The sequence below is a fragment of the Hirundo rustica genome, chromosome W (assembly GCF_015227805.2).
Source record: "Hirundo rustica isolate bHirRus1 chromosome W, bHirRus1.pri.v3, whole genome shotgun sequence".
NCBI classification, from domain to species: Eukaryota; Metazoa; Chordata; class Aves; order Passeriformes; family Hirundinidae; genus Hirundo; species Hirundo rustica.
Genome location: NC_053487.1, coordinates 9,352,728 through 9,468,684, shown reverse-complemented (window position 1 = coordinate 9,468,684; position 115,957 = coordinate 9,352,728). Strand labels below are relative to the sequence as shown.

Sequence of the window (115,957 nt, the reverse complement as noted above, 5' to 3'; positions counted from 1 at the left end):
GGTAGGCTGGATGATCTGTGAGAAAGGATCATCTGTACAGACACTGTGACCTTGGTGTGGGCACAACTTTCATGCTCCTCAGCAGACTGGGACTTTGGGCTTGGCACCTGGCCATCAGTTTGGAGAGACAAGTTTTAAGCAACTTTCTTGATACCCTAGTGAGGTGCTCACCCTGTACCCGAGGGCACAAGCCATCTCATACCCTGCCCTACTTATCCCTGTTACCTGTATCTATGTACCTAGGCATGAAAAGGGCTATTGGGAATGCCAGGTACTCCTGCCAGCTTCTGACCTCCCAGCATCACTGCCATACAACTTTGAGAAACCCGTGTCGCCTCCACACCCTGACCCCTCTCGAGCTGGCTGTAGGGAGGTGAGGTCCTGCCTCCCAGCTCTTCAGCAATCCAACATTCATGAGTATATGTAACACTGCTAAAATAATATACAGTAAATACCAGGGGGTCCTCATTGCTTGCAACAGGGAACAGACCTCATTTTCTCCATGTAAAGAGAATGAATTTGGGGGGTTGTTGGGATGCAGAGGCGGGGGGTTGCAAGAATGTGTTGGAGAGGGCTGGGCGCCAGTTTGAAGGCTTCATCAACCATCATGTAGAGTTGTTTTGAATGTGGTGTACTAGAGATGTTCTTATCAGATGTGCACACAGCCAATACAGGGTTGGATCCTGCCAAGGCAGGAGGGTGTTGAACAGGTCCTGCTTGCCAGCAGCCCTAGGAGAGGAGGGTACACAATGCCTTTTGGGGCTGCTTAGAGCATTGCAGGATGGAGTCCAGCATCTGCTTTTGCTATCTGCCTTCTCTCCCGCATCCTGCCCTGTGTGGTTAAGCTGCTGTGAGCTGCAAATGCAAATGCTGGTAACAAAGCACAAGCACCTCTGCAACTGCATCAGGGTTTGACCTTATCAGGTCACTGTGCTCCTAAATATAGCATCCTAATCACAAGTGTGGGATGGCTCCAGGGTCCTTGTGGGCAGCAATTGAGTAACAGGGGCAGAGGACAGCTCAGGGCTGAGGCCCTGGCTGGTGCTTTGGAGTCATGTAACCCTTCAACTTGACAGGACTGTCACACCTCTGCAGTGAGGGGTAGGGCTCATCCTTTGGGAAGAGGCTGCCATCTCCAAGGTCAGCCCCCCTTTTGCCTTCTAGAGGAGAGAGTAGCCACTGGAGTCCCTCCCCCTGAGTGCCTGTACATTGAGGGCTGCCCACACACCCTGACCATCCAAGGGCTACCTTGCTGCTCAGCTCACCAGGGTTTTCCAGTCTCCTCAGGAGTGTCCTTCCAGTAGCAGCAAGGTGACCCAAACAGTGCTGGGGATACATTAGTTGTCTCCCCAAAAAGGGTCTCCTCAGCATCACTGAGCTTTGGACCTGGTCCCTTGGGCTTGCAGCTCTGCTGTGCAGAGGACCAAGCCCACACACAGCCTGGGGCCACTGCCAAGTGCCTGATTTTATTTCTTTTTGTCTTAAAATTGCCATAATCTTTGGAAAGGCCAAGCCTGGCCTCCTCTCATGCATCTGGTCTGACATCAAGCTCCTGCATATTGTCCCCACCATGGCAAGTTTTCCACAGGCAGAAAGCCATTTGAAAATTCCCAATAATACCCCAGACAGCTGAGGGCCATGAGGCCACAGTGGGGAGCAGCACCAGCTCCCCAAAGTCCTCATGCTTTGCCTTAGCCCCATCACACTCACCAGAATTTTCCAGGGCTCTTTAGAGTTTCCTCTAAATTTAACACATCTGAGGGAAGTCACTACATGTGAAACTAAACTACATGTCAAGTCATCACTTAATACTGTTCCCAAATGCGTAGGGACAGAGGCAGCCAATAACGTGTGAAACCACAGCGCTGAGTGTTGCAGAGAGTTTTTGCACAGCTATTCCTGAGTCCTGGCTTTCTCCAGCAGACAAAACCTTTCCAAAGACATTTGTGTATAGCCACCTGCTTCACTGAAATGAGAAGAACCTGTAGGAAATGTTGAAAAGCCCAAGCATGTCTCTGGTCCCATTGCATGCACCTTGATGGGGAGGCTGGAGCCTTGGATGGGCTGACAGGTTTGGTGAGGAGGATGGAGAAAGGCTCCAGTTTTGGGTACCTAGCACAAAACATCACCAGTTGGCCAGCTTGTGCTGCAAACCAGGAAACTGAGTTGCTCCTTGGCAGCACCCTGATAAAAGAAACCAGGTGGAAAATATGACAGTGGGGATCCTGGCAGAGGTTCAGCAGCAGCAGCTCTTCTTCAGGAAACCATTGCTCCACACCAGCAATCCAGCCCCTTGTTGCTGCAGCTGGCAGGGAGCAACCCTCGGGAACTGTCCACTCTGCAGCACCTGGTCTTGAGGCTTCTCCGGCTCAACCTGGACCATCATGGCTGCTCTGCCAGGAGTGTTGGATCAGACAGGAGGAGCTGACCAAGCCCTGTGGCAGGTAGACCCCCAATGAGCCGTTCTGGCACCATTGCTTTTCAGAGCCAGGCAACCCAGGGCCCTGCTGCAGACTATGTGGGGTTGTTGGCCCCTTGGGACATGCTCTGTTGACACATCACATGGATAGTAGGGATGGGGGGGATGAATATTCCTGACTGTTTGGCTGCTGTAGGCACATGGGGGAGCATAGCAGAGCGGGGAACACAGTCTTGGGGAAAGTGGGGCATGATCCAGAGAGGTGATGATCAAGGAAGAGAGGACCCAACACCAGAAGGAAAAGTCTGCTTTCATGGGATAATCCCAGGGAAGATAAAGTCACATCTTCACCCGGTGACAAGCCCATCACCAAGAAACCAACTGGGTTTTCTTTCACCTCCCACCAAACTCTCTGAATGTAATCATGCCCACCCACTTGTGAACCCAAACTGGCACAGTTCCTCCAGCCAGATAACCCCTGGGTGAGACAATAGGAAAATGTGATCCATTGCTTGCATTCCTGGTGCCCTAGTTGTGGTATTTCTGCTGATCAGAAAATTGTCTCCGTTTGTACTCGGGGTTCTGAATTTTGTTTACTGAGAAGACATCCAGTTGCCTGCCCCTGTGATCTGTCAAAGGCTGGGAGCATCTCTGAAGGCAGCAAGGTGAAAGCCGCTGAGAAGAGAGTGATTTTGGGGGGTTTTTTTTGGTGCCCACTGCAGTTTCTTGACTAGCTTTTTAAAATGTGTTGCTTGCCCCACATGCTGTTTACAATTAACAAAAGCTGAGTGTTGTGCATTGCTAAGAACAATATACTCAAAAAGAAGATTTTATTCTGAGTCAGAAAAGGAGTTTGCCTGCAATGCCGTGGGAGGGATGCAGAAAGGAATCTATGAGAGAAACCTAAATTAAGTCCCTTCAGGCCAGGGGCAGAAGGGAAATTTGAACTTTTCTGCCACTTGCTTTTTCACTTCTTTAGATTTTTCACTCCTTTAGATTTTTTGGTCTCCTGTATCCTCTGAGCTCTCATGTCTCCAGAACAACACTGTCATCAGAGAGGAAGAGGGAACAGAAATAGCCAGAGAACTGCAGAAAACATCACCGGCATCCGGAGAAGGAAAGGTTGCATTGCAGTTTCTGTTCATTATCTACCTCAGTACAAATAAGAAAAAATTCTTGGAGTCCAGAGCAGCAAAAAGCAGTTTCACAGAAAGAAAAACATGTCAATGCTTGTGAAAGTCATATCCCCCTGTGAAAAAGAAGAGCAGAATATGCTGGTTGTAGCCACCATGGTGGCAATGGCAGGCTGCAGCCCCAGCTCAGCCATGGAGAAACCCATGTGGAGATGAGAAAAAGTTCCAAGTTCCAGCATATGTGAACACAGGTGGTCCCAGCAGATAGATAGATGTACAGTGTCATCTCTACTGTGTTTTCCCTGCAGATGTGAGGGGACATCTGCCCCTCCAGACATCTTCTGCCACCCTCCAGAGCAGCAGAGAACAATAGGAAAAGAGCAATAGTGTGGCACTGGGGTGCTGCTGTCCCTCTGAGCAGCCCTGTTCCAAGGGTCACTGTCCCCTGTGCCCCTTCCCTCCTTGCCCCCTCACCTCCCTGCCCTTCTGTACAATCCATGGTTGCACCCCAAGCCAACCTTTTCCCCAGGGGGCTGAGGTGGGTGGAGAGCAGGGAACAGCAAAGAAACAAGCCCCAGTGACCCCACAGAGGATGGAGGGCCCCAAAGGGCATGTGGCTTTCATGCCACATCTGGGTGACAATGCCAGCCTTGCTGTGCTGAGCCACAGAGAGCACCTGGCCTCGGAACTGCTGATGCTGAGCTTTGCTGTAGCTGCGAAACCACAAATGGCACTAGAAACTTCTTGCTGTGAAGGCTGCACCTACTTCTCCCAATTTCCTAAAAATAGAGCCCAATGTGGGGAGGCCCAGGGCCCCAGCCCTGACAAACAAGCCCCTCTTGCCTGAGTCACGGCGGAAGGGAGCAGAACATCCCGTGCCTTCCGCCATTCTCAGTCAAGTGTTGAAAACTGCTCTCCCTGCATGAGGTGCAGGGGCCTGCACTCATCAAAACCACAGTGAAATGCCCCGGCAAGGCTCTGCCTTTTCATGTTGTGAAAGGAGAGGGGAGGAGTGGGGGAAAGCAAAACCTGGGGAGGCTGCAGGGCTGGCGATGCCACTGCTGCCTCCCACGGCACGGCGTGATAGGTGGGTGGGAAGGGTCCTAGCATCACCTTTGCATCTCTCCTTCCTCCCTGCCTGCCCCATCAGGACAAAAGGCAGATGGGACTGCCTGTTCACCATCCGTGTGGGACACACAAACAAACCAAAAGCCTCGGGAGGATGCTGCTGTTCCTCTCCCCACTGTGGGGCTTAGCCCCTGGCAGCCACGACTGCAACTGGCTCCAAGCACTTGCTGGCCTCCACAAACAAACCTTGCCATTACCCAGTCTTGCCACAGCAGAGCCACCTCAGCTCCCACCACCCTACAAGGATCCCTGGCCACCAGCTGGGACACGCCAATGGATGAAGGCATTGTGCCCCATGGACAGTTTCACAGCTCTCAACCAAAGTCCAGGAGGAGATGTCATGTGCAGCGCTGGGATGGATGGGTTCCCAAGGATTTCATGTGGGTTCATGTTCTGGGACGTGGGTAAGACACAACCTGAATCAGCTGTCGTTCTACCCAGCCTTTCTCTCCTTTCCCTCTCTCCATAGGTAGAGGTTTGCAGTGAGCCCTCACCATGGCTGAGTCCTGGGCTGGCTGTGCCTGGTTATTCCACTGGGGCTGCACAGCGACACACCCTGCAGCAAATCATCTGGATCCTGATTGGAACTTATTAAGACATGAGTAATATCCCAAGGCAGATTTGGCAGCCACTAATTCAATCTTTTGCCTGTTTCTTCTCAATTACACCACAATCCCCCTGCCAAGGCAATATTAATGCAAATTACTCATCTTTCCACAAACCTTTCACACACTGAGCTCCACAAGGCTTTCATCACAGGGCTTCCTTCACCACTATGGGAATCACATCTGTGGTTCTTCACTCATCCCCTTTCAGCCTTTGCTGTCATTTCTCCACTCTCCTTGTCAATCTTTGGATCCCCTGGGGGACTTGCACTCCAACCTCCAGATAACTAGGATGCCGTTGAGGTCACATACAGCCCCAAGGTGAGCAAGAGAGAGTGGAACTGCTGTCACTGGCAGGAGATGAGCCAGGCAGGGTGAGCAGCCAAAGGTGTGAGGGGCAGACAAGGAACACTGCTCTGACCTGAGAGCTTAGGGGAGGAAATCCTTGGTCCCTGCTTGGGACTAATTAACCCCATGTAGAAGGCAGCATTGGGGGGAGCAGGAATCTGTGCTCAGGTGGACATTCACATGCAACCATCTCAGTCTGGGAGCCCAACCAAGACACTGCATGCAAGGTCAGAGGCAGCAAAACCAATCTTGAATCTCTTGCAAAGCAATGCAAAGGCAGAGCAGTGCTGCTTTACATGCATGTATAGACACTGCAATGGTGTCACACAGCCCTTTTGCCTCGGAGCTGTAAGCTGGGGTGCTCTGAGCAGGTCATGTTGGCATAACATGGAGCCCTTTCTCTGTATACTTCCACTCCTGTCACAGCTGTGGCACTGGTGGGATGTGTGGGAATGCTCAGCCTGGCTCCAGACCCAGCTTGTTCCTTGGCCAGATTGAATATCTTCAGCCTTGGGGCATCATCTTGGTAACAAATCCACCATAAAATCCCTGTGAACCTGTGAGAGGAACAGCAGAGAGCAAAGAACACCTCTGCCATCTACTGATTCCTCCAGCTCCTCTCCCTGCCCCATCCATGCCTCCATCCCTGCCTCACACAGCCACCTGGAAAATTGTGGCTAAAAATTAAGGGTCTCCATGCTGGGATGTGATGCCACAGGAGATGCCAGAGAAGCCCTGCACTCTGCCTCACATGCTGTCTCACCTGCCTGGTGGCCCAGGGATGTGATCACAGTTCAGGCTGCAGAGCAAAGGGCTTTGTGAGGAAAAGAGCAAAGTAAAGCTGCAAAAGCTGCTGCTGATGTAACAATGTTCTTTGTGCTGATGCCAGGGACAAGACCTGCTTAAAGAAAAGAGGAAGTCTGGTTTTCATAAAGCACTTATGTTTCAGGAATTCCTCTGTCTGAAGAGACCTCAGGTGCAGGTTTCCTTTGCAAGGAAGCAGCACCTCATGATTGGTGAATGTCTTGTCAAGGTGCACAATGGCTTTCCCCACAGTCCATGGGAGCAGGGCTGGCTCAGCATGTGCTCAGCCCAAACACTGGCAGCCACAGCAGGGAAGGGTGGGTGACAGACCCAGGCCAGTCTGGCAGCCCTGACACTGTGACCAGAGAGAGTGCAAAGCCTGGGTTTGGGCTGAGCACTGACCTTGCTCAGCTGGTTCTGCTTATGGCCAAAGGAATGTAGACAACCCCCAGAGAGAAGTGGATGTCCCCCCCTTTTGTAGGAACTTGTCATGGGTTAGCACAGTTTTCTTTCTAGTTATGAAGAAATGTGGAATGTATTTCTGGGTCAGGACCTGGGAATTGCTTTAGAAAGGACAGGGACCTGTCAGAAGGTTAGTTGGAATATTGGCATCTGTTTTGACCACTAAAAATTTCAATTGCGACTTTGGGAAGTATCCATATAAAAACCCCTGATTTCCTGCAGGTCAGCCTCTTTTCCTTTGGCTAGAGAGAGAAAGGTAACACTGTGCGGTAGCCAGGGGTCGGCTGGGGTGGGGCTTACCTGGGCCTAGAGGAGTGGCCCTGGCCTGTGCCTCCAGGCCCTATCTGCTGGCAGCAAGGGGGAGGCCGGACTGGCCCACTGGCCGGGCCCCTGATAAGAGCTATGGGCCCCGTTTAAGCTGAGGCCACCCAGATTTACACTGAGGGGTGGGCCAAAAAGGCATTTATGATCCTGCCTGGTCTTTTTTTTTTTGATTCTGGATTGCCCGGGTGTAGAAATTGCTTTTCTGCTGTAGACTCCAGGACGGTGTGGATGAATGTAGACGAGAGATCTCTGAAGTTGGGTTTTAGAAGATGAAGTTTATTGTAAAGGATATGAGGCCTTGCTCTGAGCTGCCAGGCACAGCTCGTGGCAAGGTCTAGGGAGGTGGGGGAAGGGAGAGGTAGGGAGAGGAAATTCCAAGAGAGGAAAGTCCTCGGGGAAGGGTGCCAGGCAAAGAGGGCATCCAGCCCCCTTGGGACCCCTTATCAGGGGTCTTCAAGGTGGGCTGGAACAGGACTTGGGCCAATGGGGTTACAGATACCTGATACTTCAGGGGAGGGTTACAGGTGTGGGATGAACCATACATTGGGGGTGAGACAGGACATTCCATTTGACCTCTGGGTCTGGCTGCAGGTGACCTTCAGCTGGTCACATAACTGTTTTCCCAGACATCTAGTAGCTAGGACATCTCAAACATCAAAACTTACTTTCAATTCTATCTCACTTACAGACTTCACATTCTCAGAATCTAAGCAATCGTATTTATAGGGCTTTCTGGCTTCATCCTCCCCAACACCCGGGTGCTCTGATCTCTGATGTTTCTTCGTGAGTTCTTCCCCCTCTCACCAGGCAGCCTTGAAAATCTTAACACCATTAGCTGCAGTGAGAGAGAAAAAGACTCTGGGCAGATTTAACCCTTCCCTGGCAACATGAAGCTTCCAAAGCCTAACCATTCCCTGAGAGAGAAAAGAAAGGGACAGAGTGAACATAGAGAAGAAACAGCATAAAGTCAGTAGAGCAAGAGTAAAAAGACTATTGGGACAGGGGGTTGAGGAGTTTGTCATTCCATCCTTATTAAGCCATGGAAATGAACTTTATATTTAGATTATCCCTTTAAATCATGGGAAAGATATGCATTTGGGGAGACGATTGTTTAGATTTGTGTGCGGATTTGAGCAAAGGTGTTTGTGATGGACTAAGTGATATTAATCCTATAAGATGCTTGAACAGAGATAGAGATGAGAAGTCCTCTGCACCAGTGAAGAAGTGAGAAGGTATCTCTGTGCCTCGAGATGAATAATCCTTTGCCTTTAGAGTTATTCATCTTTAAAAGCTGACACCCCAATATGCAATAGTCTAAGACCCATGGCCCATAAGCAGCTTGGGAAACTGCTAACGGGAGGGATCACAAAGGCAGGTTTCCCCCAGGCGGCTGTTTTTGTGACAGTTAAAAAACCCACAAGAGAGCTGTTCTAGGTTGTCAGTGGGATCCATGACTCTAAGAGAGACTCCTCTCCTAAAGATTAGCGAAAGACTATTTTCAAATGGTGAAACTGACTGAAAATTACAAGTTTTGTCTTGTTATGTTGTTTTGTAGGAAGGTTAACAGTTTGTAGGGGGAGGGAAGAGTGTTTTTGGAGTTTTATTCTGTTTTGCTTTAGGTTTTTTCCCGAATTTTCTTTTTCCATTCTTTTAGTGTGTGTTAAAACTATTTGTTTATTTTTAAGCTTGAGCCTGCTTTGCTTTTCTCCTAATCTTTCTCCCACAGAAAAAGAATAAACACTAAGACTACTACACTTAATTTGGCAACCAGAATTTGGCGAACGTGAAACCACTACAGAACTACTGACTACGGGCTGAGTACAGACATCTGAGCAGCACAATCAGCTATCAGAGCCATCAGAGGTGGCTCCAGCCTGGGTGGATCACAGCCAGCAAGCCTCTGACATGCAAGCAGGGCACCTCCAGGAGGATGCTGCAACCCCAGCTCCTGCATCCTGCTGATGGTAGGACCAAGGCCACTACAGTTTCTAGGTACCAGAGGCTCTTACTGGCAGACACAGGGTGCTTCTCGGAGCTCACTATTTACAGAGGCTGAGAGACCTCAGCTCATCTCACATTTACCACAGGGGCCAGAGGTGCATCCAGGTAGCACTCGCAGAGCACCAGCCCTTCTTGGATCCCCATGCCTGGCCCCTCTCTCACCATACTCAGGCTATGATGGGCTGTTGGCTGGAAACCCCTGAATGTGTCAGCTGCTTCATCCTTGCCAGAGCTTTCCCATAAGATGTGAAAAAATTGTATAGAAAAAACCAGAGAAACATGGCTTGTTCAAGCACTCTGTTTCAGGAGATGATGGGGATAAAAATCCCTCAAAACTGAGATGATTATCCACATGCATGTCCCCCAGGATGAAGTCACGTCAGAGGAACAAGTTTCTCATGGAGAAGACTCCTGCAAAGATAACTCATGCATAATAAATCAGACACAGAGCTATCTGCCTCATGGGTGGGTGCTACTTATGGGTCCAGATCACCACATCAAAATGCAGGGCCATAGGATTTCAGCTTCTTTGCTGGTGCCCAAGCTCATCCAGAGTCCCCGACGACACGTCCCCATGCCCCCTTGGAACAACCATGCCCTTACTTTGGCTGATGAGACCTGGCCTGGGGACACACAGATGCTTTTCAGGACACACGTTTTGTTTCCAGAGCAGCTCCCTAATAAGCCCAGGCTGCTGGACATATTTCTTCTCACTCACTTGAATGAGTCACCAAACCCCAGAGGCTGTAGTTCTCTTTTAGCAGAAAAGCAACCTTATTTCAAAGTGGAAAATCTTTGGCCTGAAACCCCCTGCACACCTGGAGGGAAGTATTACACAGAGGTGATGTGTCACCGAGACACACAAAGAAATCACACGCAGACAAGAGATTTTCGCAGAGGTTCCTCTGATCCAGCTCCCAGCTGAAAGAGTGGAGAGAAGAGAGCCCTTTGTTTATTCTTTTACTTTTTATACATTTGTGGGTCTAGCAGAAGATTGGCTTTTTGGGGTTTCCATCCCTCAGCCTCAGTGGCCAGACGAATTGTCAGTTACAATTGTTTTCAGGTTAGAAATATGCAAACAAAAGACAGAGAATGAAAAACAAAGGATTTGTTTATATTACTTCTGTGGGAAAGGTAGAAAAACTGCTCTAATATTCTACAGTAACTAAAAGATCTGACTCCATTTATGAAAATCAAAAGGCTAATAAAGAAACTCAGAAAAACCAGGGTAACAGTGATGCAGTCAGAGAGGCTTGAATGCTGGAATGGCCACTTGCTGCAAAACAGTGAAAGGAAAACCCCAAACACCCTGTTCAATGAAAACACTACAGGCACTAAGCCTAAGGACAGGGAAAAAAGGACCATTTCTCCCCAGTGTTCGGGGGGGGAAGATGAATATGCAACAATCACCATTTTGCTGAGCCACAAGAAAATCTACCCACATAAGTATTGTGTTGTTATCTCTATGACAGTAATTGGGGGAACCATATCGGAAACCAGGTTCAGCGGTTGGAGAGAAAGGAAAACAAACCTAGAGCATATCCTAATCTGTTCCCTCAGCATCAGCCTCCTTACATCCCCTTGCAGGCCATGAGCCATCCAGGATGTGGATCCTGTTTGCCTTTGGGATCTGGGCATATAGATGGAGAGATCTGGAAGGCAGGACACTTAGTTTCTGTTGCTGCCTGTGTCTGGTTGCTTATGATACCTTAGATAAGTCACCTGGTCTCAGTTTCATCACTGGTGAAATGAGGCATCTCTGTTGCTGGGTAAAGATCCAGAGATATAAACAGCCAAATAGATTCAGCCTATATAGAAAATAATCACTATGCTAGCGCTAATCTGCAGAGCAGTATAATTTCAGAGTGCATTGTATCTCAAACTGAGGCTGCAGGATAAGCAAAATCTTTTTTCTTGCCCAAGCTGAGTCTGTTTTGGACGTGATGGTAATTGCAGAGTAATATCCAAGCCCTTATGTTGTAGCAGGATTTTTGGATATAGACACAGCCTTACAGTGCTGGGAAAGTTCTGTTGTATTAGCACTGTCAAGGACGTTGAGCTGGAGAACCAGGACACTGAGCCTGAGAACCAGCTTTTTCCCTTAACAAAATTGAAAACAAGTAACTGCAAAGGAATGCTTATGCAGATAACACTAGCCAATAGCTAGTAGTAAAATGTCGTGTGAACAGCTTATGCACTAGAATGATATATGTATAAAAGAACCCTGTGTACCCTCAATAAATGAGCATTCACCATTACTTCTGTGAAGAAGGTGCTTGACTCTGGCTGTTCCCCGTGGTTTTTTTTCAAAATCACCTTTAATTGGCGCCGAACATCGGACCTTGGGGTGATGATCCGGAGGAGAAAATTAGCGGTGGGACGCTGAGTGGTTGGACGCTGAACTCGCCGACAGATGCAGCTGCATTGAGGTGAGACCCTCTGGAAAACAGCGGACAGACGCTGATCTGCCAAGAGATGCATCAGCATTGAGGCAGAAGCTCGCCGTCCTTGCAAATAGATTGCGAGGCTGAGCTGGTAAGGGGAGCAGGGGGCAGTTTTCTTGAAAAAAGGTGGAAGGTTCTGAGTACTCCCTTCCCTGCCCCATTGACGACGGCAAGCATGGAGTGCGAATTTGCTGCTGCATTGAAGTTGCTTATAAATATACTCTCTGAGAGAGGAAATACAGTAGCAGAAAAAGTACTGCAAAAGCTGATTAGCTGGGCGCGGGGAAATGGTCATTTAACAACCTCCCCGACGCTGCGAAGTCAGGGAGGCTCCGCGGGGCTCCTGCCGTGCCCTTCCACCGCCTCCGGCGCTCCGGCACCGTCGCTGGCCGACGCCCGGCTCGCCGCTCCCAGCCAGCGGACCGCCCCTGTCCCTCCGCGGCAGCGGCTCCATGGTGTCCGCCGCTCCCCGCCGCCCCGCAGCAACAGGCAGGACGAGGAGGAAGCGGCCCCCGGGAGTCCGCACCGCACCACCGCGCCGCCGCCGCCGCCACTATGGGCCGAGGCCGCCGCCGCTCCCACAACGCATGCGCAAAGTTCCCCCCTTTCTCGGCTGTGTCCCAAGAGACACCGGTCGACCAAGAGAGGGGAACCGGTGACCCCTGCTGTCGGCCACCTTCCCCCGACAATGTTCCGCTGCCGGATGAATTAGAGGAGGACCCCAAAGATGGAGCAGAACCCCGGCAGAACCCACGATTGGTTTAAAAGAACTGACTGAGCAAATTCAGGCAGTGATGCAGCACCTGAATGAGCAAGCGCAAGCAGCAGCTAAGCTGCTGCTGGAAAAAGCCCAAGAACTATCTACAATAAATGCTAAAAATTAGGAGGAGCCAACATCTTTCAGCTCCCAGTTAACTCCAATGCAACAATTGCTAGAACAAACTGCAGAAAGCAGTCCCCAGGCAACGCCTTCGCCTGCCTCCACCTGTGACTCGATGGTCCGGAATTATACGTGATGCTATACTAGAAGGACAGTGGGAACCCGCAGGACACATGGCATGTCCTGTAGCGTGTCCTGTCATGTTCAGAGATGGCAATCCTGTGTGTGAGCAGCATGAATGGAAAAATTTGCAACAACAAAAAAAATACAGTAAAGGAGCACGGCTTGAAATCTGAAAGTGCTCGAACAATGTTAGATTGGATTCATACTGCAGATAATTCTCCAGCCTGGATTGCCCCCAATCTGATCACCATCATTGAACTGTTAATAAATATATTTACAACTCTGTTATTAGTATGTTACTGCTCAACAGCTTCAGGGCAGGCACCTTCCTGGACATTCATTGCTTGTGCCTGTGGCATTCCAGTCCCTGGATGCTACAGATGGAAAACAAGCAAGAAGGACAAATAGCAGCACTCCGTTAAGAGAGCTTTGTGATCATAGCTGTGATTCATTGTCCACAGTCTTTGTGGTTTTGGGAACTTGTATTGTTGTGCAGCTGGACACCAACCCTGATTGGATGTTCTTCTGCTGTTTTGCTGTGACATTCATGTTTTACTGCGTGCACTGACAGACGTATGTCTCAGGAATGCTGCGCTTCGGCATGATTGATGTGACTGAAATACAAATCTTCATAATAATCATGCATTTACTGGCAGTGATTGGAGGGCCATCTTTTTAGCAATCTCTGATTCCAAGACTGAACATTCAGGTGAAAATACTCCCAGCTCTTTGTACTGTGGCAGGAACCATATTCTCTTGTGCAAACTGGAGTTGGCAAAAATAGATCCACTTTAGCAGGAACAAGTGTCCTCTCACCTTTTCTTCATATTAGCTCCATGATTGCCTTGGCTGCAATGATCTACAAGAAATCTGCTGTGCAGCTCTTTGAGAGGCACCCCTGCCTCTACATCCTGACTTTTAGCTTTGTGTCTGCCAAGATCACAAATCAACTGGTAGTTGCCCACATGACCAAGAGTGAAATGCATTTATATAACACAGCATTCATAGGCTCAGCATTGCTGTTCCTTGACCAAGTGTTTTAACAGCTTTATTGATAAGTATATTGTCCTCTGGATTGCCCTGATCCTGTCCCTGTTTAACCTGCTCCGATACTGTCAGTGTGTACAGCCAGATTGATGCCCACCTGCACATCCACATGTTCTGCATCAAGGGCTGCCCCATGCACTCAAACCATCACTAGGGATGGGAGCTGCCACAGGGGAATGGAAAAGGAGTTGGGTTTCTACAGGAATGGATGAAGACTTGTAAGAGACAAATGCTAAAAGCAGATGAGAACAAAGTAATTTATAATAATCAATGTTGTATAACTTTTCTTCTTTGTTATCAGTAACACTTCTTAACTAGTCTCCTGCCTGAGAGAGTGAATTCCGAGTTCACCCTGGCCAACTCTCCATGTAGTCAACTCTGTTGATTCCAAGCCTGGAAAAGCATGCAGGAAACAAATGCTCTTTGTAATTACCTTGATTACTAATTTCTCTCTATATGGTGAATGGATCCCCACCAACTGGAGTTTCTAATGTAGTATAATTACAGCTGCAATCTGACTTGCTTTTAATTTTAATATTTCATCATCTCTTAGTGAAATACTTGTTTAGTGTCCACTTGGAATTTATTTGCTAAAGACTTAAGCTGGTAAAAACCCAAAGATATCTTACTAAGTTGTGTGGCTGCAGCAGCTGCCAAGTAAGAGCCAAGCTGGGGTGGTTTTTACTCGTGCATTGCTGACAAAGCAGTTTCATGCTTGTCTTGGTTTGAAAAGACAGGTGTCTGCTAAGGAGAGGCAGGCCTCTCTAGGAAATGAGGAATTCAAATCCTTCCCTCCGTGTTATTATAATTTGGAAGATTAAAAAAACTTTTCAGTCAGAGCTATGGGGAAAAGGAATAACAGTCCTTTACTAGTAAATATAACAGGACAGACAAAAAAACAACAGCAATTATAATAATAGTAAAACAGAACCAAGAACCCCGAGGGCAAACGGTGGAAGCTCCAGCGCTGATGGCTGGAAGCCAGGCGCGGTGGACTGTCCTCCGCAGGCAGGGGGGTGTCCTGGCAGGCAAAGTTGGCAGTGCCGGAGAAGCCGCAGCGGCTGGACCCAGGCTGACCCAAAATCCAGCAGGACAGCGAAGAAACTCCAAATTCCTGGGCGCTCTAACAGATGGTAGAATTCCCAGGACCAGACTCCTCCGTTAACCGTGGACTCCAGGCAGCCAGCAGTCGCCCGATCCATGCTCCCGGGAAGACTGAGAGCCGTGACCACCACCCTCAGCTCTCCCCGGAGCTTTCTCCCTCCCCCAAAACTAAGTGATCAGCTTCTTTTGTCCAGGTTAAGCACTGTATAACTATCAGTATTTAGTCTCCTAGCAACTTGTGTGGGGGGGGAAAAATTCTACAGGAAACTTAACCCTCAACATTATCCACCCCGAATTTTTTCCCACACCAACATATTATATTGAATTTAAACCTTTAAATAATATACATATATATATACATGTGAATATAAATACAGAGACAGTCACAGTGTTCACCGAAAAACAAGGTCCCCTTGAGGTATGCAGCGGGTCTCTCCATCCTTTTGCATTACCCACCATGTGCAGCCAGGTCCCTGAGAAAAAACAACCCCACGAGTGGGATTGTCTTTGCTGGAGGCAGAATTAATCCAAACAGTTTTTCCCAGCATTCCTCTCATGTGTACTACTGGAACTTTATCTCCATCTCTTGTTCCCAGGGGCTCAGATTGGGCGGGGCCTGCTCGGTTGGTAGAACCTTGAGTGTTCACTAACCAGCTGGCCTTTGCTAAATTAATCACCCAGTTCCTGAAAGTCCCCCCACCCATTGCCTTCAAGGTGGTTTTCAGCAGGCCATTGCACCGTTCAACTTTCCCAGCTGCTGGCGCATGATAAGGAATATGGTACACCCACTCAATGCCATGTTCTCTAGCCCAGGTGTTTATAAGGCTGTTCTTGAAATGAGTCCCGTTGTCAGACTCAATTCTCTCAGGGGTACTATGCTTTTAAAGAACTTGTTTTTTAAGGCTTAGAATGGTGTTCCGGGCCGTAGCGTGAGGCACAGGGTAGGTCTCCAGCCATCCTGTGGTGGCCTCTACCATTGTGAGCACATAGCGCTTGCCTTGGCGGGTTTGGGGAAGGGTGATGTAGTCAATCTGCCAGGCTTCCCCATACTTATACTTGGACCATCGTCCGCCATACCATAGGGGCTTCACCCGCTTGGCCTGCTTGATCGCAGCACATGTCTCACAGTCATGGATAACCTGAGAAATACTGTCCATGGTTAGATCCACCCCTCGGTCTCGTGCCCACTTATAGGTGGCATCTCTACCCTGGTGACCTGAGGCATCATGGGCCCATCGAGCTATGAACAACTCTCCCTTGTGTTGCCAATCTAAGTCTATCTTTGACACCTCTATCTTTGCAGCTTGATCTACCTGCTCGTTGTTTTGGTGCTCCTCATTAGCCCGAGTCTTGGGGTCATGGGCATCTACATGAAGGACTTTGACAGGTAGCTTCTCTACCCAAGTGGCAATGTCCTTCCACTTATCTGCAGCCCAGACTGGCTTTCCCCTACGCTGCCAATTGGCCTTTTTCCACCTGTCCAGCCAACCCCACAGAGCATTGGCCACCACCCACGAATCAGTGTAGAGGTAGAGCTTTGGCCACTTCTCTCTTTCAGCAATGTCCAGGGCCAGTTGAACGGCTTTGAGTTCAGCAAGTTGGCTTGACCCACCTTCTCCTTCAGTGGCTTCTGCAACCTGTCGTGTGGGGCTCCATACAGCTGCTTTCCACTTTCGTTTCATCCCAACAATGCGGCAAGAACCGTCAGTGAAAAGAGCATAGCGTGTTTCTTCTGCTGGCAGTTGGTTGTATGGTGGAGCTTCTTCAGCACGTGTCATTTGTTCCTGCCCCTCTTCATCCATGAGACCAAAGTTTTCACCTTCCGGCCAGTTTGTAATTATTTCCAAAATCCCAGGGCAATTCGGGTTTCCAATATGGGCACGCTGTGTAATGAGGGCAATCCATTTGCTCCATGTGGCATTGGTGGCGTGGTGGGTAGAGGGAACTTCTGCTTTGAACATCCATCCCAGCACTGGTAGTCGAGGTGCCAGCAGGAGTTCTGCTTCTATGCCAATCACCTCTGAGGCAGCTTGAACTCCTTCATAGGCGGCCAAGATTTCCTTCTCTGTGGGAGTGTAGTTGGCTTCAGACCCTCAGTAGCTTCGACTCCAGAATTCCAGTGGTTGGCCCCAAGTCTCCCCAGGCACCTTCTGCCAAAGGCTCCAGGACTGGCCATGGCTCCCGGCTGCAGAGTAGAGCAAGTTCTTCACATCTGGTCCCGTCCTCACTGGGCCAAGGGCTACCGCATGAGCGATCTCTTGCTTGATCTGGGCAAAGGCTTGTTGCTGTTCAGGGCCCCAGTGGAAATTGTTCTTCTTGCGGGTGACCAGGTAGAGAGGGCTCACAATCTGCCTGTACTCAGGAATGTGCATCCTCCAGAAACCTATGGCGCCTAGGAAAGCTTGTGTTTCCTTTTTGTTAGTTGGTGGACACATTGCTGTGATCTTGTTGATGACTTCAGTGGGAATTTGACGCTTTCTATCATGCCACTTTACTCTTAGAAACTGGATCTCTTGAGCAGGTCTTCTTGATAGCAAAGCCAGCCTTCAGGAGAACCTGGATGATCTTCTCTCCTTTCTCAAACACTTCCATTGCCGTGTTCCCCCACACAATGATGTCATCGATGTACTGTAGGTGCTCCGGAGCCTCACCCTTTTCCAGTGCAGCCTGGATCAGTCCATGGCAGATGGTGGGGCTGTGTTTCCACCCCTGGGGCAGTCGGTTCCAGGTGTACTGCACTCCTCTCCATGTGAAGGAGAACTGAGTCCTGCATTCTGCAGCCAGAGTGTCCTAGGGTAACTTTATGATGCCTGTATCCCCAATCGTCTGTTCTGTTTGTGCTGTATATTGAGTCCTGTGCCTTTAAGACTGGTTCTAAGAGCAAGGAGAAGCGCGGAGTTTGTTTTGAGAAGACTGCCTGACTCCTCCACATTCTTCTGTGGACAGCGTGTTCGGCAGAGGCTTAGAGAGACTGCAGGACAGAGATCTTGTTTTGCTTTTAGTTAGTTTCAGCTAGCTAGGGCAGAGAAGTTCCCTGGACTGTTTTTTTTCCTTTTTCTTAGAACTGTTTAAACCTGCTCTAGACTGAAAACCCAGGGGAGCACTGGGGGCTGCACCTGCGGCCCACCGGGGCCTGGACCTCGGCATTTTCCAGCAGCGCCGGAGAGACTGGGACTGAGGAGAAGCACTGAGAGAGAGAGCCAAGCTACACCCACGGCAAAGACTTTCTCAATTTGCCATCTCACTTCAGAAGGAGAAATTTTATTGTTTCATATTATTCATTCTTTATACTTGTATGCACTTCATTTGTTTAATAAAATAGTTTTTTCCACTTTTCTCCAAAGGGTTGTTTTTTTTTTTATCGGACCGGTTGGAGGGAGGGGCCACTTGGGTTTGCTTCCTTAGAGGGATCCTATACAGGGGGTTTCTCCCAAATTTGTCCCAAACCAGGACACAGAGGAATGGAGAAAAATGCATTAGCAATGTCAATAGTGGCGTACCACTTTGCTGCCTTGGACTCCAGCTCGTACTGGAGTTCCAGCATGTCCGGCACAGCAGCGCTCAATGGTGGAGTCACTTCGTTCAAGGCACGATAGTCCACAGTCAACCTCCATTCTCCGTCAGAGTTGCGCACACGCCAGATGGGGCTGTTGAAGGATTAGTGGGTTTTGCTGACCACCCCTTGGCTCTCCAGCTCACGGATCATCTTGTGGATGGGAATCACAGCACCTTGAGTTGTTCTGTACTGTCGGCGATGCACTGTTGAAGTGGCAATTGGCACTTGTTGCTCTTCCACCTTCAGAAGACCTACAGCAGATGGGTTCTCTGATAGTCCAGGCAAGGTATTCAACTGCTTAACACCCCCTGTCTCTACAGCTGCTATCCCGAATGCCCACCTAAAATCCCTTTGGGTCTTTGAAATACCCATTTCGGAGGAAGTTTATGCTCAAAATGCATGGAGCTTCTGGCCCAGTCACAATAGGGTGTCTCTTCCACTCATTTCCAGTCAGGCTCACATCAGCCTCCACCAAAGTAAAATCTTGTGAGCCCCCTGTCACCCCAGCAATGGAAACAGATTCTTCCCCCACATGTCTTGATGGGAGTAATGTGCACTGTGCCCAGTGTCAACTAAGGCCTCATATTTTTGTGGTTCTGATGTGCCAGGCCAACGAATCCACACAGTCCAAACAACACGGTTTTCCCTAGCCTCTACCTGGCTAGAGGCTGGGCCCCTCTAAGCCTGATTATCCTTATTTCCCTGGGTAACCGGAGCTGCTTCCTTCTTGCTAGAACTTCCTCTCATAGTCTTGCCATCTAACAATTCATGCAGCCTTTGTGTCATAGCATCCGTAGATTCTCCATCCCATCTTTTCATGTTTTCTCCACATTCACGCAGGAGGACCCACAGCTTAGCCCGTGGGATGCCTTTTCCCTCTCTATCTAGGGAACGTTTGCGTGTGGTGCCAGAGCCTCTAACCTGTACTGCAGACTACTGGAGAATGTCCTCCTTGAGTTATTTGTGATTCTCCTCCATCTTGTCTTCTAATTTCCTCATACGCGTTTCCAGAGCTGCAATTCTTGCATGTGTTGGACTATGCATGGCATTTGCATATGTTCGGAGCTTCTTCGCCATATTAAGCACGGTCTCCTCTGTCTCATCTTGATTCATTATTGCTAAAGCAGAGGAGTATTCTTGTGGCCCAAGTCGTACAAGTTTTCGCCACATCACAGGTGTACATGGTACTAAGTTGGGGTTCCTAGTGTTTATGTCATCTGAGAAGACAATCTCCACCACTGCCATTTCCCTTAAGCGCTGGATCTCTTGTTCGATGGTTTTCCACTGGGTTTGCTGCATATAGAGATCGTCGGCACACAGATATCTTTGTGCCACACTTCCCAGGACCCGTTCTCAGAGACTGCAAGAGTGTGCCTCCCTCATAATTTCTTGGTCGATAACTGGATCATGTGACAGGGATCCTAAATGCCTTGCTTCAGTGCCATCCAGCATTGTAGCCTCGCCTGCAGCATCCCAAAGACGGACTAACCCACTAATTATAGATTCATCAGGTCGTCTAGTACAATCCTTTCTTAGGCCACAAAGGTCCTTCAGGGAAAAGGACTCAATAGTATCTCCTGATCTTGTAGCAGTTGGTTGGGCTCCTGATCTTGTAGCAGTTGGTTGGGCTTCTGATCATGTGCTAGTTGGTTGGACCCCCGATCTTGTGCCAGTTGGTTGGGCTTCCAATTTTGTATCAGTTGGTTCAGTTTCTGACTGTGTATCATCAGTTGCTTCAGCTTCTGATTGTGTGTCAGGTGGTTTGACTCCTGACTGGGTGTCAGGAGGCATTGAGGATCCTTCACCTGAATCATCGTCTACTGGTCGATCAGTTTTGTCCGCGTGCTTCTTTCCTTTCTTTACTGCAGCAACTGATGGTGTCTTAGCCTCACTGTCTGGTTTAGCTGCAACCTGAGTAGCTGTGGGGTTGGCTGCAGCCTGAGTGACTGATTTATCTCCCTGCTCCCTTGCCTCTATCTGCTGCCCTACAGTGCTTAGCAGTGTGTGACTCATTCTAGAAAAGCTATAAACCGTATAGAGGAAGCTCACCAGGTGAAATACCAGGAAGGTGGGGTCTTTAACGTTCAGGAGACCCTGAACATTCTCCAAAAGTGATGCAACTGACTCAAAAGAGAAGAAGGAAAGAAGAGGCTGAAGAGCCTCATCCCCTACTCCTCCTCTAACAAACTGGGTGCAATTGTTGATAAATCCCCAAAACATGCTGCTGGAACTAGGACGCAGGGTAGGACGAAAAAACCATAAACCGAACATACCCAGAACAAACTCCAGTATCTTTCTAAGCTTCTTGTAAACCATAATCACCGAACTCAGCAAAATAACTATTCTAATTTGTGCATTCTTAGTGTAAAAGCTGTATGTTAGGGACAATATTGGAGCTATTTCTGGGTAAGAAAACAAACCTAGGGACCAGAAAGGTATTAAGACCTCAAAAAAGCCTAGGGAACAGAAATGCAGAAAAGACTCCATTCTAAGAGACATTAGGAATTTAAGAAGCAACATGGCCACTGACTGTTTAATCCCCACCCAAAGGACAAACAAGAAATGCAGTTAATAATAATCAATACAAGTTTTTTCCACTCTCTCGGGCCCCGCAGTGGGCGCCACTTAGAAGTATGTCCTGGTTTAGGGACAAATTTGGGAGAAAACCCCTGAATAGGATCCCTCTGTGTCGCGGTGCTGTTCCTCGCGCTGATGAGCGCGGCCACGGGCTAGCTCAGTCTCCTGCACCGCGGCAGCGTGTGAGGTCGGGGTGGCAAGCCGGGTGAGCCACCTCCTCCCTGCGGGTCTTGGTTCCCCTCTCAGCGACGGCCAGCAGATGGCGTATGCAACCCACGGCAGCTAATCAAAAGGCGGACTCCTCTGGGCTCAGTTAAACAGGATTTTATTCAGGGGGAGAGGCAGCACGGGGCTCAGCACTCTCTGACCCACCACCCAGAGGAGACCCCGGGGGCAGGCGTGCATGAGCTTTTAAAGTGGGGTGGAAACAGGGGTGGTGACAACCGGTCAGCCAGTCACAGGGATCGGGGGGGTTAACCGGGGGTGTGAACCATGGAACTGGGGACCAATCACAAAATGAGGGGAGGGGGTCTCCCGGGCCCCAGCCTATCACTCGGCACCCTTCCCGGAGGATTCTAGAAGCCAGGGAAGGGTCTCTGAGTGGCAGGCAGGCAACCACGAGGAGGGGGGGGGCGGGGATTGACAGCGACAGGTGCAGGGAAGGGATGAATGACAGAAAACATCGGGTTTTACAATAGACAAAACAACCGATGCAGAAGGGAAAACCAATGCAGAACACAGGGGTATACAGTGAACTAAACCATTATAAAATAACTTAAAAATCTTACAAAAATAACTTCATAACTTAATAAAACAATTTTCACACCACCACACCTCTGGGAAGCAAACCCAAGTGGCCCCTCCCTCCAACTGGTCCGGTATAAAACCTCTTTGAAGAAAAGTGGAAAAAGCTATTTTACTAAACAAATGAAGTACATACAAGTATAAAGTATGAATAATATGAAACAATAAAACCTCTCCTTCTGAAGTGAGATGGCAAATTGAGAAAGTTCTTGCCGTGGGTGTAGCTCAGCTCTCTCTCAGTCTCTCATCAGTCCCAGTCCCTCCGGCGCTGCTGGAAAATGCCGAGATCCAGGCCCTGGTGGGCCGCAGGTGCAGCCCCCAGTGCTCCCCTGGGTTTTCAGTCCAGAGCAGGTTTAAACAGTTCCAAGAAAAAGGAAAAAAACAGTCCAGGGAACTTCTCTGTCCTTGCTAGCTGAAACTAACTAAAAGCAAAAACAATCTCTGTCCTGCAGTCTCTCCAAGCCTCCGCCAAACACCCCGTCCGGAGAAGAATGTGGAGGAGTCAGGCAGTTTTCTCAAAACAAACTCTGCGCTTCTCCTTGCTCTTAGAACCAGTCTTAAAGGCACAGGACCCAATATACAGCACAAACAGAACAGACGATTGGGGATACAAGCATCATAAAGTTACCCTAGGACACCCCTACACAGCCTGTGGGCAGACAATAGATTTCTGTGCAGGCAGGGGGGTTCTTGCTTGTGCCTGGGTGAGGAGGATGCTGCCCAGGATGCCTTGTGGAGGTGAGACACTTCCTGATCTTCCCCATTGTCCCACCATCCCATGGGTGTTCCTGCGAGATGAGCTCCACAACAGCGTGTTTTGAAGGGCAGACCTAGAAGCTTCCTCATCAGACCCAGCTCATCCTCCAGCCCTGTCCTGACTCATGTCCTATCAGCAGCTCAGCCGTGGCTTGGCAGGGAAGGAGCCCCACTGACCAAATCTGTTCAATGCACCACCTTAGAGGTGATACATGTGGATTTTATGCCTTAAATCCATTTAATAAATGGATAATAATTTTTTGTATTAATCTGTAATATTTTTTTTGCAGGAAACAGTGGTGGAACCATGATACTGGTCCTACAGATTTGAACCCAGAAAAATCGTCCCAATTGTCCAGGGCACATGTTGGGCAATCATTTCATGCTCTGTTTGCAAATGTAGATGTCAGCAAGAGGGTGCTTAAATCCTGCATGGAGCAGAGTGGAAACACTCCTGCCCCTACTCTTTTACTCCGAGTAAATCACTCACCTTTGTGCTACGCAGCAAACTTGGTTGTTGGGCACTCACAAGTGGCACAATCCTTAATGTTGTTTTGCTAGCCAAGTCCCTTTGTCATTTGCAAGCAAAATAATGCCTGACTGTTCTTTGCACACTTACAGTCAGCAGTCATTAGTGCAACCTTGGAAAGGAGGGAAAAAAAGAGTGTTTTCATGCTAATCTTTTCTTAAAATGTGGCACAAATCCAGCACCAACAAACAATGTGGGGTGGAACTGTGATAGCAGCACATGCCTCAAATGTCTTGGTTATATGAGAGCTTCACTAAAGCCAGAACAACTTCCTTAGAAACGACTTAATCTGCCATAGAAAAGAAAAACCAAACAACTTTATGCATCAAAAAGTCCAGCTGGAGGATTTTCCTTATTGCCCATCATTTTTAATTAGTTGATGTGTTTTCCCCTGGAGTGGGTTGAGCACAGCACCCAGACTGCACACATTGTTCCCTGGCTGGGGAGATGCAGATGGCAACTTCTCTTATATGTCATTTGTCCAGCACATGTTTGAGACTTGATGATGTTCAGGCAGTTCACATGGAGCCCATGGAGCATGGGTGCTTCTGCACTGCTCTCCAGGCTCAGGGTGACAGTGTCCAACAGGCAGCTTGTACAGGAATATTTTAGGCTGTGCTCAGTCACTGGAGATGCCCTTTGGGTGTTCAGTACATTCAGTTTCCTTCCATCCACTCAATTTGGTTTTTTCTGTTTGGCAGAGGGATCTATCTAAGTGACACTGCACTCTGGGAAAACACAGTATTGGGAGCTAATTGATTGCTTTATAATTCTGAGCATAGAAACTGTATTTTTGTGGGGGAAAGAGCTGTTATTTTATCCCTACCTCAGGTGAAGAGGTCTGTCCTAGGGTAACTTTATGATGCCTGTATCCCCAGTCGTCTGTTCTGTTTGTGCTGTATATTGAGTCTTGTGCCTTTAAGACTGGTTCTAAGAGCAAGGAGAAGCGCGGAGTTTGTTTTGAGAAAACTGCTTGACTCCTCCACATTCTTCTGTGGACAGCGTGTTCGGTGGAGGCTTGGAGAGACTGCAGGACAGAGATCTTGTTTTGCTTTTAGTTAGTTTCAGCTAGCTAGGGCAGAGAAGTTCCCTGGACTGGTTTTTTTTTCCTCTTTCTTGGAACTGTTTAAACCTGCTCTGGACTGAAAACCCAGGGGAGCACTGGGGGCTGCACCTGCAGCCCACCGGGGCCTAGACCTCGGCATTTTCCAACAGCGCCAGAGAGACTGGGACTGAAAAGATGCTGAGAGAGAGAGCCAAGCTACACCCACGGCAAGGACTTTCTCAATTTGCCATCTCACTCCAGAACGAGAGGTTTTATTGTTTCATATTATTCATTCTTTATACTTGCATGCACTTCATTTGTTTAGTAAAATAGTTTTTTCCACTTTTCTCCAAAAGTTGTTTTTTTTTACCGGACCGGTTGGAGGGAGGGGCCACTTGGGTTTGCTTCCTTAGAGGGATCCTATACAAGGGTTTTCTCCCAAATTTGTCCCAAACCAGGACATACTTCTAACTGGTGCCCAACATGGGGCACGAGAGAGTGGAAAAAACTTGTATTGATTATTATTAACTGCATTTCTTGTTTGTCCTTTGGGTGGGGATTAAACAGTCAGTGGCCATGTTGCTTCTTAAATTCCTAATGTCTCTTAGAATGGAGTCTTTTCTGCATTTCTGTTCCCTAGGCTTTTTTGAGGTCTTAATACCTTTCTGGTCCCTAGGTTTGTTTTCTTACCCAGAAATAGCTCCAATATTGTCCCTAACATACAGCTTTTACACTAAGAATGCACAAATTAGAATAGTTATTTTGCTGAGTTCGGTGATTATGGTTTACAAGAAGCTTAGAAAGATACTGGAGTTTGTTCTGGGTATGTTCGGTTTATGGTTTTTTCGTCCTACCCTGCGTCCTAGTTCCAGCAGCATGTTTTGGGGATTTATCAACAATTGCACCCAGTTTGTTAGAGGAGGAGTAGGGGATGAGGCTCTTCAGCCTCTTCTTTCCTTCTTCTCTTTTGAGTCAGTTGCATCACTTTTGGAGAATGTTCAGGGTCTCCTGAACGTTAAAGACCCCACCTTCCTGGTATTTCACCTGGTGAGCTTCCTCTATACGGTTTATAGCTTTTCTAGAATGAGTCACACACTGCTAAACACTGTAGGGCAGCAGATAGAGGCAAGGGAGCAGAGAGATAAATCAGTCACTCAGGCTGCAGCCAACCCCACAGCTACTCAGGCTGCAGCTAAACCAGACAGTGAGGCTAAGACACCGGCAGTTGCTGCAGTAAAGAAGAGAAAGAAGCACACGGACAAAACTGATCGACCAGTAGACGATGACTCAGGTGAAGGATCCTCAATGCCTCCTGACACCCAGTCAGGAGTCAAACCACCTGACACACAATCAGAAGCTGAAGCAACTGATGATACACAGTCAGAAACTGAACCAACTGATGGAAAATCGGAAGCCCAACCAGCTGCTAGAAGATCAGGAGCCCAACCAACTGCTACAACATCAGGAGCCCGACCAACTGCTACAAGATCAAGAGCCCAACCAACTGCTGCAAGAGCAGGAGATACTATTGAGTCCTTTTCCCTGAAAGACCTTTGTAGCCTAAGAAAGAATTACACTCGACGACCTGATAAATCTATAATTAGTTAGTTAGTCCGCCTCTGGGATGCTGCAGGCGAAGCTACAATACTAGATAGCACTAAAGCGAGACATCTTAGGTCCCTATCACATGATCCAGTTATTGACCAAGAAATGATGAGAGAGGCACACTCTTGCAGTCTCTGAGAACGGGTCCTGGGAAGTGTGGCACAAAGATATCTGTGTGCCGACGATCTCTATATGCAGCAAACCCAGTGGAAAACCATCGAACAAGAGATCCAGCGCTTAAGGGAAATGGCAGTGGTGGAGATTGTCTTCTCAGATGACATAAACACTAGGAACCCCAACTTAGTACCATGTACACCTGTGATGTGGTGAAAACTTGTACGACTTGGGCCACAAGAATACTCCTCTGCTTTAGCAATAATGAAGCAAGATGAGACAGAGGAGACCGTGCTTAATATGGCGAAGAAGCTCCGAACATATGCAAATGCCATGCATAGTCCAACACATGCAAGAATTGCAGCTCTGGAAACGCGTATGAGGAAATTAGAAGACAAGATAGAAGAGAATCACAAAAAACTCAAGCAGGACATTCTCCAGATCTCTGCAGTACAAGTTAGAGGCTCTGGCACCACACGCAAACGTTCCCTAGATAGAGAGGGAAAAGGCATCCCACAGGCTAAGCTGTGGGTCCTCCTGCGTGAATGTGGAGAAAACATGAAAAGATGAGATGGAGAATCTACTGATGCTATGACACAACGGCTGCATGAATTGTTGGATGGCAAGACTATGAGAGGAAGTTCCAGCAAGAAGGAAGCAGCTCCAGTTACCCAGGGAAATAAGGATAATCAAGCTTAGAGGGGCCCTGCCTCTAGCCAGGTAGAGGCTAAGGAAAACCGTTTTTTTTAGACTGTGTGGATTCGTTGGCCTAGCACATCAGAACCACAAAAATATGAGGCCTTAGTTGACACTGGTGCACAGTGCACATTACTCCCATCAAGACATGTGGGGGAAGAATCAGTTTCCATTGCTAAGGTAACAGGGGGTTCACAAGATTTTACTTTAGTGGAGGCTGATGTGAGCCTGACTGAAAATGAATAGAAGAGACACCCTATTGTGACTAGCCCAGAAGCTCCATGCATTTTGAGCATAGACTTCCTCCGAAATGGGTATTTCAAAGACCCAAAAGGATTTAGGTGGGCATTTGGGATAGCAGCTGTAGAGACAGGGGGTGTTAAGCAGTTGAATACCTTGCCTGGACTATCAGAGAACCCATCTGCTGTAAGTCTTCTGAAAGTAGAAGAGCAACAAGTGCCAATTGCCACTTCAACAGTGCATCGCCGACAGTACAGAACAACTCGAGATGCTGTGATTCCCATCCATAAGATGATCCGTGAGCTGGAGACTCAAGGTGTAGTCAGCAAAACCCACTCACCCTTCAACAGCCCCATCTAGCCTGTGCGTAAATCTGATAATGGAGATTGACTGTGGACTATCGTGCCTTGAACGAAGTGACTCCACCATTGAGCGCTGCTGTGCCGGACATGCTGGAACTCCAGTACGAGCTGGAGTCCAAGGCAGCAAAGTGGTACGCCACAATTGACATTGCTAATGCATTTTTCTCCATTCCTCTGGCTGCAGAATGCAGGCCTCAGTTTGCTTTCACCTGGAGGGGCATGCAGTACACCTGGAACCGACTGCCCCAGGGGTGGAAACACAGCCCCACCATCTGCCATGGACTGATCCAAGCCGCACTGGAAAAGGGTGAAGCTCCGGAACATCTACAGTACATCGATGACATCATTGTATGAAGAAACACAGCAATGGAAGTGTTTGAGAAAGGAGAGAAGATCATCCACATTCTCCTGAAGGCTGGCTTCGCTATCAAGAAGAGCAAAGTTAAGGGACCTGCTTGAGAGATCCAGTTTCTGGGAGTAAAGTAGCACGATGGAAAGCGTCAGATTCCCACTAAAGTCATCAACAAGATCACAGCAATGTGTCCACCAACTAACAAAAAGGAAACACAAGCTTTCCTAGGCACCATAAGTTTCTGGAGAATGCACATTCCTGAGTACAGCCAGATTGTGAGCCCTCTCTACCTAGTCACCCGCAAAAAGAATGATTTCTACTAAAGCCCTGAACAGCAACAAGCCTTTGCCCAGATCAAGCAGGAGATCGCTCATGCAGTGGCCCTTAGCCCAGTGAGGACGGGACCAGATGTGAAGAACTTGCTCTATTCAGCAGCCAGGAACAATAGCCTGTCCTGGAGCCTTTAGCAAAAGGGGCCTGGGGAGACTCGGGGCCGACCACTGGAATTCTGGAGTCGAAGCTACCGAGAGTCTGAAACCAACTACACTCCAACAGAGAAAGAAATCTTAGCTGCCTATGAAAGAGTTCAAGCCGCCTCAGAAGTAGTAGGGACGGAAACACAACTCCTGCTAACACCTCAACTACCAGTGCTAGGATAGATGTTCAAAGCAGAAGTTCCCTCTACCCACCATGCCACCAATGCCACATAGAGCAAATAGATTGCCCTCATCACTCAGCGCGCCCGCATTAGAAACCCAAATCGCCCCGGGATTTTGGAAATAATTACAAACTAGCCAGAAAGTGAAAACTTTAGTCTCATGGATAAAGAAGAGCAAGAACAAATGACACGTGCTAAAGAAGCTCCACCATACAACCAACTGCCAGCAGAAGAAACACGCTATGCTCTTTTCACTGACAGTTCCTGCCGCATTGTTAGGATGAAACAAAAGTAGAAAGCAGCTGTATAGAGTCCCACAAGACAAGTTACACAAGCCACTGAAAGAGAAAGTAGGTCAAGCCAACTCGCTGAGCTCAAAGCCGTTCAACTAGCCCTAGACATTGCTGAAAGAAAGAAGTAACCAAAGCTCTACCTCTACACTGATTCGTGGATAGTAGCCAATGCTCTGTGGGGTTGGCTAGACAGGTAGAAAAAAGCCAACTAGCAGCGTAAAAGAAAACCAATCTAAGCTGCAGATAAGTGGAAAGACATTGCCGCTCAGGTAGAGAAGCTACCTGTCAAAGTCCGTCATGCAAATGCCCATGTCCCCAAGAGTCAGGCTAATGAAGAGCACCAAAACAATGAGCAAGTAGATCAAGCTTCAAAGATAGAAGTGTCAAAGATAGACTTAGATTGGCAACACAAGAGAGAGTTATTTCTAGCTCAATAAGCCCATTATGCCTCAGGCCATCAGGGCAGAGATGCCACCTACAAGTGGGCCCGAGACCGAGAGGTAGATCTAACCATAGACAGTATTTCTCAAGTTATCCATGACTGTGAGACATGTGCTGCCATCAAGCAGGCCAAGCGGGTGAAGCCCCTGTAGTATAACGAGCGATAGTCCAAGTATAAGTATGGGGAAGCCTGGCAGATTAACTACATCACCCTTCCCCAAACCCGCCAAGGCAAGCGCTATGTGCTCACAATGGTAGAGGCCACCACAGGATGGCTAGAGACCTACCCTGTGCCTCACGCTACTGCCCGGAACACCATTCTAAGCCTTAAAAAACAAGTTCTTTAAAAGCATAGTACCCCTGAGAAAATTGAGTCAGACAATAGAACTCATTTCAAAAACAGCCTCATCAACAACTGAGCTAAAGAACATGGCATTGAGTAAGTGTACCATATCCCCTATCATGCACCAGCTTCAGAGAAAATAGAAAAATACAATAGACTGCTAAAAACCACCCTGAAAGCACTGAGTGGGAGATCATTCAAAAACTAAGAGCAGCATCTAGCAAAAGCCACCTGGTTAGTTAACACCTGAGGTTCCACCAACAAAGCAAGCCCTGCCCAATCTAAGTCCCTACATACAGTAGATAGAGAAAAAGTCCCAGTAGTACATGTAAAAAGTTTGTTAAGGAAGACAGTTTAGATCAATTCTGCTTCAAGTACAGAAGATCCCATCCGTGGGATTGTCTTTGCTCAAGAGCCAGGCTGCACATAGTAAGTAATGCAAAAAGATGGAACCACACAATGTGTACCCCAAGGAGATTTGATTGTTGAGTAAGAACCGTGTGTAATTATCACTGTGTGCTAAATAGTACTGCCACTGTATGTAGCTGTATATTGCATATTGTTTTTATATAGATGTATGTGTGTGTAGAGCTGGAATATATATTAGTTTTAGTAAATTGACGATATGGGGATACAAGGGGTGGAATGTCCTAGGGTAACTTTATGATGCCTGTATCCCCAATCGTCTGTTCTGTTTGTGCTGTATATTGAGTCCTGTGCCTTTAAGACTGGTTCTAAGAGCAAGGAGAAGCGCGGAGTTTGTTTTGAGAAAACTGCCTGACTCCTCCACATTCTTCTGTGGACAGCGTGTTCGGCAGAGGCTTAGAGAGACTGCAGGACAGAGATCTTGTTTTGCTTTTAGTTAGTTTCAGCTAGCTAGGGCAGAGAAGTTCCCTGGACTGTTTTTTTTTCCCTTTTTCTTGGAACTGTTTAAACCTGCTCTGGACTGAAAACCCAGGGGAGCACTGGGGGCTGCACCTGCGGCCCACCAGGGCCTGGACCTCAGCATTTTCCAGCAGCGCCGGAGAGACTGGGACTGAGGAGAGGCACTGAGAGAGAGAGCCGAGCTACACCCACGGCAAGGACTTTCTCAATTTGCCATCTCACTTCAGAAGGAGAGGTTTTATTGTTTCATATTATTCATTCTTTATACTTATATGCACTTCATTTGTTTAATAAAATAGTTTTTTCCACTTTTCTCCAAAAGTTGTTTTTTTTTACCAGACCAGTTAGAGGGAGGCGCCACTTAGGTTTGCTTCCTTAGAGAGATCCTATACAAGAGTTTTCTCCCAAATTTGTCCCAAACCAGGACAAGGTCATAAGCAGGAGCTGTAATACTGTTGCATTCCAGAATGAAATGCTGCTTGATAATATTTTTATAAGCCTGTACTGATTTCAGCATTAGCTTTTTGGAGAAAGGTAGATGGGGAAAACACAAATGTTCGTGATCAGACACAAATCCAGAGCTTGCAAATCCTGGGCTGGGGCAATGGAAGGAGATGAGGGTACAGAGGTGAGGATGAAGGTCAGGGAAGCAGCCACTTTTCTGAGGGCTTTGCTGCACCCAATTTAACCCCCACCTAGAAACCAGGCTGGGGGACAGCATGAATCAGCAGTGAATTCCTGGCATTGAGATCCGCCAGGTTCATGGTGGCTCACAGGGGACCCTGGGCACTCCTGCTGGACCCTGTTTTGGGGAACACTGCATCTGAGTTGGCTCACATTGGCTCAGCCAGATCCATTATGGCTCCAGGCACCTGAAAACATCCTCTGTGCTATCCTGGAGAGCCCAGCTGCTGCCTGCCCATCTCTCAGCCACTTTTGCACCTTCTCAGTAAATAAATTGTGATCTGTAGGATATGACCACAGTGCAGCTGCTCATGCAGCAATATTGTCAGACCAGTAACACACAGCCCTGTGACATGGCCTGTGATACTGAAACCCTTCCTGGATACCAAAGCACCAAAACCACCAGTTTGCACCAGTTTTCTGCTTAAATCCTCCAAGTGTAACAACATATGCTAGCTCAGAGGAGTACCAAACTCTCAGTGGGTCAGCAGCTAGGTGGAATAGAGCCCTGAGCCTAAAACATGCAATGTTTTAAACCAGACACTGCAGGAAAACAGAACACAGAACAAAGCGGTGCAACAACGCTTTTACCCTGGACCAGGATTGCCATGCTTGGTAAAGTGTTTGTCACTGCAGTCTGGGACTATTTTTAACACTACTAATGAGTGACTAAAGCAGGGTGGAGTAGCTAAGCCAGCTCCCAGCCACCCACAAGGTTTATCTGACCATCAGAGGAGGATCTGGACCAGAGCCAGCTGATGTGAGGAGTCAGAGCAAGATGCCTGCAAAGTGTCTGTGTCCTGGGACACACATGGTGAAAAAAATGCACACCAGTTCCTTCAGCTGAGTAAAAAAAGGCCCAGACTCCACACAGGGCAGGCATGTCCAGTGCTTGACATAAATCTCTGAGACTAATGCATCTCAGAGATGCATTAATCTCTGACCAGAGCTCATAAAACGTAGTTGGCATCTTATCTGCCCATCAGAAAAAGACAGGAGAAAAGCCATCTGTGCAAACAAGTTATTCCTGGACTAGAGGACTCCCAATTAAAGGCAAGTAGTGGTTTCTCACAGGGCAGTAAATTAATAGAAAATCATAAAATCATTATGGTTGGAAAGACCTCTCAGATCATCAAATCCAGCCATTAACTCAGCATCACTGTGCTTACCATTAAACCATACCCCCAAGAGCCACATCCACCACACACTTTTTGAACACTTCCAGGGATGTAACACCTGGCCCCTGCCTATCCTTCAGAATGGTCTCTGCAGAGGTCCATTAGCATTCAGAGAATCAGAAGCTGTTGAAAGGGGAACATCCAGCATCCCTTCTCCTATCACCTCCAGGATTGCTGCATTCAGAGGAGGGACCAAAAATAACTGTGGGAAGTACCAGATGGCAGCTGCTGGATGCAGCGTCCTGGCTGCCAAATCCTTGCCAGCAAGGAGAGTATGCACTGAATGGGAATGAAGACAGTCACTGGAGCATGCAGTTCCTGCAGGGCAGCACAGGAATACAGCAACAGCCAGGGCTGGAAAGCAAGAAACACTCCACTCCAGACAAACAATATTCTAGAGGAGCATATATGTCTATCTATATTGTTTTAATCTATACATGTATAAAGAAAAGCCTACCTGATATAGAGAAATGCTCTGAAATGTTCAAAACGCTATTGTACTAAATCATAAAAGGCAAATTGCAATAAGGGATATGCATTTAAAAGCAAGGGGTTTTTCCCCCCCACACTGTCCAACCCCAATTGGTTGATTCACCAGAACCAAGGGCTTTATAAGTCACCTTGAATATTCCCAGATGTAAAACAAATTGTTCAAGGAAGCACTACATTTAAGAGCATTTAAACAGACTGTCTTCTCAGACCTTGCAGAGAAATTATTTAAGCATTTTCCTTTGGAGGGAGGAAAAAAAATTCAGTATTTTGAAGCAATAGAATTATTCACTAGAATTATAGCACATGCCAGTAAGAGAGATGTACAGATTACAGGTTGGAAATCTTTGCTTTGGCCATAGAGGAAGTCAGATTATATTACCATGTAGCCTTTAAAATCAGGGAATTAAGCGACTTGAGATAACAAAAGGAAACTACTTGGAGAAGTATTCTTAAACTTAAAAGAAAAGAAAGGGATTTTTGTAGAAATATTAAAAAGGAGTGGTTTTTTTTTTTTTCAGTGCTCATCTATAGAGAGACAGGATGTTAATGTATATTTTATTAGTTTAGTTAAAACAGTTCCCCTTGTGATCTCTGATGTAGAACATGTAACTGCTAGAGCAAACTTTTAGAATTAAAAAAATTATTATTTTTAAAATCTCAGCTTGTAAATTAGTACCATAAACACCTGATGTTGCTAAACTCATTATTTTTAAAACTATACAAGGTGTTATAACTGGAGCAGTGGCAGCAGAGATAGCTGGTGCAACAGTCACATTTACACCAGCTCAAGATTTGTTCTATAAAATCATGAGGTCAAATTGCCTTCAGCAACTGCATAGAGCTGTCAGAAAAAGCTAATCATGCTCCATTATATTATATTAATATACAACCAATGGAGAAGGAAAAAATAAACCCACAGAACTTATTTAAAATAAGAATCTTTTACACCTGCAGAGAGGCTGGGAAAATAGAACACTCCTACCTGCAGCTTTTTGCTGAATGGTATTTTAATTACATCCAATGAGAATCTAGGTTTCCTCTCAGAGCTACTGTGAATTCATGGCTTTCTAGAGGATGATTATACACTAGTGAGAGGGCAAAAGAGAACCTCCAGGCATAAGTATATTATATAACTTCTGAAGAGTATCCCTAGGAATTGCAAGTATGGTCACAAATCACTGCACTTTCGAAACATAAATACAATAATGTGCTTTGCTGGCCTGTGGTTGAAGTCTCTTGCCAGTGGCCTAAGACTATTTTAAACAATATGGAGGGATCAAATCAAGATAAGAAGTTGCATCATTGAATTTATGCTAACTGCATCCCTGCACTTATGGGTTATCAGTTGCATTGATAAGAATTGTACTTCTTATCAGGAGGTGGTAAATTAATAAACACAGAAAGATTAAAAAGTGGAGTCCTTTCAAGAGGGCTACATGAAAAGCATTAAATAAACAATATAACGCCAAAACAAACATACTGCCAGGTTAATACCACAAGCATTAGAAATTATTTACTGTATAGAAAAGGGTTATTTTGTCATTCCCCAAACAGTAAATAGTACATGTATTCTTCCAGCTGAGAGAAAACACCGGATAGCTGCAATTCATTTCTTCTTGATTTGCAGTTGCAAATAATAAAAGTTCACAGAAATAACTTTCTCTTTCAGAAAAAAGTAGAAACATTCAGTTGCTAGAAGTACAAATCTCATCTTCTGTAATGAATCTGAATACCTGAAAGACACAGCAGCATCAGGACAGTCAAACAGCACAGTCCTTGCAATCTCATAAGATATTGTGCAAACAAAATTGCACCTTTGGAACTGGTGCAAAAGAACCCTTACTAGAACAACCAGAATGACCATTCAAAGTATCCCCAAAACATTGCACATCAAAGAACCAACACTGGGGTATGGCCAGTATCAAGAGACCAATAAAAATATGGAAGCCTGAATGCTTTGGGAATAATTTCTTAGAACAACTCACCCAGCAGTATGGAGGGTTTGCTGGTGCAAACTGCAGCAGTGCTACCACATGTGTGCTTGAGGTACAAAGCAAGGGCTGTTCTTTCTGGGATCTGAAACTTGGACAGCAAGTGCAAAACAGGCATTGTGAAATGGCAGCCTGATGGTATAAGCATAAAAACTAAGGTAGATGGGGTAAAAAAAAAATCACGCATTTCATTTTAATATAATGTAGTGCTTTTCCTCTTCTTTGTTAATGTAGTTATGGGAAGTGGTGGTTCTATCTAGGGGAAAAAGTAGCTTTTGAAATACAAAAGCAAACAAGGAAGCATCTTTAATACTACATGCATAAGCAAGGCTGCTGTCTGATTTGTTCTAAACCTGCTGGTTTCTTTATTCACCTGTAGTGGCATGGCTTACACTGGAATTTTCTGAGCCTTGGTAAGAGCTTGCTTTCCTCTCTTTAAAAAAAATTAAATTAAAAGTACTGGAGATGAGCAGAGATTCAGCACAGAGATAAAAGTAGACAGTAGTTACTAAAGAAACCTTGTGCTTTTGCAGCCCAGCCTATAGCACAGGTGCTGAGGAGCGCTGTGCTGTCTGGCACAGCAACATACACTTCCATAAATATAAATATCAGCTCTTCTTAAACATGACACAGAGCAAGGAGAAGTATATTTAACAGATAGAGCCAGGAAACAAGGACTCCTACATCCAAACTAAATGCACACATCCTAGGGATTTGCCAAAAACTCCCTGTGAACATGGACCAGCAGTTTCTTATCAATCTTTGTTGGGCTGTTTGATAATGACAAAGATGGTGTTACATGTGTGGTGTTTAAAGGCTCCCAAATATTCAGAATGGCCCTGTATACATCCTGAAAGAAAAGGCTTTAATTGGTAATGGCTGGGGAATACTGGGCTGTTTAATTTATTTTTCGATTTTTTCCTCACTCATTTTCTTTCGGAATTTTTGGGAAAAACAGTCCACTGTTGTTAGCAGTGCTTCCCTGTTATCAACACAAGACTAATTTCATGAAATAGTACTTTTTCTGAAGGAGTCAGTTCCTGGGGCTCCCAAGCTTTGATAGGCTTGCATTGCCCCCTTGGGGGAAGAGGGCACATTACTTTGTTCTTAAATGAGATCCCAGTTCAGACAATGTCTTTAAAGTAATTAAACTCTCATTCACTACCTACATGAAGTCTAGGGTGAGTGCCTATGCAACACATACACAAAACCTCTGCTCATATAACATGATGTCATGGGTTGGCACAGGTTTTTAGTTATGGAGGAATGTCATGTGGTTTTTCCCTGTCAGGACCTGGGAATTACTTTAGAAAGGACAGCAACCTATCAGAAGGTTAGTTTGGGTTATTGACATCTGTTTTGACCACTGAGAATGTGTAATGTGACTTTGGGAAGTACCCATATATAAACCCCTGACTTGCTGCAGGTCAGGCTCTTGCCTGCTGGTCGGCTCAACAGGTTAACATCAAATTGGGCCTGCTGCTCCTCCCCCGTTTGGGGGAGGGGAGCTGCCCTGAGACCTAGCCGGATTCCATCCCGGCGAGGGGAGGAGAGGTAACATTGTAGGGTAGCCAGGGGTCAGCCGGGCCCGGCCGCCCTGGCCGGGTGTCTGGGACTGAGCTTACCCGGGCCCAGAGGAGCGGCCCTGGCTGGGCCGTGCCTCCAGGCCCCATCTGCTGCCAGCAAGGGAGGCCGGGCAGGCCCGCCGGCCGGCCCCACATACCAGCTACAGGCCTGGCTGGGCCAGGACCTGCCCTGATTTAAACTGAGGGGTGGGCAAAAAAAGCATTTATGATCCTGCCTAGTTTTTTTTTTTTTTTTTGATTCCAGACTGCCTGGGTGCTCTGATCTCTGATTGTAATAAAATCGCCAAGCCAAATTCAGTCAATCAGAATTTAGAATTTTATTTTCATACTTAAACACAGTCTCCGATAGCTACAATTAAAAGGGACAGCGTCGAATCCCGGGGTTTCGGCACTGGGTGAACGTGGTAACAGACTCTGTAAGCCTGTCACCCCCTCTGTTCACAAATTGGGTCCAATACCGCTGGTTTTTATACAGACTTTTGCTGAGAGTGGACCGAGACCGTAGGACTCCCCCTCCGTGGTAGCTTCATTAGGTATTCATGTTCAGGTCCGGGGTCTGTTGAATGGATTCTCCAAGTGGAACAATGCCATGATTGCGGTGTCCGGAGGAGGTTTGGAAATGTTAAATCAGGCCGGAACAGATAAGATATTGATCTGATCTAATCATTCCATCGTTAGTGCGCCCATCTCCGGGTGTTGGCTGTCTTGAGGCTTTTCCTGGCAGAAATTCTTTCGTTCCCCAACCCCCGTGTCCCTTTCATGCAGTTTTTGTCTCAGTTAACCCTAAACACACTTTAGGTTTACAGATCTTAAATCAGACTGAACACAGATCAATTTTATGTTGCATATTACTACATTTTATCGTGAATTAATTACATATTGCATTTATTAACACGAATTTACTTTAGGTCATATATCACATGATCTTTCGCAGTGAGTTCTTCCCCCCCTTACCATTGAGGCCTTGAATATCTAACATCATGAGCTGCATCGAGAGAGAAAAAGACTCTGAGCAGATTTAACCCTTTCCTGGCAAAATGAAACTTCCAAAGCCTAACCCTTCCCTGAGAGAGAAAAGAAAGGGACAGAGTGAACATAAAGAAGAAACAGCATGAAGACAGTTGAGTGAGAGTGAAAAGACTGTTGGGACAGAGGGTTGAGGAGTTTGCCATTCCATTTTAGGCTGGACTTCTTATTGAGCCATGGAAATTAACTTTATATTTAGATTATCCCTTTAAATCATGGGAAAGATATGCATTTGGAGAGATGATTGTTTAGATTTGTGTGTGTGGATTTGAGCAAAGGTGTTTGTGATGGACTAAGTAATATTAATCCTATAAGATGCTTGAACAGAGATAGAGATGAGAAGCCCTCTGCCCCAGTGAAGAAGTGAGAAGATATCTGTTCCTTGAGATGAATAATCCTTTGCCTTTAGAGATATTCATCTTTAAAAGCTGACAACCCAGTATGCAAGAGTCTAAGACCCATGGCCCATAAGCAGCTTGGGAAACTGCTAATAGGAGGGGTCATGAAAACAGGTTTCCCCAGGCATCTGTTTTTGTGACAGTTAAAACCCACAAGAGAACTGTTTTAGGTTGTCAGTGGGATCCATGACTCTAAGAGAGACTCTTCTCCTAAAGATTGGTGAAAGACTATTTTCAAATGGTGAGACTGACTGAAAATCACAGGTTTTGTCTCTTTATGTTGTTTTGTAGGAAAGTTAACAGTTTGTAGGGGGAGGGAAGAGTGTTTCTGGAGTTCTATTTTGTTTTGTTTTAGCTTTTTCCCCAACTTTCTTTTCCATTCTTTTAGTGTGTGTTAATAAAACTATTTGTTTAGTTTTAAGCTTGAGCCTGCTTTGCTTTTCTCCTAATCTTTCTCCCAGAAAAAGAATAAACACTAGGACCACTACACTTAATTTGGTAACCAGAATTTGGCAAATGTGAAACCACTACACATGAGCAGAAAGTTTGCATTCCAGCTGGAGTTATAGACACTCTCCCTTTGACATGAACAGACACAGACAGGCATTAGACATTCTAGCAGTAATAAGTTAGCAAAACACCTACAGTCAGGGTCCTCATAACAATATAACTGTTGTATACTCAAAAGAGGAACTCTAGATATACTCCTGTTTGTATCTGCGGGCAGTCTTTAGCCCACATTCTGCCAAATTCCTGCTGATGCAGTTTTGAAACTGGGTAACCAGGAGGTATTTCACAGCTGCTTATTTTTCAAAACCTAAGCCTCAGGATTGCTTCTTCACATGCCTGATCTTTTTTGTTTAGAAGCATCAGGTAGGATGCACTGTATTTTTCCAGAAGACTCCCAAAACAATTTCCCAACGCTTTTTCTTGGAGACCAGTGTTAAGTTGCCTGACTGGGGAATGCCCAGGAACAGCAATGTAGATGTACCCCAACAGGCATCAGCACTTTGGCCAGGAAGCCTGACCCCAGAGAGCTTCTCAAAGGCAGAATTACTCACAAGAGAGCAATTTTATCCAGCAGATCTAGACACTGTAAGGACATAAATGAACTTCAGGCATCTTTCTGCTGTGTGCTAGTAGTACCTAGGATTGGAATTCCTAGTAATTGTGGATAATAAGCAACAATCATCACTGTGTGAATTACATTAGCTCTGGGAAATCCACAGGGAGCAGACATAGCCTTTAGCAGGCAGAGCAGCAGTGCCTCATTGCAGGGAGCTCTTAGCCAGCTGACAAGGCAAGGCTGATCCACCAGCTCCTGTACCCCCATCATTCCAGCTACTGACAGAGACTGGGAGGGAGAAAAACCCCTGGCCATGCTGGTAAGGGCTGCAGTTTCCCATCTTGTACTCAGAACATAATTAACAGCCTGCACACTAAGAGAGGCTGTTCAGGGATCTTTCCTGGCCACCCCTTTCTGGTTCCAGTGAGGGAGCATCTGGTACACACCACACCTAATACCCATGGGTATTAGAGATTGTGTTAGCACTATGAATAATGCTTATAGGCACTTAAAATGTCTCCCCAATGTAAGCCAGAAGGTGAACTATTGTGTGAGTAGGCAATGCACATTTTTTTTCATGAACCCATACTATATGGCTAATTGAGCCCAAGTACCACAGTACATATCAGGGTTATCTACTGTAAAAGATTTCTATGAGTTGGATCTAGCTTGAAAAGTGTAGGAACAGAGTGTTATTCTGTCACTTTACATTAGATGTCATCAAAGAATAAAGTGATAGTATTCTCTTACCTCCCCCAGGAACTGAACTTTGACTCATATTTTGTAACCTCGCAGGTCCAGTCATACCAGCAGAACTTGAGTGTTGCTTCATGGTGCATTCTTGCATGGATGTTAAGCACCTTTCCTGTTGCAGAAGGTCAAGAAGAGAACTGTATTTCCTGTTAGAGATCAGCTCATTGGCTGCATACAGGTCAGGGAGGGTGTGAGGATACACTGAATTGGTGACACTGGGAGTCCCAGTTGGAGGGAAGGGCCATAAATCTGCAGGTTGAGCTGGATGACTACACAGAGATGATGGCTGGCACTAGCCTACCACACCAGCAGCAGAAAAATTCAAAGCAGAATTTGCCATGCTTGTTGAAGAAGATGATGGATATGGTTTGTAGCAACGTGAAGAGAAATTCCACTGATGGGGAGACATGCTGTCTAATTTAAAAGAGAAAAAAAGTATCTGAAGTCTCATCAATTCTTACTTTTTTTCCAAGGCAAATTCCAGTGGACTTCTAAGGGAATGCTACCAGATTTCATATTAATTTTTACAGAAATATATAATCACTTTAGTGCTGCTTATCTTAAAAATCAACTACAAATTCATACTAAAAGCAGATTAAACCACCACCATCAATGTTTCTCCTAAGTATTAAATGTGTACTACACAACCACCAACTTAGGTAGGTTTTTGAGAGTTGCAAGCTTAGACAAATATATTTTTGTGAAGATGACAACTTAAGTCATAATGCACTTATTGCATCCAGCAATGATGAAAAACACTTGGCTGGAAAATGATGACCTAGTCCTGCCAACAGGTCCATGAAAAGCTTAGGAATCACTCCAGAAATCACAGGGGTTTACCCAGGAAGTCCCAGCTACATAACCTAGGGTTTTACAAGTATGATTTTTTTGATTTCTGTTTGCACACAATTCCAAATTTAAGCTCAATTTTTTAGGATCTTAAATTCCTCAGTGAAAGCCAGTCAGCCCCATCCAGCACCAGGGTCACATATGGAAAGGAGCTCACCATTTTTCAGGACAACAGTCTCACCCCTGTGCTTTGTGCTCAGGTCTTGGGGGCTCTTGGCATTGCTGAGAGCTCTAGAAAAATGTTCATCTACCATGCTGTTAATGTCCCCTTGGAAATAGGTGAACACCATGCTCTGAGATCCCCATTCCGTTTTCACAGGTTCTTTGCTTTTACTTGGCTTTGGGGAAAGGTTCCTTGTTTCTTCCACTTTCAATGACCAACAGTCCCTGCAAAAAAAAAAAACAAAACAAAAAAAAAAAAAAAACAAACCAAACCAAACAAACAAAAAAACAAAACACAACAAAAAAACACACAAAAAAAAAAAAAAAACAAAAAAACCCACAAACCAAAAAAACCAGACAAGTCAAAGAGACAATATTCAACTTCAAGTGCCTAGTGAGTGGTGAGCCCAGCTTCTTTCCAAAAATGGTAGGGGCCAGTAAAACACTTATTAGTAGGATTAGATTCTGTTTTTCTGCTTTTTCCATGCACCTTTTCTTTACTGATTTCCTTATTAGATACTTCTAAAATGAAATATTTGGGCAGAATGGGCACATCTACCCACCAGCTTTCATTTCTCACCCTGACTTTACAAGTCTGGGCTTAGGACCTAGTACCATGTGAATGTGCCCTCTGGAAGAACAGAAACACTTAAAAAAATAATTCACAAGTGGCACTATCCCTGAATGAAGTTCAGGGTGAACTTATCAAAATGCTTTGTCCAATTTCAGTTTTTGTGTTGTTCAAAAAACATAATGACAGAGTGAAAAAAAACCCCAAAACAAGAGCAACAAAACCCCCAAGCCCCACTATACAACATTAGAGCTGAAAATAATAATTTTAGATAAGGTAAAGTCTGAAGTACCTTAATCACTGTCAGCACAGATCTCCAAAACAAAAAGACTTCTAAGAATAATTAGTTGCTTCACCTGTTAGAAAAAGACATTCAGATTAAATTATTGGAAATTCAAATCATGGCAAATTCAAGCAAAAAAAAAAAAAACAAACCAACAAACCAAAACTAACAACAATAACAAAAGAAATAACCTTTTCTTGTTTGAAACAACTTACCTAGGAATGTGGGGGGTCTGCCATCTGCTTAAAACTTTGGCGCAAGACTGCTGAAACACACTGTGGGTCTACCAGAATTTACAGGTTTAAGGCAGGAACCACACTAAAATAGTTTGCAGGAAGTCAACAGAAGACTACAAGATTCCTTTTTGTTCTCTTTAAAAATCTCTGCTGCCAGATATGGTAAGAGCAGGACAAGGAAAGACACTGCTTGCCCTGGAGAAGCATCATTTTTATGCATTTGTATGGTTTCTGGCCACAAGGGAGCAAGTTCCTAGCCAGAGCTCACAAGTCCTGCTCTAATCAAAATCATATTTAGCTAGGCTCAGGCTACAAATGCAGTGAAGTGCCTGCTGTTTCTATTCAATTTTCCACTCTCATTGTCAGCTCATGACACTGCATAGTATAATTGATTTACCTTGGTAGCAAAAGGAAGGCTGTTATTTTTCAAAGATCAGGGCAACCTTTGGCCAATAGCCAGTTGTACCTCATAAAACTTCATGAATCATTAGATATGTGTTTCCATCCAACTAACCCTGAAATACACAGTACTGCTTAACCTAGTTCAACACATTTATCTGATTTCTTCCCTAGTCATACATCCCCCAACCCTCAGAAGCTTCCCAATAAACATTGCACTCATCTGTCTCAAAGGATACTCTGAAGTGCCTGTGAAGACTGCCTTTAAAAGGTTTCTCAGAATTTTCTTACACATGAAAAAAACTGCTCAGGCTGTAAGACAAGTATCCAGATATTAAGAAATATGAGGATTAAGGTTGTCAAGCCATAATCTATCCCCATTCTAATGCTTAAGCCTTCACCTACAAACTTGTCCATGTTTATTGTTTGCTTCCATGTTTAGTTTTGCTTGTTACCTCCATCTCCCACCACCATGTGCTCTGTTCAATTCTCCCTGACTCATGAGTCACTTGCTCAGCCAGCCCTAATCTCCTGTCACCAACTGCCAACTCATGTCCAAACTAAAGAGCTCCTTAGTCCTTATTTTAAAATTTCTATTACTTTGCCCCATCCTCCTAGATTCACCTAAACACAGCAGTGGGAACAGGATTGCAAGGTCACACTGATTCAGAAGACAATCTTTCACAACTTTAAAACTGACCCAGATTTCCCAGATATGGAAAACTTAAAGAAACACTTCCTCCCAATTTAGAGGCATCTTCCCAAGGCCCATGAGGGGAAGGAGAAACTAGCACAACCCAATCACACAACCGGAAGAGACACTGTTTTTTCCTAGTCTTGTTTTAGAAAGCATCCTGCTGTTTGGGTTAAGGAACTTTACGATTGCTCAGTCGGGGGCCAACGCTTGCCATTGAAAATTCCAACCCAAGGAGTGAAAGCTTGGCAAAGACACAAGCAACCAGATGGCCTGAGAAAGGACAAGACGTCGTCTTGACAGCAAGAAGCAAAGCGGCTTTTCCTGCTCTGCTCCAGCACTACACATCAACATACAATTTAGAAAGCATTAGCGTCGCCCCAGAGGATCACTTTTCCCATTCTTCACTCAGTACAAACCATTATGTCTTTGCACCACTTTATTAACATGCTTAACTAGCTCCTGACATTAATTCTGGGCTCCTTTAGCATAGTTTGTGTGCAGCAGCTTGTGTGATTGTGACCAGTTAAAATGCTGGAAAAATAATATATTTTAAAGAAAAAAAGGCCACCTATTGTTGGAATTCTGGAAACCTGGATTTGGGGATTTTAGTATATAGTAATGTGTTGGAGTCAAGATGGAGGATTTTGGGTGTTGTCTAAGTCCTTCTTCTTCATGGGTTTATGTAGAGGGCAGTTTCCCTGGGGAAGAAGAGAACCCTGGAAAAATGCCTTGGGAAACCCCGTTCTCAGTGCCGTAAGCAAAAGGCTCACTGACATGCTCTCTATGCAAATTGTTGCTAGAAAGTTCTCAGTTCTCTGTGTTACCATAGGTTGATTTTTGGTGCAAGAATTTTAATGTTCTTAATCATTGTCCCCCATTGGACCCTTCCCTCAGACCACACCTTAACTCCCCACCCACAGCAGGGTGCATAAGTACCCCTGTCTGACCCTAAACTCAGCCTTTGGCATCGTGCCTTTTGCCCCTTGTACTGCTTTGATTCAGTTCACTCCAATACAGTGGACGACTTATTGTTTGTTATTTTTTGTATTATTAAAATTACTTTTCAGGCAACGGATCGAAGCTGTCTCTCTCCATTTAAGTCACCATCAGGCTAGAGTCCCAAGGGGTCTGATAGTCTGGGCTCAGACTCCAGGAAGTTTCATCTGGCACCTGAACTGGGACTCCTGGCATCCAGGAGCCCTTTGAGAACTCAGCCCTTCCTTCAGGAGCCGAGAGTAGGACATTGCCTTTCTCATTGGTGTGGCGGCATTGGGTTGAAGGAGGAACCCTTCGACGGCCAGAGAGCCAGAAGGAGGTTACTGGAGAAAGGCAGCATCCGGCCATTTTCTATTCCCCCCCTTTTCAAAAATTTGCTTAACAATGGAAGCACAGATGTCTGTAGAGGAAAGTGACATTTACAAGGATCTTAAGTTGAAATTGCATAACCAGGGAAAGAAATTTGAGAAAAAAGAGCTCCGAGAATTAATTCAGTGGGTGTTTAAAAATTCTTTGGATATTACTGAGCCAAAGTTGCAGTCCACCAAATTTTGGGATTTAGTAGGAAAAAGACTGTATAACTCAGCTATTAATTGGAACCACTTCACTCAGAAGTTATTACCAGTATTTCAAAATGTATACACCACAATACAATTAGAAGAAAAGGAAAGACGTTTATTTGGAGACAAAAAAACCCGGGAATGCCAAAATCACCCTGTCCTCCTTAAGAGCTTTTCCTTCGGACATTCCAGCTGACAGATACGAGATGGCAGTAGCCTATGCCTCTAGCTGGCCCGGGGAGCATTGTGATATTGTCAGTGACCCCACCGTCTTGTGTCTGTCGACACCAAAATCCCCACCTGGGATCCCCAGTGGTTATGCGCAAGTCAATGGGGATCCCCCCCTGTCCCGTCCTGCCAGTCTTCCCACACTTTCCTTTGTCCCCTGACATATCTAATAACTATGGCCCAGACCCCTGCTCATCGCGAGTCTCTGCCTTCAGCCCTGCCCACCACCCCACCTCCTCTCCCGGTGCGTGCCCAGTCCGGACCGCTGCTGAGCCCCCTGCCGCCCCACGGCCGCTTGCTGGCACGGGGGCGGTGCACCGAGCGAGGGACAGCAACTGCCGCCACGACCAGCCGTGGCAGGGCAGGCAGAGCTGCCCGAGACTTTGGCGTCATGCCGCCACACGGCCACTGCTGCAGCCACTGCCGCAGTCAACGAGGCTAGCGCCACCACTACTTGCAGAGGAGTGTCACCTTCTGTCATCACCAAAACTAACCTTAAGTGCCACCCCCCCTTGGAGGAGACTGGATCTACATCTGCAGTAGTCCCGGAAGGGCCCGCCTCCAAGATGGCGGCACCCATGCCCAAACTAGAACCCAGAGGTCTAGAACCCAGAGAAAAAAGGGACCTAAAATACAAAAGGGTGTTTTTAGCTAAGGGCTACTCCTCAACTAACTCATCCTCCTCCTCATCATCATCATTCAAGGAAGATCTCTGCTCGCCGGAGTCTAGGAGAACCACTTGAGAAAGATAAAAAGAAAAGCAGTAAAGAAAGGTGAATGGGAAACAGCAAACAAATTGGACATAATGCTGGTCCAATATAATAAAAGAGGCAATCCTTGCTGGGAAGCTCTGGCTTTTAATGAGATCAAAGAGTTAAGTAAGGCAGCCAGAGAGCATACCACCTTCTCTGCTCACACCCTAACCCACACAACGTGCGGTACCTTATAACATCACTGTAAACTCCCACTGAATATTCACTATGGGAGTTAGGGTGGAAAAGACTGCTAACTAAGCTGCTGCAACATTATGCCAGAGATCAGGCAAGGGCTGCACTATGGATCAATTGGCAGGAGAAGGAGCCTATATAGATCCAGACCTGCAAGCAGTAAACCTACCAAGGCCAGTTCTTAATGCTATGAAGGACACAGCCAGAAAAGCCCTTATTCAAATACCTGAAGCCAGTAAACCACAATTAGACTTTGCAGATATCTGACAAGGTCCCACTGAACCCTTTTAGACTGGTTAAAAATGACAATTGATAAACAAGTCACTGAAGATACAGTGCAAGAAAGACTGTTAAAGCAATTGGCAGTGGTCAATGCAAATCCAGATTGTAAAAAGGTTCTTCATGCCTTACCATCAGAGCCAGAGCCCGCCATTCCTCAAATGGTAGAGGCATGTAATAAACTAGCCACTCCAGAGCATATTGTCACCATTCAAGCACAAGTACTAGTTAATGCTTTAAACAATTTTCAAAAAAATTCACAAAAGCAGCAAAAACAAAAACCTGGACATTGTTACAATTTTGGCCAAAAAGGGCATTGGGCTAAATATTGTAATAAGCCAAAGAAAAAGACTTTTCAAAAGCCATGTGACTGTGGGAAAAACAGGCAAAATATGAACCAATTTCCTCAAGTGCAGGCTCATTGCTGTTGTCAGTCGGGAAGCTTCAACCTGAGCATGGAGCAGCAGCGCGTCATGACACAGGAATCCCTGTCCCCCGCCGTGCACAGCATTGGAGACTATCATGTCAAGAACTGCAACATCTCATCGGAGACCTTCTCACCCCAGTACCACCAAACACTCGATTGGAGTTATCAACTGCTTGGTCAGTAATGATTACTGACTTTATCCACCATTCCATTTCCACAGGTCATTTGGGACCGAAGCCATGGCTGAGAGACTTCTTAATAGGACTGGACAAGCACAATGCAGAGGGTTTTTATGTGTTACCTACAGTGTTAACAGTCACCTCCAGCCAGGAGATTACTGTCTTAGCTTTATGTCCTAACCCTCCTTGTTTTATACCCAAAGAACTTGTTTTTGCTCAAGCCTTCCTGTTACCTACAGCTGATGGAGCTAGTGTTGCTCCTGACAAACACTGCATTGCGTGGACTAGAAAAATTGGCTGGGGGAAGCTGAAAATTACCTGTGCTGTTACATGCTTAGGTAAGACTGTTACGGGACTCATTGATACAGGTACATATGTTACAGTTATTTCACAGGAATACTGGCCACCAGAACGGACTCTTGTCCCAACATTGGACACTTTACAAGGGATCGGGGGACATAGAAAAACCTTGAGAAGTTTATGCCCAGTCTCCTTTAAAGGACTTGAAGACTATGTGGCAACTACCAAACCATTTATCATTCAAAGAAAAAAGGGGGTATACTTGTGTGTCCACAGGTGTCAGACCCAAGTGGATCCCTGCCAAGAATGTTAAGCCACAGTTGCAGCCAGTGCAGGAGCCCCAGACGAAAGAACTCGAGAATGACTCCTCAGACCATCAGCCCCCTCAACCATGCCTGTTACCCTGGTTTTTCTGAGTTTCTTTATTAGCCTTTTGATTTTCATAAATGGAGTCAGATCTTTTAGTTACTGTAGAATATTAGAGCAGTTTTCTACCTTTCCCACAGAAGTAATATAAACAAATCCTTTGTTTTTCATTCTCTGTCCTTTGTTTGCATATTTCTAACCTGAAAACAATTGTAACTGACAATTCATCTAGCCACTGAGGCTGAGGGGTGGAAACCCCAAAAAGCCAATCTTCTGCTAGACCCACAAATGTATAAAAAGTAAAAGAATAAACAAAGAGCTCTCTTCTCTCCACTCTTTCAGCTGGGAGCTGGATCAGAGGAACCTCTGCGAAAATCTCTTGTCTGCGTGTGATTTCTTTGTGTGTCTCGGTGACACATGCCCTTAGAAGACTTCTGTTTACTGTTATCATTTTAGTCGGTTTTATATTTCCAGTTAAACTTGGGAGATTTCGCAGCCTAAACAAAACATATGGATAACAGTAGCTAAAGCTGTTAAACAAGATAGCGTGCCTAGCAGTAGCTACTCGAAATAACCATTTTCCTACCTGTTTAGTAGGGTTACCAGTAGATAAGTGGCCATTAACTGAAGATGCCACCCGCTTAATGTGTCCTCACAGTAAGTGGGTTTACAACCCAGCAAACAATTGGGATTACTGGGCTGGGAAAATTCCACATGCACCACTTGAACCCCAAGAATTAGAGATATAAGGGTCAGCAAAAATGGATTTCTGTGTGAAATTTCACTACATTGATAAAGAAAGAGTAGTTCGAGAACACATTTTAGATGTACAAAAATTGAGACGAACTGAATTCCTTTATGGATGTTTCTCCTTCTCAAACCATTTATAAAAATGAAAGTCTATAGTGCAATTTCACCTCACACATGCTCTCTTGGTTGAGTAACTTCCCCCTTTGATTACCATCAGTAACCTTTCTTATGTGTGGGGACAGAGCATGGCCCACCATTCCCTCAAAAATCAAGGGTGGACCATGCAGTCTAGGAAGACTCACTTTACTAACACCCAATGTCTCAATATTAATTAACTATAAAAGCCATCAATTGGCTCAAACCAAACGATTTACCATCAATTTGAAGAAGACTGTAAAGATGAAATTGAGTTTTGGAGTAAAGGAAAAAGACTTTTCGTATCATCGTTTCCATGGGGAGGTATTGCCCAAAGTTTAAAAATGTTAGATAGACTTGGGTGTTGGTTAAATAAACAATCAAATGCGACTTCCCTTGCATTAAGTGGCCTGTTACCTGATGTTGATTCTATTAGACACATCACTCTTCAAAACCGTGTAGCCATAGATTTCCTTCTGCTAGCTCAAGGGCATGGCTGTGAAGATTTTGAGGGCATGTGCTGTTTTAACCTCTCCAACCATAGTGAATCCATTCATCGCAGCATCCAGATCCTATAAGAGGGAGTCACCAAGCTTCAGAAAGATGAAAAAGACTGGTTTAATTAACTTTTTAAGTGCTGGAACCTATCCTCATTTGTACTCTCCATAGCTAAAACTGGACTGTTAATTTTCTTAGTAGTTATACTGATTGTTTCCTGTTGTATGTTTAAACTCATGTTCAAAACCTTAGAAAATACAGTTTTCTCTTTAGAAAGTAAAAAGGGGTGAGAGGTAGAGGGCAGTTTCCTCAGGGAAGAAGAGAGCCCTAGAAAAATGCCTTGGGAAACCCCGTTCTCAGTGCCATAAGCAAAAGGCTCATTGACATGCTCTCTATGCAAATTGTTGCTAGAAAGTTCTCAGTTCTCTGTGTTACCATAGGTTGATTTTTGGTGCAAGAATTTTAATACTCTTAATCATTGTCCCCCATTGGACCCATCCCTCAGACCACACCTTAACTCCCCACCCACAGCAGGGTGCATAAGTACCCCTGTGTCTCAGTTTGAAAGACAGGTATCTGCTAGAGAGGGGCAGAGTGTTTCTCTCTAGGAATGAAGGATTCAAATCCCCTCCCTCCAAGTTATTATAATTTAGAAAATTAAAGGAGCTTTCAGGCAGAGGAATGGGGAAAGGAATAACAGTTCTTTACTAGTATGTATAACCAGACAAACAAACAACAACTACAGCATTAATAATAAACAGAACCAAGAACCTCGAGGGACTTTGTTTCACAAAGCCCGGGACAGTCTGATCTCTTGGGACTCCAAGAGCACCAAGATGGAACGGTGGAAACTCCCGGGCTGGTGGCTGGAATGGCAGGATGTCCCAGCAGGCAGGGGGGGTACGGGGCTACAGCGTAGCAAAAAAAAAAAAAAAAGAACAGTGCCGAAGACACCACGACAGCTGGACAGGGCTGGCCCAGCTCCAGCAGGGCAGACGAAGGAGCTCAGAATTTCTGGGCACACGAGCAGATGATGGTAGATTTCCCAGGACCCGACTTTCTGGTGACAATGATCTCCCGCAGCAAGCAGCAGCTTGGCTGACCTCCTTCCAATGCTGAGAGCAAGAAAAGCCAAGCTGTCCTCAGCTCTGTCCTTTTCCTTCCCCAAAACTTGTGTGATCTTTCCCCTCCTGACTTTCGGCCACCTCTTTTGTGTTGGTCAAGCACTTATAAGCACCAGTACTTAGTCTCCTAGCAACTTATGGGGAAAAATTCTATAAGTAAAAAAAAGAACAAACCTAACACCCAACACCCTGTATGACCCTAAACTCCTCCTTTGGCCTCATGCCTTTTGCCCCTTGTACTGCTTTGATTCAGTTTGCTCCAATACAGTGGACAACTTATTGTTTGTTATTTTTTGTATTATTAAAATTACTTTTTGGACAACAGATCAAAGCTGTCTCTCTCCATTTCAGTTGCCATCGGGCTAGAGTCCCAAGGAAACTCAAAGGGGTCTGACAGTCTGGGCTCAGACTCCAGGAAGTTTCAGGTTTAGGTGGTTTTCTGTAATTGGGTGAAAAAGGTCTGCATTGCAGGCCTTGTGTGGTCATTACTGGGTCAAAAATATAAATAATATAGGTGTCACCTTGTTATTGGGGGATTATTGCTTAAATAACCTTGGAAGGAGTTAGAAGCACTCCATTTTACCTCGTTTTTCTAGCTTGCTAGTTAATCTCATGGCTCGTGAGTCTGTAAATACTGTAAATAGATAAGATATAATAAATAGCCAAGTCCGAACATGAATCTACGTTTCCCATGTCTTTCATCCTGACCTCGGCAGAGATAAAGAAACCAGAACTGTAACAACCTATCTCTTTTTTTCCACTGTTTCCCTTAAAAATCTCTTGCACTTTCCAACAAGTAGCCAAAGGAAGGCTAGGTATAACCTAGGTGACATCTCAGTCCTCTCAGTGATCACATGGGCATAAGGATTCTAACATCCCAGGAGACAAGACCTAAATTTGGAGCACTGTAGTCTTCATTACCTGAACTTCCTATTCCATCATCCAGCACAAAGTTTGCAAAAGGCAGAAATCCTTCCAACTTGTGTCTGCAACAAACCATTACCAAAATAGAGTAGAAGTGGAGCTCAGGGTGAAATGGACTCAGCTCATATCACACTACTCTTCGAATGGGTTACTAATAGCAAAATAGTGCAAGTATTTGTCCAAGTTATTTTTCCTTCAGGTGGACAAGGACTCATGGTCAACACAGGCTTAAGAGTGGTGGCTGTTGACAGCTCACCACAAGAGCTAATACTTTACAATGTTTTTCACATTCCCCACCCTTGCCAGCAGTATTGATTTCCCACCACTGGAGCATCTGACAGGGAACTCTTCATTCTTGATTTCATGTAGCTCAAACCAGTTTTAAAAACAAAAAAATTCCCACTTCCCAAGTATTAAACCACAATTTAACAAGCAGGCAGTCCCTCTCATAAAGTTATTCCTCAAATAAGGGAACATTTGAGGAAGTCAGTGAATTCTCCTACCTTAACTCACTGTCAGCAGCAGTGTCACACCAGTCATATTTTCCAGATGTGAGAAACTCACATTGTGTCCAGCAGGTCGGGATCCTTCCTGGGCCTGGCCAGCTCTGAGCGCATTGCAACAACTGCAGCAGAAGACAAGCCACGTTCATGAACTTCCCACACTCCTCCAGCTGTGTGGAATGAGGCGTTTCCTTCAGCCTATCTGCTAAGAATGCATGAAATGCACTCCAACGAGTCAACCAGGTTAGGAGGTTTCGGGAATGAGGAAAATAGGATTGTAAATAGGTTTAGGTTTGTTCATTTGTTTTGGTTTTTTTTTTTAATGACAATGCGTACACAATAAAGAAGACACTGGACTTTGGAAAAGTTTGGAGTAAGATGATAAACAAGTTACAGCAGAGAACCAAACTTGCCCAGGATGATAAGACTTCCTATTGCCACGTTACAGAATATTCACACTTAAGTTGGTAACTACAAGCACCCATGAGAAAAAGATGACCTGTTTCCAACCCAGATAAACTGGATAATCAATTTTCTCACTTTTCTTTGCTGGATCTGTTTTAATAACTACAGGGGGGAAAAAAAATTCATTCTTGTTCCATAAGGGCTGTAAGCAGGAGTTTGGGGTTTTTTCTGTCAAGTTTACCAAATCTAGAAAATTGCAGCCATTCCAGAAATGCTGAAACAGGGTCAAACTTGCCAGTCTCAGCGGGAAAAAACACACTGGGGAACTAGTCACCAAACTGGTGACATTATGCCTTTTATAGAGTAGTTTAGGAGTTTGTTTACTCACCCAAAAAGCTGGAGAGCACAATCCAATTCCCTCTGCCTAAATACGTATGAATCCACCCTCTGCCCTTCCCAGAACAACTTAACTACCAGGCTGGGAGAGTTCCCATGACAGTACTTAGCCTTTTATTGACACAGTTTGCGTAAACACATTTTCATTGTGACACAGACTAGATTCCAACCCACCAGCAGGCCAAGAGCCCTCAACATCTCCATCGCTCTTTCTCTGACTCCCTTTTCTAAACTGTTTCATATGGCAGAGATTTGCTCTGCTAAAGCTTCTCAAGACCTTATTTGAGATCTTCCTCTCATGCTGACAGTTAAAGTTCTCCTCAGGTTAAGATGGCATCAGTTTAAAGCTCCTAGAAAGAACTACAGGGTAAAATGGGATTATAATCCCTATTCTTCAGTACAGGAATTGAATTACTTCTTTCCAGTGCTTTTGAAGCATTCAAAGCATCAAAGCTTTGAAGAAAAAAAAAATTAAAAAAACCTTTGAGAATAAAAATTAAAATTCTACTCTAAAATCCTTATTAAAAACATCTTCACAATCTCAATTTTAACTACGGTGTCTGCAGTGATCCCTCCTGCTACTTTTCTCTCCATGCAGGTCCATTAACACCACAAGCCAGGAAGAAGGCTGAGACCAAACCCATAAATAGGGAACAAATACCATATCCCACTTAGTTCCAGCAATGTGTCTACTGGGTGCAACTGGAAGCTCTGGCACATTAACACGTGTGGTTTATAAACAAGCCCTTGTGCATCAAATGCTATGGTATCTTTTACTGAGGAAAAAAGACAAATATGTTATCTTAAAACTAATCAGCAAAGACTTGTTCTGTTCATGAGTTTGTTTATTAAAAAGGTAGTATAAAACACAACGTCTTTAAGAAACAAATTGAAGGCAAAGAATATCCTCAGATAGCGTCACAAGTCTAGATATTATTTAAATACCATTTGCTTTGTAATGTTGCTTTTCTAAAGGATAAATGAAAATCATTAATTTATTGAAAGAAAATCACCTGTCAGAAAAAAATCCAAGTCTACTTACTGAAAATTTAATCTAGCCATATACTTTCATATTACAGAATGAGCAAAAAAATTAGTTTGCTGCAAAAGGTCTCATAATTCTATAAATATTTTACAGAACTTTCAGAGTATCCTGACAGTAAGACATCAAGCTATAATGAGCACAATACACTCAAATCAAATCAACACAAATGCACAACTCACAGAATTCATTTACCATACTGCAGTATGTTTCCTCAAATGCAGAAATAAAAATAAGAATTTAAAATCCAATTATAATCTATAGGGATGTATATTCCCCCTCCCCCCCCCCCCAAATCTGGTTTGGTTTAGTGTCCGGTTGCGTCCCCGCTCCGGGTGGGAGCTGACCCCCAGCTAGCTCGGGTCAACACAGACACAAAGTTTCCAGTTTGTTTTGGCTTCTCGGCTTGGCAGCTGGACCCAAAGGTGATAGTCAACAGCAGCAGAAGAGAAAAGGCTGGCTCTCAGCTTAGCAGGTTAAAGGATGTTTATTAGCAGAGATCTCCAAGCTCCGAGGCGAGTGGCTCGGAGCTTCCAGGCTGAGAACCCCGCGGCTGAGAGCCCCGCGGCTGAGAGAGCTGGCTCCTCCCTCCTACCCCCTATAAGCGGGGGAGGGTCCCAGGGAGGATACAAAAAGACAACATATCAGGGGTTTCAGGGGGTAACAAGGTGTGCCCACCCCCAAGCTTCAGACCACCAAAATCCAGAGCTAAAGGAATTTCCCCCAGGCTACCTATCACATGAAGCCCTCTGCCGGAGATTTCACAATCTGGGAGGGACCCCGGGAGTGATAGGCAAGCTGCCCCAGAGAGGGGGGTTGGGGCAGAGGGGATGTTACATGTCATGTGAAGTATGGGATGATTGACACAAAACACCTTATTATACAGACAACACAAAAGGGATACAGAATTGGGGATACAGTGAAACGAACCATAACATAAACTTCTTACAAAAATCTAATAAAACAGTTCTGCACCACCACATCTCCCCCTTTTTTGTTTTAATGACAGGAGGAGGGCTGGAACGGAGGAGGATGATATTCGAAGTCCGGGTAACTCTCGGTGAGCCACTCTGGCTGAGTGGGCCACTCCATCTGAGGTTCATTCTCTGGGTGTCTTCTGTCTTCTGGGTCTTCCTCCAGTTCCACGTCTTCCTCCCATCCAGGCACGGATGATACAGCAACATGGTTCACAGAGGGGGCATGTGTGGTGCTAGAAATTAATCTACTTAACATTTTTTTGATGATACCAAATCCAATTAAAATTAACAGAATAACAAACAAAAATAACAAAACTGATTTCAAAATTGAACCCACCCAGCCCGAAATTCCCCAGTCCCCAACCAAGGAGCAGGTGAAACTTCCTCAGCACAGGGGATTGGCGCTGGACAGGTTCCATCAGGACTAGAAGAACTAAAACAAACAATCAGCATTCGAGCAGGGGTCATTCAGGAAAGCGAAACCATCTGGGGAAAAATCTTCCCTCCTTTTTCTCCTAAAAGCTGCCTGAGTAACCTGTGGCAGTTTCTTTTTCTCCCCCGAGACCTTCGGGACATAGGGCCTCACCCATTTTGATGGTAACCATCTCGGCCCCGTGGGGGTGGACACGCAAGCGTACCCACGGCCCCACGTGACTAAATCATGAGGTCCCTCTGTCCTTCCAGTCTCAGGGTCCCGGACCATGACTGGCGGCCTCTCTTTGATGTTTAGCTGAGGGTTTGCCCCGAAATGACGAACAATGGGAGGGTTTAAAAACTCAAATGTGCTGTTTAAAAAATTCAAAGTGAATAGAGCCCTGGCCAATCGGATCTGTGGTGTTTCTGTTTTCAACACCGGTTGTTGTTGGTTAAGGACCCTTTTGATTTCTCTGTGGGTCCTCTCCACTACAGCTTGGCCTGTTGGGGAATGAGGGATGCCGGTTTTATGACCCACTCCCCATTGTTGCAGGAAGCTGCAGAATTCCTTGGAACGGTACACTGGGCCATTATCAGTTTTTAATTCTTTTGGGATGCCCATGAAGGAGAAAGCCTGGATGAGGTGTTTAATCGCATCCAAGGTCTTCTCCCCTGCGTGGGCAGAAGCAAAAACTGCACCGGAAAAAGTGTCCACAGACACGTGCACATATTTAGATCGGCCGAATTGGGGGATATGTGTCACGTCAGTCTGCCACAGCTCACAGCTGTTCAGACCTCTGGGGTTTACTCCTGCACTCAAGGTGGGGAGTGCATGCTGATTACATGAGGGACACGTAGCCACAATTGCCTTGGCCTGTTCCCGGGTGATGTGAAACCGGCGAACAAGGCCAGGCGCGTTCTGATGATGAAGCTGATGGCTGAGCTTTGCCTGCTCAAAAATGCTTGGCAATGGGGCCATCGCTGCAGGAGCAGCAAGAGCATCAGCCCTTCTGTTCCCCTCAGCTATGAACCCCGGCAAATCGGTGTGTGATCTTGTATGCATCACAAAAAATGGCTGCTCCCTGTGGGAGACAAGCTTGACAAGCTTAGAAAGCAGCTCAAACAGTGCGGTGTTAGACACTTCCTGCAGTATTGCCTGATCTGCCCTCGATACCACCCCCGCTACGTAAGCGGAGTCCGTTACTAAATTGAAGGGTTCGGGGAACCTTTCGAAAGCCCTGACAACAGCGGCCAACTCAGCAACCTGAGGTGATCCCTCCACCTCGGCAACATCTGCCTCCCACTGCTGAGTCTGAGGGTCCTTCCAAGTCATGACTGACTTGTGGGACTTTCCGGACGCGTCCGTGAAAACTGTCAGGGCCTCTAAAGGCTTCCTGCTCCGAACATCTTTCAAATTCAGTGTGAATTTGGCATCCTGATTAAAAATTTTGTGGGCTGGCCGATGAATTGAGATTTGCCCAGTGAAGGAATCTAGAGCAAACTGCAGTGCTTCATTTTCCTGAAGCAGGTGTTCTAACATTGCCTTTGTAATCTGGCCCGATCTTAATCCAATTGGAATGTGAATGCATTCAAAATCACACCCTGCCAATTCCCTGATCCGAACTCTGGCTTTCCGGATCAGTTCAGCCACCAGTTCCTGTGGACATGTCATTCTCTTGGACCTTTGATGGCTGAGAAAGACCCATTCTATGATTAGAAGTGGGTCCTCTCTGCCCTGGTCCTTTTTGATGTTATTTCTCCATTGGAAAATGACTCCATGGAGGTGTGGCAATTTCCCCATTATTATAAATTTGAAAGGCAGGTCTGGATCCCACCTGTGAGCCTGCCGAGTGGACATGAGATGCTGTACCCTTTCCAGCGCCTCCTTCGCTTCCGGGGTTAGTTCCCTGGGAGAACTCAGCTCCTCTCCCCCTTTCAATAAATTGAAAAGAGGGGCTAGGTCCTCAGTTGTGAGGCCTAGCCAGGGTCTCACCCAATTCAATGCCCCACACAGCTGATGGACATCTGCAAGGGTCTGAATTTTGGCCTTGATTTCCAATTTTTTGCGGCACAATGGTCCGCTTGCCAATTTCCAGCCCCAGGTACCTCCAAGGTGGCATCCTTTGAACCTTGTCTTCCTGCAGCTCGAACCCTGCAACAACCAATGCATTAATTGTCAGGTCAAGTGCGTGGGACAAGACATCATCGGTGGGAGCACACACAAGCACATCATCCATATAATGATGGATGATTGCTTTCTCTGCGGCTACGCGGACCGGGGACAGCAAGGAAGCTACATACCACTGGCAGATGATAGGTGACACCTTCATCCCTTGGGGAAGAACCCTCCAATGGTAGCGTTTCCTCGGGGCCTCTCGGTTAACAGTGGGAACCGAGAATGCAAAACGTGGTGCATCGTCAGGGTGTAGGGGAATATGGAAGAAACAGTCTTTTATATCTATAACAGCCAATTTCCAATTTTGTGGGAGCATGGTCGGGGTAGGCATCCCAGGTTGAAGAGAGCCCATGTCTTCTATCACATTATTAATTTGTCTGAGATCTTGGAGGAGTCTCCACTTGTCCTTCCCCGGCTTCCGGATAACAAAAACCGGCAAATTCCAAGGGCTTGTGGTCTCTACAATGTGACCCTTAGCTAACTGCTCCTCCACGAGCTCTTCGAGCGCCTTCAATTTCTGTTTTGAAAGCGGCCACTGTTCAACCCACACTGGTGCATCTGTTTTCCAATTCAGCTTGTGGGTAGGGCGCTCCTTAGCGACCGCCGCCCAAAAATCCTGTGGGGGGTCTGGGATGTCAATCGTGACTCCCCACTGGGCCATCAGGTCTCTCCCCAACAAGGGTTCCCTATAATCTAAAACAAAAGGGCGTAAACTGGCCAACTGCCCTTTTGGCCCCTTAATTTGCACCACACTCTTTGATTGTTTGGCCAATTGCATTCCCCCTATTCCTTGCACGTGTCCTGCCACGTTTTCCAAGGCCCAACGTGACGGCCAGTGCTTGGCTGGGATTACAGTCACGTCTGCGCCTGTGTCGAGCAGGCCTGTGATGTTAATGGCCTCATCACCCACCTGTAACTCACATCCCACCTGGGGTTTCACTTCTGTGATGTTGTGCACAGGACAAGCTGTTGGTATGTTGTCTTCTTCCAGATGTTCCCAGGTGGGTATGATCTGGGCAACTGTCTGCCCTTTAGGTAGGAATGTTGGTGGGTGAGTGCAGCGTAGCCAGAGAACGAACTTTCCAGGATTGTTATCAAGTGTTCCTGGAAGAATTTCGATCTCTTTTGGGGTGTGTTTGCAGTCCCCCACAACGATGAGCTTACCTTTGACCCTTGGCCAGGTACCCTGCTCACTGTTGTCAACTGACACAAAATTCCAGTTGTCGTCTTTCAGGTGCAAACCCTCCGTGAGCTGCAACCTGTAGGGGGTATATTTAGAATTGGTTGTTAAAATTGGTTGTGCCATGTCATGGTCCGTGTAAGTCATTTCCAGTGTGTTATGTTTGCTGCCACCCTGAATGGGGCATTGCAGCTTCTCCTTCTTTTTCCCTTGGCTCCCTTTCCCCTCCCCTCCTGCCCGGTCCACCCCATTTTTTTCCTCACGCAGGGCGGACCTGCGCTCTTTCACCAGTTTTTTTGTGAGGGTTTAAACCCTCTCCCTTTCTCCCCTTCCCCTCCTTTGTTTTTGAGGTCCTCTAATTCTTTCTTGAGGGGGCATTTGGAAACCCAATGCCCCAAATTCCCGCACAAAAAACACTTCTGGGAGCTTTGCGCAGAATGCTTCTTCCCGGTGTTCGGTGTTTTTCGGGAATCTTCAGTTTCCATGGCTGCAACTTGATGAGGTTTGGGCCGTAGACCTGTAGAGAAGCTCATACAAGGCACCTTTACGTGACATACCTGAAGCATGTCTGGTAAGGTTGGTTTGGGGTGTAGGGGTAAACTTAAAATTGCAGCACGACATAAATCATTTGCATTTGAAAACGCAATCTCCGATAAAATGTGTTCCCGAGCCATTTCATTTTTGACCTGAGCTTCAATAGCTCGGGACAGCCTTTCCACAAAATCTGTGAAAGACTCACTTTGGTCCTGCCTGATTTTCGAATAAGAAATCGCAGGACCTTGTGTTTGCATGCTGAAGAATGCAGTCAGGGCTGTCTCTCTCACTACGTGGAGGCACTGGACAGGAATGACCACTTGGTCAGTGGCTTCTGCCCACTGCCCCTCCCCAGCCAGGTGGTTGAGAGTGAGAGGGATTCCCTGAGCATCAACTCTGGTGTTAACATGGTTGAGGAGCCCTGGTAAGGCCTCCTGGAGCAGCCTTTTCCAAGCTGTGACCCATAGGATGTACTCTGTTGGGTTTAGCAAGCAAGAAAACAGGTACTTTAAATCCGCAGGCACCACCTCCTCTGCAGAGAGATCTGCTCTGAGAAGCCCTCTGAAATATGGTCCATCACGGCCATATATCCTGTGAGCTTTGCAGATCTCTTTGATGGTGGCTCGGGGAAATGGGTGATACTCTGCCCTGTTGTTACCACCGCGGGCATTGCGGAAGGTAACAGGGGCAAGGGTGGGAATGGAGCAGGAGCTGGCAGCTGTCTCTGCTCCCTGCTCGGGCACTTCCGGGTTTGAGGGAGCTGGGACGCCTGTGCCCTGAGGCACTTGGTTGCCTGGCAACCGAGTCCCTGCAAGGGCCGCGGCTTGCCCGGGGGGTGACATCATCGAGGAGTGGGGGGGCGGGGGGGATCCCGGGGGAGCGGGGTCGAGCCCCGGCGGGGCGGGACCGGGACCGGGCTGCTCCGGGGCGGGTGGCGGCGCAGCGGCTGCGGGGGGGAAGGGGTGCCGCAGTGCGCACGCGCAGCCACAGGGGGTTGGGGGGGGCAGCGCGGCCGCGGCACGCGGGGCGGGGGCGGGGCCCCGCGGCTCGGGGCCGGCACCACGTGGGGTGGGGGCGGGGCCGCGCTGGTCGGATCCGGCACCACGGGGGGTGGGGGTGGGGCCGCGCGGCGCAAGGCTGGGGTGGGCGGGGTCACGCGGCAGGCACCCGACGTCAGAGGGGTAAGGCGGGGCGGGGAAGGGGGCGGGGCCGCGCGCTGCGGGCACCACGTCACCGGGGTAGGGAGGGGTGGGCGGCGCTGAGGGGGCGGGGGAGTCCCCCGCCATGCGGTCTCCGCCATCTTGGGAACCCCGAGAGGACCACGCGGACCTGGACCCGATTAAAAGCGGGGAGGGAGGGTTGTCCCGTGCAGCATGGCCAGTGCTGCCCGAGACCTCCCTCCTGGCCCTACCGGGCCAGCACGGGCGTGGAGGCTGGGGTGCCCCGGAGGCAGAGCGGGCGGGCGGGACCCCTGCCGCTCCATCGAGAACGCTTTCCCGGGGACATGGGGACTGGGGAAAAGAGGTGGGGGGAGGAGGGGGAGAACACGTTTCTCCGTTGGGCTCTGTCGGCATTCCCTTTTGAAATTGAATTGCCGAATTTAACTTCATTGCTACAGTAAAATACTTTGTAGCCTTTTTGTCCCCAGTTTGAATCAACCTAATTAATTCCTTTTCTACAGTGCCACAGAAATGTGGGCTGCAGAGACTGTCCGGAGAGACTTGGGGAAAATGCACATGAACCCAGCGAACAAAACTTCTTAACTCGCCTTTTGAGATTTTCAATTTGGCCTCGTTAATTACTGACGCATAATTATAATACAACCTTTTCTGAGCAGTCGTGAGCTTTCCACCCATGTTTCGATACTAAGTTGCTTTTGAACCCAAACCCAGATGAAAAGCACTCCCCCCCGCAGACCCCGTTCGCTCAAAATCACAGGAGGTTTAACCCTTCAGCTGCGCAGCTATTTTTGGAGGATTTTTTCCTCCCCAATAGATCCCCCTCCCTCGGGGGAACCCTAAAACCAGTAAGTATGTCCCTTTGTGGGTATACTTACCTGTTCCTGTGCCTGGGGGGTGCATGGGTCTGGATGTTCTGCTGCAAGAAGGACTCCGGTCGGGGCTCGAAGCTCCCCTTCTTTCCCCTGGAACTTGCCTTGTTTAAAAGTCAATTTCACAGGGGTGCGTGACGCCCAGAGACTGTTCTTCGGGCTAAATCAGCCCCAGTCCGTTCGCAGGGTCCGCCTTGTCTCCGGGGGGCCCTACGTGGGCGCTGGACGCTCTGTCACCGTGGAGCCGTGCTCCACGTGGTCCAAGCTGCTTCTGCCGGCGTGGTGTGCTCCACGTTGGCGCGCCAATTATGTCCGGTTGCGTCCCCGCTCCGGGTGGGAGCTGACCCCCAGCTAGCTCGGGTCAACACAGACACAAAGTTTCCAGTTTGTTTTGGCTTCTCGGCTTGGCAGCTGGACCCAAAGGTGATAGTCAACAGCAGCAGAAGAGAAAAGGCTGGCTCTCAGCTTAGCAGGTTAAAGGATGTTTATTAGCAGAGATCTCCAAGCTCCGAGGCGAGCGGCTCGGAGCTTCCAGGCTGAGAACCCCGCGGCTGAGAGCCCCGCGGCTGAGAGAGCTGGCTCCTCCCTCCTACCCCCTATAAGCGGGGGAGGGTCCCAGGGAGGATACAAAAAGACAACATATCAGGGGTTTCAGGGGGTAACAAGGTGTGCCCACCCCCAAGCTTCAGACCACCAAAATCCAGAGCTAAAGGAATTTCCCCCAGGCTACCTATCACATGAAGCCCTCTGCCGGAGATTTCACAATCTGGGAGGGACCCCGGGAGTGATAGGCAAGCTGCCCCAGAGAGGGGGGTTGGGGCAGAGGGGATGTTACATGTCATGTGAAGTATGGGATGATTGACACAAAACACCTTATTATACAGACAACACAAAAGGGATACAGAATTGGGGATACAGTGAAACGAACCATAACATAAACTTCTTACAAAAATCTAATAAAACAGTTCTGCACCACCACAGTTTAGGTTCAGGAATTCAGGGTATGATTATAGATGAAAGGCAAGTTTGGGTTTCTATGAAGCATCCAACACCTTCAAGTTTTCTTAAGTTAGTTAAGCTAATTATTTGTAATTGTTAATAGGTTAACCTTAACTGAATAATGTCTAGGACATGTTTTAGCTAAAATGCACTGCATTTAACATACTAAAGATTTTAAGTGAATTGCAATCCTTATACAAAACCTAAGCTGTATGAGGGATTGAAATTCAATTTAAAAAAATTTTAAAAGCCAGAAGGAGAAACAAATAAACATTTTGATGCAAAATTCTCGGGTTTTGCTTCCCGAGATTCAGGTGGTTTTAGAGTCTCTTTGCCTTCCGAGAAGCCCTAAGCCGGACGCGAAAAAGAGATGGAGACTTCAGGTTCTGATTTTCAAGGTTGTGCGCTTTGTTTATTGTTTCTTATCTTACAATTCTTTCAGTGCCCAACTAAGATCTGTGCAGCTGCTCGGGCATCTGACTACTCCTCCCACACTGGGCTGTCACTGCCTCTTATACTAATTGTTATGTACTCTTTATTTATCATTATTTGCCAATACCTATCACTTATACTAAACAGGTCATCTCTTCTTTGACCCAATCTCCTTAAACTACTTTGTGCCACCATCACTACAGAAAATGGAGTGAAGGAAGAAAGAAGAAGAAAGAGACAACGCCCAAAATCCTCCATCTTGCTCCCATCTACTTCCATACTAAAAACCCAAAACCACTGTTTTTCACCCTGTGATAAGCTAAACTACTATCTTTCACACTCTTGTGGCCTGTAATTCGTCTTGCAGTGTAGGAAGCCTTTCCCATGGAGTGGGATCAAAGCCAGTGTCTTCCTGGGCTCTGTGCCAGGGTCCCAGACCCCCCTGTCCAGGTCCCAGACCTTCCAGGGCAACCAAAGGAATGCCCTGGACTCCAACACAAAATGAAACTAATTCTGTCTTTAACACCTGTATACGAACATTCAAGAATCTGCAAAGAAAGAAAAAACCTTCTAAAAAGCCTTTTATTTTGAGGCTTTTTGTTTCCAGGTGTCTACTTTGGCCATGCTCCTCCAGCCATGTCATCTCTGGTGAATACCTCTAACTCCATAAAAATTCCTTCCCAGCAAACCACTGAACAGCATTTAATTCTAAAGCAAACTACCAATTTATCCTGAAGCTAAGCAATTATTTTGGATGGTTCAGAAAGTGATTCTGCCAAATTATGCTGAAAGATCAGTTAATACTCTGTCACATTGCATTTAAGTGGCTTTACATCCATTTTGTTACACGGAAAATTGGTAGAAACAACTATTTCTCTAGTTCAAAACTGAGCAAAAATAATTATCCACAAATTGTTTCAGCCTGCTGCTAGCTATTGTTTTCCTCATACACAGAGGAAAGGAGACAGATTCTCTCAAAATGAACCTCTCATCAAAAGCACAGGGATGGAGGAACATGCAGTATACTAGAACACAGGAATGGGACCTAAAAAAACGTTAGAAACTGAGCAAAAAGGTTGGTTTTGTCACTTCTAATGAGCAAGAGAAGTAATTAGAAAACACTTTAAATTAAAGAAAAAATAAAGTGAAAATTCCTTTAAGGTTTTAATTTCTTACCAATTTATGTATGATGCTGTAGTGGTTTCACGTTCACTAAATTCTGGTCTTAGTACTCACTCTTTTTCTGTGGGAGAGAGACTAGGAGAAAAACAAAGCAGGTGCAACCTTAAAATTAACAAATAGTTTTATTAACACACACTAAAAGAATAGAAAAAAAGAAAGTTGGAAAAAAAACTAAAACAGAATGAAACTCCAAAAACACTCTTCCCTCCCCTTACAAACTGTTCACTTTCCTACAAAATTACATAAAGAGACAAAACTTGTAATTTTCAGTCAGTTTCACTATCTGACAATAGTCTTTCATCAATTCATTAGGGGAAGAGTATCTTTTTGAGTCATGGATCCCACTGACAACCTAGAACAGTTCTTTTGTGGGTTTTAAACTGTCACAAAAACAACCGCCCGGAGAAACTTGCCTTTGTGACCCTCCCAGGAGCAGTTTCCCAAGCTGTTTACGGGGCATGGGTCTTAGACTATTGCATACTGGGGTGTCACTTTTTAAAGATGAATAACTCCAAAGGCAAAGGATTATTCATCTCAAGGAACAGAGATATCTTCTCACTTCTTCACTGGCGCAGGGGGCTTCTCATCTTTATCTCTGTTCAAGCATCTTATAGGATTAATATTACTTAGTCCATCACAAACACCTTTGCTTAAATCCACACACAAATCTAAACAATCATCTCCCCAAATGCATATCTTTCCCATGATTTAAAGGAATGATCTAAATATAGAGTTCATTTCCATGGCTCAAGTAAGAATAGAACAACCAACTCTTCAACCCTCTGTCCCAATAGTCTTTTCACTCTTGCTCTACTGACTTCATGCTGTTGGTCTTTATGTTCACTCTGTCCTTACTCTCTCAGAGAAGGGCCAAGCTCTGGAAGCTTCATGTTGCTAAGAAAGAGTTAAATCTGCTTGCAGTCTTTGTCTCTCTCTCTCTGTTGCTCGTAGTGTTAGATGTTCAAGGCCGCGCTGGTGAGGGAGGAAGAACTCGCAGAAACATCAGAGATCAGAGCACCCAGGCAGTCCGTAAACATAAAAAAAAACCAGGCAGGATCATAAATGTTTTCTCAGCCCACCCCTCAGTGTAAATCGGGGTGGCCTCAGCCTAAATGGTGCCCATAGCTCTTATCAGGGGCCTGACAGAGATCTCTCTCTGCTCTAGAGAAGTCTGAAGAAAGTAGCTGTTGCAAAAGAGCAACCTCTCCTTCCCCCCCCCTTCACCTGGGAGCCAATGGAATCTGGCCAGGCCTCAGGCCAGCTCCCCCCCCAAAAGGGGGGAGCAGCAGGCCCAGCTCGATGTTACCTGTCTCTCTCTGGCCAAAGGAAAGAAGAAAAAGGACCCACCTACAGGAAATTCACGGGGTTTTATACGGTACTTCCCAAAGTCGCAGCTAGTAATTTTCAGTGGTCAGAACAGATGCCAATATTCCAACTAACTCTCTGATAGGTTGCTGTCTCTTCCAAAGCAATTCCCAGGTCCTGACCTGGAGAATTATTTTACATTCTTCTATAACTAAAAAACCAAACTGTACTAACCCATGACAGATGCTGATCAGTAAGAAAAATATGTAAGTGTAAAAAGCAACTCAGCTTGTTCAGATTTGTCAAAATTTCTTATTAAACATTACTGCTCTATACTATAAGAATTCCATAATCGTACTTCAAAATAGAAATTTTAACTTCTGTGAAAATTTTTGATTTCTGTTCAGACTGGTTTATAAAAATTTCATAAGTTCAAAATAATTTCATATATAATTTCAAAAAGGAAAACATCTAAAGAATTTGGTTTTAATGAAAATCTGCTGAAAAGTCACAGCTGCATTAACCTCTCCTTAGACTACTAAATGCTTTAATAACTCAATGAATAGTTTATAAAAACATATTTTTACATTTTACTGGGGAAAATGGAGGTAGTCAAAAGGAAAAGACAAGTTTGAGTATAATGCCACACTTGAAAACAACATATTTGCATGGAAAAAGAGCTTTTATTTCTTAAGAATCCTAGTTAATAGAAAAGCCAGTAAATAATTTGGTCTCAATCTTTGTTGGTGCTCTACTTTAGTGTGAAGTCCAAAGGAGAAGGTGAAAGGACTAAGAGCACATTGAACTTCTGCAGCAAGCCAGTCAAATTTGTACATCAATTGGAGAGAGGAAGCTTTACTGCACGTACAACTCCTTATTTTTCAAACACTAACAGTAACCTTGTTTTCCTATCTGATACCATGATAAGGCTTCATAGAACTTTACAAGTTTTATATATAAATTACACAAGTTTCCCTATATCAGTTGTAATTCCACTGTAAAACAAGCGATTTAACTGTGTAGTGTTACACAACTGGGCTCCCTTAAAATAAAAAAAAGCAAACAAAACACAAGAGTAAGAGATCTAAAGCCTTGAATCTAGAAGATGGAAGAAAAAAAAGGAGCACTGAAAGCAATAATCACCACACTAAATTACACTCCTCATATGCAAACACTTCCAGCTCTCAAAGGTCTGTGGTGCATCTTACCAATAAAAATAACTAAGGCAGAACCAACACAACCGAGAAATGTATCTGAATATACCATTACACGCAGCTACTAACCAGGCAGTGTTCCAGATTCCCTGAATTCTTCAAACAGCTGCTTTGCTGAAACACACAATCCACACACTTGGAAAGATGAGAAAATGGACTTTTTTTAGCTGGCAAGAGCTACATCTCTTCTTTATAATGCAACTCAAAATGGGAAATTTGTCATATCAGCGTATTATGAGCCCCGAGACTTTTAACCCCTGAATTCAAACGTGACAGCTATTTTTGTCACAAAAGATGTAATTTATAACCCAAATGGCAAGTGATAACTTAGATGCTCTTGTTAGCATAACCACCCACACATATTGACTATATATTAAAAAAAATAACCCAACAAAATAAACTTAGACAACCATATAGAATTCAGGAAAACATCTGTATGGTAATCTCAGAGCACAAGGTTTGAAGATAACATTTTCAGAATATTCTGATTACCTCATGATGGAAACACAGGAATTAGCATCTATAGTTTCTTGCAATCCAATATGAATTAAAAAAAAAAAAATCAAAGGATCCTCCTTGCAAATGTGTACTGGTAACCATCCATATGAACAGCATGCTATGAATTTTTAATTGCTTAGTGCCTAAAACCATGTTCTTCTAGTCTTACTTATCAAAATAGTGGAATTCTAAATTAAGAATGACTATGCCCAAAACAGCTCCCCCCAGTTATTTTTGAAAGCCTGCCACTTATTAAGATATTTAAAGTTAGAATATCTTCTAAGTCCTTGTTTTTGGAAATATTTTGAAGAGGACTAGCATTTGCTTTTTCCATATAAGAGCATTATTTGAAAGCATATTTTAAAGTATTCTAACTTTTGCACAACAAACTGCAGTTTGAGCTGCCAAAAGCATTTAAATTTTATGAAATATGGAAGATCCTTCCCACTGTGAAGAGCACACAGAGCTAAACTAAAATGTTGAGAACTCGCATTCATCATGCTAACAAAGTTAATGAAAAGCTCTTACTCTAATATAAAAGCAAGAACTAACAAAACCACCACAAAAATCAAAAGCCTATTTTGATACCTACTGCATACAGACCATGAGAGTGTAAAACCAATGTTATTATGGCCTAGAATGTGTTCATGCATTTCTAGTCTCCTTGACATAATTCCAGCCTCTATCTAACATCAACAGATCTAAACAGGGGAAGGAAAAACTAATTTGCTGAATGCTGTGATTTAATAACCTCTCTTCACTCAGTTTGCCTTAGGGTTGCTATGGCAACACTGTCTGCCACTTTCTTTAAGCTTGTGACCTGATACTACTCATCATCTGCCACCTAATACATAGCAACACATCCAATCCAATGCATTCACCCTATATGGATCACAGCACCTGTTCCATAAAATGATCCAACATACCAGGACACAAATTATTGAAATACTGAATTTCAAGGGCTACAGGAAAATTAACAGTACAATCCACAAATCTTGTAAAAGCTTTGTATTACATAAGTTACATATAGTTACATAAACTTAAGGGTTGGAACATATTTCACACTCTCATGATGAAACACTGACAAGCATAGTTAGAACAAAAGAAGCCTGATGAGTTTTACTGTGTTCTTGGCAACTTGAATTACTTTACCTGAACAGCCAATTAATACAAACTTTTAGAACCTCATTAAATACTGCTTTTAATGAAAACTTCAAAGCACACAATTGATGACATTCTAATATATCTATATTCATATGAATATTGTCTGCAGTCACCCTGAAGAAAGGGATACACTCAAACATCACCCTAAAAATCATGCTTTCATAAAGTATTAAAGATGTTATGTATCAGCTTCACCATCACTGCCTGCAAGGCTGCTGTCTGTGGATGGAGCTCCATCTTCATTAATACCCTCACCATTATTCGCCCTCTTATGAGCTTCATCCTTTGCATCCTCCTTAGGTGTGTCATTAACCTCTGGAGGTTGTTTCCCATCGGGCAGTTTAATACTACTTGATGCAGAATCCGAATCAGATGTAGTTTGCTGTTCCTTTGCATCCGGATCCCCTAAAAATGACTCCCACACCTTAAGCCTTTCTTCCCTTTCTCTTGCAGTCTCCTCCACCTGTTAAAGAAGTGTTTATACACATCATTATGAAGTCATACTTGTCAAAATTAGTATTTACACAGATAAAATTAAATATTTATATTACAGAAATATCTCAGTGCTGACTGTGAACCAATGATCTGTACATCCAGTGGCTAATCCTCTAAGTTAACACTTTCAGTACTCAAACAGGTCCTCTAATTTTTTGCTAAGTTGAATAATAGAGAATGATTTTTGGAGACATTCGATAGCTTTTGAAAAGAAGCAAGATAATGCAGGCATGGGCAGGGGATGGGTATGGGGACAGGAAGGCCAAGCACTCCTAGAATTCAAGCAGATTTACTGTTTGGAAGACATATTTGATAAAACAGAACCATGAAAGGCTACCTGATAATCTGTTACACCATCCCATGTTTCAGCACTGAGCTGACGGCCACCAAACCACCTTCCATTTAGAGTCAGCTTGCATAGATCAGCTTCTGTTGCTTCTTTAAATGACACAGAAGCGACACCATCAGGGTGCCTCTGTAAGGACAGGAAACTTGCATTTAATAATATTCTAACTAATGCATTCATTCCAATACCCTTTATATTGTCTTATAAAATCAATCAGGATATAGCTCCATTCTGATCATACATAATCATGTTTGAAAAGTTCAGTTTTCAAGTTTCCATACATTGTTCTATTGGCACACAGAACACGATATTTTAACACTGACAACAAAAAATATTTCAGCTAGCTTAGCTACAAATAATGTATCCATACACTTTCAAACTTGTAACATGTATCCAAGCTCCTGGGAAGAGTTAGTTTGCCTTTACATAGTCTGAAATCAACAGGTGCTTAAGACATTAAGTTCCAAAAGTTTTAGAGTACTGGAAGATTAAGTCAAGTTTCCATGAAGTAAACACACCCAAATGAATGCTCCACTCATATTTAAAGTAGCCTAAATGTTTTGCACCTTTGCACATTACATCAATTCTGCCAACACAACATGTAAAAATACCCACATCAAATATGAGAACCTTCTTTACTTGACCAAACTTTTCACACTCTGTCCGCAGATCTTCTCTTATCTCATTTAGCACTAAAGGGTCCTCCTACAAAGCAATTACACAGCATTAATTAAGCACAAGCATTCACTTCTCTCAGCTTTATTTTTGCTCCATCACCAGTGGTACACATCTGTCAATCTGTTAAAAGTCCATAAATTGAGTGCTGTTATGCTGCATTTTCAAAGCCACCTGGGAGTTGGAAGACAGCTCTTATATGAATTTAATAAATTTAATACTTGTTAATAAAGCTATTTTGTGCTCATTTCTCCATTCTAACCATTACTGCTGTTTACTCCTCTTTCCACCCCAGGAAGGAATATTGTCAGATATATAGGTTTTTCAGACATTGAAAAACCCTGACTTGAAAAAAGCGTTCTTTACCAACATTTTTTTCTTGCTTTTGGAGAGAAATGAATTAATTTAAAGCAGATGTTTGGCACAGGAGAACACCCTTCCCAAACATCAAGTTTAATTTTTTTTTCATCCGCTTAGAATTTTGCTACAGTTTGTATGGCAGAAAGTTTAGACATGTTAATTCCTAACAGCACAATCTACAGAAGCAAACTGCATCTTCCTACCTCAAAGTCCTTGGGGTGAAACATGTTCCTGATAATAACAATGCGTTCATGCCGCATTCGAGTTGCTCCATCTTTCTTTTCCGGCCTCCAATCCAGCTGTCTAATGAAATGAAGCAAAAGAAAGAAGATATTGTTGAAGCTCTCTTCAGTTTCTACAAGTATTTGTTGAAAAAAAATTCATTAATTTGGCATTTCTTGCAATATATTAACATATATTTTGACACAAAGAGTTGTTATTCTTCTAAAAAATACAGTAATTACCAAGGTTTACTACTGCTACAAAACATTTGAGGTTTTAAGGTACTTAAAGGCTCATAGAGTGAATATAAAAGTACAGTATTTTTTAAAACACTGACAAAATATTTATGAAGTATTAATTCCTTCCTAATATCAACTCAGATAAAGGAACCAGCTGTCTTCAAATGCAATTAAAATGTCTGTATTTTAACATTTTTTCCTAGCTTATTTTGTAAAAATAAAAAAAGGAGATCCGCTATTCCCCTAGGTAAAATTTAACTGCTTTTATTTAAAAGAACATGCAAGAACACCTTGACTCTTACACAGGCATTACTACAAGATGTATTTTGTTCCCAAGTGTAGAGCCACTAACACAAACTAGTCATGTAAACCAGCACATGTGTTCTAGGACTTTGCCTTCTCACAGCAAATCTTACTTCTCGTAGAAATACCTATTTCATATCATATTACAAAAAAACCCACATGTTTACTTACACTTTTAAATCTCAAGATCATACATTGGGGTGGGGAAATCTTAAGTTTCTTCTTGTACCTGCTACTTTAGCTGAAGAAAACTTGGATTTCCAATGAGAGTAGTTATAACCAGTAAATTACGCTCTTCAACTCAAAAGGAACACAGTCATTTTATTCACACAAATTTCAGTCAAATGCAATTTCATAATTTTCATACACGTGCCTACACACTGGAGACTTTTTACAGCAAGAACTGTCAGTGTATCTTTGGGGCTGATATACTTTCGGCTCTAATGATAAGATACCAAGTAGCCTTTGCTCCCCTTAACTATGGGAAAACACTTCTGCATTACTATTTACAATGCTTAGTGGAATGTTGCTTTCATTGAAATATCAAAAGTATTCAAACTTTTTTCTTCTTTAATCTGCATCTTCTTGGCTCCAAAAGGCAGAAGAACAATTTTTAAGTGACAAAAGCAATTAATCAAGGTACAACTCAAAACCTATTATATTTTATAGCAGAGAGAGATGTCTGGGGGAATCTACAGAGATATTTTAGTATTTGCTCCTGTAGCAGCCAGCAGTTATTTTCATGCCCTTTGCAACTTTGGCAGCATGGCACTAAATATATGTGAGCAGCCAGAGTGTTATGACCTTCCAACAGTAAGCCCAGATATTGTGACAGGACTCACATGCTCTTATCCAGTGAAGGGGAAGAGAGTCTTTTATTTCCCCAGAGTTGTAATATTTTCTTCTACATCTGAAGGCACCATTGCTCCCTATGTATTGTTTTAATGTGTGAATCACAAAGAAGTTCATTATATCAACACTTAATCTAGGAGTTAGTCCCCTTCAAACATGCAACAGTTAAGCTATTGCACTGTCAGACAAGACTAACTTTTGCAAAACTTAGCACTGTATTTGAAAGAAAGCACCACTTTACTAATAGCACTTAGAATCCAAGCAATATTTTACTGAAATAAAAAATACAAACTTCTGCTGTTGTGACAACTTCTTCTTGTAGTCTTTACATTTCTTCTTCTTTTTGCTTGCATCATACTCCCCCTTCAGTTGGAACTTTGCAACTTCCACATGCAATTTACAGCCTCGGATTTCTGCTTCATCCAGAAGCCTCAAAGCAAGTTGAACTGATTCTCTCTATTGGAAGATAAAACACAGCACAAACTTCAAAGCACGTGGCGAAATCAAATTTTATTCCAATAACATGTCATTAAGTATGCTGTGCTAAGAATCAAGTCCCTGTCACTGAAAACCATAATGCTGTCTTCTGACACACAGCTGGCAATGCTTTCTTGATCAAAGCCCAGTATTTCTTCACTCCTGTTGTAATTGATTAATACTTCCAAAAGCAGCTGCATATATTTCATTCAAATATATCATAGACACTAAACGGCAATATCCAAGCAAGCTGATGAACTTAAAAGCAAGAATAAAAAGGTTTCAGAGGACTGATTTCCTATAAAACTTGTATCACTTTTCCAAGAACAGCATATGTTGAGACTCTAAAGTAATTTTTAATGTGTTCCTAAAAGTCCTTTAGAGTGCAGACAGTATTTATGCTGGGGCACTCCACAGCCCTAACTACTACAATTACAAAAATAGCAAAGACTACAAGCCATTTGATTTAGTACTGCCTGGTGCTTCTTGCAGAACTAAAGCCAGCTGCACTTGCAATCACCAACTTTCCAAATGATTCACAAGTGAAACACACAAGGAAATAGTACTGCAGCCTAAGCCTTTATAGCTTAATAAAGAATGAAAGCACAGTTTTGAACCAAAACAGTTTTCAATTAAAAGCCGTAAATACAGGACTACAGTATGTTCCTTCCTGGCTTGTTATTTCTGTATTCTTGGCTACACAGTAGCATATTTTCAAAGTAAAAGGTGACAAGCCTCCCATTTCAGCCCATAATCTAGGGCACCCAAGACAGGAGCGTGTAAAGACATGTTCAGCAGGTATGTCATGGGTTAGCACAGTTTGGTTTTTAGTTATGGAGGAATGTTGAATGTTTTCCCTGGTCAGGACCTTGGAATTGCTTTAGAAAGGACAGGGACCTATCAGAAGGCTAGTTTGGGATATTGGCATCTGTTTTGACTACTGAGAATGTCAAATGCAACTTTGGGAAGTACTCATATATAAACCCTGACTTCCTGCAGGTTGCTCTCTTGCTTCCGGGCTGGTCACCAGGTAATACTGTGGGCAGGAGAGGAGGGCCTGGCTCAGGCCCTGCTGCCCTCTGGGCGGCTGGGCCAAGCCCCAGCCAGGCCTCCAGGAACTGCTGCTTGCACAGGGAGCGGCCCGGGCCAGCTGAGACCTCTTTCCCCCAGCTGCTGGTAGGGGAGAGGGGAGGCTGCAGCTCAGCAGTGCTGGTCACGTGCCCAGGGCCACAGCAGCAGGTGCTAAGCCATAGCCCGGCTTAATAGCCATTGGCAGCAGAGAAAGAAAGCCCGAAGCTTCATAACAACTCTGAGCTGAGCTACCCTAAATGAGACCGAGGGGTGGAAAGGAGGACATCCACCAGCCTCCCCCATCAGCAGGGCTTTTAGTCTCTACAGCCTGGGGCAAAGAATCACAGGGCCACTGCAGGTCTGGGCAGATTTAACCCTTTCCTGGCAACATGAAGCTTCCAAGGCCTAACCCTTCCCTGAGAGAGAGAGGAAAGAGAGTGGATGTAGAAAAGACACCACATGAAGTCAGTGGAGCAAGAGTGAAAGAACTGATATTATTAGACAGGGGGATCAAGGAAGTGGACATTTTTAACCAGACTTCTCTGGTGTAAACTATGGAGAAATGGACTGTTCCTTGTAATATCTTAATGTTGTTTGGGAGAATGCTGGTTCTAATCAAAATTGGGGACTGATATGATTAAGATTTAAGCGAGAATCTCAAAGCCCTCGCTCCTGGGGTAAAAGGAGGTCGGCCTTTAAGACAAAGATGATTTTAGGGAGAAAGTGATTTGAAGCCCTCAGCTCCTGGGGTAAAAGAAGGTCTCTATTTCTTTTGAGATAGAGAAGATTTTAGAGATAGAAGAAGAAGATCCTTGTTTTGTACTAGAAGAAGCATTCTTAAACAGTACCCCAGATACACTAAGAGGCCCATGAGTAGCCAGGGGAAAGGCTGCTAATGGGTAGAACTGCACAATCTGCAAAAATTCCAGGCAGTTGCAGATTTGTGACAATGGGAGCCACCGGACTGTTTTTGTCTTGTGGCGAGTGTCTCCATGGGACTCTAGAGAGACTCCTCTCCCAAAGTGATGAAAGATTATGTTTAAATGGTGAAACTGACTGAAAATCACAGGTTGTGTCTATGTTGCTTTGTAAGAAGGTTAACAGTTTGCAGGGGGAAGGAAGAGTGTTTGGAGTTTCATTCTGTTTTGTTTTTGGGGTTTTTTTTCCCAACTTTTTTTTTTTCCATCCTTTTAGTGTGTGTTAATAAAACTATTTGTTCATTTTTAAGCTTGAGCCTGCTTTGCTTTTCTCCTAATATTTCACCCACAAAAAGAGAATAAACCCTAAGACCACTACACACTAAATTTAGCAAACAAAATTTAGCGAATGTGAAACCACTACATTAATTCATGTTTCCACCCGGGATTGAATTAAAACCATTACAAGGTATTATGGCCATTTCCAGGCAGAGGGTGAGGTGGGATAAGAGGAAACAAATGAAGTAAGTGGGCATTTCTGGAGTAAATCTTTAAAACAGACACCTATATTCCAAATTGTGCTTTAGAATTTCAAGAATCTTCTGAATGCGATTCCAAAATAATGGCCATATGTGCCTTCAACGGGATGGAAAACTGCATTTCAGTGCACCACTGACCTTCAGATAACAACAGAGGCCATCTCCTTTAAGATTTCCTTCCTTATCTTTGTACAGTTTGATCTTGTGTTCTTCTGTCTGAGGATCTCGCATGATGATACCACATTTTGACATGACTTGTACAAATTCATCTTTCGTAATGTCTGGAGGTAAACCTGCAAAATAAATTCAAACAGAAGGCTTAAATATGGTCTATTTTTAAAAAAATGTAATTAGAACAAATCTTCCCATAGTGCTTCTTTAAACAAAAGGTATCAAAAAAAGGACAACATTTGACATACACTGCAAGAAACCACTGCCCTTGGGCATTACCTTCTAAGCATTTACTTTATACCAGTATTTTGAAAATCTTTGTACTTTGTAATAGGTATAATGCACAGAAAGATCTCTTTGCTCCCTAATATGCACACCTAGAGATTTATTGTCACACGTCATCAACACTGCAGAGGACACAAAGGCCTCTGCAAATGTAACTATTCTGCCCAAGCTCCAAGTTCCACAGCACTTTTAGGTATCAGAGACAAAAACAAAAAACAAAACATAAGAACACAACCTATAAACAGACACTGTTTTCTCCACTCAAATTCAATAAAAATAGTAACTGATAACATATAGAGATTTTAAGATCTGAACTCTGAACTGAGGATAAGAAAAAAAACCAAAATGGGTGAGAAAATTATGTGGATGTCCCATGCTAGTTTGGCCTGCATGAAAATTTTTGAAAATGCAAATATATGCACCCCTATGACTACTCACAACCACCAAGTGTACCTGAGTATATGCATCTAGAGAGAGCACCCCACCATCCAAAAGAGGTAGAAAACCACCATAATACGTGCATGGATAATTTCATTTGAGCTTTCACATTACTTTCTCACTCTATTCCCAACTGTTTTTACTGTTTCCTCCTTCTTACCTAATAATTATTTATTAGAGCAAATGAAAATTATAGATTAAGTGATGTGTATAGTTGATCCACTATTTCATCATAAACTTGTCATTATCTTATCCCTTAAAAGCCTGCAGAAATTGTTTTCTTATAAAACAATAAATTAGTGACTTGGCTGACACAGCACACCCCATTTAAAAGATAAAAGCACGTAATACATCCATTCTACTTCTTTCCCACATCTGCAATTTAAAGGTCACAAAGAAATTACACAGTCAGAAACATAACATTAAGTAGTTTGCAAGCGACAGACTGAAGAGATAATACTAGAGGCATATATGAGTCTCTTTTACCATCTTTAGCTCAAAGTAGATAAATAAACACTATTACCTACCTGTCACATAAACATTAGTGTTTCTGTCTTCTTCAACATGAAACCACCCTAAACATAAGAATTTAATTCAGTTATGGTAATATAGTAAACATGGGAGCATACACGTTTATAGTCCATCAGATTTATAAGAATTTTGCTTGCTCACAGAGAAGCTCTGAACATGCCTTAATTTGCTTTTTTCCCCTTTGTATACAGATTCAGGAGGATACCTATGAAGTACCACACAATTTTAGAACCATTCTGCAAATTACCAGCACAACCTTATCTTTGCTGTACCAGATAACAAAGATCAACTTCCAGTTTTCCCTTAGTACAATACAGGTCGCAGCCTACACAGAGGGAAGTGCTTTGTCACTTACCTGGCTCTAGCTTCCTTTTTTCCGATTTTTGTTTTGGATCTGTTTGTTTTTGTCCTGTCTCATTAGCTGATGGTTGTGCTCCTGATGACTTAGAACTTACTGGTTGCTTACTTTCAGTGGCTGTACCAGAAGCAGATGAACAATCTCTCTCATCTGCATGGAAGCCATAGTTGGCATGATAGGTTGCCAGGAAATCTTCTGTTATCTGAAAAGAAATTAGGAAAATTAATATAGAATTTCAAAGAACTATAAATTCAGGTCTGTATTTTAACGTTAGTTAGGTGTCAGTAATTTTCTAATCCGGCAACATAGAAAATAACAATATTTTAAAACTTTTTATATTATCTTTGCAAAGCCATACACACAACAAGAATAATCAGTTCAGGTATTACCTGAATTAGACCAAGACACAAATTCCATACAGCATATGTAGTTTTTACACAAGCATTTCACAAGTTCTGCCATCTTTCAAACAAAGCTTTCTGCTTTCCATGTGAATTGGATCTGCCTGAAGGACAGAAACCAAGTGCTCCTGGCCGTGGTGAAGTGATAAAGTGATACTGACGGTAAGCCAACAACTTATCCACAGATGCTGAATGACTGACACTTGCAGGCATCTGCCTTTTCATGGAATAATTTCCAGAGATGACATATATTAGTGTTGACAGGGAGTAAATATTGCACTTAAACAGAAATGTATTTTAACACATTGCTTCTAAGGCAATAGTAATAATTATTAATTAAAAAATAAATAAATTTACTTTATATCCTATGAATAAAGAATTAGCTTGCTCTTTTCCAGAGAGAGACTATATTTGGATAAAATATAAGATTGGCCAATGCCTATATTTAGAGGTCAAAATAAAAGAAAAAACCCCAAATTACACCTAGTACTTCCAGTCACTAGCAATCACATGCAAAAGAGATACATAATAGCTACGTTTGTTAGCATCCCACATTATGAAGTATTTTCTGAAGTTGCGCACTCTGAAATATTTTTTCTCAAAACTGAGCCTTAACCTTTGAAGATTTTATCTGATCTTTGCTACACTTGCTTCATCTGTATTCAAAAGGGAACAAAACTCAATGCTATTAAGCTATTGTAAGAGAACAATTTCAAGTGTCAGTGATGAAAATGTAATCTCTTATCTTCCATAGCAATTTGAAGCTTGATGTTTCAACTCTAAAATTTCATTATGACAAATCAGAAATGCAAAACTGTACCAGGCTTGTCAGGAATAATCCAAGATTCCATGGCACCCCATAACTTTAACGGTTAGCACAAAATATCTCTTAGGCTAAACAAGATTTGCCACACACCTCAATAAAGAATGTAAATGGCTGCTCTTACAGGTATGACATAACAGCATCAAGACAAAATACAACCACATTTAGTGAAAGAAAAAAAGACTGATTTAATCAGGTTCATTATCTTTGACCTTAGCCATCTTAGCAAATCCTTAGCGCCACAGTTGATGAGATTCAGAGAATTAAACTGCTATACTTGCTGGTGAACAGCATTATTAGTTTTCATCAGAAAACCTACTGGTAAAATCGTGATTAAACCTGCAACAGGATTATTTTTCACCTTCTGGGGGAACTGCATTCTGTGTAAACCTCCATTTATTCTTAGCAAATTATCTACCATGGACTACCAAATTTTACCACTCAGTAACAAAGATGTTTTTTTGCATAAAATGCTATCATCCTACCATATAATCATTACCACTACTTCACCTTAAAATGTCTTTTTACAAGCACAGAGGAGTTTACACACATATAAAGGCTTTTATTGGAACTTCTGTCATACCATGACAGCATGAGAAACAAATAGTCACAGAACTACTTACTGGGGACTTCAATCCAATTCTGGTGGAGAACATCACAGACACCACTCCTACCTACACACCCACACAGTCACGCAGTTTGGGGTGATTAAGCTTATAGGAAAAGAAACAATAGTACAGGACGTGAGCATGTAATTAACTGCCGGTCCCACTGAAATGGAAAGCCAAATGAAGAACAGATACCCTGTGTTTGCAGATGACAGCCAACGTCTGTATTTTCACAGCAAATGAATTCCACATGTTGTTTTGTGCTGTCTGTGAAGCACTAAAAAAATTGGTATTCATCAATACAGTACCATTGAAAGAAAAATAATTAAATAATAAACAATGTTACAATTGCTTCTATTAAATATTTTATTGTCTCCAAATTTTTCTGGAAATGCTGGCAGATAATATCATTCACTTTTTGCACTGCAATCCCAGTCTGTAGATAATGATTACTTAGACCAGTCAGAATATTTTCATCTTTTGTCAAGAAATAGAAATTAAAATTTTCATTACTGCCCATGGAGAAAGAAGTACAGCTTCTGGTTACAACAGTCTCCTCAGTTTATCTGGATAAAAAATTCTAGGAGTAATTATCAGCCAAAAGAAGTAACCTGAAAAACTCGATGGCATCCAGCTGGGTAAAGAATCTTTGTGCAGCACTGTGGGTTGTGGATAGGTCACCAATTTCTATTACACATCATATTTACTAATGAATGTTACCTCCGCTGAGGCGTAGCGACCTGGTTCCAGGAACGACACGGCAGCCACACCCAGGCTGCTCGGACCACCAGCTCACAGACACCAGTGTGGTGGACGGCTAATGGCGTTTATTAACTGGTTACATGGAGTTATAAAACCTCTGTTTGCTACATCACTTCCGTCTGCTTACGTTACAAGTTAGGTGTTGCTTACCTTATCAAGGACACTAACCAACTAAGTATTGAGGGAGGGGTTCTGTCTGCCCGTACAACGCGATATCTTCCGACCGCCTGTCCCTAATCTCCCACAAATGAACTTTTCTGCTCCTATTTAACCTGTCCAACCCTTAATGTTATCTCCTCTCCAAGACAGAACAGATAAGAAAAGCACTTAGGAAAGACAAATGCTACTGACAAGAGACACATTTCAAAAGAGAGGTGAAAAGAAGGGGAAGAAACGGGGGCAAAACAAGAAGAATCCTTTTACAAATTACTGTGCTTACTGGATCTAGGACCCCAAAGGGAGCCAGGAATACTCATTTCTCCACTGCTCCACTTTGTGAGTCTGGATTTTACCCCTCCAAAAGCCATCTGCTCTATAGACACCTTCCTAGGTTTACACACATTCAAACTTGGCACTACAGGCTTCACTCTCACTCAGATTCTCTGAATTGCAATGAATTCAGTCACAAACTAGAACTGGCACATTACATCCATCAAGTAGATGCCATAAAATGTCTTAACATTAAATTAAGTAATTGCCCTCATTCATTGCTATATGATAATAAAACTACTATTTCACTTGCAGATCAGTAGATTGGCTCAACATATTAAATTTATGTTCATTCTCCCCTTGAAGAGCCATGTTATTATTATAGCAAGATCATATTTTATACTTAAAACATTTAATAAATTTTAAAATTAGAAATTGTAACATATTTCCATGCTGAGGAATGCCACTAAGACAAACACACTTATTTTTCAATTGTACTCGTAAGACTGAAGGAGATGGAACAACACATCTTTTATTTTACATCACTTTCAGATAACAACAAAAGAGGCATAATACTACTCTATTTTCATCTAGACCTTGTGACATACTAATTCATTTCTACACTGCCCTCAAAGAGATCACCACAGCTATTGTGACAAAGACATAAACACATCCCAGGCACCTCTGATCAATATCCACAAATATAACTGACTTCATCCCAGGCCCGAGCAACTCTACAGATTCTCCGCCAAGGCGAATAGCCAACGCACAGCTCCTCACAACAGGGCAGCCGGCCAAAGACGGAGACGACACTGTGGTTTTGCCTGTAAAAAGTTGTGTTTTGGTGCTGCTGAGACCTCGCAGCAGACACGATGTGGCTGAATGCAGACACCTCCGTATCGACGAGATCCGGCATTACCTGCTCCTTCTCCTCCCCTTCCTCGGGGCTCCCCCGTACCCACCTTGGGGAACCAGGCCTTCTTCTCCAGGTCCCACTCGTAGGCAGCCCCGTCCGCCGGGTCCACGTAGGTAAAGGGGTCGGACTCGCCCTCGCTCTCAGCTGGCTTAGCCTCGTACTGCTGTTGGAGCTGCAGCTGCTGGTAGAATTCCTCGTTTCCGTCCTCACCGCTCATCCTGCCCCGTTCACTGGGCCTCAGGCACCCGCGCTCCTACCGCTGCCGCCTGAGGCACGCCCGGCCCGGCCCTCTCGGTGGCGGGAGCGCGCGCGGACAACCCCGCGCCCGCGCCCGCGCCCGCGCCCGCGCCCGCGCCCGCGCCCGCGCCCGCGCCCGCGCCCGCGCCCGCGCCCGCGCCCGCGCCCGCCGGAAACACCCCACCCACCGCCGTAGCTGCCGCCCGCCCCGCCCTTTTACCCCGAGCTGTAGCCAATGAGACGAGCGGTGGTGGGTCATGCGGGGAGCGGCGGAGCCAATGGGGAGCCTTTCCTGGGGAGGGCGGAGCGGGCGCACGCAGGGGGCGGGCCAGGAGCGGACCAGGGGCGGACCATATGTTCCCGCCTCTGGCCGGGCCCTGAGGGTCGGTGGGTCATGGGACAGGGGTGGTCGCTATAGTGGCCCTGCCCCCGTTTTCTCTTGCCGTTTTTTTCCCCCCTTTCACCCTCAGGCTGCAGCACTGTTTCGCCACAGACCGGGGCTCTGCATGAGGGCAGCTGCCCCTGGCGCACCAGACTGCTTTGGGCGAGAAGCTGTACCTTGATGGGCTTTGCATGGGGACTACTGCAGCTTTACTTACATGATAAATAAAAGTTTGGGGCACAGAAAATCCTCCCTGCTGCATGCTTTTCCCTGTTGCGCCTACTACAACACTGGACAGTGAAGCAGCTTGCTGCCAGTGCTGCTGTGCAGTCAGGGCTGGCTGTCGTTTGGCACTGGAAATGTACTCACGTCCTACTAGAGGCAAATATAGGACCAAAAAATAGAAAAATGAGGTTGAAATGACACTCTAAATGTCAAGAAATCACATTGCTTCTCTCTACCCTCTTGGCTGAGGGTGTCCAAAGGTTGTGCTCCCTTAGGAAAGGGATGGTGCATCATATTAGTGGGATGAAGCTTGGCTTCAAAACACTCAATTCCTTTTGCATTAATGAAGTCTGCAATTAGTACTCTGTCTGTGGATACTTAAATATTTTAAATACAAATTTCTCTCAGTTCTTTTAAAGGCCCTTCATCTAGTGCCATCTAGTGTTTTTTACAGTGCAGCCCAGACAGCACTACATCAAAACCGAATTTTAATTGCTAATGTATTTTAAAGTATTTCTATTTAGAGGATGATGCAGTACACTCTTCATGTTTTCTTTTGAAAACTTTAACCTAGAGCTATAAAACCCCATGTATCAGTGTACATGTTATAAATCAAAATTGAGCTGAACAGCCCCAGCAAAGCTGGAAGTGGCTGGTTCCCAGGGGCAAAACAATATTTCCACTCAGAAATAAAAATTATAAACGGAAGTTTTCTGGAAATTACTATACCAGGAACAAATATACAGACGGGAATGATAATAAAATCAAAGACGTGATTGTGAAGCTCTACAAGGAGAGACGAACATCAGCTCCCTGTCTGGGCACCAGGCTGTCAGACGAAATTGCTGAGGATATAGAGTTCTAGTAACCTTTGGCTATTGAACAAAGAACATCCAGCCTAGTTAATGACATCTTTGATGCTTCAAGAATTTTCTCTTGGCAGGTCTATTACAGTAGTTGTCCAAATATTGCTTTGTGATCCCTTATAAACTTAGCACCTAAGGGACATTTGTCTTCACTTTCAAACAGTTATTGGATTTTGGAGGGGACCATGGGAGGCTTGACATAAACTGCACTTGCTTATAAAATTTGGAATTGGGTATATGTTTGGAAATCAGATAATGATAGCCTTAAACTGTAAGAGAAATACAATTTAAGTCTTAAACAGCTTGTTTTATTTTTGCAGGGGTTTTAATGTTTATTACCTGAGTGATTACAATAAGGTCTGTACAGCTTTCCCTACTGTGCAGATCTACCTACAGCGAGGCACTGGGATAGTCCTAGGGAGCAGGAAATCCAAATTTATTCTCAATCCAGTGGGAGTGAGAGAGTGCTTGTGTGCAGCAGGGTTAATGCTCAGTAAAACTGCTCTGCACACATTGATGTAGTTATGAGGACAAACTGCCTCGAGTTCCCTCACACTTCCTTCACATAACAGAACGTGTAACAGCAGCTGCTGCGGCCCAGCCTCCAACGGCACCACTGACATCTGTTCCCTCCCCCTTGGTAAAGACACAGGGAACAGCCCAGGGAGATGACTCAGCTGGAAACTCATCATTTTGTGGGGTCGAAACAACTTTACTCTCAATCTCACCCTTGAAATTACATAGATCATGGCTGCACAAGCACTGCTGCTGCAAGCTGTATCTTCTGAGGAGGGTGCAAAGAGCTCAAGCATTCCACAGCTCGGCTCAGTCCAAGTTGTCAAGAAATGGTGTTTTAAATCCTGGCAAAATGTCTCAAACTAAATATTAAAAGGAGACATTAGCATGATGATTCTGTATCTGTGTCTGTGTGATACAAGACAATTTTGGCTCATCAGAGCTGATTGAAATGTGTAAGTGCTGTAGCTGTGTGTAGCTTTGGGTTATTCTTTAATTGTAATATTCTCAGCAGAAACACAGGACTGTCAACAGGCAGCCCATGTAAAATAAAACAAAACGATTTCTATGGGAACAGGAGCGGGAGTTTAAAATTTGCTATAATTGTGTAACTAACTTCTATACCCCAGTCACTCCCACTTTAGCAATGCTTTGACATAGGTTTCTTAATTTTGGTGGATTTTGGGGGGGGGGCGGGGATTAACTAACTGCTGATATTAAAACTGTTGCTAATGTGGACATGAAATGTGTCCATCTCATTCACAAAAGAAGCTATAAAAAAAGTATGTCTTAGAAATTGTATTTACTTTCTCAGTATGATTTTATATGGACACAACCTTTGAGGGAGTCTGCCTTTCAGTACTTTGTGCCTTTTTTTCTACCTGTTCTTACACTGTGGACATAAATAGTGAACCTCTAATCATTCATCCCTTTTATTTGCTAGAAAGCACTCAATATTCATGTAAATAGATGGTATTCCCATATGCTCTTATAGAATTACACTTGTATTACTTAGGGGTCAAATAACCTGGTTTTGGAACACCAAGAAAAGATTGCAAAGGAAACAACCCTTTTCCCCTAAATCCACTTATGGCAATGTGGAGACTTTTTATGGATAATGATATTGTGGGGAGTAGATGGAATGAATAATGTCAGATTGGTTAGATAAAAATATATGTTGACCAATATATCACTCCAATACATCATGCCATGAATATTTGAAAGTACAGAATTATCAAAGCATAAAGTACACAGAATAATTAAATTGTGGCTTGAAATATTGCCAGTCTTTAAACAGAGCATGTACAGAATATGGCAAAACTGTCCGTTTTGTAACAGGATATATTAGCAGTAGAAAGACAATCCAGTTAGAGGAGTAGTTACACAAGCTAAAAGTAGCTGCATGCAAAGGAAGAAAAATGGTGAATTAGGAAACTGGGTTTTAAGGGCTACTGTGAGGTGCAGCCAAATATTTTACAGTGAGAAATTTGGTCTCTGACAGAGACAAATTGTGAAGTCCAGAAACATGTAGATCTGTTTCCCAAAGGCATTACTAAGCTAAAATAAAGAATGCTGTAAGCAACAGTATTGTTGGTGGATATTTTTTTCATTTAGAATTCCCTATAGTAAGATCCAGGAAGATAAGTGTAGATTCATAAGTGTGTAGGCTTATCTACTTATTTCAGTCTCACCCTGCAGCTCCATGAAGGAAAGAGAGAAGAAAACAGCAGTGCAACATGTTTCTTATATTTGTACATAGCACTCTACCAGGCAATGTGTTACATTGAGACAAAGAGAACAAAATAAGGTCTCTGGAGTCTACTGTGCCATAAATTGTATTTCTGTGCTATTGGATTTCCATTTATTTCAGTGATCCTAGCCTGGTATGCAATTGGTACAATAAAAGGAGGAATCCATTTGAAAATTACTGCTTGTAGCTTTGCAGCTTGTAACATGAGGACTGTAGTAAAACAAGGCCAGGTTTGATGGGATTAAACTGGTCTGTCATTAACTGGTTTGCAATGATGACAGAGGTTGTATTGCAATGCCCCTAGGATTAATAGTTTGGCTTTATTTTTCTGATTAGACCAGGCAACAGAGAGTTTGTTGATACATTTTCTCATCTTATAATCAACTTAGTTAATTGTGGTGGTTCTTTTGAGAGACCCAGATGACTGTTGATGGCAAAAGGCACAGAGCCTGCTCTCTCGCCGGAGGGATATCACGGCTTTATTCTGGGGTCCTGCCCCCACCGGCCAGAGCTCTTACTTAGCTCCTTTCCAGTCCCCGCCGGTGCCAGAGAGAGCGAGCCCCCCAGGCGTCCTGGGGCTTTTTCCCAGGGGGGATGGGCCTAGAGGCAGTGACAAGCCACTACCCAATCAGAGATAAGGTGGGAGTGGAACAGAGTTGTGTTACATTCCAGTATGGGGGATGGGCGCAGCCGAGCAGGGACAAACCATGTGATACAGTTTCCAAGGGGAACAGGGGAGAACATTACAAACCATTACAAACAATATAAAAATGAAACACAATATAAACCCAATTAACACACAGTAACAGTTAATGGCGCATCAGTGGATGGATTTCCAGCCATATGTTGCTAAGGGGCTCTGTGCAGTTGAAGGGGGGCTATACCTTCAAGGGTTAGTTAAAATTGAAGCTTCGGTAACTGACAGAATTATTTTAATTGATATGTTGCAACTTCTGTTCTATATTTTAACACACAAATTATTTTCTGGAATAGAAGTCCCTTAGTTTAAACAATGGGAAATCTATTGTGTTTTCTATCGTCTGTGGAGTCCTGTTTTGAGGAGGCTGAAATCTGATCTTACTCTCCTTGTGTTATCTCCTCCTTTGACCTAAACCCTAAGACTCCTCCCCTGCAATACCCCATAAAACCCATGACCCTGCCTCTTCTTGTGCTCTTCGTCTTCACCCCGTCCCCGGCCTGGGGTAGGGGGAATAAATGGATTCTTGAGCTTAACAAAACAGAGACTTGTCTCATCTGTTTCCCTGCCAGCAGCTTGTACCTTCCTGGACACAATAATCACTGTTGCCACACTACGCAACAATCATCAGCTTCCACAGAACAAAATTTTGGTTCAGGGAACACAGAATTCATAAAAATAAGAGTCACTCAAATATTTTGTAACATGGAGTAGGAAGAGTTGCCTCCTGTACTTCTTGATGGGAAGGCAGTCCCTGTCAGCAGTGCTGCTGGGTGTGGATCAGGCTGTCTTGATTTGCCTCTTCAAGCCCAGTCATAAAATCAGTGGATTTGAGATTAGAAGGCCTATGACATTAAGACAGCCTATCCTAATATTAAAAAGGGATACAACTTGAAGAATAGAAAATTAGTATTACCATGTGTTGCTCTGCACACCTTAGCTAAAAGAAACACAAACAACCTAAGGATGGATTATGACATGAATAGACTGGAGACATGAAGAGGGATCACTGTCTCTTCTGACACAAGAGCCAGCACCATCAAATGAAGCCGTGTGCAGTGCAGAAATAAAAGGAGATGTTTTGTACAGGCAGTGAAAGTCATTGCTAAGCAAATTCAAGAAGAGGCTGAACAAGTATCCAGAAGAGAAATCATTTGAGGTTATTAAATAGACAGAAACCACCTCTGTTCAGTGTCATCTGAAGGCATAGAGTTAAAAATGTAGTTGGATAGAGGTTTTTATTCTTCCGATGTGTCTTGTCTTTATACTATCACTGCTGGAGGCTGGTATTGGTCTACATGGATCCTTGATTTGACCCTATGTGGCCATTCCTGTGCTGGCTGATTATTTTAGAGTACAGTAACAGTACCACTGGTAAAATTCTGGACACATGAACAATTTGCTATTACATACAATCCACAATTGCTAGCAGACAAGATGAAGATCTTTTTCTCTCTTAATACTAAATTTCATCTTTTGTTTTTCTACTTCTTGATGCTCCTGCTGATTGAACTGAAATCTCATCTTAGTTTTGTTCATTCGAGAAAGAAGTATACAGACAACAGATTCAGCACTTCCTGTCAGCAGTCAGAACACTGATCCCTCCTAGCAATGCTGTCATTACAAACTGAGTTTAATTTCATGACCCCGGGCTAAAATATTTCTGTAAAAGATAGAAGAACTACAAGAGAAAAAAATAAATATATATATGCACTTTTCAAGGTGAAAATTACATTAGCCATCAAGTCATGAGAGTCATTCCTTTGTCCCCTAGTCTGTTCTGTGTTTTCTTTTGGCTTTTTATCCCATGTCAGTCTTTTATGTTCTAGGATTTTAAAGCCTCCCTGAGTGCATAGGTTAAAGAATTTTCACTCATATTCAGTTTTATTTTTCATTTTCCTTGACTACTTCACTGTACCACTAGATAGCACCAATATACTGTCTTTTTCCCAACTTAAGCCATTTCCCTTTTCTGTGCAATTGAGAAAAACCCATGTACTGTACTTCAAACTAATAAAAGGTCAGGAGAGTTAAAGACTTTTTCTCACTTCACTCCCTTAAAAAGAAGGGCTACAATTTTACTAAACACACATTTTTAAATTACATGGGAGACCGGTAGTTTGGGAGTTTTAGTCTATTACAATGTGCCATTTAAGACTGTGCAAAATTATATCTGCTATTTTATTAATTTCTAACTTCAAACCTGCAGCAACTCCTGGCAAATCAGTTGCACAGACCCATCTGTCGGCACTGAGAACAGTCAGGGTAAACACTGATACTCCAACTGATGCTAACTGGATAAAAGACAGCAGCTTGCACTCAATTCTTCCAAAGAGCCAGGTATCCACAATGTAATGTGTTGCATCTATAGGCACACATGTTAACAAAAGGAGTAAGTCTCCAAATGCCAGGCTGGTGATGAAGATGTTGGGAACCGTCTGCATTGATTTAATCTTGAAAAAAACTTTGATGAGTATTGCATTTCCAAGGACACCCACTGAAATGATCACAGCATATGTAACATAAATTGTGCACAGTATTTCTAATCCTGGAAAGGAGTATTTGGTCCATTTTTAGTTTGTGGTTTCATTATCAGAGCTTGATTTCAGTTCTGTACCATCCACAGATGCACACAAAGTCTGATTAGCTGATTGCAAGTATAATTGAGACATTTAACTGTTTCTTCTCCCCAGGCTGGGCTTCAGTTGATCAATGGTAAGCAGGATCAATGGAAAGGTACGGGTTTGCTTCTGAAATTCAGATTCCTGTTGCATATTAACTACTTTCACCCCCTTCTGGATCTCAAAACATACCTAGGAGAAATGCACATAGATCTTGTTCTGTGCTGGGGAGGAGGAGAATTTTTTTATTGGCTTTTTAGCTAGTGGAACAGACAGGGAGAAGGAAAAGAGAAACAGAGTTCCTTTAAAGACATTAGCTGAAATGAGGTGGATTGTTTTCCTGCAGATGTCTGGCAAGTAAATATCATATTGTATCAAAACTGCAACATTAGGGTTTGTATATTACATAGCAAACCTTTGCTACTGTTGTTCAAAATTTTCTAAAATGAAAATAAAATGAAAACCGGAAATAGTTTTCTCAATAGTATGGGTAAGCAGAGAATATACTAATGTCTTGGTTTGAAAGACAGGTATCTGCTAGGGAGGGGCAGGCCTCTCTAGGAATGGAGGATTCAAATCCCCTCCATCTAAGTTATTATAATTTAGAAACTTAAAGGGGCTTTCAGGCAGAGGAATGGGGAAAGGAATAACAGTTCTTTACTAGTATGTATAACCAGACAAACAAACAACAACTACAGTATTAATAATAAACAGAACCAAGAAACTCGAGGGGCTTTGTTTCACAAAGCCTGGGGCAGTCTGATCTCTTGGGACTCTGAGAGCACCAAGCTGGAACGGTGGAAACTCCTGGGCTGGTGTCTGGAATGGCAGGATGTCCCAGCAGGCAGGGGGGAATGTCCCAGCTACAGCATAGCAAAAAGAGCAGTGCTGAAGAAACCACGATGGCCGGACAGGGCTGGCTCAGCTCCAGAAGGGCAGGTGAAGGAGCTCAGAATTCCTGGGCACTCCAGCAGATGATGGTAGATTTCCCAGGCCCAGACTTTCTGTTGACAGTGGAATTCTCCTGCAGCAAGCAGCAGCTTGGTCGTCCTCTTCCCGATGCTGAGAGCAAAAAGGGCCAAGCAGCCCCCAGCTCTGTCCTTTTCCTGCCCCAAAGCTCACGTGATCTTCCCCCTCCCCACTTTCAGCCACCTCCTTTGTGTTGGTCAAGCACCAGTACTTATTCTCCTAGCAACTCATGGGGAAAAATTCTATAAGAAAAAAAAAAGGAACAAACCTAACCCCAACATTATCCACCCCAATTTTCTTCCCATACCAACATATTATATTGAATTTAAACCTTTAAATTATATACATATATACAGAGTATATACAGATATGGATACAAACACAGTCACAGTGTTCACCCTAAAAGAAGGTCCCCTTGAGGTATGCATTGGGTCTCTCCATCCTTTTGCATCACCCACCATGTGCAGCCAGGTCCCTGAGCAAAAACAACCCCACGGGTAGGATTGTTTTTGCTGGAGGCAGAATTAATCCAAACAGTTTTTCCCAGCATTCCTCTCATGTGTACCACTGGAACCTTATCTCCATCTCTTGTTCTTAGGGGCTCAGATTGGGCAGGACCTGCTCAGTTGGTGGAACCTCGAGTGTTCACTAACCAGGTGGCCTTTGCTAAATTAATCTCCCAGTTCTTAAAAGTCCCCCCACCCACTGCCTTCAAGGTGGTTTTAAGTAGGCCATTGCACCGTTCAATTTTCCCACCTGCTGGCACATGATAAGGAATATGGTACACCCACTCAATGCCATGTTCTCTAGCCCAGGCGTTTATAAGGCTGTTCTTGAAATGAGTCCCGTTGTCAGACTCTGTCCTTTCAGGGGTACCATGCCTCCTCAGGACTTGCTTTTCAAGGCCCAGGATGGTGTTCCGGGCAGTAGTGTGGGGCACAGGGTACATCTCCAAACATCCAGTGGTGGCTTCCATCATGGTCAGCACATAGCTTGGTGGGTTTGGGGAAGGGTGATGTAGTCAATCTGCCAGGCTTCCCCGTACTTATACTTGGACCATCGCCCGCCATACTGTAGGGGCTTCACCCGCTTGGCCTGCTTGATTGCAGCACACGTCTCACAGTCATGGATAACCTGAGAAATACTGACCATGGTTAGGTCTACCCCTCGGTCTCGTGCCCACTTATAGGTGGCATCTCTGCCCTGGTGACCTGAGGCATCATGGGCCCATCGAGCTAGGAACAACTCTCCCTTGTATTGTCAATCTAAGTCTATCTTTGACACCTCTATCTTTGCAGCCTGATCTACCTGCTCGTTGTTTTGGTGCTCCTCATTAGCCAGACATTTGGGGACATGGGCGGATTTTCACAGGTAGCTTCTCTACCCGAGTGGCAATGTCTTTCCACTCATCTGCAGCCCAGATTGGCTTTCCCCTACGCTGACAGTTGGCCTTTTTCCACCTGCCCAGCCAACCCCACAGAGCATTGGCCACCATCCACGAATCAGTGTAGAGGTAGAGCTTTGGCCACTTCTCTCTTTCAGCAATGTCCAGGGCCAGTTGAACAGCTTTGAGTTCAGCAAGTTGACTTGATCCACCTTCTCCTTCAGTGGCTTGTGCAACCTGTCGTGTGGGGCTCCATACAGCTGCTTTCCACTTTCATCTCATCCCTACGATGCAGCAGGAACCGTCAGTGAAAAGAGCATAGCGTGTTTCTTCTGCTGGCAGTTGGTTGTACAGTAGAGCTTCTTCAGCACGTGTCATTTGTTCCTGCCCCTCTTCATCTGTGAGACCAAAGTTTTCACCTTCCGGCCAGTTTGTAATTACTTCCAAAATCTCAGGGCGATTCGGGTTTCCAATGCGGGCGCGCTGAGTGATCAGGGCAATCCATTTGCTCCATGTGGTGTTGGTGGCATGATGGGTGGAGGGAACCTTTCCTTTAAACATCCACCCCAGCACCAGTAGTCAGGGCACCAGGAGGAGTTGTGCTTCTGTGCCAATCACCTCTGAGGCAGCTTGAACTCCTTCATAGGCCGCCAAGATTTCCTTCTCTGTGGGAATGTAGTTGGCTTCGGACCCTCTGTAACTTCGGCTCCAGAATCCCAGTGGTCGGCCCCGAGTCTCCCCAGGCACCTTCTGCCAAAGGCTCCAGGAGAAACCATTGTTCCCGGCTGCTGAGTAGAGCACGTTCTTCACATCTGGTCCCGTCCTCACTGGGTCAAGGGCTACCGCATGAGTGATCTCTTGCTTGATCTGGGCAAAAGCTTGTTGCTGTTCAGGGCCCCAGTGGAAATCGTTCTTCTTGCGGGTAACCAGGTAGAGAGGGCTCACAATCTGGCTGTACTCAGGAATGTGCATCCTCCAAAAACCTATGGCACCTAGGAAAGCTTGTGTCTCTGTCTTGCTGGTCAGTGGAGGCATTGCAGTGATCTTACTGATGGCATCAGTGGGAATCTGCCACCGTCCATCTTGCCACTTTACTCCCAGGAACTGGATCTCTCGGGCAGGTCCCTTGACCTTGCTCTGCTTGATGGCAAAACCAGCTTTCAGGAGAACCTGGATGATCTTCTCTCCTTTCTCAAACACTTCAATTGCTGTGTTCCCCCACACAATGATGTCATGGATATACTGTAGATGTTCTGGATCCTCACCCTTTTCCAGTGCAGCCTGGATCAGTCCATGGCAGATGGTAGGGCTGTGTTTCCACCCCTGGGGCAGTCGGTTCCAGGTGTACTGCACACCCCTCCAGGTGAAGGCAAACTGAAGCCTGCATTCTGCTGACAGAGGAATGGTGAAAAATGCATTAGCAATGTCAATTGTGGTATACCATTTTGCTGCCTTGGACTCTAGCTCGTACTGGAGTTCCAGCATGTCTGGCACAGCAGCGCTCAATGGTGGAGTCACTTAGTTCAAGGCACAATAGTCCACAGTCAATCTCCATTCTCTGTCAGACTTGCACACAGGCCAGATGGGGCTGTTGAAGGGTGAGTGGGTTTTGCTGACCACCCCTTGGCTCTCTAGCTCTTGGATCATCTTGTGGATGGGGATCAGGGCATCTCAATTTGTCCGATACTGCACCATCGCGGTGGCAACGGGTACTTGTTGCTCTTTTACCTTTAAGAGTCCTACTGTAGATGGGTTCACCAACAGTCCAGGCAAGGTGTTTGTAGTGGTTTCACATTTGCCAAATTCTGGTTGCCAAATTTAGTGTAGTGGACTTAGGGTTTATTCTCTTTTTTGTGGGAGAAAGATTAGGAGAAAAGCAAAGCAGGCTCAAGCTTAAAAATAAAGAGTTTTATTACCGCACACTAAAAGAATGGAAAAAAAAGTTGGAAAAAAACCTGAACCAAAACAGAATGAAACTCCAAAAAACACTCTTTCCTCCCCCTACAAACTGTTAACTGTTGCCCTGAATTTTAGCCTTGTGAATGTTTACATTTCTGTAGTGGAGTCTTCTCACGTTTTAACATAAACAAAGTAATTGTTTTCACATTCCTCTCTGATGAGGGACAATTGATGGATTTCTAGTCTGGCCAGTAGGAGTGGAGAGGTGACAACCTTGTTCTCCAATCCCTGGTCATTGTCCAGAATCTATATAAGCGAGGTCATGTAAATAAACTTCCCTTCTTTTTGCCCTGAAGACTTGTGTGTGAGTGTCATTTCTTTTCCTGTCCTCTAGCGACATCTGGTGACCCAAAGTGAAACTGCGGCCTGTGCATCGTGGTAAACCCCCCCCGACCTAAGCCCCCCCCCCCCTTAGGTAACTAGGCTTTGCCTATACCATTGTAAAGATGGTAGTTCCTGCGTTTTCCACAGATGATATGTTGGTTTTGGACCTTTGGCTAAACTTGCTGGAAAGGAAGCAAGTTTTTGTTACTGGGGATGATTTTCAGAGGTTGTATTTTTTATGGAAAGGATCAAGGATTTTTTCTTAGTGCCGAGAAAACATTCTCTAAAGACATTTGGAGCGAGTTAAGTGACCATATGATACAGGTTTTGTCTGCAGGCTATGATGCAGACGTGGTTGAATCGATGATGTTCTGGAAACGGTGTTACACAGTGTTAGCAAGCTATGGATCTTCTAGTTGTAATTCAGCGGGGAATTCTTCTGGTTTGGACGGTGAGGCTGAGGGGGAGGAAAAACCTCTCTCGGAAGCCGAGGCGGACCCCTCCCCTCCGCCCCAGGCCGCGGCGCTGGGGGACTTTTCCGTCCCTGGGCACGGGATCGGTTCCCCGGCGGTGGATTGGGCCCCCAGCCAGTTGGTCCCGGCCGACCGGCAGGTGGGCAGGGACCTGCAGGCCTCCAGGGGTCCCGTGGAGCCGACTGCGCCGACTCCGCCCCTCCTCAAGCCCGGGAGGTGGGAGAGCGAGGGGCAGCCGCTCTCCCTCTGCGCTTTCCCGGCACTGGGGGGAGGCCGGGGGTCGCTGGCTCCGCCCGCGCCTCTGCTGGACTCTTGACACTCTGACGACACAATGTCCGAACTGTGACATTGCCACGAAACACCCCCTTCGGGAGGCGGAGGATGGGGTTCTGATTGATGTTCTGTTGGATCCGGTCCCAGTGGGCGGTGCGCCCGTCTCGCTCCGCACGGAGCGGGCAGCGCCCGCTGTGGGTTTCCGTGTCACCAGCGGGACTCGGCTGAGGGCGGTGCCGGCCGCTCCCTTCCCTGCACCGCCTCCGCTGGGCGTGGAGGATGGAGCGGCCCGCGTCGCGGGGATCGGCCCGAGCTCGGGCGACCCTGCGCTGCGTCCCGCCCCTCTCACGGCTTCTTCCCTCCCCCCGCACCGCCCGCGCGCCTCCCCCCGCCGGCGGCTGAGGCTTTGACGGCGGCGAGGGACAGAGACGCGGCTTCGCAGGCCACGCCCCTCCCTGCGTCCGGTTCCCTCCTCACGCTGGGGGAGGGAAGCCCCGAGCCGGCCCCGCCCCGTCCTGCGTCGGGTTCGTATGCCCTGCCTGGACCAGCAGCGGCGGCGGCGCTGGCAAGTGCTAGCCCTGCTGGTGCTGCAGAGACCACTGCGATATCGGGCAATGTTGAGGTGCCTCCCAGTCAGGCATCTGTCCCTGTTCCCGTGGAGTCCACGGGGCGGGGCTTGGCAGACGCGACAGTCCTCCCAGGAGGATACCAGGCTCTCCCTGTGTTTCGGGAGGCGGAGCGCAAAGGAGAAACGCGCTCAGACACAAAATTCTCTACAAGCCCCGATGCCGATGGAGGTCTGCTTGGCCGGTGTCCTAGGGTAACTTAATGATGCTTGTATCCCCAATCGTCTGTTCTGTTTGTGCTGTATATTGAGTCCTGTGCCTTTAAGACTGGTTCTAAGAGCAAGGAGAAGTGCGGAGTTTGTTTTGAGAAAACTGCCTGACTCCTACACATTCTTCTGCGGACAGCGTGTTCGGCAGAGGCTTGGAGAGACTGCAGGACAGAGATTTTTTTTTTTTTTTTTTTTTGCTTTTAGTTAGTTTCAGCTAGCTAGGGCAGAGAAGTTCCCTGGACTGTTTTTTTTTTCCTTTTTCTTGGAACTGTTTAAACCTGCTCTGGACTGAAAACCCAGGGGAGCACTGGGGGCTGCACCTGCGGCCTACCGGGGCCTGGATCTCGGCATTTTCCAGCAGCGCCGGAGGGACTGGGACTGAGGAGAGTACGAGAGAGAGCCGAGCTACACCCACGGTAAGGACTTTCTCAATTTGCCATCTCACTTCAGAAGGAGAGGTTTTATTGTTTCATATTATACATTTTTAATACTTGTATGCACTTCATTTGTTTAGTAAAATAGTTTTTTCCACTTTTCTCCAAAGATTTTTTTTTTTACCGGACCGGGTGGAGGGAGGGGCCACTTGGGCTTGCTTCCTTAGAGGGATCCTCTACAGGGGTTTTCTCCCAAATTTGTCCCAAACCAGGACAGCCGGCTTACAGCCACCACTTGTGGCTCAGCAGGTCTTGATGTCTGCACAGAAGCAACAGTCATCTTAGACTCTTGCGGAGTGCACAAAGTTCCCCCTGGATGCCTTTGGTCCTGTGGGTGAGGGCATGAGTGCTTTCCTCATGGGGAGGTCAAGTGCCACCGCTCAGGGTATCATGATGCATCTGGGACTCATCGATGCAGATTTTATGGGACAAATTTATGCCATGGTTTCTGTGAAAAGTGCATATTATATGGCTCTACACAAGATATTTACTATATGTATTATGTTGTATTGATTGTTAATGTTGTATTAATATTTTGAAAGTATGGTAAATGTAGTTTTGTAGTTAAAATGTAGTTTTTATGCACCAACCACAGGAAAACATAAATCTTTCAGAGAAAAAAAAAATAAATTACTACTTCCTTATCAGAAGAGGCCAACTTCTCCTGCCTTGCTCAGCCCTGAAGACGCCATAGAGATTAAAGAAAAAAAAAGTGATACTAACCAGAGACAATTCTTTGTTTGAATGGAATTTATGCATCATGTATGAAATGTATGAATATTCAACAGGCTATTGCTTTTAAGAGATAATCCTTTGTTAACAGGGGTCTTTCTCCGGAGCTTTTTTGCTCGGGGAGGCACCCAGATGTCTGTAACTTTGTTTTTTATTGTCTCGTATTGTCCTAACCCTAATTGTTCAATTTTTTACTCTAATTCTATTTTCATAACCATCTTATTTACTATTAAACTTTCAAAATTTTAAAAACAAGTTATTGGCATTTTTCTCAATTATGGTAGCAGAGGATGGTTAGAACACCTCACTGCCGGTGCCTCAGTGGAATCAGGGTGAGGACGGCGCGCCCTGCCCAGTTTGGCAGCCTCGCTCTGTGTTCTCCTGCTGTGACCGACAGATGCAGGTTACAATCAATGGACAAAAGGAGGCAATAAAACAAAGAAAAGGGAAAAGATTCCCTAAAACCGCAGTAGTTAGCCCCTAAGACTAAAGTGTACACGAAGACAAAGACCCAAGGACAAAGGACAGGTAAGTACTGGTTTGGACGGGGCGGTTAAGTGGGGGGATGAATGTGTGTGAATGAGAGGCAGCTGGTTATCCCAGACCTGCTAAGCGAGTGCGGAGTCTCCTATGCTGCGTTTCCGTTCTTTCGCGAGAAAAATGGCCAGTAAAGAGACGAAGCAGGTGATAAAAAGAGCGAGAGAATCCCCCCCGGGAAACTGGGACTGAGTCTTAGAGAAGGGGTGGGTCCCCTAGGAAGCAAAAAGTCTGCTGGATTAAGGGGTGATTGCCCAAGAGCATCCAGGACTAAAACTTTTGCTGGGTTGAGGGATTAATATCCCAAGAGCACCCAGGGTTAAGCAAAAAGTCTGCTGGATTGAGGAGTAAGTGCCCAAGAGCATCCAGGACTGAAACCTGCTGGGTTGAGGGATTAATATCCCAAGAGCACACAGGGTTCTGCTGGATTGAGGTTATGCCCAAGAGCATCTAGGGTTGGAAAACACAGCTGGATTGAGGGATAAAAATGCCCAAGAACATCTAGGGTTGAACAGCACAGCTGGATTGAGGGGATATCCAAGAGCACTGGGACTGGCCAGTAACACCTAAAATTGTAATAGGTGATTTGAAAGTAAAAGGTACCTTATTGTTGTTTTGTTGTGTGAGAGTGAGTCACACACAAAATCTGCCTCAGTTTCCCAGACGGGTGGGACTGTGGAAAGAAGTGTAAGTGACCCGCAAACAGGCCATTGTTCCCCCGGGCGGGTGGGGGCTATGTCAGAACGTGTGTGTGACCTGCAATTCAGCCCTTTTCCCTTCGGGCGTGTGGAGGGGGGGCCGTGGTAAAAGTGTAAGTGACACGCAAATTAGCCTCATAGGTGGACCGGCACCAGAGGCGACCAGATCCTGGGCCCTCCTCAGAGGCCCAGCTATACTGGAACCCAGAGACCAAACCCAAGGCGAGGGGGGCCACACAGAGCCGTGATTCTCTGGCGACAGGGATCGGCTTCATGTCCTAAGGGTGTGAAAGAGTGTGTAAAAGTGAAGGAGAAATGAAGTAAGAGTAGATGGATGAAAGCACATGTAAGGATGATTGTTATATCTCCTTGGAGGGAGGTGTATTGTATTGAATAGTTGTGTGAGAACAAAGGGATTTTTTTGTGTGTGTGCATAGATAGAAGTAAGTGGTCTTTAGGTTGTAGGAGAAAGTGAAAAACAGAGGTGGGGGACGAATAGATAAAATCTTGAAAAATGGGACAGAAAAACAGTAAGTTGGTGTCCTGGTTTGGGGACAAATTTGTGAGAAAACCCCTGTATAGGATCCCTCTAAGGAAGCAAACCCAAGTGGCCCCTCCCTCCAACCGGTCTGGTAAAAAAAAACCTCTTTGGAGAAAACTGGAAAAAACTATTTTACTTAACAAACAAAGTGCATACAAGTATTAAAAATGAATAATATGAAACAATAAAACCTCTCCTTTTGAAGTGAGATGGCAAATTGAGAAAATCCTTGCCGTGGGTGTAGCTCGGCTCTCTCTGTCTCTCATCAATCCCAGTCTCTCCGGTGCTGCTGGAAAATGCCAAGGGCCAGGCCCCAGTGGGCTGCAGGTGCAGCCTCCAGTGCCCCCCTGGGTTTTCAGTCCAGAGCAGGTTTAAACAGTTCCAAGAAAAAGGAGGAAAAAAAAAAAAAACAGTCCAGGGAACTTCTCTGCCCTAGCTAGCTGAAACTAACTAAAAGGAAAAAAAGAAAAAATCTCTGTCCTGCAGTCTCTCCAAGCCTCCGCCGAACACGCTGTCTGCAGCAGAATGTGGAGGAGTCAGGCAGTTTTCTCAAAACAAACTCCGCACTTCTCCTTGCTCTTAGAACCAGTCTTAAAGGCACAGGACTCAACATACAGCACAAACAGAACAGACGATTGGGGATACAAGCATCATAAAGTTACCCTAGGACAGTTGGATACAAGGAAGAAAAAAGGGTGTAAAAAATTACCAACGGACATACCTCAAGATAGCCCTCTCGGCATTATGTTAGCTAACTGGGATAAAAACCCTTGTACAAGAATAAAGGAAAAGATAAAGATGATACAATTTTGCATGATAGAATGGGCAGAGAAGGAAATAAGATCTGACCACGTTTATTGGCCCAGATACGGCTCTTTTGAGAACTGGATTTGTCAGGCTCTTAATGTATTTGTAAATTCAGAAGAACCGTTTAATCCTGAAGAAAGAGAATATGCCACATGTTGGACAGGAGATTTTAGGAGAATAAAAATCTTTCACGTATCACAAACCCCCGAGATGAAACGAGAAAAGAAAAAGGGGAAAGAAAAGGGAGGGGAACAAGAAGAAAAGAAGGAAAAGGAGTGGGATCCTTTGCAGGCTTTGTCCCCTCCGTTCCTGCTCACGCTCCCGCCGTTCGCGGCCGAGCCCCCTGTCCCGGGTCCCGCTTCAGCCCCACCTGCCCTGGTTCCCATCCCGAGTATGGGCTCGCAGCCCGCTTCAGCCCAGCCTGCCCCGGTTCCCGTCCTGAGTGCCAGCTCGCAGCCCGCAGCAGTTGCGCCGGTTCCTGCATACACCCTATCCCCAGCCCCGCCAGTGATTTTGTCTGCCCCGGCCGCCTGGTCCGCGGCCGCCCTAAGGGCCGTGCCGGGGGTCCCTCCTGACGCGTGGTCTAAGACCACCGCCCCGACCGTGCCGGGGGTCCCGTCAGTCCCAGCCGTCCTATCTCCAATCGCTTCCCCCACTGCCCGATCCTCGGCTGCCCTGCCCGTGCCGGCTGCGCTGGGCGCTGCCGCTGCTGCTTTGTCTCTGCCGGGAGCCGCTGACTCAGCCGCCATTAGCCCCAAGCAGGCTGTCCATGCTCCCCTCTGGTATCCTCCAGAACTGCCCCCTCCTCTGCCGGTCCTGGCAGCAAACCCCTCCTACGCTCTGCCCTTGGAGGACCAAGCCTCGGCGCTATGCCCTACCCTCACCCCCCTTCCTGCCCTGAGTTCCGTTCCCTCAGTAACCACAGCTACTGCTCAGAGAAACAACTTCTCCCTAGAAATGCCTTATCGAAACACTAGAAGTTCACTTAAAAGACAGCCCTCTCTGGATTCTTCCTCAAAACACGGGAAAAAGACGACAGAGGATAAAAACCAAAAATGGGATAAAGAAATTAGTCTATTTCCACTAAGAGAAGTCCCAATGGGAGGGAGTGGAACAGAGTTTGTAAATGCCCCTTTGACTTCTTCTGAGGTCAGAAATTTAAAAAAAGAAATCAAAGGAATTTTAGAAGATCCCATAAGCACAGCTGAACAATTAGACCAATTTTTAGGTCCGAATATTTATACTTGGGAAGAGATGCAGTCTATAATGAAAATAATATTTTCTCAGGAAGAAAGGCAATTAATCAGAGCAGCTGAAATAAAAGTTTGTGAAAAAGAGAACCCACAGGGGCCCTCCAGAGAAGACAAAATGCCAACTGCGCCTCCTGACTGGGGCCAAAATAATGAGGAGGGGAGGAAACACATGAATGAATATCGTAATTTAATAATCAAGGGTGTGATCAGGATACGCAAAGCAATCACACGTAGACGAGAAATTTCGCAGGGCAGAGAGTTCCTCCGAGAGAGCTCAAGGCTGAGCCAAGGCGGAGAGGCTCAGCCTGTTTATTTCTTACTTTTTATACATTTGTGGGTCTGGCTGAAGATTGGCTTCTGGAGTTATCACCTCCCAGCCGAATGGCCAGACCAACTGTCAGTTACAATTGTTTTCAGGTTAGAAATATGCAAACAAAGGACAGAGAATGAAAAACGAAGGATTTGTTTATGTTACATCCGTGGGAAAAAGTGAAAACTGCTCCTAATATTGTACGTTAGCTAAAAAGTCTGACTCCATCTTATGAACAATCAAAAGGCTTTAAAAAACTCAGAAAAACCAGGGTGACACAAGGGAATAAAAGAGGCGGCACCCTGAGGGCAAAATGCTAAAAAAGCTTTTGAGGCACAGCAAGAAAAAAAAAGAATCTCCAACTGAATGGTTGGACAGACTTAGGAAAAATATGAAACAATATTCTGGAATAGACCCTGAAACTGATGTGGGAAAAGCTTTGTTAAGGATTAACTTTGTTACTAATGCTTGGCCAGATATTAGAAAACAATTAGAAAAAATTGAGGATTGGCATAATAAATCATTAGATGACTTATTAAAGGAGGCTCAGAAAGTTTACGTCCGAAGAGATGAAGAGAAAGCTAAACTGAAAGCAAAACTTATGGCAGTCACCATGCGAGAAAACAATTTCCAAAAAAATCAAAAACATACAGGCACTACTTCTAGAGATAAAATTAATAGAGACAGGGGAAAGGAAAGAAATAGAATCCCAATACAAACCAAGTCTCAGCAGCATTCCAGGAATGTCTGCTTTTACTGTGGGGGTGAGGGACATTATAGGAGAAATTGTCCTAAGCAGGTAATAGATCTGAAAATCTTCAAAGAAATGAGCACAGAGGAGGAATAGGGAGGTCAAAGGCTGTATTTTTTAGGGGACAAATACCATCTAGAGCCTGTGATAACTCTAAAAGTGGGTCCCCAAGGAGAAGAATTAGAATTTATTGTATATACAGGGGCAGAAAGAACCTGCCTGCTAAATGTACCAAAAGGTTATAGTGTGAGTAAAGATACTGCAAAAGTAACAGGGGCAAAAGGAGAAACTTTTACAGTTCCAGTCATTAAAGATGTAGTAATTGAAGGGGAAACTAAAATTTGGATGGGAGATGTCTTATTGGTCCCAAAAGCAGGTAGCAACTTACTAGGAAGAGACTTACAAGTGAAATTAGGAATAGGGGTTATACCAGAAGATGGGAAAATGACAGCTAAAGTTTTAAAATTAGGCCAAGAGGATGAAGAAAAAATTAACAAGGAAGTTTGGGCTGGGGAAAGAAATAGGGGAGGATTAAATATTGACCCTATAAGTGTTACAATAGAGAGAGAAGATTGTCCAATATGTGTAGGTCAATACCCCATATCTTTAGAAGGACGGGAAGGTTTGAAGCCAGTAATAGAAGGACTAATAAAGGACGGGACATTAGAACCTTGCATGTCTCCCCATAATACCCCTATTCTCCCAGTAAAGAAGCCTGATGGGAGTTATAGACTAGTACAAGATTTAAGGGAGGTTAACAAAAGAACTCGGTCTCGTTACCCAGTGGTACCCAATCCCTATACACTTCTAAGTAAAGTTCCACCCCAGCATCAGTGGTTTAGTGTAATGGATCTTAAAGATGCTTTTTGGGCCTGTCCACTAGCCAAGGAGAGCCGAGATATCTTTGCCTTTGAATGGGAGGATCCAAAAACTGGAAGAAAGCAGCAATTAAGATGGACGAAATTACCGCAGGGGTTCACGGAGTCTCCAAACTTATTTGGGCAAGCTTTAGAAAAAAATACTGCAAGCCTTCTCCACTCCTCCTAGAATACAAATTATCCAATATGTGGATGATCTTTTTCTATCTGGAGAAGATGAAGTTGAAGTTAGAGAAGCTACAATAAAACTTTTAAATTTTCTTGGCGAAAAAGGATTAAGGGTATCAAAAGGGAAACTGCAATTTGTAGAACCAGAGGAAAAATATCTTGGACACTTAATAAGTAAGGGTAGTCGAAGGCTCAATCCAGAGAGAATTGCAGGAATTTTATCCCTTCCACCTCCCTCTTCAAAGAGGGAAATCAGAAAACTACTCAGATTATTGGGATATTGTAGATTATAGATTGAGGGGTACACACAGGCAGTAAAATTTTTGTATGAATAGTTGACAGAGGGGGATAATATAAAATGGACCAAGGAAGATGATGATAAATTAGAAAAATTGAAGTTAAAACTGGCCTCAATACCAGCTTTAAGCTTACCTTCACTAGAAAAACCCTTTCATCTGTATGTGAATGTAGAAAAGGGGGTAGCTCATGGAGTTCTGGTCCAGGAGTGGGGAGGAGTAAAGAGACCAGTAGCTTATTTATCAAAGATGTTGGACCCAGTGAGCCACGGCTGGCCAGTATGTATTCAAGCTATAGCCGCTACTGCAATCTTAGTAGAAGAAAGTTGTAAACTTACTTTTGGAGGTAAACTAATTGTGTGCACACCTCATGCGGTTCGAAATGTGTTAAATCAGAAAGCTGAAAAATGGTTGACAGACTCTAGAATGTTAAAATATGAAGCAATCTTGATAGATAGTGATGATCTGCATTAGAAGTAAACAGAAGTTTAAATCCAGCTCAATTCTTATGTGGAGAACCAGCAGATAACCTAATACATAATTGTTTAGAAATTATCCAATACCAAACAAAAGTTCAAGGGGATCTTGAAGAACAAGCCCTTTCAGAAAGGGAAATAATCTATGTGGATGGTTCCTCCAGATGTCTACAAGGAAAAAGGATGTCAGGGTATGCAGTAGTTGATGGAAAAAACATGCAAACTATTGAAAAAAGAAAATTACCTTCAAACTGGACAGCTCAAACTTGTGAATTATATGCTCTAAAAAAGGCACTGGAATATTTAGCACACAAGAAAGGAACTATATACACTGATTTGAGGTATGCTTTTGAAGTAGTACATACTTTTTGAAAAATTTGGGAAGAAAGAGGATTACTTAACTCAAGAGGAAAAGGATTAGTACATGAGGGACTCATTTTAGAGATTTTAGAGGCATTAAAACTACCTGAAGAAATAGCTATAGTACACATTAAAGGACACCAAAGAGGAGTGACCCCAGAAATAAGAGGAAATAATTTAGCAGATCAGGAAGCTAAGGATGCAGCAGAAAATGGAGCTGAAAGAGTTATGTTAATATTAACTCCAAATGAGGAAAAACTGGAAATACCAAAGTTTAGTGAAGCAGAGAAAAAAGAATTAAACAAGATAGGAGGAGAACAGGCTGAATCAGGGAAATGGAAACTTCCTGATGGAAGACAATTACTTAATAAAATACTGGCTAGAAAAATATTTGAAGACATGCATCAGAAAACTCACTGGGGTACTCAGGCTTTGTGTGATCATTTTTTAAGGAACTATGGATGCATCAAGATTTTTGGAGTAGCAAAGCAAGTAACTGAAAAATGCATAACTTGCCAAAAGATAAACAAAAAGGTGACGAGAAAAACAACATTAGGAGGTCGTGAGTTAGCTCTTTGACCATTTCAAAGTATCCAAGTAGATTTTACTGAACTTCGTCAAGTACAAAGATGGAAGTATCTATTAGTAATGACAGACCATATAACTCATTGGGTAGAAGCAGTTCCCACTACCAAGGCCTCAGCCAACATAGTAAGTAAAATCCTTTTAGAACAGATTATTCCCAGATATGGAATGGTTAATAGAATAGACTCAGACAGAGGAACGCATTTTACGTCAAAAGTGTTACAACAGATAATTCAATCTTTAGGGATAAAATGGGAGCTGCATACCCCATGGTATCCACAGAGTTCTGGTCGTGTAGAAAAGATGAACCAGACTTTAAAGAGAACTTTAACCAAGTTAATAGTTGAAACCCAAATATCATGGGTACAATGCCTATCTTTAGCCTTATTGAAGATCCGAACAAAACCCAGGTCAGACCTGGGAGTGTCACCCTATGAAATGATGTTTGGGTTACCCTTTTTAACCACCCAACATGAAAATGCTACCTATGAGGTAGGGGAAATGAGCATTAAAAGATACGTTAACACCATTGCGAAAACTCTTGAAAACCTACGGTTGAAAGGAATAATCCCTCAAACCACACCTTTAGACTTTAAAATCCATAATGTTCATCCAGGGGAATGGGTGCTAGTAAAAACCTAGAAAGAACAATCTTTAACTCCTCAATGGGAAGGTCCTTTTCAGGTATTGCTGACGACCAAGGCTGCAATCCAGACCAAGGAACGAGGGTGGATCCATGCCAGCAGAATCAAAGGACCTGTGGAAGAACCTAAGGAGTGGACGATTACATCTGAACCGAGTGATACAAAACTGACTCTTAAATGGGGACTGGGTGGTAATGCACTGGGAAGACCCAAATGATCCAAGAAACATACACAGGATCACACCTAATTTGGAGATAAGGCCAAGCTTATATCAGTGGTTTCAAGTACCACCTGGACAAACTTTGAGACGCCTCTGATACCCTCCTTGGGGAGGAATACTTCCACTCCAAACAGGAGGATCAGGACTGTTTCAGACAGAGAACTCTTGTATTCACTCCTTAACCTGTGATTTATGCAAAGAAGAGGAGGAGTTGCAACTTCCATCAGTGCCAGACCAAATACCCTGTTTGATCCACCCAAATACCAGACATGCTATCTGAGTTAAATGTAAATGTTTAGATTGCGAGAAGAATTGGTATTGTAGTTCACACAATCGATGCTCTCGTTGCAGGAACTGTCAAGGGCCAAATCGATCTCCTATCCAAGTAGAATTCGAAGAAACTGAAATAATAACTTTGTTTTGTGGATGGGAATTATTAGTGCCTGTTGAATGGGAGATACCTGAAGAACAGTGGGAAACAACAGTTAAGGAGTGTCAAAAACAATTTGTCTGGAAATTAGCTAAGAGGAAGTGACAAGGAAATAGAGGGCAAGACCAGATTGGCCTCTGTATTCACCACCAAGAAGATCAAATACACCTGCTGTGGGTTGCAACCCCATAGGCATGGGAGGTGGGAGTATAAGCCATACTGGACCTCTGTTACTCCTTTTTCTGTCACTCAATTTTTGTCTTCTCCCTTTTAGGATATCGACAAGGCCATGCTACAGATGTTACCAAAAGCTGTACATGGAAAGATGCCGAGGTTCTTTTTCATTTCTCACACTCATGTCAACAGTCACTGTTACAACCCATCCAAATTAGGCAATTGCATACATAAAGGGAAGAAGTACTGGATTGCAGAGAACTTAGGAACAAGTGGTAGCAGGATGGGAAGTCAGTGCCCAAAAGAGGAGAGATGGATTTGTTTTACCTACATTACTAGGCACAAAGCACAAGATTTAGTAAAAGAGCAGTTAATAAGCAAAAAGGCTAAGTCAGTACAACCACCTAAACCTGTGCCAATTTCAATCAACAATTTGTATACCAAACTTGAACAGCAATTAAAAAAAGAAATAAATATCTCAAGGATGGGTAAAAATCAGTTTGTAGAATTGGGGGAAAGAATAAGTAAGGAACTTAACATAACCAATTGTTAGGTCTGTGGAGGGGCTTTGATGTCAGAAGAATGGCCATGGAAAGGCAGCAGCTTAGGCCCAATTGAGCTTCTTAAATGGAACCAAGCAAGTACAAGTGGAGAAAACAGACCAGAAGGGTGGATTTTAAGCTCAACAGTGATAGGGGAAGAATGTCTCTGGCGCACTGGGAAAAGCTTCCTTTATGAAGTAGGAAAAACACCCTGTAAAAGATATAAGGTTAGTCATGGAACTTCTGTATAGTGGGTCCCAGAAGAACCAACTGTGTATTGGACCCAAGAAAAAGCAAAACAAGTGAATTGTAAGTATGATAACAAAACAAAACTTTTTCAGTGTAATGATACAGGTAAAAATCCTTACTATGGCATCCCAGAAATTTCCAAATTTTGGGAGAATATAGATCAACAAAAATTTAACTGTTGGAAAGCTCCAGACGGCTTAATTTGGATATGTGGAAAAAGAGCATACCCAAAACTCCCCTCTCAGTGGAAAGGGAGCTGCACTCTAGGAATTATACAGCCAGGATTTTTTATTTTACCAGGACCTAATGGGGATCAATTAGGGATACCAGTTTATGAGGATCTAAAGAGAAACAAAAGAGAATTGATTGGAGGATTCCAAAAATGGGGAGATGAGGAATGGCCCCCTGAACGCATACTGGAAACATATGGGCCAGCCACCTGGGCACAAGATGGGAGTTGGGGATATCGAACCCCAATTTATATGCTAAATTGTATTATAAGACTTCAAGCCGCTGTAGAGATAATAACGAACAAAACTGGTCAGGCAATGGAATTAATATCAAGGCAACAAACCCAAACAAGAGCAGCTGTGTATCAGAATAGGTTGGCTTTAGACTATCTACTAGCTAAAGAAGGGGGTGTTTGTGGAAAGTTCAATACATCAGATTGTTGTTTAAAAATAGATGACAATAGAGATGCCGTCCTGGACATAGTCAACGATATCAGAAAAATCGCCCACGTACCAGTTCAAAAGTGGGAATCAATGCTAAATACTAGCTAGTGGGATAATGTCTTGGGAGTAGAATGGTGGAAAAAGTTAGGCTTCTTCCTTTTATGTGCTACAGCTGGTTTAATATTTCTTCCTTGTTTGATCCCCTGTTTCATTCGGCTCATCACCAGTGTGGTACAAGGCATGCAATTAGTGGACATTGACCAAAAGTTGCCTACAACAACACCACCACAAAGGATTATGGTGTTAAAGAAACAAAATAATATAGAAGACCCCTTCAAAGAAGCGAGATTGATTTGTGAAAAATTGAGCGAATAATGAAGGCTAGAAAACAATGAATATTGCTCGAGCCAAATTAATTATAAAAAGAAAGAGGGAAGATTGTGAAAAGTGCATATTATATGGCTCCACGCAAGATATTTACTATATGTATTATGTTGTATTGATTGTTAATGTTGTATTAATATTTTGATAGTATGGTAAATGTAGTTTTGTAGTTAAAATGTAGTTTTTATTTACCAGCCATGGGAAAACGTAAATCTTTCAGAGAAAAAAGGAATTTACTACTTCCTTATCAGAAGAGGCCAACTTCTCCTGCCTTGCTCAGCCCTGAAGACGCCATAGAGATTAAAGGAAAAAAAAGTGATACTGACCAGAGACAATTCTTTGTTTGAATGGAATTTATGCATCATGTATGAAATGTATGAATATTCAACAGGCTATTGCTTTTAAGAGATAATCCTTTGTTAACAGGGGTCCTTCTCCGGAGCTTTTTTGCTCAGGGAGGCACACAGATGTCTGTAACTTTGTTTTTATTGTCTCATTGAGATGTTAATTTTGAGGAACTAAGGATTTTTAGGAAAGTTAAGATAATAAGTTGCTGAATTAGCTGAAGTAGATAGGTAATCTTTGTTCGCAGTTAACAGAAGCCGGATCTTAGATAAGCTACCCTGGATCTTGTAACTCATTTCTTGTCAACTTTATGTTTATGTAGCTGTGCTTGTAATGAAAAGCAAAATGTGGTAAATAGGACACAAGATAGCTGCAGATTTCCTGCTTAAAGGACCCATTGAACACAGGAAACTGTAAGTTCTACCAAGGATTCATTTGTCATGAATGCATTGAAAAGGTAGAAAGGTCAGGACGAGGAAGACTCATCTTACTTCCTCATTTTGGGTGACCCCTCCCGAGAAGAGACCCCTGACTCATTTTAAGAAACAAAGTACGCATGCTTAATAGCCTTTTTGCCAATTGGCATACGAAGCGAGGAATGGGAGGTGACAGGGGTATGAATATGTATTTGTATTTTGGGTATTCAACACTTTTGTAAATAAAAGGCTTTGTAATTACCTGTGAATTTCACAGTGCGAATTAGGGAACTATCCCGCGTGCTGCCCAGCCGTAATAAACATACGCTTTCTAACTTTAAACTGTTAGAGAGTTTTTGTCCATCACAGTTGGGTATCGATACTAGATCAATACCCATATTTCTTTAATAAGTCAGGTCCTTGTGACGGAATCTTAGGACCTGGTGGGAGGGGTTCAGGTTCATCCCACTCACTGTCACTGCTAGACAGTGGTGGATAAAATTTGGGTGGTTTCCGGGGTTTAGGAGTGGGTGGAGAAACCCCTACCTAAATTGCTGTCCCCCCAAAGGAAGATGAAGCTAAAGATGAAGTGGGGGAGGTTGGAGTCAATGACGGTTCTGAATTTGTGTCCCCCACCACCCTCCTCCTTTCCTTCCTCCTAGGAGGTGGCTTAAGTATGTCTTCTGTCTCTTGTTCCAAAGCCTCTGCTTGGTATACTTTGTCAGGATGGGTGCACCTCTGATTTATCGAGCAGGTACTACAACACCATTTGGGCTTCCCTTTAGTAGCTTTATTATCCTTTTCAAGGGCTAATACTAAAGGATCAGATGGTGACCTCATTCCACAATCCCTTTGCCACTCGGGATGATTCCTGAGAGTGAAAAACATATCAGCATAAGCTACTTCTTGCCACTTTTGTTCACGCCGAAGGAAAAGCATCAATTGTAATAATGTCTCAGTCCAGTGTACCATTTACTGGCCACTTCACACCTTCATCAAGTTTATATAATGGCCACCATTGTGTACAAAGCTTAGCAAGCTCCCTCTTAGTTGCGGTACCACCACAGCCCACCAGTTCTTTCCAGTGTGTTAAGATACACCCTAAAGGGCTTCCTCTGGGAATCTCTTTGCTCTCATTTGCCCCCATGTTTAGAATCCCTTTTGGTCCAAGATGTTACAAAACACAAAGTAGACTACTTCAATTGCGTATCTCAGCACCAAAAATTTCTTGGTTATTTCTGCTAGCTCTGGGCATAAGTGCTGTGAGCCGTCACTTGGGATGGGAACCGGGGCAGGCGGGGCTGAAGCGGGACCCGGGACAGGGGGCTCAGCCGTGAACGGCGGGAGCGCAAGCGGGAACGGAGGGGGCAAAGCCTGCAAAGGATCCCACTCTTTTTCCTTCGTTTCTTCTCGTTCCCCTCCCTTTTCATTCCCCTTTTTCTTTTCTCGTTTCATCTCGGGGGTTTCTGATACGTGAAAGATTTTTATTCTCCTAAAATCTCCTGTCCAACATGTGGCATATTCTCTTTCTTCAGGATTAAACGGTTCTTCTGAATTTACAAATACATTAAGAGCCTGACAAATCCAGTTCTCAAAAGAGCCGTATCTGGGCCAATAAACGTGGTCAGATCTTATTTCCTTCTCTGCCCATTCTATCATGCAAAATTGTATCATCTTTATCTTTTCCTTTATTCTTGTACAAGGGTTTTTATCCCAGTTAGCTAACATAATGCCGAGAGGGCTATCTTGAGGTATGTCCGTTGGTAATTTTTTACACCCTTTTTTCTACCTTGTATCCAACTTACTGTTTTTCTGTCCCATTTTTCAAGATTTTATCTATTCGTCCCCCACCTCTGTTTTTCACTTTCTCCTACAACCTAAAGACCACTTACTTCTATCTATGCACACACACAAAAAAATCCCTTTGTTCTCACACAACTATTCAATACAATACACCTCCCTCCAAGGAGATATAACAATCATCCTTACATGTGCTTTCATCCATCTACTCTTACTTCATTTCTCCTTCACTTTTACACACTCTTTCACACCCTTAGGACATGAAGCCGATCCCTGTCGCCAGAGAATCGCGGCTCTGTGTGGCCCCCCCTCGCCTTGGGTTTGGTCTCTGGGTTCCAGTATAGCTGGGCCTCTGAGGAGGGCCCAGAATCTGGTCGCCTCTGGTGCCGGTCCACCTATGAGGCTAATTTGCGTGTCACTTACACTTTTACCACGGCCCCCCCTCCACACGCCCGAAGGGAAAAGGGCTGAATTGCAGGTCACACACACGTTCTGACATAGCCCCCACCCGCCCGGGGGAACAATGGCCTGTTTGCGGGTCACTTACACTTCTTTCCACAGTCCCACCCGTCTGGGAAACTGAGGCAGATTTTGTGTGTGACTCACTCTCACACAACAAAACAACAATAAGGTACCTTTTACTTTCAAATCACCTATTACAATTTTAGGTGTTACTGGCCAGTCCCAGTGCTCTTGGATATCCCCTCAATCCAGCTGTGCTGTTCAACCCTAGATGTTCTTGGGCATTTTTATCCCTCAATCCAGCTGTGTTTTCCAACCCTAGATGCTCTTGGGCATAACCTCAATCCGGCAGAACCCTGTGTGCTCTTGGGATATTAATCCCTCAACCCAGCAGGTTTCAGTCCTGGATGCTCTTGGGCACTTACTCCTCAATCCAGCAGACTTTTTGCTTAACCCTGGGTGCTCTTGGGATATTAATCCCTCAACCCAGCAAAAGTTTTAGTCCTGGATGCTCTTGGGCAATCACCCCTTAATCCAGCAGACTTTTTGCTTAACCCTGGGTGCTCTTGGGATATTAATCCCTCAACCCAGCAAAATTTTTAGTCCTGGATGCTCTTGGGCAATCACCCCTTAATCCAGCAGACTTTTTGCTTAACCCTGGGTGCTCTTGGGATATTAATCCCTCAACCCAGCAAAAGTTTGAGTCCTGGATGCTCTTGGGCAATCACCCCTTAATCCAGCAGACTTTTTGCTTCCTAGGGGTCCGACCCCTTCTCTAAGACTCAGTCCCAGTTTCCCGGGGGGGATTCTCTCGCTCTTTTTATCACTCACTTCGTCTCTTTACTGGCTGTTTTTCTTGCGAAAGAACGGAAACGCAGCATAGGAGACTCCGCACTCGCTTAGCAGGTCTGGGATAACCAGCTGCCTCTCATTCACACACATTCATCCCCCCACTTAACCGCCCCGTCCAAACCTGTCCTTTGTCCTTGGGTCTTTGTCTTCGTGTACACTTTAGTCTTAGGGGCTAACTACTGCGGTTTTAGGGAATCTTTTCCCTTTTCTTTGTTTTATTGCCTCCTTTTGTCCATTGATCATAACCTGCATCTGTCGGTCACAGCAGGGGAACACAGAGCGAGGCTGCCAACTGGGCAGGGCGCGCCGTCCTCACCCTGATTCCACTGAGGCACCGGCAGTGAGGTGTTCTAACCATCCTCTGCTACCATAATTGAGAAAAATGCCAATAACTTGTTTTTAAAATTTTGAAAGTTTAATAGTAAATAAGATGGTTATAAAAATAGAATTAGAGTAAAAAATTGAACAATTAGGGTTAGGACAATACGAGACAATAAAAACAAAGTTACAGACATCTGGGTGCCTCCCCGAGCAAAAAAGCTCCGGAGAAGGACCCCTGTTAACAAAGGATTATCTCTTAAAAGCAATAGCCTGTTGAATATTCATACATTTCATACATGATGCATAAATTCCATTCAAACAAAGAATTGTCTCTGGTTAGTATTACTTTTTTTTTCCTTTAATCTCTATGGCGTCTTCAGAGCTGAGCAAGGCAGGAGAAGTTGGCCTCTTCTGATAAGGAAGTAGTAATTTATTTTTTTTTCTCTGAAAGATTTACGTTTTCCTGTGGTTGGTGCATAAAAACTACATTTTAACTACAAAACTACATTTACCATACTTTCAAAATATTAATACAACATTAACAATCAATACAACATAATACATATAGTAAATATCTTGCGTAGAGCCATATAATATGCACTTTTCACAAGGGAAAGGCAAGGGAACTGCAGCTTCCTTTCAGTGTCTTGTGGGCTGGTTTCCTCGGAATACCCGAGTTTAGGGAAGGGATTTTGGGGTTGGGAGAGGCAGAAGCTGGGGAAACTGGGGTAACTGGGGCAGATTCACTAGGAACTGGCTGTTTCTTCATTTCATTTTGCTTTTGCAATGCAAACCGAATTTGCAAACTCCAGAGGGCAAAATTTGTGGTTTCTGGGTCCTTAGAGGTGCCTGATTCAGCCAATTTGCTTCCGACAGCATCCCAAAATTGCGTGCTGCAGATTTGTTCTAAGGACACATGGGGGAAGTAAAGGAACAGCCAGCGAATAAATTTTTTCAACTGTTTCTTTGAACAATATGTCCCCCCATCATTCAAGGCTCCTAAAACTTGTTAAAAGACCTTTTTCTGGGACACAGACAGCCTAGCACCCATTTTTTGGCTCAGATCTTAAGATTCTGCATCCCCAACTGCTTGCAACTGGGAAACCAAGATAAGAAAAAAAACAAAAAAAAACCATCAGAGAAAAGAAAAAAAAAACTGGGAGGAGAACCCTTTCCTTCCCCCCCCCCCCCTCCCCCACCAGGGGCTGCACAGCCTAAACCGATTTGCTTTTAAAAGGAACCTTGAAGGTCTGCCCTTCAGCTAGAACCTTTCCCCAAGGGAAAAAACCCTTCCCTGAGGTTTGAAGCCTCTGAAAGATTTTTTCTTAAGATTCCCTAGTGGGAATACTTACCAAACTCCGACGTGATGATGAAAAGACTTCCCAGCTGCTGTCCTCTGCCTGAAAGTGACTCCTTCGGTGCAAAAAGAGCTTCTCACTTTCAGTTCCCAGGGTTGGTGAGCCACGGATACATGGTCGCTTTCTCTGGGAGCAGCCTGCTGTTCGGGAGACTTCTTTGCAGCAACCTGATGGGTTTTTTAAGTCCACAGGAAAACTGCAGCCTCGCTCCGTAGAGTCCGGTGTTTCAGGGACTCCACAGTGAACACCAAGCCCGACGGGTCCCTCTCTGCGTGGATGGGCCACATTTTTGGACTCACGTGCCTGCGTGAAGTCCCTGGGCCTCTCGCCACGTATGCAGGGTCGGGCTCCGCGGCATGTGCTCCACGCCTGGTTCTTCGGGCCTCACATTTGGGAGCCACACCAGTGGCTTCGGGCCTCACGTTGCGTGTGCCACACCTGTGGCTTGTCTCTCTCACAGAGCTCCTGGCTCCGTTCTCGCCCCGGCTAGCTCAAGAGACAAACCGCAGTTTGGAGGAGTTTCCTCAGGGTCCTAAAACCCAGGATGCGGCTGAGAACCTTTCCCTTAGCATGAGAGAGCGAGATCCCATTGACGGCAAAGGAAGGAGGTCTTGCGCTTGATCCGAGGGTGAAACCAGGGCTTTATTCAGTCTTTCTTCTGTGGTCCTGCCCCAGACCTAGCCTGGGTCACGAGCCCCATCCCACTGCCCGAACCAAGAGGAAGAGAGCCGCATGGTCTGTGGCTTATATCCAGGGAAGGAGCTCTGGGAGGGGACAAGCCAATACCCAATCAGGGATAAGGTGGGAGTGGAACAGGGTTGGATTACATTCAAGGAAGGGGACTGGGAAGAATGTGGGAGATGGGCTGGGGGAAGGGCAGGGACAAACTTCATGATATTACATTTTCCAGGAGAACAGGGGGGTACAGAACAAACCATTATAAAACCCAATGTAAAAATGAAATACTATATGAAACCAAATAACACACAGCAACAGTTTGCATTCTGTACATTGGGTGTGGGACTAGATGACCTATAGAGGTCCCTTCCAAGCCATTCTATTCCAACCCAAAGTATTCTATGATCCTACCAGCTGTCCTCATGTGATACTTGCTAGAAACACATGAGAATAAGAAAAGCAGGCTACTCACCCAGTGTTCAAGAAGCCTCCTTGCATCATAGCAATCAGGTGCTCTCTCCATTTTGCAGAGAAAAGTATATGCAAACATTAAAGAATCTGACTGTAAGGAGAGGACAGAGGTGAGATACATCCTGCAACTTGCACAGAAGGTTCCTGCTCCCCTTCCCATCTCCTCACTCTCCATTAGAACCACATTTCTGTTCCCATTCCCATAGCACTGAGGCTCTTTGGGAAACCCCAGACTGCAGTGTCCAAGTCTATGTTACTGTTGCATTGATACGAATTTTATTAAAGACCTCAAGGGCCCAAACACATGGTCACATTATCACACCTTAACAACCAAGCTGTGGTTCATATCTGAGGTGCACTCTTGGCTTTTACTGCCTGCTGAGACTGCATGGGCAGAGACAGGAGGATTTGCTGACATGGGACACCTTGCTAAGCAGCAAGGACTTAAACCCTTAAATTGCCACATCTACGGTGTCAGTCAGCATCAATGATGACCACGGCAACATTTAAAACGGCCCCCTGAGTACTTACATGGAATGGTACCATTGTTACTGGCTGGAGGTACCGGGGGCAGTGTGGGGGCTATTTTTGAGGATGCTTCACTGAAGGCTGCTGGAAAGAACCATAAAAGGCCTGAGAATCCAGACTGGCAAAAGTGTGAGGAAGAGCACAGTTCAGGTGAGAGAAAGGTTTGTGCTTCTGCAAAGGTCACAGTTACAAGGAGCTGCTGTGGTTCCTCAGCAGGGTGAAGGCAAAGGGCAAAATACACCCACACAGGGTTTTCTTCATAATAGAGAGGTCAACGCAGCATAACAAGGGAGAAAACAGGATTTAGATCACAGAGAAAACCAGAGCTTATGCACCTTGATCCCTTTTAATTTCTTGTGTTGGAGGACAGTTATCTGTGTTCCCTTCTTGCCTGTGTAAGCTGTGCTAGCCTTCAGGGAAAGGCATCTGAAATGCCTGTGAAAGGAACATTGATGTTCATCGTCTCTGGGCTAATGATAACCTGGCATAAGGATTCCCATTTTAAATGCTGACCATCCCGCCTGTTGTTTTCAAAGTAAAGAATTACAGGCATAGATTCATAGGTAATTTTCCTTGAAGCAAATCACCTTGTCAAAGTAGATATGATTTTTGCATTTTGTGTGCAATCTGCCACATCACCAGGCAGACAGGGAGAAAATGGATGTTTGTCACCTGTGAAAGGAATGAGTATGTCCTTCCTGCTTGTAGGTAAGACCAGAGATTGATAGATAAGAGTAAGAGAAAGGAACCATAAAAATCAGAGGAATGGTACTAATTGACAAGGAATGTTGTCCAATCAAAGCCATGTAAAATTCCTGAATTTAAAGAACAGAGATACAAAAGGGGGGGGGGGGGCGGGGGGGGGGGGCGGGGGGGAGGGGTGCTGTATATTAGGAGGGTCATGTAGCAGGCGATTCCAGAAGTCTGTACCTCTCAAATACCTCAGCCAATGGGGAAAGAGAGAGGATGATGTGGCCAGGAAAATAGGATTAAAAGGAGGCTGTGTTAGGAAAATTAATCCACGAACACCAGAGGTTTATGTCCAAAAAGGAGACAGAGGAGTCCTTTTACTTTATTCGAATAAAGGGAGAGGTCATGGGGCATTTCCCCTGGGGTCTCTCAGTTTTTCAGAGGATGCAGCCTCCTTTTTATCCTAATTTCCCGGCCGCATTTCCCTCTCTCTTTCCCCATTGGCTGAGGTACTTGAGAGGTACAGACTTCCCAAAATGCCTAAGTTTCCCCTTTTAATGTATAACCCCCCCGCTAATTTTTAATTCTTATGGGATTTATGGGTTTTCCCCATTGTTGCTTTCATCTTTCAATATTAAATTTCATATACAAACAAACCTATGGTAAAGGCAAGTATCTTCTTTTCCATTCATCAAGCAATAGAATCCTTCCCATTGTTTCTCTTATCTCTCAGTGCTAGTTTTATCTACCAGCAGACCCAGGGCTTGTTTGTAAAGACAAATCTTGTCATTCCTCTCAATCCCTCCTCTTTTATTTTTAATAATTGTCTTTACAAGCTTTAGTTATCATTGACTTAATTTTCTGTTCTTGGGTCTTTTTTGGTTTTGCAATTATTTGCAGTGACATCAATTTCTGTCTTTTTGTAGCTATCTCTGGATCAGTAGGCATGGCTACTACCTGCATCCCTTTGATCACGTGTTGAATAAGTTGTACTAAGCAAGGGATCATGCATGGTAAAAAGATAAGAGTTGCTACCACACATAAGAGGAACGAAAAACATTTGTTTAACTCATAGTTCACCGGGTAACTATGAAATCATGTCCCATTTTATCTTTTTTATGTTTGGACTCATACATGAGCTAACTTTTTTATTCCTTTTGTTATTTGTTTTACTATTTTCCATTGTCATCTATTTGCAAACAGCAGTTTGAGTCATTTGATTTGCCACACACTCCTCTTTCTTCTGCTAATAAGTAATCTAATACTATCTGATGTTGGAATATTGCATTTTTAGGCACTCACATGAGGTTTCCACTTGCAGCTACATCCCACATTGTTTTGCTAGATCCGAACCAGAACCTATTAAAAAGGGTCCGAGTTCTATTCCGGTGTTGCTATTTCTACTGATAGTCACAGACAACATGTGTCCTACTTGTGGAATTATCTTGGGGATAGCTTAAAAATAAAGGGTTAAAAAAAACTTATCCTTCCCTACTGCTTTACAGCCTTCAAAATAGTTTGGGTAATTATGGAAGGAACACCTTACACAGCTACTATTAGTGAGCTTAACATGTGTTTGATTCTATCTGCCTTGATATCTGGAACAATCATAAGGAGGGCAGTTGGGGGGCTAACAATCTAAACTTAAAGTCCAGTCACAAACACTTTTTCCCACATATATGCTTCCTGTTCTATTTAGACAATAAATGCCTCTTTTAGAAGAATTAAGCTGCCATGGACTTCCTTCTTCATCTTAAAATTCTGTTTCATTATGGACCTCACTCAGGGTGCTAACCCACCATTTAGGTTCAATTGGGCTGGCCACTCATGGCTAGTCTTTAGGTCCCCCTGACCCTCTGCAGACTTAACAATTGCTAAGGTTAAAGGTTTTTGCTACTTCTTCTACTAAGGTGTCCTAGGGTAACTTTATGATGCTTGTATCCCCAATTGTCTATTCTGTTTGTGCTGTATATTGAGTCCTGTGCCTTTAAGACTGGTTCTAAGAGCAAGGAGAAGCGCGGAGTTTGTTTTGAGAAAACTGCCTGACTCCTACACATTCTTCTCTGGACAGAGTGTTCGGCGGAGGCTTGGAGAGACTGCAGGACAGAGATTTTTTTTCCCTGTTTTTAGTTAGTTTCAGCTAGCTAAGGCAGAGAAATTCCCTGGACTGTTATTTTTCCCCTTTTTCTTAGAACTGTTTAAACCTGCTCTAGACTGAAAAAACCCAGGGGAGCACTGGGGGATGCAACTGCGGCCCACCGGGGCCTGGACCTTGGCATTTTCCAGCAGCGCTGGAGGGACTGGGACTGAGAAGAGACTGAGAGAGAGCCGAGCTACACCCACGTCAAAGACTTTCTCAATTTGCCATCTTGCTTCAGAAAGAGAGGTTTTATTGTTTCATATTATTCATTCTTTATACTTGCATGAACTTCATTTGTTTAGTAAAATAGCTTTTTCCACTTTTCTCCAAAGAAGTTTTTTTTTACCGGACCAGTTAGAGGGAGGGGCCGCTTAAGTTTGCTTCCCAGAGGGATCCTATACAGGGGTTTTCTCCCAAATTTGTCCCCAAACCAGGACATACTTCTAACTGGGGCCCAACGTGGGGCCTGAGAGAGTGGAAAAAACTTGTATTGATTATTATTAACTGCATTTTTTGATTGTCCTTTGTGTGGGGATTAAACAGTCAGTGACCATGTTGCTTCTTGAATTCCTAATGTCTCTTAGAATGGAGTCTTTTCTGCATTTCTGTTCCCTAGGCTTTTTTGAGGTCTTAATACCTTTCTAGTCCCTAGGTTTGTTTTCTTACCCAGAAATAGCTCCAATATTGTCCCTAACATACAGCTTTTACACTAGAGATGCACAAATTAGAATAGTTATTTTGCTAAGTTCAGTGATTATAGTTTACAAGAAGCTTATAAAGATACTAAAGTTTGTTCTAAGTATGTTCAGTTTATGGTTTTTTCGTCCTACCCTGCATCCTAGTTCCAGCAGCATGTTTTAGGGATTTATCAATAATTGCACCCAGTTTGTTAGAGGAAGAGTAGGGGATGAGGCTTGTTACCCTGGTTTTCCTGAGTTTCTTTATTAGCATTTTGATTTTCATAAATGGAGTCAGATCTTATAGTTACTGTACAATATTAAGAGCAGTTTTCTACCTTTCTCACAGATTAAAGCCTTTTGATTGTTCATAAGATGGAGTCAGTCTTTTTAGCTTCTGTACAATATTAGGAGCAGTTTTTGCCTTTTCTCACACATGTAACATAAACAAATCCTTTGTTTTTCATTCTCTGTCCTTTGTTTGCATATTTCTAACCTGAAAACAACTGTAACTGACAATTGGTCTGGCCACTGAGGCTGAGGGGTGGAAACCCCAAAAAGCCAATCTTCTGCTAGACCCACAAATGTATAAAAAGTAAAAATAAACAAAGGGGTTTCTTCTTCTTCTCTTGGATCTCTCAGCTGGGAGCTGGGATGAGAAGGACCTCTGCCTTGCAAAATCTCTTGTCTGCGTGTGACTGCTTTGTGTGTCTC

The 115,957-nt window shown here is 44.5% G+C and overlaps 2 protein-coding genes and 1 pseudogene across 2 annotated transcripts; 1 reads left to right on the top strand and 2 right to left on the bottom strand.

The window, feature by feature from the left end:
- The first annotated feature begins 12,857 nt into the window (after positions 1-12,857).
- On the top strand, positions 12,858-13,872 carry LOC120764981 (choline/ethanolaminephosphotransferase 1-like; annotated as a pseudogene).
- Positions 13,873-34,124: 20,252 nt separating this feature from the next.
- Positions 34,125-44,813, bottom strand: VGLL1 (vestigial like family member 1). Its single transcript, XM_040089159.1, is given in 5 exon segments — positions 34,125-34,165; positions 34,797-34,856; positions 39,250-39,666; positions 40,259-40,488; positions 44,728-44,813. Coding segments are annotated over 5 exon segments (834 nt in total).
- A 17,742-nt stretch (positions 44,814-62,555) lies between these two features.
- On the bottom strand, positions 62,556-79,212 carry HTATSF1 (HIV-1 Tat specific factor 1). The gene is made up of 9 exons (XM_040089082.2): positions 78,898-79,212; positions 74,910-75,114; positions 74,551-74,598; positions 73,268-73,422; positions 70,418-70,581; positions 68,713-68,812; positions 68,090-68,179; positions 67,466-67,603; positions 62,556-67,096 (listed from the first exon to the last, which is right to left on the bottom strand). The coding sequence occupies exons 1-9, from the start codon at positions 79,066-79,068 to the stop codon at positions 66,812-66,814; spliced, it is 1,356 nt and encodes a 451-aa protein (XP_039945016.1). The 5' UTR covers positions 79,069-79,212; the 3' UTR covers positions 62,556-66,811.
- Positions 79,213-115,957: the final 36,745 nt, after the last annotated feature.

Bases quoted from the DNA above. Each gene is read 5' to 3' on its own strand.
- HTATSF1 (XM_040089082.2), bottom strand. From the start codon at position 79,068: ATGAGCGGTGAGGACGGAAACGAGGAATTCTACCAGCAGCTGCAGCTC. The intron at 75,115-78,897 runs GTGGGTACGGGG...ATTTCTTTTCAG, and splicing joins AGAAGGCCTGGTTCCCCAAG to ATAACAGAAGATTTCCTGGC. The intron at 73,423-74,550 runs GTAGGTAATAGT...TTTATTTTGCAG, and splicing joins CACTAATGTTTATGTGACAG to GTTTACCTCCAGACATTACG.